Raw genomic sequence first — 130,550 nt, forward strand, 5'->3', positions numbered from 1 at the left:
TGGTAGTGGAAAGTGCCATCAGGTCACAGCGGACGTATGGCAACCCCATAGGGTTTTCAAGGCAAGAGACATTCAGAGGCGATTTATCATTACCTTCCTCTGTGTAGCAACCTTGAAATTCCTTGGTGGTTGCCCATGCATGTACTAACCAGTGCCAACCCTGCTCAGCTTCTGAGATTTGATGAGAGCGGACTAGCCAGGGCCATCCAGATTGACTATGCTAAATAGTTCCATACTTCTAATAGAGCTACTAACATTAATTCATGCTAACTGTCTTTTGGAAAAGTTTCATTTTAACTAGGAACATGAAAGCTAGGAGGGAGGGAGGGAGGTTAATAGGCCTCCCTGGAGAGGGAGTTCTGCCTTCTTGATGATGCCGATACTACTGCAGTCTCAGTAGCGTCATCCATCGCACCTGTAATGGAAGGATGTTTGGAGAAGATCTCAATGTGTGGGTGATATTGGAGAAGATGATGCTCTGGCCCCAAAGACCAGCACCAACTGGTATCCAGTGAGGTTCTTTCCTAATACAGTCATATCAGCTGATAGTGGCCTATAAGCTTTCAGTCACTATTGGTGTTTTGATAACCTGTGTCTATTTAAAACAGCAGTCTTCAGCCTTTCAAGACTCAGGTCTAGAGGTGTGCACGATCCCCAAAAAATTAACGATCAAGCTGATCGTGGATTGGCGCTGGCGATGATCCCGAATTAACGATCCACACCGATCATCTCCTGTTTCCGATCCGTGGATCGTGGATCATGGAGGCCAAAGTGGGGCACGCTGCTATTCCCAGCTATGTGGAAAGGTGGGTGGTGGCGGCGGCTGCTGGGCCTGGCAGGCATGGGGAGACGGCGACGAGTCGCCTCCCCTCAGGGGGTGGGGGGTCTGGCCACTCGCCAGCGGCACCTCCCATGTGCCCGCCCGCCAGGCCAAAAAAGGAGCACGCTGGTATTCCCAGCGCAGGCTGGAAGGTGTGTGCTGGCGGCGGCAGAACACCCCCTTCCCCCTCCCTCCCTTGGGTGTCTTCTCCCAGCTGGTGACTGCTTTGCTGCTCCATGGTTGGAAGGAAGCCCTGCTGATCAAGGAAAGCTGGGCTTCCATTCGGGTTTCCAGGGCAACAGAAGGAGGGCAAACAGAGCTCAGGCATTCCCCTGGCTCCATTGCCAGGGGAATAGATTGCTGGCGCCTGAGTGTCTGGATCCCCGATCCGGGCCCCTCCCAATTGCTGGATCGTTGGCCGTGGACGATCACAATCCGCCGGGTCACAATTGCGTGATCGCCATTATCGTGGGGTTTTTTCGATTGTAATGCGGATCATGCCCATCTCTACTCAGGACCCAACTACAGGCAACAGCTTGAGACCCATTAAGCTGCCAGCACGGGCCATCAGCCAAGCACCAGGAAGTGTACTGTACTGAGGAACAAGCCAAGAGTTAGAGCCATCGAGGAATGGTGCCTATTCCTGAGTGGCCGCAGCTTGTATGCAAACAGAGGTAGGAATGTGGTGTTCTTGCTCTTTGCACATGCGCATTAGGAGCAGGACCTTCCAAAAAGCAGCAGCAGAAAAAAAAAAGTTCTAAAGGGTTTTCATGACCCACCTGAGGGTCCCAACCAATGGGTTAAACACAGAGATTGCAGTCCTCTGATTAGTAAACGCCAATTAGCCACTTACATTTTTGCTAGAACAATTAGAGCAAAACTAAAAAGAGTCTTCTGGCACCTTTCAGTCCAATCCTAAGTAGAATTATACATTTCTAAGCCCATTGTCTTCAATGGACTCACAAAGGTGTGTGTCTGTTTAGGATTGCTTTTATTGCAACACGCACTTTCACGAATGAAAAACAATTTCATCAGATATGTGAAATATGTCTTCAGCTGAGAATACATATATATTCCCCTGGGTATAAAGAAAACATTGTCAACAGTGGGGCCAAAATTCAATGAAATGCAAGAGATAACAAGTCTGTGGCATTTCAATGCAAATCTCAAATGCACACAAGATAAGCCTTATATGACCATTCATCACAGCAGTAATACCCTGCTCAGCTTTACGGAAAGAGGAAATACACGAAGTAACACTATTTTGTTAAGGCCAAGACAAATCCTCAGACTAAACTGAACTAAACAAAGAAATGGCATTCATTCGCTGGGAGGAACGTGCAGCCAATAGGTGTAAAGCGATTGCATTTACAAGTTCCCTCTCGGCAGCCTGCAAAGATGAAAGAAAAGTGTGTGAAAAAGACCATTAATGATGGGGAACAAACCTGTTGGTTGTTTACCAGAAAAACTTGTTTATCAGGAAGACGATCTGGCTAACAAAAGGGGCATTTTTGCTGAGCCAAGTGGATTGAAATATATACTTCAGAACTGAAGAAGCATAATCTATCAATATAATAGAGCATAATCACAAAAGCTTTCTTTCCGTCACACACAAGCCCTGTGCAGATGTTCAATGTCATTTAATATTCATATGGAGGAAGGGAAATAATGGCTGTAAAGGCAGGCCTCACTTCCCCCATGTGCCTAGGTGGATGCATACAGAAGAACATTTGCACAGGGCCTAGCTGTGTAAATGCAAGGTGTGTGATCCATGCATTAGGGGTCAATGCTTTTAAGCCCTTGTGCAAACAATGTGGTATGGGCTGCAATCATATGTCACTGCAAACTAATTAAACAGATTTTTGTCTGAGCTGTGCACACAGTGTGTTCACCCTGCTCATACGCTCCCCTTGATCCTCCCACCTACCTAGAAGTGTGTTGGGTTTGCTTGAACACTTCCCACTTTGAAACTGCTGCACTTTGCTGTGATGATCAAATGCAGGCACCTTGGCCGATTGGAGTTTGTTTCCCCCCACAAACTGAGTTGGGGAATGGCAAAGCAGAGGGGGTGAACTGAAAGGAGTGACAGATGAAATTGACTAAAAATGTAACCTCTGTCATTAGTTGTGATCATTTTAATTTTTTACCTGATTTGTGCAATTTTCAAATGTTGCCAATATGATGGGAAGAAGATACAGAAAAATGGGAGAAATGTGCAATCATAGTATTGTCACAAAATTTGAAACAAAGGGAAGCCATAACCACTGACCATAAAGATAACTGTTATCATAGAAGAATCCTCTTTGAGTCCCAATGAGAAGGGTGGACTTCAAATAAACAAACAGAGATGAAAACTGTTGCTGACACAGCATACCATTCTATGTCCAGTTAGAGGCAGAGAGACTTGAAGACCAGCCAGTTTGGTTCACATCCTGTTCACTGGTTGTGAACTGAGAACTAATTTTTTGATGACCGGTTCAACTGTACATGAACCCATTCATGACTGTTCAGCAGGTTGCTTCAGTATATTGGCTGCTGATTGGTTTGAATCAGCAGCATCTTTGTGCATGTGCACTTTTGCAAAAAAAAAAAAAAAAGATGCACTGCTGTTCAGTAGGAATTTGCAGCTTTTCAGCATTAACCAAACAGGCTGGGTGATCTGCTCGTGTCTAATCAACAGCTTGGAACCCAATAAGTGTCTCTGTCAAATACATTCTTAGCAAAATTTGCAGCATCCCTAATTAAGGGGAAGACAACATTCCAATAAAGCTATTATTTATTATTATTATTATTATTATTATTATTATTATTATTATTATTATTATTATTATTATTATTATTATTAATGTAATGTAATTTATAGCCCACCCTCCCTACAAGCGGGCTCAGGGCAGATTGCAGCAGTAGATAAAAATATAATGATAAAAACAGTTAAATCATAAATCTCACAGACATAACATTTCAGTAAATCAAAACTTGACAGACATAAATTCCAGTGACGTAAGATGGGGCCCCCTTCATCCTTCCCTGTACAACATATATAAAAAAAGGGTGGAGGTGTGAGTTGGTATTCTGTAACTTCTCATGCATGGGGGCATGATGATCTCTCTGGAAAAATACTGGACCCAGGGGAGACAAGGGCCCTCAGTACTCACATTAAGACGGACCTTTATACATGCACAAAGTGCTTGCTCTCCTTGTCCCAGTGTGATGATGTCACTTCTGGAAGTGATGTTATCACGCCAGGCCGCACAGGTCCCAGCCCCCAAGTGTCTACATGGTGGGTCCGCCTAGAAGCTGGCCTGGCCAGCCCAGCACTTTTGGGGACATCCCTCGATGGGGAGTGGAGAGGCAGGGCACTGTGAGCCCAGCCTGCAAGCAGTGCCAGCCCTCAGGCTGAGTTCCACCTGTTCCGCAGCAGCAAGTGGGCTGGCTTACTGCACACCGAGTTTCTCCCTTCCCTTCTTCCTCTAGTCCTTCCTTACCTCCAGGTTTATGGTATATTGACTCCATTTCCCTTGGACAGCCCAAGAAAATACCAGACTGTATGGGTGAAAACCAGACACCTAGCAACCCTACAAGCAAAATGTAGAGAAATCAACCATTATTTTTACATTCAGTTATAACCGCTTCCAGATGCTGTTGTCCTCAATGCGCTGTTTTCTTGTTCTTTTCCTGTAACGATCCCACTTTTTTTCTAGAAGTTTATTTGCTGTGGGTTTTTTTTCTTTTTGCATGAAATACAAGCCCAGTCTCTGTAGCATGTGAGTGGTCTCTTTATGCTAGTTCATGTTTTCAAGATGGGGTGTTTTTTGATGTATGTGATTTGAAAGCATGACAGAAAAACACAGTTCTTGTCAGACCTCCAAACAGCCTGCTATGGCTGCCATTTCCTTTTTTTAAAAAAAACATGAGATGGGTGCTATGATGTCATTACACTGTGGAGAACTGGTGCAATTTCTGCTTTGAGCATTAGAAAGTATTCCTGCTGCTGGCTCAAACCTGAAAAGTAAATTAGGAAGGTCTACCTACACAAATGGAAATAAACAGAGGGGAGCAGCGTTCACAATGCTAACGAAAGAGGTCCTGTCTGTGTGGACGGCAAAATGAGAAAGAGATTTCAATAGTATATTCCCTACCAAGGTGTAGTTCCTCCATTGTAATCCCACTGACACCTAATGCTGGAACAGTGACAGCTTGTTTGCAGGGAACAGCCTTAGTAGGCAAACAGCCACCATCTCCACCATCTCCACACCAAACCAAATGCAATAAATGAACACTGTACTGAATTTTGCTTTCAGTGCAGGCATGAGTGTTTGTCTTCTCCTAGCCTACAGTTATTAAATATGCACAGTGTTCAGAAGACATTGAGAAATATGGGTTTGGATAGATTCTCAGATTCTGCATTTTACTGGAATCCACCTCCTCATTTCCCTATCCTATATTCTACCAATTTTCCTTCTTTGAAGAAACAAATAGCAAGAAAGTAGGTACAGATACTGTCACATGTTGATTTTTGCAAGTTTTAACAGATGCCTACTCTAGCTGTTTGGCAAGGTAGCTCAGTTTGGACAAGCCTCGGATATGAATTCTAGTCCTCAGTGCATCTTTATTAGCATATAGAGTTCTTCTAGATCAGGCCTATTTTTTGCTGCCAGGGAAAACCAGGGAAGTTGTCCAGCCCTTGGCAGGCCATCCCACAAACCTCCTGTTGGCATAAATTGTGTAAGCTTCTTCTACATGTTTTGCAGAACAACGATGCATTTCCTGTTTATGTCCAGCCACCACCCTTTCGATCACCTTGCTCAAGAATGGGACATTTAAGACTGGTTGATAGTTATTAACATCTCTGGCGTCCAGGGTAGAATCTTTAGAAATGGGTGCACCACGGACTATTTTAAGGCTGGGGTGGCCACCCCCTTCCCATTAATTCTTAGACAGGTATGTGTGGATTGGCACTGAACACATGCCTAGCTCCTGTTGCATGCATAGTGTAACATTTAGTATATGAATTAGAACTACTCATGGAATGGTCAGATTTTTAATGAGATTGTGGGAATCAGGCATTCATGCATATGAATGTGTGTTTGCTGCATATCACACGCTTCACATCATACATGCATTGGGATGCGGTCACACACAGTGTATACTGGATTGCCATAGCAGCAAGTGTGGAAACTGCCCCATGCCTGAGGTAGGAGTAATACAGTAACACCCCTTGGATTGAGACCTTGCGTAACAGGTGGATTCACTTCTGACCTGCTTTCAAAATGCATGGAATTGGTGGAGCAGCACACCCTAATGATCTGATCTTATGTTGCTTAGACTGGCCACTGACCTGGCCAGTAGAAAACCATCTGAACAGGTTGAATGTAGGCCAAGCAGTATCCAGCTCATGTGTCACCAACAGAGGGTGTGAAGTATCCGTGTGTGGTGCCGTGGTTAGAGGGCTGGATGAACAAGGAGACCTGGGTTCAGACTCCCACAGAGCCAAACCTTATTTGGTGCCCTTAGGCCAATTATTCTCTCTCAGACTAATCTGCAACAAAGAGTTTTTGAGAGGATAAAATGGAGGACAGGAGAGGCACTTTTGTTGCCCTGGACTCCTCAGAGAAAGGGCAGGGTAAAAAAATACATCAAACAAGTAAATAAATAATAGCACTATAAAAAATAAACACACATAGGCATATGCATACAGGGGGTGTAGTGGTTAGAGTGTCAGACCAGAATCTGAAAAACCCATGTTTGAATCCTGACTCTTCTGTGAAATCTCATTGAGTGGATATGAGTCAGTCTTGCTCTCTCTTTCTCAGCTTAACCTGCCTCATAGGTTTGTTGTTGGGAGCTAGGGTTCCCAACCTCTCGGTGGGGCTTGGAGAGCTCCTGGAATAACTACTGATCAAACTGCAGAGATTAATTCCCCTGGGGTGAGTGGCATCCTTGGAGAGTGGACTCCATTTCATCACATTCGTACTGTGTTTCCTCCACTCCCCAAACTCCACCCTCCCAAAACTCTGCCCCAAATCTCCAAGAATGTACATAGCTGGAGTTGGCAACCCTATAATGTGAGGAAGAACCAGAGAAGGAGAGAGTCCCCACTGAGGAGAAAAGCAGGGTGTGAATGATGTACGTGAACAAAAAGACTTTTTTTTTCATAAGGATCAATCTGCTAGTTTCTTGTACTTCCAATTAAGCACATAAACATTAAATTATAAGCAAGGGAAGGTGCTGTGTGTACACCCAATATTCTCCCTCATAAACAGGAATTTTTGTATAGTTTACTTCAGTCTGAGATATAAATTTTGTATTTGTAATGAAGATAGTTTTTGTGCTTGTCTAGGGAAAGAGAAAAGGAATGTGTAGAGGTGGGCATGAACCGGGAAACTACCGAAACGTGCGGTTCATGGTTTGTCGTGTTTCGTGAACCGCAAACCACGAACTTTAATGAGCTTTCATGAACTTGCCCCGTTTTGTGAACTGGTTTGTTTGCTTCGTGAAAAAGTCACTTCCAAGGCAGCAGGAGGTCACTTCCGGGGCTGCAGAAAGCCCGCCCCCCGTTGCCTAGGAAGCTGATTGATGAGTGCCAGACAGTCTACAGTGACAAACCAAAAAACAAAACAAACGAACCGGCCTAAAGTTCATGGCAGTTTGTCAGAAGTGGGCTCTGATGAACCACCAGTTTGAGAACCATGAACAGGCCCGGTTTGTGACAAATTTTGGTTCGTATTTCGATTCATGTCCACCTCTAGGAATGAGTTTGTATTCCTTATTAATCCCCCGTGCAGTTTGATTCTTAGCAGTGTATGAATGCAAATGATTCAAGATATTCTTTGCACTGTTCTTGACTTTTGCGAGGCACAAGGCTTGTTTTATCATGACCGATTATTCTAGGTTAATGTTTGAAATTGGCTCCTGAGAGGCAATGGGGGTAACCAGCCGCGAAGACCTTAGGAATGCCAGGGGAAACAAGGTACTCACTGTTGATGTTTAAACTGAGTTATTTGTTTTGAAACCTTCACAAGGAGCGAGGGGCTACCCTTCACTCGGGCATTTTCAACACATTTTTATTCCCTCTTGCGGATATAATTGCCCAGAGGAACAAAGAGAACCTTTCAGGCCTGCGAACTGAAGCCTGGCCTCCCTCTGACAGGCTTGTCAGGTGAGGCCCCGCTAAGCACTTCCTGGAAGGGAAGTTGAGGGAGGGTGTGGAACTGGAGTGGGTGGGGGCGTGGCAGGGTGTGGTGCCAGCACCGGGTGCCAAAGAGATAGAGTGACACAGTGTCTTCTTATCCAGTAAACAAGAGCGAGCTCATGTAGCAAACCTGTTTAGCAAGAACACCCTTTTCAGAGAAGCTAGAAAGAAAGACACAAATAGTTATTTTAGAGCAACACTGGGTGTTGTTTCTGCATTTATCCACCCGCCCCCCCCCTCAGTCATACCGCCTTTATTCCATTTACAAGGCATTGCTTTGAGGAGTGTCTCATAACCTTTCAGATTAATTCCCAGGGTAAGGGAAGCATATTCCAAAACAAAAAAAGCCTTTGGTTTTTTAAATGCCAAACTAGACACGACACTGAGAGATCAAAGAATGGATCCTGGCATTTTATAAAGGAAATAGTTGGGTGGGTGGGGCTCGTGGGGCCCTGATTCAGATCACGGTTGTGGTGTAGAAGGAAAAGGGACCTTTCTGTCTTTCTGTCATTTTGCTGATTGAAATCCATCTCTCCCAAACACCTTGTCCTAAAGTGGGGAAAAGTGAAAAAGTAGGACGCCTCTTCTTCCCTCCACTTTGCATAGCCAGTAACAACCTAGGAGTTGACTGGCAAAAGAACATGGAAATAGAATTAACACCCCCTCCCAAGTTATCCCAAATCAATGCTCTACATGGTTGCTGTTTCCCCAAATCCATGTTGAATGTCCGTTCGGGGATCTTCTGATTTCACAACTAAGTTTGTCTCAGAGATATGGAATAGGCTGTGGTTCTTCAGATCAAGTCCCGTGGCACCTTAACGACTAACAAGATTTATTTCTATAACTGCAGCAAAAATTATTTCTGAAGATTAATGCTTATTAAAGTTCTGTAGGTGCAGCTTCTTCCTCTGTGTTGCAGAGGTGCAGTACATGAGCACCTGTGGAATGCTGTCCTCCGTCAAAATTTTGAAGGGGACCCATGTTCTCTTTTGTCCTTTTGGAAGATTAGCAGTACAATCCTAAGAACACTTTCCTGGGAGTAAAATCAAAAAGAGTCCAGTAGCACCTTTAAGACTAACCAATTTTATTATAGCATAAGCTTTCGAGAATCAAGTTCTCTTCGTCAGATGCTTGATTCTCGAAAGCTTATGCTATAATAAAATTGGTTAGTCTTAAAGGTGCTACTGGACTCTTTTTGATTTTGCTACTACAGACTAACACGGCTAACTCCTCTGGATCTATTTCCTGGGAGTGAGTCCCATTAAGTAGACTTGAGTAGGATTCTTAGTAGACCTACACAGGATTGTTCTTTGAGTGAATTTTGGTGGCTTGTCCTTACCTCTGTAGAAGTTGTGTTTGACCAGTGCAACATTACCGCAGGCAGGTAGAAAGGGCTAATGCTAGGGATGCCAGGTCCCCTTGCCCTCCCAGCAGGAGCGGGGAACTTGGCACTGACCTCTTTGTGTGCGTGGGCTCCCAGGGCAGTGCAATGTTGTCACTCCTGAGAAGTGATGTCATCACTAGGGGTGTGTGATTCGGGTTTCCGATTAGGGCCCGATTCGTAATGATTCAGGATTTTTGAATCAGGCCCAGCATGCTGGGCCAGATTTAGCAACACCAAATCAAAGCTTCCCAATGTGATTCTGCGCAGTGGCACAGAAAGGGGCATTTAAACCCTGGGATCAGCTGCTTGGCTGAGGAGATCCCTGCCAAGCAGCTAATCCAGCCAGCGGGAGTTTAAATGCCCCTTTCCGTGATGCTGCAAAGCAGCACAGAAAAGGGCATTTAAACCCACGGATCAGCTGTTTGGCGGGGAGATCCCTACCAAGCAGCTGATCCGGGCCTTCCCTGCCATCCAGCTGGCCACTGCAGTGGCAGAGGAGGTGGCGTGGGTGCCAGAGGAATAGGCTCCAGGCTGTCCCGGCCACGCAAGGGCTGCAACTGAGGCAGAGGAGGCAGAGAAGGCCCTTCCTGCCTCTCAAATGGCCACCACAGCCATCACTTAGGGGCCAGAAGTGCTTTGCAGTGGGCCAATTTGGGCCTCAATTTGGCCCATTTGGGGCCCAAATCAGCCTGCTGCAAAGTGTGGGAGCACTCCCAAGATGGCATAATGATGTCACTCCCAGGAGTGATGTTGTTGCACCATGCTGGGAGCATGCCTGGAAGGCCTATTCCCCTGTCTTTCCTCGCTGCCAGCCAGGTGAGTGGTGGCTGGGGGGCTGAGTGTGGGAGCGGGAGATCCCTCGCCCCCACCAGGGAACCTGGGATCCCAAGCTAATGCCCTCATGCCTGATATATTTGTAACGTTCAGTATACTGTTCACAGTTCTTAAAGAATTCCACATGATTCTTTGTTACAGGTTGTAGTGATGATAGTAATATAGTTTGTTTTAATAGGGGATTAGAAAAATGAATTGAAGAAGGCTATTTGTGATGATCACTAGACGAACTAACATTTTCAGAGGTGATAACCCTCTCGCTACCAGTGCAGGGGGAGGCGGTAACAGCAGGGACAGGCTTTTGGCCTCCGTGCCCTCCTTCCAGGGCTATCGGGATAGTCACTGTGTGAAACAGGGTACTAGAGTAAGTTTACGAGTGATGTGATCCAGCTTGGCTGCGCTTATGTTCAACAGACAAAGGCATGCCTGAAGCCGTTAAAATTAGTGAACACCTAACTCCAGGTTGTCTGAGATTCACTGTAATTCTAATGGCCTGAGTCTTAGAGATGGGGTGGAATATAAAATCTAAAATAAAGAAACATTTACTCTGGAAAAAATGTTCTTTCATTTCAGAGAGAATATTTTCTTGCAAAATTTGTACCCAAGAGGATTTCAGACACCAGATCTGTGCAATGTACATTTATGTACTGTGCCATTTTTCACTCTAAGGATATTTTTTTTTCTGGGAGTTTTGATCACAGTGACTTTTAGTTTTAAGATCCCACTCTGTCGACTGCATTACAGTTGCATTTTGCTGTCACTACTTCTTTAAAGATATAATGGCCCAAAATCGTGCCACAAACCGGAGTAATGACGGGAAATCGTGAAAGGAAGACGCCATTGTTCCGGGAATTTTGCGCAATTTTGAGCAGCCAGTAAGACGTGTGAAAGCAGCCTGGGTGTTAAGTTGTCCTGAAGGGCAGTATATAAATTGAATGTTATTATTATTATTTTTTAAAGCAGAAAGGCCAGGTTGGGGGGGGGGGATAAATACAATCATTTCAGGAGGATTACTGGGCTAACGTAGTGAACTGCTTGGAACATTTAGAAGTGTTATTATGGAAACAGTATCTTCCTTCTTATTATGGAAACTCCATCTTTGATTAAAACATTTCCCCCATATAGAATCACTGTGGGATACTTTAGTAGAAATTAACTCAGTATTTCTTTGATCTTGTACAATACTTCTCTTGGTGATAGTTGCTGATGCTGAATACATAGTTGAATGCACTATGAGATTTTTTTGTTGAAAGATATGCCTTTCTTCCTCCCCCCCCCCCAAATGTGGGAGGGGATTAGGCTCAAGATCCAGGATAGAAGAGCTGAGATAAGGTTTTCCAGCATTGGCAGTGCTAAGAAATATCACAATAACTGTGCAATCCCAAATATAGTTACACCCAACTAAGTCCATTGACGTCAGTATAACTAGAAAAAAATGTGACTCTGTTTAGGATTGCACTGTAACTCTGAAGTTACACCCAAGTAAGTAATTGAGATCCTGTGTACCCTTGGAACTACATAGGCATGACAGGAGGGAGTTTGTGGAGGGAGAAAGAAACTTGGGATAACAGGTTAGGGACTGTAGACTATACTGCTGTGTATGGTTCATATTATCTGTTGCTGTAAGTGTGTGCCTTCTATGTAATTTTGCATGGGTTGATGTGTCTTGTTTAATGTCTCTTCTTTTATACTTATGCTTTGCTTCATCACTGTTTCTGATCTCCGATTGGTTCCAGATTTCCACAAGTCAAATAATAAATCCTATTGCATTCTCTTTCAGATGTCCCCTGATGTTGTATTGACTTTTTCTGTGTAAATCTTCTTTGAGTCCCAGCAAGAAATAAAGGAAGGAACAAAAAATGTGGACTAAGATGGCCACCCCTATGATCCTCCTGTGACATACCCCCTCCCACTTCTAGCTATTTATGCCACTTAATAGGGCTATCCTAAGCAAAGTTACACCCTTTTCAGCCCATTGACTTCAATGGCCTGAGAAAGATATACCTCTGCTTTGGATGGTATTGTCAAAGGCTGAATAGTTAGATGTAACACTATCATTGCACTATGGCTATCAAGTTGCCGATTATTGCTATCAAGCTGTAAATGACTGCTGTAGCGCAATGATAGTGCTGTGTCCTAAAATGTATGGATGCAGCCATTTACAGCACATCGTGAATCGAAAGTATAACACTATTCTCACCCTGCATAATCATAAACTTGATTTACTACACTGTAAAAGAATGACAATGCAATCCTTGGCAAAGTTACACCTTTCCAATGTGATGTATTGGTTAGCTAGTAGGATCTAGGAGACCAAGGTCTGAATCCCCACTCTGGCCAGGGAAGATTGCTGAGTCGTTCACATATTCTCAGCCAAACCTACCTCACAAGAGTGTTGTGACAATAAAACAGAGAAAGGGATAATGTTGTAAGACAGTTTGGGTCCTTGTTGGGGAGACAACCAGGGTATAAATGAAGTAAATAAATTTAATTTCATGGGTTTAGGATTGCATTGTTAATCTTGGAGATGAGATTGTACCAGTAACTGGTTTTATTGATAAGTCAATCAACTAAAGCTTTAGTTGCAAGAGCAAGAGCTGAGGCCCCTTTTTTTTGCTGTGATTCTGTTGTGTTGTCACAGTATAGAATTAAAAAGTTGACATCAAAGATGGTAAAATCAAAAAGAGTCCAGTAGCACCTTTAAGACTAATCAACTTTATTGTAGCATAAGCTTTTGAGAATCACAGTTCTCTGTGATTCTCTGTGGGAACTGTGATTCTCAAAAGCTTATGCTACAATAAAGTTGGTTAGTCTTAAAAGTGCTACTGGACTCTTTTTGATTTTGCTACTACAGACTAACACGGCTAACTCCTCTGCATCAAAGATGGTGTTTCCTTCTGAAAATGAGTGGTAGTTTAGGTTTATTGTATTACAAATGACCACTCACGTCCTTTATCATCAATTAATTGATCAGCTAGAAAGTAGAAGATTATTCGGCTTAACATAACTTAAGCATTCGTCAGTCCTATAATCCCTGCATTAAAATAACCCAGAAAGTACAGCTCATATAGGGACAAGAAATCTAGACTGCACAAGCTATTAGCTGCATGTGTTAGGACAAATCATATAGAAATTGTCAGGTGTACATACATATGGTGGTCAGACTTCAGTTTGTAAGCAGACTTCAGTGTGCATGGTGCAGCCTTCACTGAACCAATCTCTATTTGTGAAAGGCAATATATGCGATTCTGTCTGGTAAAAAGTTTTGTGGAATCTAGAAGTTTACATACTCTTGGGACTTAGGGCCAAGCTACAAATGATGAATGACACTTGAACGGCAAGTGAACAGACTCACATGTATTCCTCCCTGTTCACTTGCGCTCCACTTGCACTCCTCTTGATCACTATGTGATTGAGTGAAGTGCAAGTGAACAGGGAGGAATGCATGTGAGTCTATTCACTTGCCGGTCAAGTGTCATTCGCCAGTTGTAGCTTGGCCCTAAGCTGTTTTACATATAATTCCTGTGCTGATTAGAAGCTGCAAGCAATTTATATCTTACCCAGGGCTTTTTTCCAGCTGGAACACAGTGCAACGGAGTTCTGGCACCTCTTGAAAATGATCACATGGCTGGTGGCCCCGCCCCCTGATCTCCAGACAGAGGGGAGTTTAGACTGCCCTCCGCAGAGATCAGGGGGCGGGGCCACCGGCCATGTGACCATTTTCACTGAGGGCAATTTAAACTTTTAAAAGCTCCCCCCTTGTTCCAGCTGACCCAAAGTGACGTCATTGTGCGGTCCTGGGAGAGTGTGTGCACTTTGCGCGCACGCATGTGGTACCAGGGGTACCACCTCCCGCCAGGAGTTGCCCCCTGTGCTGGCAACCCACTGAGTTCCACCACCTCTTTTCCCAGAAAAAAACCCCTGATCTTACCTATGTTGTATCTTTCTGAAGGCAGACTGCTAGGATGAATCCCCTTTCACTTTGTGTCACCCCTTCCTCTTTCCCTAGGTGCACCTCAGCTGTGCAGGAGCTTCTAGTTTGGATCTTCAGCAATTTTGTACTGAGAGACCAGATCTATATCCTTGCAGTCAAAGGCAGAGGAGAAAGCTTCAAATCCTTCTGCTTCTCTGGGATCTGCTTCTCTGGGATCTTTCTTTCTTTCTTTCTTTCTTTCTTTCTTTCTTTCTTTCTTTCTTTCTTTCTTTCTTTCTTTCTTTCTTTCTTTCTTTCTTTCTCTTGCTGCTTGAAAGCTATTCCGTGCTAGAGAATCTTTTTGAAAACCTCTGCCCGTTGAATGCTTTCTATGACATTTCCTTGTTCTGAACATATAGCGATATGTGTGTACATTAGGGTTTGCCTACCATCCAGGCAAGTGACTCCTGGCAGCCCCTTTGCTAAGGACTCTCTGTGTGCTATTCAGTGCCCAGGAAGCAAAGAAAAGAAGTTACCACTCAAATTCACTGAACCACAGTGAAAAGGTCCAAGAACTATCAATTCATTTCATTACCAAATAACCTTCCCATTTCAACTCTACAGAAATCTTTCATGTTAGTATAAAAACTAGCAAAATAATTTCAAAACAGCATTTAACCTTTTGTCTTAGAGGAGAAATAAAATGTCCTCATTCAAAGAATATCACATGTCCAGGAAGCCATATTAAAGGCTGCTTGGCTGTTTAAGCACTCAAGTTAAATATAGCCAAACTTATGGCTAATTTATTCTTTAAGAACTGCAAGTTACAATCTTCTCCCACCCAGGAGCTGGAATAGAGAGGAGGGACTCAGTATTAACTATGTTTAACTTGGCTTTTGCTGTTGTAGATGTGGTTGGTTTAATGATTTCATCCCTTTGGAGTCATCCAACTGTATGATGTAGTTAGTTCAAAGGGCCTTTCTTAGCACCTCAATCTTTTGTAGCAGAAGGGTTTATGGTGTTGCATGTATAGAATTGCCAGGGACAGGTTGAAAATCCTGGAGATCTTGGGGGGTGGAGCCTGGAGAGGGTGGGGTTTGGGGAGGGGAGGGCCTCAGTGGGGTATAAGGCCATAGAGTTCACCCTTCAGAGCAGCCATTTTCTCCAGGGGAACTGGTTTCCGTTGCCTGGAGATCAGTGGTAATTCCGGGAGATCTCCAGCTACCACTGGAAGCTGGCGCAATTCTATGCATGAATGATCTACAGATGCATATATGTGCACATATATTTACAGGGATTGAAATATTAAAGGACTCCAAACCAATAATTAACTAAGCATCTGCCTCAATGGGCCAAATTAGCAGGAAATGTACAGTCCATATGGGTATATGTAGACATGAATTTCTTTTCAAAATTCACTTATTAATCCTGTGCAACTCACTAGCTGCATTTTGGTATATGCAACCCTCAAACTCCGTGCATAACGAATGTAGATGGGTATAATTGAGGGGTCACAATATGGAGCAGGGTGCATTTTTAAAATGTGCTAAATAAACAAAACATAAATTTAGTACATTTCCCAAGGAGCTCAGCATTACATTACATTACATTATTCTCCTCTATTTTATCATCCTGAGACTCCTGTGAGGTAGGTTAAGCTAAGAGAGAGTGACTGCCCCAAGATCACCTTGTGAGCTTCCATGGCCAATGTGGAATCAAACCCTGGGTTCCTAATTGGACATGCTAACCACTGCACTGAGCAGGAAAAATACTTCTTTGTCATCTACCTAAATTTCTTGAAGTGGAACCAAGTGTCTCCATTACTCGTAGTAGGAGGGGGAGCTGGAATAATAATGATAACAGTGCACTTATATACCACTCTTCTAGACAGATTAGTACCCCACCACTCCGTGAACAAGGTCAGTATTATTATTATCCCCACAATACAGTTGGAGAGCTGGGGCTGAGAGGAGTGGCTTACCCAAGGCCACCTGCTGAGTTCATGGCAGTAGTGGGATTTGAACCAGCAGAGTGCTGATTTGCATCCCAATCATGTAGTCACTATTTTACAGCAGCTCTCAATGAGACAGCAAGGAGACAAGATTCTGACAGGACTACTAAGAGCCACCATGGCCCCCAGACAAAGATCCTTTCTGCCTTCAAGTGACACCTTACACAGGTTGGACACTTGTCAGCTTCCCTCAAGTTTTGACGGGAAATGTAGGCGTCCTGGTTTTACAGCTTGGCTCTCCATTACAGTTGCAAGACCAGGGTGCCTACATTTCCCATCAAAACTTGAGGGAAGCTGACAAGTGTCCAACCTGTGTCAGGCATCACTTGTAGCTTGGCTCTCAGGGCCAAGCTACACATGACGAATGACACTTGAACGGCAAGTGGATTGAGTGGAGGGCAAGTGAACAGGGAGAAATACACTTGCTGTTCAAGTGTCATTCGTCCTGTGTAGCTTGGCCCTCAGACTCATATAAAAACAAAGAACTTATCTTGCCCAGTTTGTCAGGTTCCTGGAATTCACAGTCCTACCCCCTCAGTGGGCTTGTTACAAGTCTGTTTTTTCCAGGTGCTGATTCACTGCCATTTTCTTCCGTTTTTGTGGAATAGAAGCTTAATTTCTGTGGGATGGATGATGTTTGTGGTATTATACTGGTCAATCAGTCCTGTTCATTGCAGCTTCCTGACCTATTGCTTTCACAAAGTGCAGCCATTGCAGTCTTTTTGAAACAAAATATTCCATTGGCTCTAGAACACCATTAAGAACTAGTATCATTTGGCAGTGTGTGCTTTCTGAAGGGAGAATGTGAATTCCAGAGGCAGGGCATGGAGCTTCGAGAATGTGAATTCCAGAGGCAGGGCATGGAGCTTCTAACTGGATTTAGCTGAAAATTGGGGGCAACCTTTTGGTTGGGGGTGGGATTTTGCACAAAGTGCTCTCTGGGGATCAGATGCAGGGTCAGAAGATTAGCTGCTTAACAGCAATGTGGGAACAGGTGGATATCAATATGATACATAAAGCAATGGCACTACTAGGCTCGCTTTTTGAAAAAGAAAAAAGAGGAAGGGAAGGTTACCTCTGCTTATTGGCAAATAGAGAGGAGTGGAATCCACAGGATGTCTCAGTGATTTGGGGACCCTGGGCAAAAGTCTGGGACTGCTCCACTGAGCCCTCCCACCGCCCTCCCTGCCAGAGCCCTAGCAAAGGATGTCCCTAAACCTGTGTGAAGTGGGTGGGAGCTATCACCAGGAGGTAGCTGCCTGAGTTTCAGACTGCCAAGCCCTGGACGGGACAGGCCTGAGAATCTGTTGCTGTGAGCAGTGGGAGCCTTCACTGCCTCTTTTCTCCCTCTGTTGGGGGGACTGCCTTGGGCAGTCATGTTCCAACCAGCATGGAGCCTGGGGCAGGTGTGCCTGTTGCCCATTGGCTAAGATCTCCTAGAATTACAACTAATCTCCAGATGATAGAGCTCAGTTCCCCTGGAGAAAATGGTTGCTTTGGAGGATGAACTTGGTGGCATTATAGCCCACTGAGGTCCCTCCTTTCCCCAACCCTGCCTTCTATAGGCTCCACCCCTAAATCTCCAGGAATTTCCCAACCCAGAGCTGGCAATCCTAGCTAAGACAGCCTTGGTGAAATCATGGTCAGAATTAAACCACCCACTATGCGAACAGAAAAATCTGTGGGGTACATGAATTCAATAAAAACAATATCCACCAATGTGTGGATCCACTGATGGAAACTGTCTGAAATGTGGAAAGATTGGATAGGGTATGTGGATGGGGTAGCAGGTGGGTAGGGTAACCTGTGCACCAACTTCCAAGCTGCAGCAAAATCTGACCCAGGATAAGTCAGCTCAATGTGTTCATGTAATGTGGGAGAAAGGACTGGTGGAAATCATTCCCTGCCCTTCCAGTTCTAGGAAGAGACCACTGGGCGCCAGTAGTATGAACCTGAGCTCAAACTTGTATGCTGCAATTCAGGCCTTTTTGTCAGAGAAGAGTGGTACTATAGCTTCACACATTATGTGGATGTTGTATTTAATAAAAAATGTAATACCAAGATCGCTATAGCATTATGTAGTTATAATGATGTATTTCAACAGTGTGCTAGTCCTCAGCTTTCATTTTTTAAAGAGTAATTATCTAGCCCTTTTCCTGGCAGAATTATGGGGGAAACTTAATAGCTGCACATTGCTCCTTGTAACTCCACAATGAAAAGAGCTACAGACTTCTTTAAAAAATTGAAAGCTGGAAACAAGTACATTGTTGCAGTATATCATTACAACATTGTAACAATATATTGATTTAGATATTCTTTTTAGAGGGCGTAGAAGCCTGAAAAAGCCCTCTAGTGTGGGGGTGGGGTGGCAAAGAAATTGCAATGGAGATTTTGTGTAAAAAGTCTTCTGATGTCTTTGACTGGACTTGGGGCCATTTGAGGTAGCTGCCTCAGAGCAGATGCCATGCCAGAGAATTTACTGTATACCTGGGATTTATTTCAGCCCGCTGCCTTCCTTGGGGGATTGTGTGTTTGCAGTACAGCAGCCACCGGGCACCAGAAGAGAAGGGTACAAAGTAAGTTAATTTTCAGATTGTGGAAGGGGATCATCCGCCCAAACCTCCTTTGGCCAGCAAAAGGACAGGCCCGGCCAGCACTGGTCCCTAAAGGCTGAGTGTAGAGAACGGTGAAGGGGATACTGGCAGCTGTTCAGAGCTGCCCATTTGTTGCTGCCTTAGCAGGCAGGCATGTGAGGGGACCAAGGCGCCATCCGAGGCCTAGGTCAGCCTTGTCGTGAATGAATCTAAACAGAGGCTGCTGGCTAACAGCACTGGCCTCCTCCACACACAGACCTTCCCTGCCTGCCCACTAGTGTTTACTCTAAAGGCATATTTAGGGTTGCTGCTTTGGGTGGTGACTTTGTTCAAAAGCAACAACAGCCTTATTGCACTGAATGACTTAACCCTGAGATCTTACAGAGCAAAAGCGCCAGATAGCCTTATAATGGAGACGGATTTCTAATCTGAGAGCCACTGGCTATCACCTCTGTCTGAAAGTCACCTGGGAAGCATTAATTTTAGATGCTGGGGGGGCAAGATGGAGTGAGGAAAGAAAGGCCCTCTGCTCAGGGGCACTGTCTTGATTCTCACTGCAGATATCCCAGGGTTGCACCTGTGGTTTTATTGACCCAGAAAGATATACATGGACCAGCTACTTTGGGTCCCTTTTGTGTGGGAAAAGGTGGATTACAAATATGTATGGCCCATGGGTCCTAAAGTGCCTCTTCTTGTCCCATGTAGCTGGAAGAGAGCAGATTCGACGTGGTTTCAGAGCAGTATGGAGTCACAGAAAAGTGAAAATTTTAAGCCGCAAGCAACCCATTAGCATAGGCAATATTTTCTTTAAAAAAGACTCCGAGAATGTTCTGTCTAAACAGATCGTTGAAATCCCCAAAGCAGCCAAATCCTGCTTATTTTGGCTTCCTTAACAGTACAGTCCTAAACAGTTATATCTTTCTAAGCCTACTGACTTCAACGGATTTAGCAGTGTGCGGACAGCACTGTCCGGATGCTGCCAAGGCAAGATGATTATGGCTTTCATATTAAAAAAACAACAACCTTGGTTTGAGCCAGCAAGGCCACTTCACAAGCCTACTTCAGTGTGAACACAGTAGTGAGAAATGGGTGTGGAGCAGAGGTGAGGCTCACAGAAAATGGTCAGCCACGTGACCACGATATCCCGATGATGTTTGCTAGGGTCTTGCACTTGCTGCTTGCGTGGGAAACCAGCTGGGTAGCAGTTCAGTATGCTCATTAGAGAATGGATGAGCAAAAGTCTGGCAGGTTTTAAAAAAAACAAAACTAAAAGTAAATGAGGTGATCAGGTTGAAAACTGGCAGACAGCACAAGACGTCACAAATCTGAAATGTACATTCTGAAATGTACATGTACTGAAACGTACATCCTGGGATCCATTCATTAATTTTGAAGAAGAGAATGTAGGATTCATCTTTTACAGTGCTGTCCTAGGCAAAATTGCTCCAGTCTGATCAGTGGACTAAGACTGAGTTTGCTCTGTATGGGATTGTGCTACTATGGCACAATCCTAAGCATAGTTACACCATTCTATGACCATTTGCTTCAATGGATTTAGAAGGCTGTAAGTCTGTTAAGGTTTGCACTGCGCAATAGTTTGTTTTGTATAGAATTGCTTTTTTATATTGTATGCAATTGCTTCTGTTCTTTTTGGACTTTACATATTCACTATCTACTTTCTAAAATGTCTGTAATCATTATTAAAACACTGAAATTATTTATTTTTCTAAATTGAATTTGAGCTTGAATTTATTTATCAGTTTATTAAAACCATTCAATCCTGCCCTTCCTTAGTGTTCAGGGTGGCTTGAAAGAAAGACTGAATACAATCATGTTTGCACAGCCAAGTACAAACAATCCCATTAAAGATCAATTAAAGTACAGCTTTATATATATATATATATATATATATATATATATATATATATATATATATATATATATATATATATATATATATATATATATATATATATATATATATATATATATATATATATATATATATATATATATATATATATATATATATATATATATATATATATATATGTATGTATGTATGTATGTATTTCTTGGTCCTAGTAAAAGACTTTTCCATACAAACAGTCTTGCAAGCCTTCCTAAACCCTTAAAAGGGCCTTTAGATAGCTTTTCTAAATGGTTGGAGAGCCGTGTGGTGAAGTGGCCAGAGTGACATATTAGGATCTGGGCAACCAAGGTTAGATTCCTTGTTCTATCACAGGAGCATGCTGGGTGATCTTGGGCCACACACATGGTTTCAGCCTAACAGGGTTGTTTGAGGAAAAATGGAGAAGAATTATGTAAGTTTCTTTGGGTCCCCACTGGGGAGAAAGGCAGGGTATAAATAAAATGAATGCTCTTGAGTGGACTGCAGTCGAAAATGTCACCTGTAGCAAAGGAGAACTATTGAGCCAAGCAAAGTTGGATTGTAGGTTCATGCTAGAGTTGCTAGGTCTCCTTACACTCCCAGAAGGAGGTGGAGGGTGGTACTCACTTGAATTCTCTTTTTTGTGTGCATGCTCCCAGACCTATGCGATGATGTCACTTCCAGGAAATGACATCATCGTGCTTGTACATGTTTCGCACTGGGCCACTTTGGGCCCCAAACAGGCTGTTTGGGGCCCAAATTGGCCTGGTGCAAAGTGAGGGAGCTCTCCCAGGGCAGTGCAATGACATCACTCCTGGCAGTGACATCATCGCACCACCCCAGGAGTATGACCGGAAGACCTGATCCCTTGCCTTTATTGGCCAGGTGAATGGGGGGGGGGGTAGAATAGAGGGTGGGAGCAGTGGATCATCATGCTTACTTTGTAAGCCTTGGTTAGAATTTGGGTTGGCTGTGAAGGTGATGCACAAGAGGGGAGGACTCTTGTGTATTTGGATGGTCAACCACTCACTAGTCTGACTCATGACCTGTTTGCCAGTTGCAAACAAGAAGCCAGTTTTCAATGGATTGTTCTTGATCTGTGTGTCAAACTGTTTGTGGGTGTTCAGCAAGTTGCTTCATCTCTTTCTTCCTAACCATGCTGTACAGTGCCACTGGCTTCCCACATTTGCGCATTCTCACCTAGTCCGCTGAGAGTTCTACTCCTGCCCCCCCGCCCCCGCTTGCTGCACTGTTGGTCCATTTGGCAGGCCATTGTTTAAATGGACAATTAAGTCAGTCACAAATCATATTAACAAGTCAGACTAAATGCTGTATTTTTTTTAAAAAAACCCTGCAACTTAGTATTTCTCACAGCATTCCTTACAGATGCTAATGGCTCTTGATCTGTCTGGATCAGCAGCATTCACATATGAGTACTTTTGCAAAAAACCCTGATGCAAACCTGTTCAGCAGGCATTCAAATTATTTGGTGCTGAACAGTCCTGATGAAATGATCATATCTGATTTATACTGTTGAACGTGGAAAACTCAACTGTTAAACTCATTTGCTGTGAAATTAGTGGCGTCCCTACTGTTGTTCCTGCAGTAGGGAAGCAGAAGAAGGAATTTTGGCAGGTTCTTACTTATGTCACTCTTGATTCACTGTTAGGGTTGCCAACTGTTAGGGGCATGGAGATCTCCCAGAATCACAACCAATCTCCAGAACAGTTCCTCTGGAGAAAATGGCTGCTTTGGAGGGTGAACTCTATGGCATTATACCCTCTTGCAGTCTCTCCCCTCCCCAAACCCTGCCCTCTCCAGGCTCCATCCCCCAAGTCTCCAGGAATTTCCCAAACCAGAGTTGGCAGCCCTATACATTTTCATTTGCCAGACTGCAACTTCTGCAATTCCTCCCTCTATTCAGTTATTAAAGGTACAGGAACACAGTCTTCTTTAAAGATGGTGGTGATCTTAATTTTTCTTAACTAATTATCTCTTAGGTATTGAAGGGTTGCCAACTTGAGCTTGAGTATTTCTTGGAGATTTGAGGGCAGAGTTTCCCAGAGTTTGGGGAGGGGAAGGGCCACAGTGAGGTATAGTACTATACAGTCCACCCTCTAAGGAGGAAGATCCCTCCTTAGAGGATTTGTTAATTTCCTCTTTGCCTCCTAAAGGCTCTGTCAGTTTCACCTTCCCTTCTAGGAGGCAAAGAGGAAATGAACAAACCCTCAGAGGAGCAATCTTCCCTGGTTCTGTAGAGAGGGGAAATTGACAAAGCCTTCTGATCTCTTTTAAAACTCAGCTTCCCGGCTAACATTGCGACTCCCTTCACGTGCATGTTCTGGTGTAATTCACCTCGTGTAGCTTGGCTCTCAGTTGCTTGGGTGAAGAACAGGTCCTATGTGCTGAACAAAATACATTTGTTTGGTTCTTTATGTCAAGGGTTGACTCAGAGTTTCCACTTTCCTTCTTCTGGGTGGGGTCTCCAGGGATGCTTCTTGTTCCCTGCCCTCACTCAATGAAGCAGCAGGGACTGGGGTGGCATCCATGGGCATCTGGCCATGACCATCTAGACATTTCAAAAAATCTTTGGTTTTTACAATAGAAATCATGACATTCTTAAAGCACCATGATGTCACATCCCGTTCCAAAATGGGAAGTTATGTCACAGAAGTCTCCACCCCAGCCCACCCCAGAGCCCCATGCTCCCAGAGACTGATAGTCAAGAACTTGCAACCTTAGGTTGACTTCTCCTGAGCTAGACAGAATTCTTTGGCTTCATTTTTTTTTCTAGTGTGAGCATAGGAATGTATGGATATGCCCTTTAAAGTTTCCATATGTTATTATGAGCCTTTTTGGTTCACCCATTTTCAAAAACCAGTGTTCTTAATTTCTTTCATTCACAACATTTTATGTTGTTTTTATACCGTTTTTATAGATCCACGTCATACATCGTTTATATGCAACCAAAGCAAATAATGTTAATATTGGACAAATGTAATGAGGAGAATTCAGTGCCATGAAACAGATCCAGTGGCACAATTTTCTTCTCATACAAGACAGATGTGAAAGCAAAACAAAGCTTTTATACTGTTTTCACACTGTTTTTATGCCTCGTAAATATTATACATCATTTATGGGCAACTGATGCAAAAAAAATTAAGAAATTACAATGGGGAACATTTTATGCCAAAAAGCAGAAAATGGGACTTTTCCATTTCACGCAAGAGAGAAACATGAGATGAAAACATAGGGCCTGCAAAACTTTAGATTAGAACTTGCCATTCAACTCACAGCTGTGCAAAGTGCTGAACATACCCACCCAATCCAAATCCTGCCTCCGTCTACTGAATTAGAAGCAAAGGCAGAAACTAGGGTTGCTAACAGGCCGGGTGAAAATTTTTCCATCCCTTTGATAGAGGGTTAATGTGGAAATGGGAATTTAAGCTTATCATGGCAGGGGCAGAACAGGACCCTTTTCCTCCAGACAGAAGAAACAGGTTTGCCAACTTGCCAAAAAGCAACAGTCCCTATGATGTAGTGGAAGGGGGGGTCAGTCTAGGTCTGGGGAGACCAGGGCTGAAATCTTTGCACAGCCATTAAACTCATTTAGTGACCTTGCACTGGGGTTGGCAATCTCCAGGTGGGGGCTGGCAGTCTCCCAGAATCACAACTTATCTCCAGACAACAGAGGTCAGTTCCCCTGGAGAAAATGGCTCCTTTGGAGGGTGCACTGTACAATGCTGAAGTCCCTCCCCTCCTAAACCCCACCCTCTCCAGGCTCCACCCTCAAAATCTCCAGAATTTTATAACCCAGAGTTGGCAACCCTACCTTGCACTGGTCATTTCCCCCTGTCAGCCTAGCCTACCTTATAAGGATGTTGTAAGGATAAAAGCACAGCAAGGAAAGCTTTTATGCTCCCTTGAACTCATTGGAGAGAGGGTAGGAGAAACCTGTAAGGGTGATAAATAATGCTGTCACCTTAGCGGTATATGAGCAGCCTGGGCAATTCACATGAACTCATGAAGCTACCTTATTCTGAGCTGGTCTATCAAGTTCATTATACTCCACTCTGCCTGGAAGCAGTTCTAGGGGGTCTCAGGTATCTCCTGATCCTTTTAACTGGGAACGCCAAGGACTGAGCCTGCACACAAAGCAAATATTCTACCACTGAGTCGTGGGCCTGTCTCTTCTCAACTCCTGGAGCTTGATTAGGAGAAGTTTGCAGATGAAGCCTTCATGATATGGAGAGCAACATTATCAGCTTCTAATGCCCTCCAAAACAAGCTGAACTTAAAGGCACAAAGGAGCTGGTTGTAAGAAAAGATGATGCTTGCAAACCTGGATGAGAGTTTGTCACTTGCTGCCTGCATTCATGAACATAAATAATAGGTCTTCACAGGGCTTTTTTTTTCTGGGAAAAGAGGTGGTGGAACTCAGTGGGTTGCCCTCGGAGAAAATGGTCACATGGCTGGTGGCCCCACCCCCTGATCTCCAGACAGAGGGGAGTTGAGATTGCCAGCGCAGAAGGCAATCTGAACTCCCCTTTGTCTGGAGATCAGGGGGCGGGGCCACCAGCCATGTGACCATTTTCAAGAGGTTCCGGAACTCCGTTCCCCCTGAAGAAAAGCCCTGGGTCTTCAATGTGAAGACATGGATATATGAGTCCAGTGACACCTTAGAGACCAACAAGATTTTCAGGTTAAATGAGCTTTCGATCATCAGAGCTCCCTTCTTCAGATACTAAGATACTATCAGATACTTAAAATCTTTTTGGTAAAAGTTCCAGTCTGCAGAACTTTTCTATTTACTTCTACAGTTCTACAGCACAAGCTCTTCATAAACTGATTGATTCCAAGAGATTTGGACAGGCAAGAATTCATTGCCTTGCATGAGCCACCAGAGGGCAGCAGCTATTCACACAATAAAAATGGAGCCTCGTGGAAGAATCTCAGGAAAGAACGTTCATAGGAACGCTGTGTGGAGAAGGCAGCAGCTGTCCTGAATTGTTGTATGAAAGATAGCGATAGCTAGGTGTGTGATGAGTGTGTATATGCACAGAATTCCATAATGAGTTACTTTTTTTACATGAATTGGCTCTGGACCAATTGGTCCAAGTGTTTTTTTTTAAAGGGGAGGAGGAACAAACTTTGCCTTAAACATTGCCCAATCTTCTCCCTCTACTTGGCTGAATAGTTGGTGGGAGGGATGCAGAAACAGCACTGGAAAAAAGGCACCCTCCAGTTGGAGTTCTTGGTGGCTGCATTTTAAAATTAAATGACTGGGATTCTGGTTGCAGATCTCCCAACTAATGTCTAGTTAGGGCCTGAATCTAAGCAAGATGGATGTTTGCTGGAGTGGAGATCTGCATGCTCTAGATGGATAAGACTTCATTCATTCATTCATTCATTTATAGCCCTCCTTTGTTTGCGAGACTCAAGGAGGATTACATAGTATAAGTCAAATGAACTACGGTTGGAACATCCAATAAACAGTGCAAATAGGTTACAGCAAGTGTCAGTACGCAGTAGCATAGTCTGCAGTCCCTATTCGTTTCCTGAAGCATCTCTCTGAACCATTTCAGTACAGCCCAGCCCTCCTATTTGCGTAAAAAACCCTCCTGAATACTTCAGCTTTACATAGTTTGTGAAAAGCCCTGAGAGTAGGAGTCTTTTTACCCTTACCAGGCAGGCCATTCCATAAAAGTTTGTGCAGGCAGTTGTTGATTTTGCCCGGGTGGTGCCTTCAGAAGGCCTTGTTCAGATGAGTGAAGCTGATATGGTGGAGTATATGGAGAGAGGTGGCCCCATAGTTATGAGGTCCTCCTGAATAATTCAGTTTTGCATAGTTTTCAGAAAGCCAGGAAAATAGGAGCCTTTCTAACCTCATCAGACAGGCTGTTCTGCAACATGGGGCAACAAGACAGAATGCATGTCTACAGGCAGGTGTTGATTTTGCCCATTTGCAGGTCAGGTTCACAGCCCAGGGAGTGGTTCAGCAATGGTTTTGGAAACGCTGGTGTTTCGTTGTGGCCACAAATGGGTTTTGTTCTATTTTATTAGCTGTTGTGTGTTTCCCTTAAAAAAAAAACAGCCTCAAGTGCGTGTTGAGTAGGATGCATGTAAAATAAAACATGCATATAAAATAATAAAGTCTATCAAATGCAACAGCCTTCTTGAGTCCGTGGTACGATTTGATGCCAATGCAGAATTTTGGGGCGATGTTTCTACCCAGGTAATTTCTTCCGAGCCCCAACCAGTGCCACCCTGAAGCCTCTCTGCCATGGCTCTCACTCATTTCCCCTCATTGGTGGCACCTGTTCCTTGGACTGCTCTTCCAGGGGAGGGCAGGAAGAGTGTATATGCCACTTAAGGACATTTCTGCAGGCTTTTGGGGAGGGTAATTCATATAGCCTTTTTGTTTAAGGGGACTTTTGAGAGCAATTTTAAAATGTTTAGGAAGCTGTGTGTGTGTAATGGAGAAATTGACTGCCTTTTCCTCTCTTTTAACCTTTGGTATTTAATATATATGTGTTTGAGGTATAGTTCACACCTGCATTTCTAAGGTGCCTTGAGCTACCATTTGATTGTGGGAAAAGAGGAAGGTAAATATTTTAATAAATGAACAAATAAACAGTAAATCCAACAGTAAACTAGGAAACCCCTATGAAGAAGTCTGAATGAACTGGTAATCTGAGTGAGGAATTATACAGCACTGCACATACATGCGCAAGCCACAGCTTCACTTTTCTTAGGGGGGGGGAACCCTTTCTCTGCACACTGGATGTTTTCTTTTTTATGCGGACAGATGTGGGGAGGCAAGTTGCCAGCTCCTTGGGAAGTGAATGTAACATTTCATCCGGCACTGTATGTGCTCAAAACCCACCTTTCTTCTCCTAATTTTTTTCATTATGGGTTTTTTGGAAGGGGTGAAAGGGGGAGGGGGACAGAGAGGCCTGAATTCTCCCACCTTTGGGGCTTGAGCACATTCCTTTTTATCAGAGAAATTAAGCCAACCTAAATCCTTTTCTTTTCTTAAAGGTTCTGGAACTTGCCAAAGTGCTCTGTCTTCTGTTGCGTTCCCCTGAGGGAGGCTGAGAGCTACATTTCATGTTAGACACAAGTGCTTACACCCTGGTCGTGTGTGCCTGCACACAACAAACCCAATCCATCCAAAACTGAAACATTTTTGGAGTGTTGTTTGTTTCCCATTGGAAGACATATATTCCATTGAAATAAATGGGACATAGAAATATACAAATGTGACTGGATGGTAACTCAAAAATGTATCAGAATTTGTGCTTCTATTCATACATATTCTGCATCCACATGTGGTAGAAGCATGGCAAAGTGACTCCAGGTGATAAACTTGTGGATGAGGTGTCAGAGACACTTATAAGAGCTTCTGATGGTTTTCTGTCCAAATCAACATCAACTTCAACAGCAGCCTCATTCATATGTTTATGGACCTGTGTGGGAGCCATTGCTGAGGTAACATCTGTACAGCATTGAGGCAAATTATGTGTCTTTTGCCATGGATGCATCAAAGAAAGAAGGTCTTAACTACTTGGTTCTTTATATTACTGGAATGGTGTAGGACTGGGGGAGTAGATCCTATCCCATGTAGTACAAGTATGAAGCAGCAAGCCCTGGCCTTTTTTGGTTTGTTTTATATTATGCCCTTCTCACTAAGGCACAAGGTAAATTACAGAATAAAAAACAATTTGATCAGTCAACATAAGACATGCAATTAGGTTTGCCAGCTTGCCCAGCAACTGTTAAAAGATCTGGTGGAAGGTTTGTGCTGGGCGCAAGTACTTACCTTACTACTGCCTCTCACACATGCTCTAGTGTCCCACATGATGGTGTCACTTCCAGATAAGCTGGAAGTGATGTCATCATGCCAAAGCCAAGTAACATCATTGCACAGAGCACAGAAGTATACATGCGCAGCCATTTTCCTGTGCTGCCTGCCAATGGCAGGTGCTCTCCCACTAATTTCCAGCAATCAGTGGGCAGAGAGGCAAATTGCTAGCAGCCACCTGGCAAACCTACATCCAATGCAATAGGACTAAGATTACAAAACGAGAAGACAATAGAATCAAGGTGTACTCTAAATAATGCAGAGACTGGAGTTACAAAGATAATAAAAACAAGATGGTACCTTGAATAATCATAGACTACAATACTATTTTGTTATAAATGTGCCCTCCTTGGCTACTATATATGGCTACAGTTCTTGTCCCTTTGCAGAAATGTCCTCCTGAACATTTCTGTTTTGCACATTCTACAGCATGATAGAATTGTGGGAGCCTTCCTGACTTCCCAGGCAGGTCATTCCACAAGTTCGGATCCACCAAAGAAAATGAGCACGTTCATATTCTAGTTCTGGTCCTTGAAAAACAAGGTGTTTTTTTTAAATGCCTGGAACTGAATAATGAAAGCTTTGGCATTATTTTTTTAAATGTATGTATTCTGCATGGTGTTTTTGTCTTACTTGGGTGTAGCGTCTCTCTCTTTCTGTCTTCTAGCTGGGACTGAAGATCCATGAAGGGGGAAGGGGGCCATAGGGGGAGCTTAGTCCATTTTCTCCCCCCGCTTATCTCCCCAAGCAGCAAATATTCTTTGTTTGTATTGATTGGCTTTAGATGTTCTTGTACTGATGCCTGGGAACTATCATTCAAACAGTCAGTTATAAGCATGTGCCAGCACAATGCCCCTGAAAGTGATCCTGCCTGATGTGTTATTGTGCCTTAACACAATAACTTTCTCAGCCTGACTTGAAAAAAGTGGCCATAATCTTTGTGTTTAGATTTCTGCTAAACTGAACTCACGTAAGGGCAGTGAACCACAAAGGCATTCTGTGCCACTTTGGACAGGTGGAGACGAGATGTTGCAATGGGTAATATAATCAGTTTAGGGTTTATGGGTCTATTTCCAGTTCAGGCATGGGCTCCCTGGTTATATTACTCATCTCTAGCCTTCAGGGCCCATCTTCACATTACAAAGTCATTATATTTTTTGAGGGATACAACACAAGGATTTAGTATCAGATGTGTGATGAGAGCTTAGTATTGTCCAGGCTCACGCTGGCCCCTTTCTGCTTGTGACTATGGTATGCGGAGAGAAGCAGCTTCAGCCTTCCCCTCACACTGTTTTCATGTCCTCAAACTGCCTTGTGGAGCCTCTGTGGCAAAATTTACATTTAATGACATAAGTAATATGATTTCACAATGGGACCAATAGCGAAGGGTTGCCATTTGCTTGCTTATGGTGGACAAATCTCTGCCCCAATTCCTCACCCTCAAGAAATTGAGGTGTGCGAGGGGGGGAAATGGCCAGAAAATGGCTGCCATAGAAATTTCCTCATGTCTTTATACTCTGTCCCATGGAGATTAGAGGGAATTCCTAGAGTGTCATTCAGAGGCGACATCATGTCCTCCCAAACTCTACCCTCTCCTAGCATTTACTTCAACGTCTCCTGGCATTTGCTGAGACAACCCTATCAATGGAGCATATTTGGGAATGTGTAATTGGCAAAGAAGAGAAGGCTAAAGCCATTACTTCCCACATGTTGCAGTCACAAGCAGAAAAGGGCCAATATTTGCCTTGGAAGCACAAAACTCCCATTACACATCTGATACAAAGTTCTTGTATCTTCCTCAAACAAATGTGAGGACTTCGTAACGTGAAGACTGGCCTTGTTTCCACACCAATGAAAACAATATTTCTTATTCAGATAGATGAGATGATGTTGTTACCCACCTTTAACTTTAGAAATGAAATGAACTGTTATTCTAAATAAATAATTTTGTTCCCATGACCACCTGATTCATCCAGGTCACAGAGTACAGGACGACCTGTGGCAACTTTCAGTGCAGGACAAGCAACTACGTTTGCTTTGGATTACCAAGCCTCATTAGAGATTCAACACTTGTTCTCTGTGACAGACCACAGAACGTACCGTGCTGGTTTCCTATACAAAAGCAGAAAGACACTTGCAGGATATAACGGTGCTGATTTCAGCAACAACATCTTCATTCCTGTACCCTGAAGCCCTCTAGTGAATTTGGCATTTGAGTTGGAAATGGCTGCTGATGCACAACTAGTGAGCAATATCTGGCGGGAGTGAAGATATCAACTAGGCCATCTCAGCAATTGCACAAATAAACACTTTGCACTCTTCTTTCCCAGTAATGCCAGACCTTATGTGAAAAAACCAAGCACATAATCCAGAGAGTGGCAAAGACAAGCTGGTTTCTTTGTGAGCAGCCAAAGTATATTTACAACCCATTTGTAGGGGCTGGCAGGGGGAAAAAACCTCAGAAATGAAGAGGCTACTGACATTTCCAGCAGCATTTAAAGGAAATCAGTCCTGCCATGAGGCAGATGGGAGGACTGAGTGACCCACTAGAGGTTCTTTCCAACCCAAAAGAGTTGCCGATTTTCCTATTTCAGCATGTGATTTAAATTACTGCCGAGGTTTGCTTAATACATTAAGCTCTAAAGAGCATTGCACTCCCTGCTTCTTGGGCCATTCTGTCCAACAGTTCTGTAGTAAACAAAAGATTATTTGCTTATTTCAGACTGTAAAACCGGGAGGGAAAAAATCCCTCTTCCCCCCTCCATTTGAACAACAAAAATGTGGCTAAATATAGAAGGAAGACCTCTTTCACAGAATTAGATTTGCAAACCATTTATCTGAGAATTCCTCAAAAGGGAGGAGAATGGAATTGTTCATTTCATCCATTTGCTCTATAATCGACTTGGAGAAACAAGGCATATGCTGAAATGTTTCCCATCTTTTTTTATTCCGTTCCAGTGCTTTTCAAAAGAGACTGAAGGAGGGTGTGCTGGGGAGAGATTTATTCCGTGGAAAAGGGATCATATAATGGGAATTACTGTAATCCTGAGTCCTGGGACACAACTCTCCATGTTGTTGGTTGGGTGTTACAGCACAGAGCAAGGATTGTGAGAAGCTGTAGGAGCAAAGAAGAGCCTTGATCAGAATGTATATTATCCCTAATCTTGGCCTTAAATAATGAACTTTGGGGCTTGCACTTTATTGTACAGGAATGTTTAAATGAAATAAAATATATTTCCACTATCAAAAGAACCCTGTTCAAGACCACTTCCAGAGGGCAACAGCATTGGGCATTTGCTGAAGCTCCAAGACTGGCAAAAAGATTCACCAATCCATTTGGGTGATTAATCTCATTTTGCAAGAAGGGCTGAATCCACACGTCCCGGCATAGCGCTAAAATATCAAAACGATAGCATCTTCCTGGAGCGATTCTGGGTTTCTGTGCCCTGCCTCGTCCAGCTTAAGAGGGGAATTGAAGTTGTTTTGTGGGAGGTCCTCCTCCACATTCTGAATACAGTACTGCTCTTCTGTATGTTAAGAAGGGCCTTTCATGATGATACTTCTAGATGAGCAACCACATTCCTCTGTAGCAGCAAGGTAAGACAGGAGCCAAGTGGCACCTTAAAGACTAACAAAATTTATTCCAGCATCTGATGAAGTGAGCTCTGACTCATAGAAAGCATACAATTTTTAAGGTGCCACTGCCGTCTTATTAAGCAGTCTGAACGTTTGCAAGAACAATGAGAAACAGTGTGTTAGTAGCGCTGTGGGGAGGTATCCCCTATGTAGTTTCTTTTGGCTACAGAGCAACCAATTTGCACTGCTGAAGAATGACTACAAAGAAACATGGGATTCCACCCTCTTTTTGAATCTGTGGGCACTTTTTGGAGGAGGTGGTAAGTACTGCTGCAGGATGGCTGCCTTCAGAACAGGGGTCAGTCACAAAAGTTTGAGTGGATCCAAGCTTAGCATCCTCCTATGATGATGGCAGCTGTTTCTGAATGGGTGCTCCAGGTAAAAGCAAATGTGATGCCTCTGTCCTGAACTCTTCTGAAGCACATCCTGTGCATTTCAATGAGATGGAGGAAAGCCAGGACTGACTTTTTGCTTTGGAGAAGCCGGCGCTAGAAAAACACATTGGTGTACACCAAGTTGACTATTCCTGTGGGAGCACACAGCTAGTATTTGCCCGGTGCAGAAAGCTACCTGAAATACAGATTAGGAGATGGAGGTTTACTGCTTCTTCCATCTATGTAATATTTATCAGAAGAGATGGCGTAGAGTTCAGAACAGTTTATGTATGTACATGTGGCCTCTTCCAGTAGATTGTTTGGTCTTTATGCATGTAATGATTTCCATGCATATTAGGGTTAGCGTGTTGGATGGTTCCCTGTGGTAGGTCTGGGAGGCAGAGCCAAAATGAAACATTATAGGCTATGAGCAGAATCAGAAGAGAACCAGATAAGTCAGAATGTGATGAAGCAGAATCTGGTGTGTACTGGATTTTCAGACCCTCAGTAAGGAATGATTGCCCAACAGAACAGTCAGGCCAGTAAAATAATAGGTTGGCAATTCTATCCTACTCATGTAAAAATAGTTCCATCAGAATGAGCCTTCCTCCTTAGCACTCATATGGGCCATCTATTGAGTAGAATCCTTGTTAGTATGGGTGCTCCTATGGGCCATCTATTGAGTAGAATCCTTGTTAGTTGGGGTGCTCAGCACTCCTATGGGCCATCTATTGAGTAGAATCCTTGTTTGTATGGGTGCTCAGCACTCCTATGGGCCATCTATTGAGTAGAATCCTTGTTAGTATGGGTGCTCAGCACTCCTATGGGCCATCTATTGAGTAGAATCCTTGTTAGTTGGGGTGCTCAGATGCTTGGTTGAGTCAAGCTGTATGTTTCACAGAGCATGTAGAAAATCCCATCTAGGCTGCAGTCTTAAACATTCCATGTATCCTATAGAAACTATAGGATTTAGCTCTGAGTAAATACAGGACTAGATTGCTGACCCCACTACCTTATTGTGCAGCCCCATCTGTGTTTACAGCAGATGAGACATCCTTGGAACATTTTGCACAGCAGTGTCCAAGGATGAGGATTTCATTTAAAAAGATATACTGGAGTACTTCCTGTATTTTCATATGGATATTTTTATCGGCAAACTGGTTCATACTTTAATCTGCATAGTGGAGCATGATATGCAGATGGAGTTTATCTGTGAAAAGCATCCACTGGGATTTTTGTCCAGCCAGCATCTGAAACCTACGTAAGTGTTGCAATGGATGCTTTCCTATGGGTATGAATACAAAAATCAAGACGAGGAAAGAAAAGGGAATGCAACCCCGTGCAAAGTGCACACAAAGTCTTATTTTGCTGTTCTTGGCCTCTCCCTGTTGAGTTGCACCACTAATCCCCAGCGGTTAGGTCTTTAAATGTTCTCTGAACATCATTTTCATTTGGAGTCTATGTTCCCAATCGGCAAATATTGATTTAGCTGACCGCAATGTCAGAGCCAATCCCTTGAAGCGTTTATAGCTTTTAACTATAGATGCAAGCAAAGCATCTTTTTAGAGCCCTTTTGCACATATTATTGGGGTAGTAAAAGAGACTGTTTGCTAGGTCTCAGACCGTGCGGGTGACTAAGTTGCACTCCCCATAATGATGATGCCCAGCCCAAACCAGAATCAACGTAGGGAGTAAACCCTATCCTAGTGGTAACATTTAGAACTTCTTATTGTATAGTTACATAGACATGTACATAACTCTTCTGTGTCTTCCACATGGGTACTATGCCCCAAATTCAGTGCTTTGGGGAAGCGTGTTTTTTTTTTTAACTGCTTCCCCATAGCATTGTGGTTCATTCATGCACATCCAGGGGATTCCATAGCTTTTAAAAAATCTTTCTCAAATCTGCTTTGTTCTGAAGTTTTGGGAAAGATTGCAGTAAAGCTGGGATGGCTGCTGTGTGGGTGGGAAAATTTGGATCTTCCAGCTCATATGGCAGCCATTTTCCTTGAGTCTGTCTCTGTGGTTGCCAGGTGTCAGGTTTTCCCCCTGGACAGTCCATTTTTTATTGGACTGTCCAGGGGAAATGCAGGTCAAATACCAGACATCTAAAAGTCAGGTGTTTGTGGGGTGGGGGGAGAGAGCAGCTGGCCCCTGGCCTGCAGGAGCTGGTGGCAGCAGCAGCAGCAGCAGGCCTTCCTGTGCCGCCTCCCCCTACTCCTCCCCCTTGCTGGAAGCACTCCTGGGGGAGTGGCTGGGGGGCCCCACCCAGTCTCCTGCCCCTCCTCTGCCTCTTCCAGCCTGCTTGCCTAGCTGCCTGCGTGCCAGAGAAGCAGCCTGCTGGCATGCCCGGCTGCTGGCGCAAGCGATGACATCACTTGCGGAAGTGACATCATCATGCTGGAGTGAAGAAAAAAAGTTGGGCGAGTGCCTGAGCCCTCATCCGTTTTTTTGAGGAGGCCATCTAGCAACCTTAGTGGTAGTCATTTCCTCCCTGCCACAGAGGGCTCTTTAGTATTATTTTTTAAAACCAGCACTAGAATATCATTATATTGATATACTGCCGCAGCAAGAGTTGTTGCAGGTTTTCTGGATTCTCAGCTTCCATTTTTTTTAAAGGAAGTCTCTAGCCCCTTCTGTTGCAGAAATATAAGGGGAAAAGGCATATCTTTACAAGAGAAGGGACTAAAAACTAAAAGAAATGAAAGCTGTGAATTTAGAGAATCATTTCAACAGTATATTAATATAACAATATTTGAATGCTGATTTTTTAAAAAAGAACATTCAAAACCTTGTAGGCTTAGGGTAGGGATGGGAGGGGTGGCCACTTCCAGGGGATCGGGGCAGGAAAACTATAGACAAACCTGCCCTGTGGAAGTCCAGTTGCTGCTGCTCTTAATTTGCAGCTGCACTAGTAACAGGACCACAAAATCCCATCCCGTACCTTTGTTTCCTCATCCTTCTCCGGGTTTCTCTGTTGCACAAGTGATAGCCATAGTCATTTAAAGTGAGAAAGCAAAAAGCCACTGGCTGCCATGGACTGAAACAGACAACTTTGTTCTGCCAAGTGATTAATCTGAGTGGCCAAAAGTTGTTTGCTGATTTGCTACTGCCGGCGAGGTTCCCCCAATACAGCAATACAGCTGCTTTGCAGGTCTCTAAAAAGATTTTTTTAAAGCAATAGATGTACATGAATAAATGTGCATAAGGCACCTGAAACATTAGGAAAGGCAAATAGCACACCTGAAGCATGTGGAGAGGAGCAAGACGGGCAACTGACCCAGCACCTGAGGTGCTGTTATGTCCATCCGTCATGCAAGCTGCAAAGCCAACAACAAGCTGGGCTCATATGCTGGGTGAAAAAATCTGTGACTTCCAAAGACGAGAACAGTAAGGCTGGCTCTGTAGTAAGTGAAGATGAGTTTGAATTGCTTTAAATATTGCCCATCTCTTCCAGCTTGATCCTGCAGCTGAAAGAAAGGCATCCAACAGGTGTTATTTTGCTTCTCCTAAGAAGCCTAGTCTACATATTGTACTATTCTGTCCTAATGCCCAAGGGGACTTTTCTATCCTTCAAACAGCCAATATGTCCCTGAATCAACAACAAACTCATTTTGAATGACTGGGAGAATTGGTGAATAGAACAGCCCTCTTCTTGCTCATGTGCTAAAAACGGCACATACCATCTCTCTGCTGGGACAGGGATTCCTGCCAAACTGCAGGAGCTGCTGTCTTCTGATTTGTAGCGTTCAGAATAATAAAACCAGCCTCCTTGCAATGGCAAGATTCCCTAGATTTCCTGTGACTTGATTTATAGTCTTCCTTTTCCATGGGCCAACACTGGATTACACCAATAATCCACTAAATTATTCCTGATGTTTTTCATATAAAACAAACCAACAAAAAATTCCTCACAGGAAAGAGATTGCACAACACCTGCATCTGTGCAACCGTTCTTAAATTAATATGGAAACAATTACAATTAATGTTGCAATACCTATCCTTAATGGCCTTTGTCGCAACATAAACCCACCACAGCAATAATTTCCAAACTTTAATAATACAGTTTGCTGTAGTGGTTAAGAGCAGCAGGATGCTAATCTGGAGAGTCAGGTTTGATTCCCCATGCCTCTGCTTGAAGCCTACTGGGTGACCTTGGACCAGTCACAGCTTTTCCAGAGCTCTCTCAGACCCACCCACTTTTCTCATTCTCATTGTGATTGTCATGATAATAATAACACACTTTGTGAACTGCTCTGCGTGGGTATCAAGTTGTCCTGAATGGCAGTATATAAATCAAATATTATTATTACATTATTAAAGGCTTCTGTGAGCCCAAAGGGACCACTTATACAGAGATTGTGCACTGCATGGGTAAAGTGCTAGGGTTGTGAACTAGAGCTTCCAGCAGCCAAGCAGGGACTATTTTCTTATGTACCACTACAGTGGTGAGGATGCCCAACATCTCAAGTTGTATTCATCAAGGGCACCACCTAGGCTGCAATACAAGCCCTGCTACCTCCCTGAATGCTCAATCAACTGTAAGGACTAATCCTATTCCACTTGGTGCAAGAAAGATCCAGCTTCTGAGACTGCTTTTCCTTTTCAACAACTTTGGTTTTGCAGGCTGCTGGACTCTCTGCTTGCTTCTGTCCTCCACATCAGGAAACTTAATATTTTGCTATGCTTGAGTTATGCTTCTAGCCCTTTGATTGAAGCTTCTGGGACCTGACTGACTCTTCCATGCCTTATATTGACTGCCTTTGGCCTGGGGAGAGTTCGCCATCTGGGCTGGGCTCTTCCATCTGCCCTGCCCCACCCCAGGACTGCTGATGCCTTCAAAAGGGAGGGAGCTCCAACCAGGAGCTTTTGCTCCAGTGTCCCCCCCCACACACACACTGCTTGGCGCACTGGAGGGCAATGGGAGCTCAGGGTGGAGGATCCCCCATGCCCATCAGGAGGATGACATCTCTAGCATTGCCTGTGTTTTTATAGCATATCAGAGTTGTATTATTACAGGAATTATTTGTTAGCTGCCTTAAGTGCTCTAACAGACAGACAGACAGACAGACAGACAGACAGACAGACAGACAAGCTTGCTTTCTGCTCCATTTAAGTGAATGCTGCTGACTCCCTGAAATTGGACTGCTTGGGGCTGGACCTCCAGTGGACTCTGACAATGGCCAGTTCCATGTTCTGTTCCCATTCAGGTTCCATGCCTCCTTCCCGTCAGTTTTCATGAGAGTGGGCTGTTCTTTTGTGTGTCTGCATGGGGTGTTAATTGCCTTTTTAATGCTCCCGAGTAGGGTAACCATGGGCTGTCTCTGCTAGTTTAGAAGATCCACATTTCGATCAGATGTCTGCCATAAAACTCATTGGGCGACCCTGGACCAGTGCTCTCTTATTCTAATCTATCTCACAGGCCTGTTGTGAGGATAAGGTAGCGGAGGAGAAGAAGTACAGCCATGTACACACACACCCCACAATTTTCTTTTTAATTTCCATGGTTCAGATAAGAGTTGGTGTTTTGATACTGAACAGGGTTGCAGTTGGGGATGGGGCTGTCTGGAGCAGGACTGGGGGTTTCTTTGGAGTCGAAAGGGTGGCCCAGGTGTTAACCAGGTCAGCTTTTTCCCCTCTTGAGCAAATGAGTGGACTCTCGGACATAATGGAAATATCCATCTTGCCATAAGCAGCGTGGACACCCTTAGACATAAAATAAGTACGTACTGTAATCTGAAACGCGCTGGCCACAGAATTTCTCACGCCCACAAAACACACTAATGAACAAGAGAGTCTTCCAGCACCAGAGTCATAATTAGAGAGGTCAGAGAAAGGAGTACTTGTTGGCAATGCTCGCCTGGCACTTTGACGAGTTGATGCTCACGACACTGCGGTCTGTTTCCACTAGGCTCCTCTGTAGGCCTTTGGGAGTTCAACACAGGTTAAAAACCAGCATGGTTTTGGCAACAGGCTCCCTTCTAAATCAACCTTAATGCTAAAACAACATGCTTCAAAATAGAAAATTGGCCTTTTGATGCTGTGTTCGTCTGAAGGTTCTAAATAAATCTTCAAAGCCCGCAACATGTGTACAGTGGATAACTCTGTATTTGCGGAATACAGCTACACCCTAAGGCACTTTAAACTTTCCTACAGAGTTGCTAATTAAAAAAAGATTATATTGATGCAGGGATACCTTCCCCCTAGTGGGGGTTCTTCCACCTTGAGCTCCCATTACCTGCTGAGGCTCCAAGAAATGGGGGTGGGGTGGGGGGAGTGCTGGTGTCTTGTGTCACTTCTGCAGAAAACCTGAAAATGATGGCAACTAACTCCAGGAATCACTGGAAACTCTATGGATTTACTATAGAGTTTTTGGTGATTCCTAGAGCTATGCACTGGGTTTTCCCCAGAAGTGATGTCATCACATGTGTGATGCCATGCCCCATCATGTCCCCATCCTCACCCCTCCCACTGCTTGCCAGGGTTGTTCAGCCTGGCAACCCTTGTCTATATATGTGTAAGTTGACCTGAACCAGCAGTACGTGGAAGGACTTACCTCCAGTGACATTTTGGGTGAACATCAAATTTCACATGCTTCCATCATTATCTGCCACACTCCTGTAAATGCTAAATTCTCTATCACTGGCTTCCTATTCCTTGACCCTCTCTGAAGCCAGGAAACATAGAACTAATGTGGCACTGTTTTGTATAAGATGCCACTGCCTTAGTGATCTGGCCAATGTGGAAAGTTGCTGCCCTCTTAAGGCTTCCTTCTCAGTTGCCAGATGAGTTTGTGCCTGTAACCACCTCTGAATGCAAGAACATGACCACCTGGGGATGGTGGCAGCATAGCGAATCTGCTTGAGGCACAAAATGTGTAGCACTCTGTGACCAATATGCAGGGCCAGATCGACAGGGGGGCAAGGGGGGTAGTCTGCCCCCGGCGCTGCCAAAGAGGGGGTGCCGGGCGCAGCTGGCAGCCCTGGAAGCGCATGGGTGGCCTGCAGGGCAGGCGAAAGGCAGCACGGGTGGTTAGGAGGCCGCCTGCACCATTCGCTTGCCCTGCAGGACGGGGCATGCAGCAAGCTGGCCGCCCCGTCCTGCAGGGCAGGCAAATGGTGTGGGCGGCCTCCCAGCCACTTGCGCTGCCGCCGCCAGCTCCGCAGCACACCGGGACAGCCGGCTTGCCATGGGGCGGCACGTGCCGCCGTGCATGATGACATCATGGAAGTGACATCATCACACAGCACTGGGAGTGCGCATGCGCTGTGCACACAAGAGTGGGCAGTCTTCAGTTGCCCTGGGCACTGGCAACCATAGATCCGCCCCTGCCAATATGTACTTTCTAGATCTGGATGTGTTTAGGAGACTTGAAGATATTTAAGTGGAATTCAATTGAAATGAACTTGCTTTGGATTGCTAGGCCAACAGCCCATGAATTCAATTGACTTCCACTTATTTTAGAAGCTCAAGTAGTTTGTCAAAAGTTGAAGTGCCCTGAAAACCTCAACAACGGCCCTATGCAAGTGTTCAAACAAGCATACAACTAAAGGGACGGAGGGATTGTGGTTTCACTTATTGGCCTCAGCTCCAGCCTGGACACATTTATTGACTAATTTGAAGAAGTGTGTACATCTGAAAATATACAGGCTTGGATCCGGAACAACATTTCTGCAGATGCAAACATTGATTCCAGGAAGCATTTTGGGCTGCTGCAGGAGGAGGAAGAGGAGGAGAGAATAATCATGTTTTGTGTGGGGAAATCTTTGCACCAATGGAAACACTGGTTCAGATCCAAGCCATAGGCTCCCTACAGGTAATCAGTATCCTGAAGATGTTGGGAACACAGCACATGTATAGAGTCAATGTTCCTTCAGCTGTACATGCCTAGGCCCCTATGTAAGCAGGCGGACACTGAATATGTGAAAGTTTGGGGTAAAATAGATAACATACTCCCAGTGCCCCCTCCACAAATTCAGTTGTATACTCAATTAAATGTCTACCTAGGGCTAATTCCTAAAATTATCAAAGGATTTTAGCTCATCTTTCTTTCCTCCCAGGAAAAAAAAAACATCTTGCAAACATTAGCATTGTCATTATCTTTTGTAGATGAATTTTCATTGAGATAGACAGAATAATCTAAGAGCATCCCCAGATTTGGAGATGTGGCCTAAATATCATGGAATTTCTTTTTTGTGTGAAAAGGTCTTAACCTTAAATTGGTACCCATGACATGAGATAACCACACAATCTGCATGGTCAAAAGAGTTTGTAATCTTATTATATACTGACATGCTGGATAGTTTGGCAAGTGGAAAATGAAATGCTTCATCATGCGGATACATCTAATAAAAGGATCTATTTGACTGACCTGCATGTTAGCATATAACAGCAATTTCTGTATTCTTCATAATTTATCCTGAATTATTTTGTTATTTTGCTCAATAAATCCTGATATGGCTAATCTCGGGAGGGCCAAGGACACCAAAGCACTAACCCTACCCATGGCAAATCTTACTGAGAGCCAAGCTATAAGTGACACCTGACACCTGGACACTTGCCAGCCTTCCCTCAAGTTTTGATGGGGAATGTAGGCATTTTGGTCTTGCAGCTTGGCTCTCCATTTAATTGACGGTTACAGAGTGGCAGTCTATGGGAGGGAGAACATGTGGTCAGGAGGGGAGTGCAGACGTTGGGCTCTCCCCAGATGCCCCCCTTCCCCTCCACTGTGTGTGTGTGTGTGGGGGTTCTGCAAACTTCAATTAAATGGAGAGCTAAGCTGTAAGACCAGGACACCTACATTTCCCATCAAAACTTGAGGTAAGCTGACAAGTGTCCGACCTGTGTCAGGCGTCACTTGTAGCTTGGCTCTGAGTTACCTCTCTCACCTCTGAGATTTCAGCTAGCATGTCCATACTCGTTTAAGCAAATCTTCAAAAAATCGTTGAGGTTGAGAAAAAACAAATAATTCTCAGGAAGCTGAATTCTGTGCGCACCACCACATTCTGCATCTTTCCTAGAGCTCTCATAGAATCATGGGGCAGGCACACAGTTCTGTCTCTAACTTTGCATGAAGAGGTGAAAGTTGGTCCTGGTAAACTCCTGATGAATGGTGTCGAGTAAGGTGTCCGAAGAATCCTGCGCAATCTCCTGCAAGATGGGTTGCCCAGTGAAGAAGTTCTGCTCTGGTGTGTACGTGAAGCTGAAAGTACTGGAATAAATCAGGCCGTCGTTCCTTAGCAGCAAGAGAGGCACAGTGACAGGGTATCTCAACCACCTCCAGTCACAGCTAAAGGCAGAAACATCAGGCACGACACATACAAGGGACTTCGGACTCCTGGGAAAATATATGAGGGAGGAAGATTTTTTTAAAAAAAGTTTTAGTTAGATCAGACTCGTTCATTTTATAGAAATGAGTGACAGTAGTCTTAGTATCTGGATTTTTGCAGGCACTGGCTTTAGTTTATATACCGAATTTCTTTTTCTCTGCAGTATCTATACAGGAAGCAATTTTGCCCAGTGCTCCACACCAGGGCTGCTCTTCAGTGTAAGATCCATTTTGTATCACTTTAATTGTCAGGGCTACCCCCAACGAATTCAACAAACTATTGAGGATGCTGAGAATTCTATTGTAAAGATTCTCCATTACAGAACTACAGTTCCCAGGACACAGGGAATCACTGTTAAATCAGTTTTAGACTCTGGTATTGATTTGCCCACAGAGTACTGATTTCAGTGGCTTCAGTGTGCTTTAGTTTATGTCAAAGCATTGGCAGCCAGCACGACACAATACACAGATGAGGGTGAGATAGGACCTGTTTACTCTGATTTTTCTTACCTGTTCTAGGCAACACTGGTAACTCAAGATCCTTTTAACAGAGATACCAGTTCTCTTATTGACCCCAGAAAAAGACTACTCCGGGGCCACAGCTCTGTATCTAGCATACATAGACAGCAGCTCTGTATCTAGCATGCATAAAGAGCTCCCTCCCTTCTATAGGTCTTATATTTAAGCATTGTGGAATCCACTCTTCTCCAGCATGGCCCTTTGCTGGCTTTTTGCAGAGAGGAGCCTACCTGCCAGCAGCAGTGGGAGTACTGGGTTGTTTGAAGATAAGGCATGGTGAGCCCTCAGCTGGGCTTGGTAAGGCTCGCCTACTTGGGGGCTGTTAGTTACACAGTTAAGGTTATACTGAAGCCTTAGGACAGCTAGGATGCACCCTGCTCTCTGAGCATATGGGGTGCAGTGACGCAACCTAAGAAGTAAGTTAACAGAAAAAGTCTGATCATGTCTATCCCTCTCTATGTTCCTCCATGGCAGCTTCACTCATCTGAACAGGGTCTCCTGCAGATGCCAGGCTGCACATGGGTGAAATCAGCAGCAGCCCGTACACGGGCTTTCTCTGTGGTGGCCCCTATCCTGTGGAATGACCTGCCTGAGGAGGTCAGAAGAGCCCTCACTCTCCTGGCTTTCCGCAAACAATGCAAAACCAAATTATTCAAAAAGGCTTTTTACTCAGATGGGAGGGTTGTATTATAGGGATGGGGTCTCAGATGCTTCGCTAATGAGTTAGGGGCTGTAGACTTCACCACTATGTTGCCTTACATATTATCTGTTGCTTTAAATATGCATTCCTATGTACTACCTGCGTTTCATGTTGTCTAATGTCAGTCCTAGAACTGATTATGTTCTGTTTCAGTATTTCTTCTATGCGGTATTGGATTCTTGATAAAGCTATGTCTTTTAAAATTTGTATCTATTTACCCTATGGCATTGTTTATGGAAATGTACTTGATACTGGTTGTACTAATCTCATACTGTGTAATCCGCCTTGAGGCTCAGAGCCAAGCTACAAGTGACGAATTACACTTGCCTGGCAAGTGAACGGACTCACGTGTATTCCTCCCTGTTCACTTGCCATTCACTTGCGTAGTTCGTCACCTGTAGCCAGGCTCTTAGTGAGAAAGGTGGGCAACAAACAAACAAACAAACAAACAAACAAACAAACAAACAAACAAACAAACAAACAAACAAACAAACAAACAAACAAACAAACAAACAAACAAACAAACAAACAAACAAACAAACAAACAAACAAACAAACAAACAAACAAACAAACAAACAAACAAACAAACAAAGACTTTATCTTATAACATCAATATTATATAAATAAGTATTTATTTTTTTCTGCCCAGTGGGGGATCCAGAGTGGCTTACAACTTTGTTTCTTCCCTTAATCCTCACAACAATAACCCTGTGAGGCAGGTTAGGATTAGAGTGTGAGGGGCCCAAGTCAGCCGGCAAGCTTTCCATGGAAGAGTGGGGACATGAACCAGGGTCTTCCAGAGCCTGATCTGAACTCTAACCACTATACAGTACTATACTGTATTGGCTCTTTTGACAGAAATCAATGAATAGGTTAATCTCCAACCTTATTGGGAAGTTCAGATAAAAGGAATACTATCCTTAAAATAATGCTTTAAAATTCTATAGAAAAGTACAGCATGGCACAAGGAAGGATTGGATGAAAATACGATTTTCTGTCTATCTAAATGGCTAACACTATTTGGAAGAAAGTGTTTGGGGCAGCGGAGATTAGAGATAATTGCATAGTCATTTCAAAATGCAGCATGTGCCAGACAAATACCATGACATAAAAAGCTGTCAGGAAATCACCAACTCCACTGATTGCATCCAGAGAGCCCAGAAATCACTTTAAAACACTGACATTTGGGAGCAACAAAACACTTAAAGTAACACAACTTTGCTCTCTGAAGAATCTGAAAGACAGAAAAGAAGATGACAGCCCTTTTCAGCCCTTATGCTCACTAAGTGAGCATAACAAACACATATGTAGGTTTGAGTGAGAAATCTCTGCCCAGGGGCTGCCCTGCATACATGTGCACACACACACTCATAGGCTTTATAATACATCCCAGTGAATGCACTTTGGTCAGACATCCAGAGGAGTTAGCCGTATTAGTCTGTAGCAGCAAAATAGTAAAGAGTCCAGTAGCACCTTTAAGACTAACCAACTTTATAGTAGCATAAGCTTTTGATGCATCTGACAAAGAGAGCTGTGGTTCTTGAAAGCTTATGCTATTATAAAGTTGGTTAGTCTTAAAGGTGCTACTGGACTCTTCACTATTTTGGTCAGACAGAATGCCATGATCTCCTGCTTTTGCCCCCTGCTGGCCCACCCCGTACATGTGCTCATTTCCAACCTTAGAATGTCTGAAAAGGGCTAGTGTAGCAACTAAGCTAGTGTTGGACTGTGAAAGTCTGACTTTAAATCCTCACTCAGCCATGAAGTTCACGACTGATACCTGAAGGACCACCTGCTCTCATAGGAATCTCTCAGTCACAGTTGCTGACTCTATGCCTCAGGACTGGAGTGAGGGACAAAATGGGATCATCCCTGGTACGTCACCCTGAGTTCTTTGGCGGGATATAAAACAACAGGATGAAGTAAAACCACCTTCAGCAACTTTATTTCCAAATTAGAGGTGGGGCCACGAGTGTCTCTAGATGAGACACCTGGGTGTGTGTTCGTCAAGCGTAGGGAGACTCAAAGTTAGCAGAGAAGTGTAGTTTAAAAAGACAGAGATGGCAGAGATCACTCCTCAGAGGGATTGTTAATTTCATCTTTGCCTCCCTAAAGACTCTGTCAATTTCACCTCTCCAGTTGAAAACTGTGTGGGATCGCAACCAGAGGACAGTAAGGAATGGAAATGGGCTGAAGCTGCCTTCGAGAACCGGGCTTGGACCTGGAGAAGTTATAATGGGCTGAAATTTCCCATCTCACATTTCACAGCCCCTTCACACAGCTGTGAGAGCCAGTTTGGTGTAGTGGTTAAGAGCGCAAGACTCTAATCAGGAGAGCTGGGTTTGATTCCCCACTCCTCCACTTGAAGCCAGCAGGGTGACCTTGGGCTAGTCACAGCTCTCTGGAGCTCTCTCAGCCCCACCACCTCACAGGGTGTTTGTTGTGGGGATAATAATGACATACTTTGTAAACCTCTCTGAGTGGGCATTAAGTTGTCCTGAAGGACAGTATATAAATTAAACGTTGTTGTTGTTGTTGTTGTTATTTGCCGTGTTGCCAGCTCTGTCTTTTTAAACTACCCTTTCTGGTTAACACTGCATCTCCCGACACATGTTCTTCACGTGTTAGATGTTTCCCGTAGAGAGGCTCCATGTCTCAGTGGTAAAACAACTACTGCCCATGCAGAATGTTTCAAGTTCAGTGCCTGGCACCTCCAGTTAAAAGAATGGGGTAGTAGGTAATGAGAAAGACCTGGAGAGCTGCTACCAGTCAGAATGGACAATACTGACCACAATACAGCAATGGTTTGGTTCAGTATAAGGCGGCTTCATGTGTTCATGTGTAGAGGCCACATTTCTGACTAGGAAAGCTATGGGATTGTCCCAGTTCTTGCCACATCAGCATTTGCACAGAAAACACAAGTCCGTCTTTCTACTTGCCTCCTATGTGGCTCAAACACCTATCCTACCATTCAGGCAGGCAGGGATCTTGCCTCCCGTTTGGTGGTGCAGTTTACCATAAGCCCAAACTGTCTCCACTCCCTTTCTCACATGTGGTATAACCGCTGATATTGTGCATTCATTTTTCTGGCAATCTGGCTGACCCTTCCTGTTAGGGGTGTGCAAGCCAAAAATTTTCGGCTATAGCCGAAAGTAGAAAGCCGAAAGAAGATTCTCTATCGTTAAAGCCGAAAGCCGAAACAAGAATCTCTTTCGGCTTTCGGCTTTCGGGATTCTTTCGGCATTATTTCGGCATTCTTTCGGCTTTTTTCTAAGGGAAAATGCCTCCGTCTTCCAGGACGCCTGGAGGAGGCATTTTCCCACCGAATAAGCCCAAAATTGGTGGGGACCTTCCTCTAACCCTTCTCTAACAACCACCCAAGTTTCAGACAGATTGGACTTTGGGGGGCCATGTTATGGCCCCCCAAAGCAGGTCCCCCCATCCTCCCATAAGAAAGCGAAGGAGCAGCATATTGTTAGCATGCTGCTGCTAATCTTTCTTCATTATTTCCTATGGGGAAAAAATAAAGAGGCAGGCTTCCTTTGCCAGGGGTGGCATTTTGCATGCAAAATGCCCCCTCACCCTCAGGGGCCCTTCTCCCACCCCTCCTCCCACCCCCCACCCAGGCTCAGCCTGCTCCCACTTGGGGGGGCCATTTCATGGCCTCCCCAAGTAGGTGCTCTAATCTCTACCACTGACAGCTGGGGGAGGCTTGTGTTGCCAGGGGTGGCATTTTGCATGCAAAATGCCCCCCAACCCTCTGGGGCCCTTCTCCCACCCCTCCTCCCACCCCCCACCCAGGCTCAGACTGCTCCCACTTGGGGGGGCATTTCATGGCCTCCCCAAGTAGGTGCTCTGCTCTCATCTCTACCACTGACAGCTGGGGGAGGCTTGTGTTGCCAGGGGTGGCATTTTGCATGCAAAATGCCCCCCAGCCCTCTGGGGCCCTTCTCCCACCCTTCCTCCCACCCCCCACCAAGGCTCAGACTGCTCCCACTTGGGGGGGGGGCATTTCATGGCCTCCCCAAGTAGGTCCTCTCAGCCCCTAAAGTCCACCCCTTACAGCCCCACACAAACCCAATTCCCCCCCAGCTGCCACACACAGACCCAAATCCCCACATTAGCCCCTCACAGACCCAAATCCACCCCCACCTGCCCCACACCCATAACCCCAGGAACAGGCTGGCAAAGGCCAGCCCTCTCCCTTTGTTCCCTATGCTGGGAACTTCTAAACTCTCTTTCCCTGGGCAATTCTGCACAGCCCAGGGGTGCCACAATGGTGGGCACACTTCTGAGTGCCAGCTTGTCCCTGTGAAAGAGCACCTGTGAAAGAGCACCTGAACCACAGACACCCTCCCTCAAATTCCCCCACCACCTACAGAGATGGCTGGCCAGCCAGCCCCATTGTTCCCTATGATGGGAACCAACTGCACAACAAAGAATAAAACAAGAACAACACAAAATAAAGTTTTAAAAAAATTATTTTCTCACTTCCAAAGTACAAGTAGGCAAAGCATTATGACACATTACACCAGCAGTCCCCCACACAGAAAAATTAAAACAAAACTCACTTAACATCAGAGAATCACAAAACACGATTCCTGTCAAAAACACTTTATTTCTTGAACAGCTTTAGGTTACACAGCAGGGGGGAACACCAAAGGGCATGGCAGCACTATCTTACACAAAAATAACACAACTCACTTAACATCAGAGAATCACAAAAGCACAATTCCTGTCAAAAACACTTTATTTCTTGAACAGCTTTAGGCTACACAGCAGGGGGGGGGGACACCAAAGGGCATGGAAGCAGTATCTTACACAAAAATAACACAACTCACTTCACATTAAAGAATCACCCCAAAAATTGCTGTCAAAAGCACTTTATTTCTGTAACTGCTTTAGGTTACACAGTAGGAAGGCACCACAGAGCAGGAAAGCAGTGTACTACACAAAAATAACACAACTCACTTCACATCAGAGAATCACACAAACACAATTGCTGTCAAAAACGGTGAAGTGGGTTGTATCATTTTTTGTAGTACATTGCTATCATGCCCTGTTGTGCCCTCCTACTGTGTAACCTAAAGCTGTTCAAGAAATAAAGTGTTTTTGCCAGGAATTGTGTTTTTGTGATTCTCTGATGTTAAGTGAGTTGTGTTATTTTTGTGTAAGATAGTGCTGCCATGCCCTTTGGTGTTCCCCCCTGCTGTGTAACCTAAAGCTGTTCAAGAAATAAAGTGTTTTTGCCAGGAATTGTGTTTTTGTGATTCTCTGATGTTAAGTGAGTTGTGTTATTTTTGTGTAAGATAGTGCTGCCATGCCCTTTGGTGTTCCCCCCTGCTGTGTAACCTAAAGCTGTTCAAGAAATAAAGTGTTTTTGACAGGAATCATGCTTTGTGATTCTCTGATGTTAAGTGAGTTGTGTTATTTTTCTGTGTGGGGGACTGCTGGTGTAATGTGTCATAATGCTTTGCCTACTTGTACTTTGGAAGGGAGAAAAAAAATTTAAAACTTTATTTTGTGTTGTTCTTGTTTTATTCTTTGTTGTGCAGTTGATTCCCATCATAGGGAACAATGGGGCTGGCTGGCCAGCCATCTCTGTAGGTGGTGGGGGAATTTGAGGGAGAGTGTCTGTGGTTCAGGTGCTCTTTCACAGGGACCAGCTGGCACTCAGAAGTGTGCCCACCATTGTGGCACCCCTGGGCTGTGCAGAATTGCCCAGGGAAAGAGAGTTTAGAAGTTCCCAGCATAGGGAACAAAGGGAGAGGGCTGGCCTTTGCCAGCCTGTTCCTGGGGTTATGGGTGTGGGGCAGGTGGGGGTGGATTTGGGTCTGTGAGGGGCTAATGTGGGGATTTGGGTCTGTGTGTGGCAGCTGGGGGGGAATTGGGTTTGTGTGGGGCTGTAAGGGGTGGACTTTAGGGGCTGAGAGGACCTACTTGGGGAGGCCATGAAATGCCCCCCCCCAAGTAGGAGCAGTCTGAGCCTTGGTGGGGGGTGGGAGGAAGGGTGAGAGAAGGGCCCCAGAGGGCTGGGGGGCATTTTGCATGCAAAATGCCACCCCTGGCAAGACAAGCCTTCCCCAGCTGTCAGTGGTAGAGAAAAGAGCACCTACTTGGGGAGGCCATGAAATGGCCCCCCCAAGTGGGAGCAGTCTGAGCCTGGGTGGGGGGTGGGGGGAAGGGTGGGAGAAGGGCCCCTGAGGGCTTGGGGGCATTTTGCATGCAAAATGCCACCCCTGGCAACACAAGCCTCCCCCAGCTGTCAGTGGTAGAGATTAGAGCACCTACTTGGGGAGGCCATGAAATGGCCCCCCCAAGTGGGAGCAGGCTGAGCCTTGGTGGGGGGTGGGAGGAGGGGTGGGAGAAGGGCCCCTGAGGGTGAGGGGGCATTTTGCATGCAAAATGCCACCCCTGGCAAAGGAAGCCTGCTTCTTCATTTTTTCCCCATAGGAAATAATGAAGAAGATTAGCAGCAGCATGCTAACAATATGCTGCTCCTTCGCTTTCTTATGGGAGGATGGGGGGACCTGCTTTGGGGGGCCATAACATGGCCCCCCAAAGTCCAATCTGTCTGAAACTTGGGTGGTTGTTAGAGAAGGGTTAGAGGAAGGTCCCCACCAATTTTGGGCTTATTCGGTGGGAAAATGCCTCCCCCAGACGTCCGGGAAGACGGAGGCATTTTCCCATTGAAAAGCCGAAAGAAAGCCGAAAGAATCCCGAAACGTTTCGGCTTTTTTCTTTCGGCTACCCGAAACGTTTCGGCATTCCCCGAAACGTTTCGGCATTCCCCGAAAGAAGCCGAAACACTTTTATTTCGGCATTCTTTCGGCATTCTGAATGCCGAAACGCACATCCCTACTTCCTGTCATCAGGCCAGAAGAGATGGAGATGCAGTACGCTCAAAGAACATTGGTTGTGGAACTGCCCCTGGTAACATACCTTCTGTTCACAGCAGATTGTCCCTGTGTTTTACCTGTACATAGTTTCAGCTTCCACATCTCCAAACCAAACCTTCAGGTTTGCCTGGAAGTATTCACCCTGCACTTCCAGCATTGCCACGTCCCCTCCACCTGTCAGCTGTGAAAAGCAGACCCAATCACAAAGGAAGAGGATTACACACATCATCTTACAACACAGACCCATCTCCATCTTCCCCCTCCCAATCTTGTATCTTTTGACAATAAAGCAAGCATACAGACATCTCTTTTTGGAGGGCTTTCTGGCTTTCTAGTAGTTAAGTCTGAGTAGGCATGTAAAGGACCATACCCTAGAGACATACTTTGCAAACTGATGGTCTCAAGTTCAATCCCTGGTATTTCCAGGCTTTTAAAAAAAGCTCTTAAGCTCTCAAACGGGGCCTTGGAGAGCAGCTACCCCTGTCACGTTGGGTCAGATTGGTTCCACATAGTATGCTGGGTGGTGGAAAAGACAGGAAGGAGTTAGGCCTCAGAACAGGACATTCATCTGTGCTACATTTTTAAACTCATTTGGTGTTTGACAATACAATTCTGAGCAGAGTCACACCCTTCTAGGCCTTCTAACCCTTCAATTGACTTAAAAAGGAGTAACGCTGCTTAGTATTGAACTGTTAATGGCCTGACTTTCTACCTGAGGAATGCTGTGGGCTGTGGTTTTGTGAAGGGGCCAGTGAACCTTTAGCAAAGAATTAACACCACTCTAATTCCCTAAATCTGTGAGGGGAGGCATAAGAATTAAGGCAGTTCCAATGTACTGGGAGAGGCTGCACAGCACGGCTGTACTTCAGGTCTTGCCCACAGAAGATCCTAAGTTCTATTCCCAGCTCCTCCAGTGAAAAGAATCAGGTAATAGATGGTATGAAAGGCCTGTCTCCCTGGAGAGCCAGTACAGACCTTGATAGGCCAATGGTTTCACTCTAGGGTAGACTGATGTACAATGTCCTCAACAGTTTAAAGGCAGAGACAATCAAGTACGCCAAGTGGAATTTCAGCTCACTGTTTTTTAAACATTAAACTGGGTTGGCCAACAGTTTTGCTCCAATTTCTCACAAAGCCCCCAGAAAAAGGACAGATTTTTTTTTTACATACCTCTAGGGCAGTTATGAGAGGGGCTGGGCTCACGGGGTCCTGAATGCGGCTCAGGCCTTCAGTGAATGTGTATTCCACCGTTTCTGTTCCAATGATGGTCCAGCAGGAGCTGTCATTCAGCAGCTCCCGGTTTGGTTCTCTGGGGCATGGAGATGCCTGTATCACAACATGATCGGGTGTTAAAAAGAATGGGAGGTGAACTAAACCTTGATCTGGGGTACCTGAACAGTCTGGTTGCTAATTACTAGAAATATTCAGATAACAAAACGGTGCTGGAAACTGGGTGTTCAAAGTGTTCAAACCTATGCATCTGACAACTTATCCACAGATAAGCTACAATCTCTCAGTAGGCCGGGCTGGATAGCAAACCAGAAAAAGAGGGGTGGGAACTTAAAATGCACATATCCCACACGAGCACAAGGAGCCCAACCAGTGCCCCAAGCCAAGTAAATGAGGGAAAGGGCAAAAATGCTTGGATGGTGGCATTACCTAGATATCCACTGGGATTGGGGTGGGGGAAGTGGGGCAAGCTTTCTCTCTCTCTCTCTCTCTCTCTCTCTCACACGCACACACACACACACACACACACACACACGCACACACCCTACTGTGACAAAAGCATCTTGCCTGCAGGCAACACAAAAACTCTGTGCTGAAATGATGGTTCTTGCCTCCTAAATCAGAGGATGTGTGCACAGTGGAACAGGATCACAATGAAAGAACACAGCATTACAATTAGACATGATCTGCTTTTTGCAAACATGATGTTCAAAAATCAAATTTATTTGCAATACTTGTTTTCTCTCAAATTGAGCGACTCATCCTGCTATATAAAAGGCAAACCGTGTTGCTGATGACTCACTTCTTATCCCCATGCATGTGCAGAATGCAGAATGCAGGAATAAGAAGTGAGAGGGGCCTTCCCACTGCCTCGGGGCTTCTCAGCTGGGCAAGGAGAAGACAAGTGAACACCACTTTCTCCCTTCCCATCTGATCCAGTTTGGTGTAGTGGTTAAGAGTGCAGGACTCTAATCTGGAGAACCAGGTTTGATTCCCTACTCCTCCACTTGAAGCCAGCTGGGTGACCTTGGGCTAGTCACAGTTCTCTGGAGCTCTCTCAGCCCCACCCACCTCACAAGGTGTTTTGTTGTGAGGATAATAATGGCATACTTTGTAAACCGCTCTGAGTGGGCGTTAAGTTGTCCTGAAGGACGGTATATAAATCGAATGTTATCATCATCATCATCATCATCATCATCATCATCATCATCATCATCATCATCATCATCATCATCATCATCATCCACGGGTGAGGGGGGAGCAGCGGCTGAGCCTGCCCGTCACTTAGCTGGGCAGGGAGAAGGCTTTTTGTGGTTGTGCCCACCATCCTGTGTCAGAATTCCAAAGGTGCCCACAGGCTCAAAAAGTTTGGGGACCACTGGGTAAGAGTGTCGGATTAGAATCTGGGAGACCAACATTTGAATTCTCACTCTCCCATGGAAGAGTCTAACCCACTTCAAAGGGTTGTTATGTGAAAAAGTGGAGGTGGGGAGAACAATATTGTAAGCCCCTTTGGGTCCCTACTGGGGAGAAAGGTGGGGTATAAATGAAGTAAGTAAGTAAATAACAACAGCTATATGTCAAATACTGTAGTTTTACCAGGGCTTTTTTTCATCGGGAACGCAGTAGAACAGAGTTCCAGCACCTCTTGAAAATGGTCACATGGCCGGTGGCCCCGCCCCCTGATCTCCAGACAGAGAGGAGTTTAAATTGCCCACCACGGTGCGAAGGGCAATCTAAACCCCCCTCTGTCTGGAGATCAGGGGGTGGGGCCACCGGCCATGTGACCATTTTCGCCGAGGGTGATTTAAACTTTAAAAAACTCCCCCCCCCCTGTTCCAGCTGACCCAAAGTGACATCACTGTGTGGTCCTGAGTTCCACCACCTCTTTTCCCAGAAAAAAGCCCTGAGTTTTACCATTGAGTTTCCAGTGATTCCTAAAGAGACATGATGTCACTTCCATTTATTTCTGGAAGTGATGGCACACCATCATTGGTGGCTGCCCTCCCATGTTCCTGCTCACTGGTTGCCAGGCTGTAGACAATACTCATTGCATCCCATACCACAGGTGGCTGGGAGCAAGCCAACCCCTTGTGAATGAATGGGCAGTATTGGGTAAGGAGGGCAGGAGGAGGAGGGAATTTGGCAGCTCTTCCCTCCCTTTTTGCCACTGCTGGGAGGAATGGAGGAGGAGAGGAAGGAGTCTCCTCTCCCATTCAAAAGTTAAGAACAACAGCAACACTGTGCTTGTATACCACCCTTCTAGACAGATTAGTGCTCATTCAGAGTGGTGGACAAAATCAGTATTATATTATTATTTCCACAGTATAGCTGGGGAGCTATACTGAGTGGCTTATCCAAGACCACCTGCATAGCTCATGGCAGTAGTGGGAGTTAAACTAGAAAAGTGCTGATTCACAGCCGAACCACTTAACCACTATGCTGCAGCAGCCTGAGTCTTGTGACCCACCTGTGAGAGAGTCACAACCCACTCTTGGGTCATGACCTACAATTTGAATAATTGGCCTATAGTATTAATCAGCCAGTGGCATTCAGCATGCTGGCACATGCTCAAAATGGAGTGGGTTGAACTACAATTCCTAGGCTGGATTGCAACAAGTATTTATTATCCCATTTGGACCATGAGGTGTTCAAAATGGGCAAGGCTATAATACTAGAAGAGACATTCCATGCCCCCTCCAGCTGGACACCTCCCTTTCTTAAGGCCAAGCTAGACGTGACGAATAACACTTGAATGGCAAGTGAACAGACTCACGTGTATTCCTCCCTGTTCACTTGCCATTCAAGTGTGATTCGTCACTTCTAGCTTGGCCCTTAGACCGATCCCAGGCTAGGAGTGCATGGGCCCAGGTGCATCCTGAGTCACTGCTCATGGGCCAGGCACACACAGATTTTCACTTATCTTGAGTCATGGTGCACAGACCTGAGCAGGAGGAAGGAGTCACTACCACCTGACACCCCACAAGCCAGGCAGGAGAGGAGTTCAGTGGTGGTAGATCAGGCAGCCACTGACTTTCCCTCCCTCTCTCCCTCCCTTCTTCATAGGGGAAGAGCAGAGGGTGAGGGCATGGTGGGAAAGGCATGTCCAATGAGCAGGCCCTGGCCAGCATGAACCAGGTGGCACCGCTGGGGCTGGTGATGCCATTTAGGGTTTCCAGAAGGCGAGCCAGGCTGCCTGCTATGATCAGACCCCAACTAGATTCCAGCGATTCTTAGAGTTACCCTTCCCAGTACAGCCTGGAAGGGACATAATAATATTAATGATGTCAGACACTTACATGCTTGTCTTCATCCCAGTCCCCCCACCAGTTGCCAGTGTGCTGCTTGCCACCCCATCCCTCTAGCCAGGGCTGGTGCCAGAGTTTCTGGCGCCTGAGGCCAGGGGCAGCTTCAGGGCTATTGCTGCCCCCACGCGTGTCTGTGAAGAACACATGCACATGCACCTGGACTGTATGATGACATCACTGTGTGTCACGTCATCACGCAGCATGCCACTGCGAGCCGGCCCCATTGGCACAGCAGGCAGCTGGGACAGCGCGCAGGTGGCCTCCCAGCCCTCCTGCTCAATTGCACAGCACCATCCCAGCTGCCTGCCATGCCTGGCTCACAGCTGTGTGCAGGCGGCAGCGGCAGCAGCATGGGGCCACTCACAGGAAGGCTGTGAGACTGCCCGCTCAGACTGCCCTGCACTGCCACTGCCAGCATGCACTCCCGCCCGGGTGCAGCAGCTGCAAGCCAGGCAAAGCAGGTGGCCAGGATGGTGCGAGGGAAGCTTCCCAGCCCTCCCATTCAGCCGCTAGCACTGCTGTCACCAGCTCCATGGTGCGTGCCCCCTCCCCTGGCACCCCCTCTGGTGCCTCCGTGCTCGAGGCGGCTGTCAGACCTGCCTCCATGGACGTGCCAGCCCTGTCTCTAGCAGCCTTGGCAATTATCTAGGTACACCTAATGGGAGGGCCAAGCCTGTTTGTTACCAGACACAATATATCTGTATGTGCTAGTACAGAAGATGATGATCTGTGACATCTGATTTGCTCTGAACTTGTTACCTGGAATTGGATCACTTTCTCTGTGGAGAGGCACAGGTACATCCCATCACTGCCATAGAGCTGGAAAGCACATTTGTGCAGCTGGGAGATTGGCTCATCCACATCCATCATCACAGATTGCTTAGCAACTTTGCGAATGATCTGGGGAGATAAACACAGAGATGCAGTAGCATTTGTGTGCGTGTATTGCGCGGAAGACCTCGTTCCGCTTCAGAAAGGTCAAAGCTTTTTAAAAGTTCTACCCCTCATTTCTACATAGAGGAGTGGTTTTTCACCTTTAGATTCACTAATAATGTCACCAGGAGAACATGTTCACCTGAACATTAAGATTTCCAACAGCACCGCCGCACTAAAGTGACAGGTTGATACTTCCATTTTATCAAGCACTTCTAAAGCATACTGATGCGGCCATCAGGGCCCTCACTTGGTATGGATGTTGTCTGTAGACACACTGTTTAACTCGTGATGGATTGTATTTTTAACCTGTTTTTCAGCCAAAGTCTGGTTCCCACATTGGCTTCTAGGAATTTAAAATACAAATATAAATAAAATGTTATAACAGGTGCTGAGGGAAACTGTTCTTATATCTTTCATACAAGAGGGGAGAGCCACAGAGGAAAATTGTCTTGTGCAAGGCAGCGCTGAAAATGCAAACCTTGATGTACAATTTCTTGTTGTCTGAAAGAAAACCTTTGAATGTATAGAGATATACAGTGGCTATTTAAGCTTTTTTTCAGAAGAGTTTTTAAGTACCCTAGAGGGGTACTGCTGGAAAATAGACAGCCTCTAAACACACTGAAAAATAAAACTTGTTCAAAAGTTACAAAATGATATAGGTGCATGGGCAGCTTCCCAGCCCTCCCGTTCAGCCGCTAGCACTGCTGCCACCAGCTCCACGGTGCGTGCCCCCTCCCCTGGCGCCCCCTCCAGTGCATGGTGATGACACAAAGAGTCGTGTTATTTGTCAATGGCTATGTCACAGGTACAGGACAGGGAGGGAAAGCATAGGAGGAATATATTTATCAACTGAGCCATCTTCCTGAAGGTCCCCTTCTTTTTGCTCAACTGCCTATAAAGCTTGGTTGTGGCCAGGGGTGTGATCCCTAGGTTCACACCAAGCTCTTGGGCTCTTAGCTTGTGGCTCATAGCCCCTGCCTTCAGTTGAGCCAGGAAGTGAACCCAGGACCAGCCCTAGAACAACAAGTTTGTTGTTTTGTGTACTAGTGTTTGTATATAGAGTTCTTTTGTGTTGTAAGCTGCATGGGGTCACTTTGGGACCCAATACAAATAAAAATAAACTATACAAGAGCAACTCCAGGACACTCCTGCTGCCATTTCCTGCATTCCTGTCAGGAATGCATACATCCCTGCCATTGATGTATATGTGTTTTACTGGGTGTACGGAATTACTGTTGAGTTATTAATGTGCATTGTGCTGGACGGAGGAGGGTTGGTTATCAATGGTCTTGGAGGCCAGATGTGTAATGAAACATGTAGCTATTCTCACAGACAAAAATGACTTAACACTGTGCTGTGTCTATAGTGCTCTTATCAATTCTCCCGAAGCTCAGGGATGTTCACGCCCGAATGCAACGGACCCCAGGGCGGGGAAATCTCCCTATATCTAGTTAGCCTCTGTTTGAATGATCACTTCTGCCAATGACCATCTTAGAGTAAAGACCTTGTACTGATGGATCCTTAATAAAGCTACCTTATCCAAGACACCTGCGTGCTTGCTTGTAAGGGGCTTTGGGGTTGAACTGCCAAGGACTGACGACTCCCAAGTGCAACATGTATCATATCCAGAAGAAACACTACACTTTCAGTCAAAAAAAAATGCAAGGTATGGGCAGGACAGTTGGGTTCTGCTCCCAAAAAGGATAAGGAAAGGTTGATTTTTTGGGGGGGTATAGTAGTGACAGCTCTAACCACATGAAAAGACAGTTTCACATGGCATGTAGTGTCCTCCTGTCCTTTCTGCTATCCCAGACTGAAGAAGTTCAGAAATTCTCCGCTTGCTGTGTAGCTTACAGTTGACTAACAACTCATGTTTTTGTGGTGATTAGTGCTGGTTCAACAGATAAGGCTGCCTGAGGCCTCTACCTCTACCTCTGCCTGCTGCTTCTGGCCTTCTGCCCACCTCCCTGCCCCTGCCCAGTATGGTTTCTCTTCCTTCTGTCCTCACTCTCCTAGGCTACAGGCTTTCCCAAACTCTCACATGATTCCTTCCTCCGATTGGAGTTTGGCCATGGCAACCCAAAATGGTAAATGACCTCTTCAGAGAAGAAGGAATCTGATGAGAACTTGGGAAGCACTCTACGGCATGCGTAGTATGCTGCACTGTGTGTGATGAGTTCTGAGGAAGGATGAGCTGCTCCAGTTCTTGGGTGGGAGTGGAGGCAGAGATAGAGGAGGAGGTGGAAGGCTGGGAAGGTGGACAAGATGGGATGTTGCCATCCTCTCAAATATGCACCTAGGGCCTCCCCACCTCCTTGTGCCTCATTGTAGAATCCACATCTGAGCTGTTGTCTGCCCAGTTTTTCTCTTGCTACTCCATTGAGAGAGCATGAGGGATGCAGTGTGGGGGGCAGGAGATAAGCTTATCTCCTGAGAGGAAGCAATTATTACAAAATCAGGCTAGAATCCATAGGATGCTAAATAATTTTTTTTAGTGGCTTTCCCATGCCTGTAGAGCAATCTCCGAGAAGTGGTCGGGGGAGGAGGCTCCTAACTTCCTGGGTTTCTGGAGTTATGTGAGAGAGTTTTGGAGACAGCCTGAGCCTGAACAAGGGGGGAGGGATACCCTGCTGGTGGGGGCATACGGTGTATTTAGTTTGGTTTTTAATGCTTTCATATCTGTTTTAATATTTGTTTTATCAAATTGTTTTTATATTGTCAAGCACCTGCTCTGAGTCTTGAGATGCTCAGGAGAAAGGTGAGCATATCCATATTTCTTTTACATAAACAAGTTAGACAGCTCTACAATCCACATTTCCATTTACAGCTAAGTCTTACCAAAGGGGGCAGCGCAATACCGGTGGCTGTGCAAATGAGACGGACTACGGATCCATAGCGAATGTAGCCTTCTCGGAGGGGGAATTCACTCTGGGACTGGGGACAACATTCATTTGCTGAGGACAGAATCGACAAAGAGTCAAAGGCCGAGAGCAATGAGCAGGAAGCAGTTTGACTTTAACGTTACCCTTGATGGAAAATAAAACAATATTGGCCATGGAACAGAGTGATGGAATGGGAATCAAACACTGATTTTAGGCCAAATGCATGTTATGTTTGACATGAGACCTGACTCTCAGTCACACATTCACATGGGGACTAAGCTTTAAAAAACCTCCCAGTTGCTGTGTGTGGCTCAAAACACTGCAAAGGGGCAGGAGGGGATTCAGATGGCCGCAGGGATGTTTGCCTCTTCCTTGGGCTTCACATGGTCATCACAGAGCACATGGAGCCCAAAGATAGGGCAATCAGCCTTTCCCCTGCAGTTGTTTACACTGGCAAAATGGTTCAGAAGGGAAGCCAGAAGCCTCTTCTTTCCCCCTGCAGAGTTTGGAGCTGTGCGGAGCACCCGAGAAGTTTTTAAAGGAAAGTTCCTGTGTGAACATGTGGCTGAGAGTCAGGCTGGGCACCCATGACCCAACTTGTGTTATGCGTAACTGGTATTTTGTCCCTGTGCCATGGCTGACACTGGACTAAGCCAGGCTTAGTTCACTATCTGTAAAACTGCCTTACTGGATCAGACCTAAGCACCAGTTAATTCAACATTCTCTTTCCATGAGTGGTTAACCAGAGGGCTTGAAGCAAGTTTATAAATTTTGAATGAAAAAATAAAAATGGTGTGCCAAAGCAAGAAAAATTCTGCATTCTGCAAGAAAAAAACTGGATTTGATGTCAAAAGTATGCCATCTGGATACATTTGAATAAGGTATTTTGTAATGTGCAAGTGCCACAAGATTGTTGGACTTTTATTTTGCATTTCAGACTTGTTTCTGCTCTAGTGGGTGGACATGATGAGGCACATTCAATCCCTGTTGCCACCCACTGTATTTAAAGTAATTTATTTGCAAGAAAAATAGCAATTACAAGAGTGACACATGTCCACATGAACAACTCAAGGACACTAAATAAGGAAAATTAAATGCCAAATGTATGCCATTTACAAGAAGTGACAGATTAAAGTGTATTAATGAGAGTTTGTCCTACTGCTTTATATTATACTCACCCCCTGTAGAAAACTTCATGCATTTGGTTTTCCAATGCACTGGATCACACCACTAGTTTCCCGTGCTCAATTTCTGTTTGAAACTTACAATAGCGACCTCATAAAAGATAGTAACTTAATTAATTTGACAATCTCTGAACCCCACCATTAAATAGTCTTGGTTTTTGGAGACTGCCACCCACTTGTGGGCACAGTTCCCTGGGTTCAGCGGTACCAGTGCCTGGGCAGGCCGCCTCATTCATGTCCTGCATGAATTATTAGAAATGACCATGCACATAACAAGCCTCACCCAGATGAAGTGTAAATGCTGCCCACTGCCTGGCACTTGCAGTGAAGGCACCACCCTCCACGGAAAGATAGCGGGTGCTGACTGTTTGGGAGCGCAGGCGGTTGAAGAGGGAGACCTTGGATCCAGATGAAATACACACTGCGGGGGGGGGGGGGGCAGAAAAGAAGAAGACAGCAGTGATGCAACCTCAAGAAGAACCTTTGGGGTGTTCTCATATGTAGGCTTGCATTGATTCATAATGCAAAGTAAAATAAAACGGGCATTGGCAGGAATATGAATTTGAGTTCTTCTGCTCCCCTTTAATAACATTTTTGGTGAAGGCTACTGAAATATTACAAATGATGTTGCTTCTGTGTGGTGGGTTCTTATTCTGCTCTGGCAACATAAGAACTGAAATGACTATGTGAAAGGGATAGATGACTTAGGCTGCATCCACACCAGTGTGATTCCTCATGGTGGACTCGTTGCCACTACAAATACAATGGCAGGTGTGAGTGGAACTGGACAGAGATTGATGGTAGATGTGGATAGGGAAGTCCAGAAATCCACACCTTCGCACCCACTTGTGGGCTAATCTACTTTGAGTCCAAAGTTTTTGGATACATCAGATCAAACCAGGTTCAGAAACACTGGAACAAATTTGTGGGGTGGGAGGGGAATCCATGGAAGGGAACTAAGAAGAAGATAGTATCATGTGGATGCTCCAAAAAACCCCACTGCAGTTTGAGAGCCATGGCAGAGCAAACCCTGCATATGGAAGCAGTCAGTTACCTTCCATAACTATGACGGGCACGGGAAGCAAGTAGGGTCCCAGGATATGGTTGGAAGGCACAAACCTTTTGCTTAGAGCTAAGCCTCCTGGGAACCTAATGGACCTGATATAAAACAGCTTGGATTGTGGGAGGCATTTCTGATTGGGGAAACGGTGAAGGGAATTAAGAGTTTAAACCCTCCTTCCTCAGTGTTGCAGCCATAATCTGTACTGGGCCATCCTGGCTGCTGTTCTGCAGGGAAATTACGTGTTTGAAGATCCGATTGTAGAGCTCTGCCATCATGTGAAGTTTGGCTCTTACATGCAGGGGGGTTGGGACAGAGGCCCCTCTTCCACAGGCCCTGTTTTCTGTCTTCTATTTGACCCCAAAGCAATTCCTTTACCGCTCTTGCCTAACCATTCTTAACCCAGAGCTCAATGACCACCTGTAGTATACCCCTGGGATTCCTAACTCATGATAGGTGTTAAAATCTTGGATATCCCACTCTCAACAGATATTAATTAGTTTGGCTAGCTCTCTGCAACTTCCTATTGTATCCGCTTCTCTCTTTCATCCTGTGCTAGGTTTCACATGTTTGCCCCTCTAAAGACAATTGGGAGCATCTCACACCTTCTTTGGGTGACCTGATTACGCTTTTCTGTTTTGTATATAAAACTGGCCTGACAGATCTACACCTCAGGCATCTGATGAAGTGAACTCTGACCTCTATTTGACCCCAAAGCAATTCCTTTACCGCTCTTGCGGTAAAGCTTATATAGGAATATATTTTGTTAGAGTCCTAAAGTGCCCCTGGACCCCTTTTTTTCTACCCCTCTTCCCATCTTTCTGAATGGCTTAGAAGGCTGCCTCAACAAAGGTCCAAGAAACTCCCTTCACTTTGACTCACTGACCCAAGGAACACTTACACTCTGTGTTTTTCAAGGACTGCTTCTTCTGCGAGGGCTTAGAGATCACTTTGATCAACTTGCTGTGGAAAGTGCCAATTTCCTGGCCATTGCTAAAGAACAACTTCAGGACCAGCCGGAAGTGTTTCCTCTTGTCAGAATCCGAAATGTACAGAGCTTTCGCACAGCTGAATTCCTGCATTCAAGGGAGTATTGCTGTGAGGTAGAAATTATGCTGAGGTATTACTGTCTGAAGCAGGCCTTCTCAGAGCCAAGTTACGAATTACACGAGGAGGAGCACATGAAGGGAGTCACCGAGAAGCTGAGTTTTAAAAGAGATCAGAAGGCTTTGTCAATTTCCCCTCACTACAGAGCCAGGGAAGATCCCTCCTTAGAGGATTTATTAATTTCCTCTTTGCCTCTGGAAGGCTCTGTTCACCTCCCCTGCTAAGAGGCAAAGAGGAAATAAACAAACCTTCTGAGCAGCAATTTCCCATGCTCTGTAGAGAGGGGAAATTGACAAAGCCTTCCGATCTCTTTTAAAACTCAAGTTTCCCGGCTAACATTGCAATTCCTTTCATATTCTCCTCCTCGTGTAATCCGTCTCTTGTAGCTTAACTCTCAGAATTCCAGAGTGGCACAAGCCACTTCCAGCTTGTGAAGTACCATCCGTAATAAAAATGAAATGATGAAACACGATGTGCATAAAAACAAGACGTGAAACTTATCAAATACCAAATGATTAACAAGTGTTTAAATTGGAGGCCCCTTTTGAGAGGCTACATATTTTTTTTTAGATTTTAATTAACTATGTTAATTAGATTACAAAACATTTGGCTTTGACACAGTGGTCTGGTTATATACCCTCCTGCTCTGAAACAAGGCAACAACAGTTGTTTAACAAGATACAAGGGGGAAAAAACAATTCCTTTTACCAAGAAATATGATTGCAAGGCATCGTTTCATTGGCAATGCCACTGGGCAAGAAAACAAACTGATCTTCACAGGGAATCAGTGTGAACTATCACTGATCGCCTCACCTTGCCACCAATGAGAATGAAATATGGGTCAAAGCAGCTCCCACTGGAACACATAATGGTCCTCATTCAAAGTTCTCTGAGGTTCATGTAAAGGGGAATGTGATTAGAGCTGTTATTACAGGTGGAATGAGGGACTCAATGACTGTGAAGGCTTTATTTACTTTAGGGTCAGGGGAATCCAAATGGAAATTAATGTTCACATGCAATTTTTGCTGCACAGCATAAGAAAGTTCCTAGGTTTACAGTTCCCAGTCATCTTGGCGCTCCCTGTCTTCTGATAGGCTTTGCTTTCACAATGAGTCAAGCGTAGCAAACACAAAGGTCTTCTCTGTAGCCTTTCTGGCCCTCCTCTGGTCCCCACATTCTTCTGAGGTCTGAGATAATGCTGTAGACATTTTTGTTCTAGAAGAAGGTGCCAAGTTATTGCTCCTACTCTTGATCTTTCGGTTTTCTTTCGCCACTTATCTGCCAGCAAGAGAAGGCACTTATGCTTAGAAACAAGCAGCGTCAATGTTCATCAGCAGAAGCCGATGGCTTTGCAAGGTACGTCATCCCTGGCAGGTCGCCCGCTGCAGGGAGTGCCAAATGTGGATGGACAAAAGCTATGACAGATAGGTTGCTTTGAAGACCCTGAAGGCCTGACTTTTTCTGGCTGCCATATGGCAATGCAAGATGATGGTGCAGAACTGGAAACATTGATTTGTGAGGAGGATGCTGAGGTCAACAGGAGGGGGACGCTTGAATGTCTTTGGGGAATCGGGAAAGATTTTAGTGGCTTCTCCAAGTGAAAACCCACAACTGCTTCCAGGTTCAATGCAGGAAAACAGGCAACTTCCTTCTGAGTGGACAAGGTAGATAGACGACGGGTTGGATCCAATGATCGGTCGGCAGAAGGCACTGACAGTTTTAGATCTTTCTCATGTTCCTTTCTCCCAGCACTCATTTCTGACCCTGGGAAAGTTTATTCCTGGGATTGTGGGAGTTGTGTGAAGTGATGCCCATGCTGGCTGGGAGACTGCCCTGGGGAGAGCCGAGAGGGTGTAATTGACCTCGTTTATCACAGAGCTTCTCTGACAGAAGAGGAAGAAGAGAGTGATTTCACTCCCTTTCCCCCTCCCCACTGCACAAGGGTCCTGTCACCCGAGGAATAAACTTTCCCAGGGTTTGAAATGGCTGGGGGGGGGAACGCATGAAAGACCTGCAGCTCTTGTGCAGCCCAATGACTTAGGGCCAAGCTAGAAGTGATGCCTTACACAGGTTGGACACGTGTCAGCTTCCCTCAAGTTTTGATGGGAAATGTAGGCGTCCTGGTTTTACAGCTTGGCTCTCCATTACAGCTGCAAGACCAGGGTGCCTACATTTCCCATCAAAACTTGAGGGAAGCTGACACGTGTCCAACCTGTGTCAGGCGTCACTTGTAGTTTGGCTCTCAGTGCCATTTCACAGGCCTTTACTAACTTTTGTTGCTGTGATGCCAAAATGTAAGTTGTGTGCTCCTTTCTATGTGGATGGTCTAACGAACCAAGCTTTGGGCCACTGCTTTGGGTAGGGAACTGCCATCTCCTCTGGCTGTTGGGAGGCTCCTGTAAGGAAGTTTTGCACACTAGTGTCTATTTCATCTGGCATCATCTGCATGACATTTGCCAGCATGTAGTAGAATGCTAGACTAGACTTCATTCAAGGGCAGAGTGCCTAACTAGGGACAGGCTTCCTCGGAGTTTCCATAACTTAAATGTAAAGGACATCCAAGCAATCAAAGACTGACATCAAAGGCTTTGTAGAGCAATATGGCCTTGGGCCATGAAGGACTTTCCTTCCAACAAACCACCAGAAGTTTACAATCTCAGATGGGTGTTGCCTTTTCCTGTTTAAGGCACTTATTGATTTCCTTAGGGACTTACATCCCTCACACCAAGCCCTGGTTTTTAGCTGCCCCGTGGCTAAGGCCATGAACATATTATATTGGTTGTTTATTTAATACCAAAGGAAGGATGATTGTAACTCTGCTTGCCCCCATTGACATCATGCTATTTATGGAAGCTGATCCTATATCTTTTTCAACTGACAGGGATACTGTGATAGACAGTTTCTAAAGATGCCCCAATCAGAAATTGACGGGATGGTAAAGGTTAGTGCTGATGAACCAAATGTTCACCTGGTTCAAATTCTGCATCGTCCTTGTGGGGGCTCATCTGAAAAGATATTTTTGTTGGGCTATTCACCCATTTCTCCTAAATTCAAAAAATCCCAGCAAAAGAGGTTTTGATGTATTTCTCTTCTTTTGGAGCCACACTATTTAGAGATAGCTATTCACAACAGCGTAGTGCGCATGTCTATCAGTAAGCATGTAATAATCACACAGTAGACAGTGTAATGCTATGCACACTTACTTGGAAGGAAGCCCCACTGAATACAGTGGGACTTACTTCTAAGTAAACTTGTCAAAATTGCACTTTAAGACAGGTAGAAAAGGATAGTATTCCTGGCCACGTTGCATGGATGGAAAGGAAATGAGAATCTGCATATATATTATGCAGCTCTGTAAGGGGCTGTGTTGACTGGCTTATATGAGCCTCTGAATGCAGTGTGCATGAATTATCTGATCCCTGTCAATCTGTACCACTTTGTATATATATATTGGCTGTTTATGTCAGACACGCTACCAACTAACTCATATGGAAAGTGTGTTTTGGGATCCACCCTTTCTCTTCGAGCACAGCATAGGTTTGCCTGCACAATGTCACCAGCTGGATTGGGGGGACTGTGGCTGGGCACCAACAACCTCCATTGTGCCCTGTTTCTTTGCCTGCATGATTTTGAGGCTATGACTTGCTGAAGTGCTCACCACAAACTGCAGCTCAAACAACGTTCTGCACTTTCCTTCACTGGTTGATCTCAAGACTGTATTTAGTTTATTTGGCCTATAGAAAAATAGTTTCCACCAAGCAATGGATTGACATTGTGAGATTTTTGAGTGAAGTCACAGGATCATCAAAACTTTTTAAAAAGGAGGGGAAAAGGAAGGCACAATCCAGCCAAAGATCAGCACTATGTATTCCCACTAATGTAAGCTTAAGTATGTGAACTGAATTCAGTATGGCTTAAACTTTTCCAGAAAGAAAAAAAGGGAGGGGTGGCTGAAGAGACTACAAGGGTCATGGTGCAACAGATAAAATATAATTAAAATAAATATTTATTATGTGGTGTACACAATAGTCTGATTAAAAACATAGAGCCTGAATGTCACCACTGAGAAAGGCAGCTGAGGCCGAAACACGTATGATCTTGTGTTGGTTATTTGACATGTTCATCAACTGTGTTTGGAAAAGGTTATACCTTAAATAAAGCTTGCTTTGATTCTGAATACAGCCTGACATTCAGGCTCTATGGTTTTAATAATACTATAGTGTACACCACATAATAAATATTTATTTTGATTATATTTTATCTGTTGCAGATTGATCCTTAAACATTTCCACTGCATTCCTCAGGTTTTAAAAGCATTTAACTTTGACTGGATCATACCACAAGCAAATAAAAATTTCAAGAAACAGCAAAAAAAAAAGCATTTTTTTAAAAAAAAACAGATTTTTTTTAAAAAGTCCTTTTCAGTAGGCATCAACAAATTGCTGAGCACTGGGGTCTGCCATAAAAGTGAAATATGAGATAGGTGCATTGATAATACCCATGGTACATAGACACCCATGCTAAACAGAGTCACATTATGCAGTTTACCTTGGAGTCTGTCTGTTCCTCAAAGTTTAATTTCTGGGTTTCCATATGGCTGTTTCCCACACTGTCCAGTCCCATGTACCCACATACTTTGGAATTGGATGCTGTCAGATCTTTAGCTGGAAAAGAAAAAGAGAGGATTTAAAGATCTTACAGCAATTTCCTTATAACTCCAGACTATTAGCAAGGGAAGGAAAGAGAAAGCATAATGAATTCTTGCTTTCTATTTTCACATTTCCACCATGATGGGTGAATCTAAAGGGAGTTGTGCAAGTCCTTTGTCTGTATATGGCTTATGGTGGATGTTGGTATTCTCTACTTCTGTGAATTTCACAGTAAACACATTCAAAAGGTGAATATATCATAGTTGACACCTGCAATCATCCATGAACCAAACATCCCATGTATTTGCCTGTTCACCTCGAACAGCTGTACTTTATCGCTGCACAGTAGCTGTGGTTGGTGGAGTTTCATTTTCTGGCCTTGCAGGAAGTTTTTGCATCTGTGCAATAGGTGCAATGATTCTATCCAAGATCATGGATGGTTAGGATAAGTAATTAAATGACGTGTGTGTGGGACTACACCTTCTATAAGGCTGTGAAATAATGCATATTCACAAAATGACACATAACATGGACTTAAACACCAAGTGGTAAGTTATTTTTTAAAATACAATGTTTATTTTAACCATTGTTTGACTAGTTGATTTGCATAGGACTACAGGTCTTTGGTGGAGGGGGAAGTAGGACTCACACTGGGCCGTGTGAGAAAGCACATGAAACACTGACAATTGCCCTGTACAGTACTGTACTATAGTGTGCTGCTTGAAAACCTGAAAAGTAAGCTGATGAACAGGCTCAAACTGTTTACAAACAGCCAAACTAACTGATGAAAGAACTACTCCCTGTTTGTGACCAGAAAACAAACTATGAAACAAACTGCTGTGCATTTGAGTATTCCTAATTGGAAATGCACTTACAGTGCAATCCTATCCAAAGTTACTCCAGTCTAAGCCCACTGAAATCAACTGGCTTTGACTGGAGTAACTCTGCATAGGATTGCACGGTTACTCTTCATGTTATGGCAGAAGGGCAAGAAGAAAACATGCAAGTCACCTGTCTGCCTTCAGCTGCTATTTCTTGAGGGGTGTAATACACGGTGTAATATGCGTAATCGCAATATTTGTTTGTTTATAGCATTTGGATAAATAAAAACATTCTCCCGCTACCACCCATACAGCCAAACTATTTATCATGCAGGAATTCTGTGACTGAATTTTAAGTCATCATAAAAAGCAGCTATATTGTGGCTGTGCTACTGGGGCAGGAGGATTTATTCTCCCCCAACCCCAAGTTTCTCTCATTGAAAATTCCTCCGAGGTTGGTTTAGGTCCTCATTGAAGAAAAAAAAAAGACAGGCATTGTATCGGGCTTGTCTTCTTCCTCTGTTGGGGCTTAAAGTAATTGGAAGGGGGAGTTCAATCAGGAAACAGGGAGGAGTTAAAAGTCCCTTCATGCAGTGCCATGACCCAATTCTGTATCAAGTTTCCCATGGCTGTAGCACCAAACTACATGCCAAGAGTTCCAGAAATGGAACTTCAGCATGCTCACCTCCCTCTGCCTGCCTTCATGTGCCAGCAAATCATGAGACTCTAACACCCTCCCTGTGGTCTGGACACATTTCTTACTGCTGGCAGCCCAAGCCCCAGACCAGCGGGCTCCAGGCCTTTGTGGTGTTTCTTCAGGCTACCAGCTGGGTGATGGGCTTCTCTGTATTTCCTGCAGTGATTGATCTATCCAATTTACTAGTAAACAGAGGCCAAAGTAAACTCAGCATGTAAGTGGAGTAGTGGACACATCTCCCCTCCATGCCTATGCTAGTATAAGATTTTGGTGCCTTTGGCTAAGACTGAATATAGAAGAGCAGGGACACCTTGAGAATATGCAGAAGAAGTCTAAGCAGAATGTGTGCATGACTAGATAAAGAACAGTGCATTGGATGGTGTGAAAAGTATAGTAATGCCTGAAGTAGGGCAGAATAGCATACAGCAAAGCAATGGTCACCACATGTACAATCCCAGATGGAAGTGTGGCCTGATAACTTTTCTAGTGTACAAGTGCTGGTTGCTTAATGTAAAGCTGGTAAATGTAAATATAAAACCCTGATTCAAGCAAGATCTGTTTAGAGCCTCGTAGACAAAAACACCCTCTGTCAAATCTATGGGTTAGATGTTGTGGAGGCTCAACACACTGGCCTGAGCTCCCTGGAGAATGAGAATGATACCACTGCAACTAAGGTCACACCCATAAGTAGTTGGGAGGGAACCACTACAGAAGGTGTGATATGTGTGTTAATGCTGCAACCACATAGTAGGATTGCCAGGCTACCACCCAGCACCCTTGGGAGCTTTGGAGGTGGGGCTGGGGATGGAAATGGTGTCATGGAAGACCTGAATGTGATGTTAGCACATCAGGTAACACTATGGACTTTGCCCCAAACTCTATTGTAATACCATAGAATTTACAGGAAATTCCAGAGCATCACCTGATATGCTGATGTTACTTCTGGGCTTTCACCTGGAAGTGAAGTTGATGCATTGCACAACATCAGTTTAACTCCCCACATTTCTCCTGCCAGCCCAAAGTAGGCAAATGGTATGTTTGCCACATGGGCATTGCCAGTCACATGATTTCCCCCACTCTGTAGCCATCCTGACTGGAGGGAGGGCAATGACAAGTTAGAATCAGACCTGATGTTCACATACATGTCAGAGCCAGGTGGGATAACAAGAATAGAGGAAAGGAGAGGGGCCGCTCCTACTTAGCGTGGTTTGTATGTCTGAAGGAACCTTAATCATAAAACTGTTTTCTTTCCCCCCTTTTTAAAAATCTTATAATCAACTTTTCCTGCTCTATTTATTTCAGCTCCCAAATGAATGCTACAGTTCTGAGGTGATGGCTGCCATCTTGGTTCTTGCAACTTTTTCTGAAAATTCCACATGTCCTAACATCGCTCAACACTCACAGAAAGAGGACGTCTTTCTGGAGTGATTTCTGATGTCATCGTGCCACGATCCTATTTTCATGGCACAATGATGTCAGAAATTGCGCCAGGAAGAAGTCCTTGTTCCGTGAGTGTTGCCCGACGTTAGGATGTGTGGAAATGACCAATATGTTCCTCACAACCTTTCACGGCCTAAGCACAGTGAAGAACATGTGTTTGATTAATTTCTCTTATAGTTTATTAGTCTGTTGTTATTATGTCTAAAAGCAGGCTAAATAGACGTCTCTGAATACAGAAAAAACATGTAATGTACTTTGGGGGTGCATCCTACCCCTATCCTATCACTCCACTGAGCAAAATTTGAAGCTTTCTGTCAATCTACGGTTGCCAACTGCCTGAAGAAAAATGTCCTGGCCTTTTAATAGAGGCTTAATATGATGTTACTTACCAAGTGACATTATTGACCTCTATGCCATAAAAAACTCCAGCAGCCCATTTCCACACATTAAACCTCAAAGTCAGTTCATTCTTCTCAAGACCTTTTCGCCATCCTACTCCCATTTAAAGAGCCTTCCTCCAACTTGAACACCTCTTCCTTCAACAGAAGAGCCACTGAAGTTGGAGGAAGCCTCCTTAGTCTCGAAGAAGGCTTCTCGGAGGAAGGCTGGATCCATGCCATCAGTTCTATTATTATGGCTTCCAACTGGCCATACCTTTCATTTCTTCCTGCTTTAGTTTCCAGCCTGGCCCAATGAGATAAACACAAGGTGGTGGACAGAAAAACCTGATAAAAAACAAAGTATTTTCTTTGTCAGCCAAGCAAAGGAAGCTTCTCTGTTATTCCTCTGGAGCATTCTAATGCAAAATATATCTATATTGTTTCATAAAGGATACAAAGGTTGGAGGGAAAAAAGTCATGCATCGGAAAAAGTAAAGTGAAACCAGAGAATCTGTTCCATTGCAGGAATCGACTTTATGCAGCTGCTCATACAAGATTTTGTATATCTACATACAGAAGAGTGCCAGCAGTTCCCCCATCCCCCTTATAGCACCCCTCTAGATCACAGCCTCTGATTTCAAGTATAAATATTATTCAATTATTGTTATAACTCAATGAAGGGCAGCCTAGGGCTGTTCAGATTCCTGCTTAGCCATTATCTATCTATTTACTTAAAACATTTCTCTCATTTTTCCAGGCTGATGCAAAAATACAGTTGAGCTGAAACAGTAGATAGTAATCACAAGCAACATGACAAAGGAACTCACATGAACACATGAAGATGCCTTATACGGAATCAGACCATTGGTCCATCCAAGTCTGTAGGGTCTCAGGCAGAGGTGGTTCACATCACCTATGACAGATGCCAAGGACTGAAACCAAGACCTTCTGCATGCAGAGCAGATGCTCTGCCACTGAGCTACAGCCCCTCCCCTTAATAAATGCATCCGAGAAATCAGTCAAATGCAAGATGAAATCAAAAAGTTGTACATCTCTTGTGGAAGGGTGAAGAAGATTATCCATTCACTTTCTTGGGCTGAGCACTTCAGAGCACAGAGTGAGGGAGGGAGGGAGGGAGGGAGGGAAGGCCTTGATTTCCCAAATAAAACTGGTGTAGAACCCATTAGCTTCATGGGATAGACTGGGACAATTTTGTCAAGGTAACTCACTTCACAAAGCAGTGAAGATTATACAGATCATTCTACAAAACACACACATTCCTTGGAGGAATGAAGCACTCCCAATACATATTTGCCACATACTTGAAGATCTACAGAATGGCCATTTCAGCATGTCCTTAAAGGCATGGCCCAACCATGAAATTCTGGCGGCTTTTCCTCAGGCTTCCTCATGTCTACGTTTGCAAAATATATGCATAAACCCACAACAACCATTATATGCATACTGTTTTGTTAAAGCCTTTTCCACGTGTTTACTGGGAATGCAGTTTCTGTAGTGTTCTCTGCTGTAGGTTGACAGAGCAGCTTTTTCCTGTTCTTTGGCATATGAATGCTTAACGTGCTCTGAAGAATCCTCCTATCTCTGCCCAGTCCCTCCCCCAAAGCTCTTTCTTTTTCAGTTCAGCCGTGGAAGCCTCCTTGCAAAATGAGCTGAACGCAATCGCATTCAGGGAGGGGAGCAATTTCAGGCTACAATGACAAAAGTATCCAACCTCCCCTCCAAAACTGCTTTTTGTTAGGGACTGTTTGGAGGCTGTCCTGAGACCTCATAGCGCAAGGTAAACTCTTGTGGAGAGTGTGTGCAGGATGAGTTGTCAGAGCGACTCAGCAAAACACACACCTAAAGCAGAAAAAGGGTGGGAACGACAGGCTGCGTGGAAATGGCCAATGTTTTGTAGTCCTTGACTGGAGACAAATGCCAAAGGTTTTTTTAAAAAAACAGATAACTGAAGATTTGTAGAGTAATATTAAGCAAAGTTGTACCCTTCTAAGGCCACTGAATTGTAAATGTCAGAACCAGTGGAGCTTATTGTGCACTCATTTTCTTTTGTCCATGACTGGCTCTGTTGACACATTTTGCAATTTTCTGCATTGTTTCAAAAACTTGCAAAGCTGAGAAGTCTCCTTTTGAATAGAAACGTACAATTCATAAGACAAGTGTACAACAAAAATAGAAAATCACAACAAATCTTTATGTTTCACACAGAATATATTTTTCAACTAGGACTGAAGTTTTTTCATATGTACGCAGATGTGTAAGTTATCCTCTAGTTTCTGCTATATAATGTTATACTATGTAAACAATATTTAAGTTATATATTACTTATTATATTCTCTCTCTGTAATCTGTAATTTACAGTTTGCAACCTGTTGTAATTCATTGTATTGTGTACAAACTTAATAAAAGAAAGAAAAACTTCAAGTCTCACAAACAATGTATACTTTTTTGGTCTTTTTGTGGCCTCTGGTTAAACAGGGTTGGCAGGTTTTTAAAGCAATACAAAACTCTGCAAAACCCAATTACCTGAAGTAACAGTGGGATGAATTTTTAAAATTTTTGCCAAGTTGCAGCTAACTTATGGTGACCTCACAGGATTTCAAGGCAGGAGGCATTCAGAGGGGGTCTCTCATTGCCTGCCTCTGTGTAGCAACCCTGGACTTCCTTGGTGGTCTCCCATCCAATTCTAACCATGGCGAATACTGCTTAGGTTTCGAGACCTAAGATGATCGGGCTAGCCTGTCCTACCCAGGTCACCATTGCAATCCCTCTTTCATACCATCTCTGCTTCTCTGAAAAATCTCTCTGCTTCTGTTTGATTGTGCAAAGCACAGGTTATGTCCTACTTTCAACCACTTTTAATGGGAGATCTCAGCACTACTCCCCCCTCTGCCCTTTAAAGAGCTTCTTTTTCTTTTCACAGCTGAGCCACACTGCAGACCATAGATCCAGAGGAGTTAGCCGTGTTAGTCTGTAGTAGCAAAATCAAAAAGAGTCCAGTAGCACCTTTAAGACTAACCAATTTTATTATAGCATAAGCTTTCGAGAATCAAGTTCTCTTCGTCAGATGCCTGATCAGGCATCTGACGAAGAGAACTTGATTCTCGAAAGCTTATGCTATAATAAAATTGGTTAGTCTTAAAGGTGCTACTGGACTGCAGACCATAACTCAGTTGGGAAGAGGAGATGCTGGAACATGGGGCGCATGATTGTTATTGTCTTAGATCTTCCAAGTCAGCACAACAAAGTGAAAGGTGTGTGTCATCTTCAAAGAGCCTTGCAGGAAGGGATGATGTGGACACTATTTCTATCCGCTCCTACAGCACATGCTACATTTTCTGCCCCCTGTGGAAGTAGCCTGAGTCCCAGTTTTGCATCCTAGTTTACAGGGTAAGTGGAAAGCATAAGTTGTAGGTTCAGATGTCATTGCAAAAGAAGGTTTGCGGTGAGTCCAGAAATCTTTTGTTATCTGGCCAAAACAAAACATTATCTCATCACACAGATAGAGAAGCAGGAAGCAAGCTTGGTGATCTGTAGGCACATTCACATGGCAGCAAACCACAGCTTGTCACAGACACTGAACCAAGCCACAGATTTGCTTGAGACTGATACATTCATTTGTGGCTGAACTTTATACTCAGTTTAAGGCCAGCACTCCCTCCCAGCACTATCTTTCAAATGGCTTCTCATCCCGTAATGTATCTGTTGTGGAACTGTATTCTAATTTCTTCTGCCTCCAAGCACATCCCTCAACCCATCCATTAGGCAATGAAGTGGTAGAGATTGCTAAAAAATCATAGTTGACTTATGAAACCCCCTACAGCAACCTCTGGTGGGGTTTTCAAGGCAAGAGGTGGTTTGCCATTGCCTGCATTTGCATAGCAACCCTGGTCTTCTTTGGAGGTCTCCCATCCAATTACTAACCAAGGTCGACCTTGATTAGCTTCTAAGATTTGGTAGGATCAGGCTTGCCTAGGCTACCTAGGTCAGGGCAGAGGGTGATGTAAAGGGGCAGATAACACGCATTTCAGTATCAACAGTGATGTGTGTGCCACAGGGTCTCTCTGGGGAAGCTCCTTCAGCATTTCTTCTCATAACCACCATCACCCATGGTCTTGCCATCTCTTTGATGCCCCCACTCCTGGCTCCAGAAGTCTGCATGAAACAGCCACATCTAACAGAGGCTCTGTGAGCTGATCAGACCAACCCTGACCCATGGAGGATGGTGGCGATTATATAGGGAAATAAGCTTGCATTTCTTCCTTGCTGGAGCAGAGGGAGAACTTGTCAAGGTGACTTTTCCAGCTAGGAATGTGGAAGTTCCAACAGGTTGAGCACAGAGTTTACATTCACAGCCAGAATCGTAGACCAACACAAATAAACGGTGGTCCAGAGGTTTGGAAACATGTTTTCCTGTGTTTTATTTGGGTTTCCACCATCTTTAAACTCACGTGAATGGTTGAGATTCATGCCGTACTGACACCATATAAAATGTTAGTAATCAAAGCATCAAAATGAGCGGTTTTATAGCCCAACACAATAATAGTATTTTCCAGCACTTTCATTATGATATAGGGTCCTGGATTCAGTATACACAGGGGGGGAAAGTACTACAGTGGGGCTCATTTAAACTGTAACTGGAATATTTAGGGCTAGTTCTTTTTGTCCTGCCAAACCCACAACTTTTCCATTTTTTGGAACACTTTGTGTCACAGTAGCATTAGCTCAGGAATCTTCCTATCATGTTGAGTTGTGAAAATATATGCAGGGGAGGGGGGAGAGAGAGAGAGAGAGCTGACTGGTACTAAAATTGAGCGGTGCTAACCATGTGCTGCCTTGACCAGAGGCCCTTTCTACAAATTAATAATAATAATGATGATGATGATGATGATGATGATGATGATGATGATGATATTTGCAACTTATATGGAAAAACTGCAGCTTTCTGACATAACACCTACAGAATTGCAAAAGACGGTGTTACTTGGAAAAGCGTACATCTTGCACTGATACCTGGCTGATACTTAGGTCTCTGGCGGAAACTTGTATCAGCTCAGCAAGGCCAATCAATGATAACGTGATCTTTATTTATTATTGATTGTGTTGCATGTAATTTTAATAATAATCATCATAATAAACTGCCTCACCCAGAGTGGTGAACAAGTTAATGTTATTATTTTCCCCACAATACAGCAGGGAGCTGCGGCTAAGAGGAGTGGCTTACCCAAGGCCACCTACTGGTCTCATGGTAGTAGAGGGATTCAAACCAGTAGAGTGTTGATTTGCAGGCTTGCTGCCGAACCACTTAACCACTGTGCTACAGCAGCTCATTTCAGCCTACCAGGACATTCTGTTTCTGACTAGGGGTGTGCAATTCGGGTATATGATACCCAAAAAAACCCCGAAACAACCTGTTTCGGGTTGTTTCGGGTTCTCCCGAAATGTTTCAGAAAACCCGAAACGTTTCAGGTAATCCGAAACAGCGATTTCCGAAACGTTTTGGGTTGTTTCGGGTTGTTTCGGGTTTTTCAATGGGAAAATGCCTCCGTCTTCCCGGACGCCTGGGGGAGGCATTTTCCCACCTAATCAAGCCAAAATTGGTGGGGACCTTCCTCTAACTCCTCTCTAACAGCCCCCCAAGTTTCAGACCGATTGGACTTTGGGGGGGCATGTTATGGCCCCCCAAACCAGGTTCCCCTATCCTTGCCTAAAAAAGGGAAACGTGAATGTATTTTTAGCTTGCTGCTGCTAATCTTCTTCATTATTTCCTATGGGGAAAAAATGAAGAGGCAGGCTTGTCTTGCCAAGGGTGGCATTTTGCATGCAAAATGCCCCCCAACCCTCAGGGACCCTTCTCCCACCTCTACTCCCACCCCCCACCAAGGATCAGCCAGCTCCCACTTGGGGGGCATTTCATGGGCTCCCCAAGTAGGTGCTCTCAGCCCCCAAAGTCCACCCCCTACAGCCCCACACAAACCCAATCCCCCCCAGCTGCCACACACAGACCCAAATCCCCACATTAGCCCCTCACAGACCCAAATCCACCCCCAGCAGCCCCACACCCATAACCCCAGGAACAGGCTGGCAAAGGCCAGCCCTCTCCCTTTGTTCCCTATGCTAGGAACTTCTAAACGCTCTTTCCCAGGGCAATTCCGCACAGCCCAGGGGTGCCACAATGGTGGGCAAACTTCTGAGTGCCAGCTTGTCCCTGTGAAAGAGCACCTGTGAAAGAGCACCTGAACCACAGACACCCTCCCTCAAATCCCCCCACCACCTACAGAGATGGCTGGCCAGCCAGCCCCATTGTTCCCTATGATGGGAACCAATTGCACAACAAAGAATAAAACATGAACAACACAAAATAAAGTTTTTAAAAAATTATTTTCTCCCTTTCAAAGTACAAGTAGGCAAAGCATTATGACACATTACACCAGCAGTCCCCCACACAGAAAAATTAACACAACTCACTTAACATCAGAGAATCACAAAAGCACAATTCCTGTCAAAAACACTTTATTTCTTGAACAGCTTTAGGTTACACAGCAGGGGGGGCACACCAAAGGGCATTCCAGCATTCCACCTCACAAAAATAACACAACTCAATTAACATCAGAGAATCACAAAAGCACAATTCCTGTCAAAAACACTTTATTTCTTGAACAGCTTTAGGTTACACAGCAGGGGGGCACACCAAAGGGCATGGCAGCAGTATCTTACACAAAAATAACACAACTCACTTCACATTAAAGAATCACCCCAAAAAATTGCTGTCAAAAGCACTTTATTTCTTTAACTGCTTTAGGTTACACAGTAGGAAGGCACAACAGGGCATGAAATCAGTGTACTACACAAAAATAACACAACTCACTTCACATCAGAGAATCACCCAAACACAATTGCTGTCAAAAACGGTGAAGTGGGTTGTATTATTTTGTGTAGTACACTGCTATCATGCCTTGTTGTGTCCTCCTACTGTATAACCTAAAGCAGTTAAAGAAATAAAGTGTTTTTGACAGGAATTGTGCTTTTGTGATTCTCTGATGTTAAGTGAGAGTTGTGTTATTTTTCTGGGTGGGGGACTGCTGGTGTAATGTGTCATAATGCTTTGCCTACTTGTACTTTGAAAGGGAGAAAATATTTTTTAAAAAACTTTATTTTGTGTTGTTCGTGTTTTATTCTTTGTTGTGCAGTTGGTTCCCATCACAGGGAACAATGGGGCTGGCTGGCCAGCCATCTCTGTAGGTGGTGGGGGGATTTGAGGGAGGGTGTCTGTGGTTCAGGTGTTCTTTCACAGGGACAAGCTGGCACTCAGAATTTTGCCCACCATTGTGGCACCCCTGGGCTGTGCGGAATTGCCCTGGGAAAGAGCGTTTAGAAGTTCCTAGCATAGGGAACAAAGGGAGAGGGCTGGCCTTTGCCAGCCTGTTCCTGGGGTTATGGGTGTGGGGCTGCTGGGGGTGGATTTGGGTCTGTGAGGGGCTAATGTGGGGATTTGGGTCTGTGTGTGGCAGCTGGGGGGGAATTGGGTTTGTGTGGGGCTGTAGGGGGTGGACTTTGGGGGCTGAGAGCACCTACTTGGGGAGGCCATGAAATGCCCCCCCAAGTGGGAGCTGGCTGATCCTTGGTGGGGGGTGGGAGTGGAGGTGGGAGAAGGGTCCCTGAGGGTTGGGGGGCATTTTGCATGCAAAATGCCACCCCTGGCAAGACAATCCTCCCCCAGGTGAAATTGGTGGGGAAAAGAGCTCCTACTTGGGGAGGCCATGAAATGCCCCCCCCAAGTGGGAGCAGGCTGAGCCTTGGTGGGGGGTGGGAGGAAAGGTGGGAGAAGGGCCCCTGAGGGTTGGGGGGCATTTTGCATGCAAAATTCCACCCCTGGCAAGACAAGCCTGCCTCTTCATTTTTTCCCCATAGGAAATAATGAAGAAGATTAGCAGCAGCAAGCTAAAAATACGTTCACGTTTCCTTTTTTTAGGCGAGGATAGGGGGACCTGGTTTGGGGGGCCATAACATGCCCCCCCAAAGTCCAATCGGTCTGAAACTTGGGGGGCTGTTAGAGAGGAGTTAGAGGAAGGTCCCCACCAATTTTGGCTTGATTAGGTGGGAAAATGCCTCCCCCAGGCGTCCGGGAAGATGGAGGCATTTTCCCATTGAAAAACCCGAAACAACCCGAAACAATCCGAAACAATACCAAACTGCTAAACCCGAAACGGCTTGCCGTTTCAGATTTAGCTGTTGCCGAAACAGATTCTCGTTTCGGGTATACCCGAAACGAGAATCCCGAAACAGAGTGCCTTTGCACACCCCTATTTCTGACACAATTCTTGTCTTAATTCTTCAACAAAAGAGCATCAAAAGGAGACTCCAGCTTAAAAATGCTGATTTGTGATCCATTATTAGGTTTTACACCAACTCTCAGTTTGAGATGGACCAGGATTTAGGATATTTGTGTCACTATAACTGTGACTATGAGACGGATCAAGGGAAAACCTCATTTCATCCAGCTCATGGGAAGGACTGTGGGGTGACTGTGGGTGGAGTGTCCATTTGAATTCTCCATCTGTAGCCAATATAGGGATAGTGATTAATCTAAGCTCCACTTTCAAAATGACAAAGCCAGAGAGTCATTGTGGTGTAGTAGTTAGATTAGGATTTGGGAAATTCAGGTTCAGATCTCCACTCTGTCACGGAAGCTTGTTGGGGAACCTTGGGCCAGTCACACACTCTCAGCCTAACCTACCTTATGGGGTTGCTGTAAGGATAAAACAGAGGAGGGGGGAATGATGTAACTAGCTTTGGGCCCCCGTTGCGGAGAAAGACAGAGTATAGATAAATAAGTAAATAAATAAGCTCTGCATCACCCCCTTTTTAGCACTTTAAAAAGTTTTTTCCACTTCGGAAAGGGAAAGGAGGGTTTTGGGCTGTGGGGGATCCCATTATGATTGTCAGCCCCTGTGAGGATCCAGCTATAACACCCATTACTGGTATTAAATAACCAAGCATAGCTAGTGAATGGTCTCTGTATTCTTCCAGATTAGGTCTGAACTTTACATAATTATAATCATTCTGTATATGCTGCGTTTCGTGATCCCTTAAGCCCACAAATGCAAAGGGAAGATTACCTCCTAGTGACAGAATAAGTGGGCTCTAGTTCATGAAAGCTTATGCTGGAATAAAATTGTGTGAGCCTTTAAAATTGTGTGAGCCACTCGACTCCTGTTTATTTTTGCTGCAACAGACTATCCCAGTGACCCCCTCTGGAATTTTTCACAGCAAAAAAGCCAACTTAGCTGGGGTCAAAAGCAGCATTCAAGGTATTGTTCTCACCTGGCAGGTGCTCCAAAATGCAGACAAGGAGAGGATACCCCAGAGGCAGGTCTCTGGAGAAGATCTAATTTTTCCGGCTGGGAGAAGCACTTGCCTTACAAGAAATGGCATCTCTCATGTCCAATGTAGTATGGAGGGACATTTGGGTAGGGGGGCTGTGTAGGATGATTGCAGGGCCAAATGACTCTCTGGAATTAGAATATGATATTTCTCTGTGTTTCGCATTGCAATGAAAAAATACCAGGAGGTTTTGGCTGGTTGGGTATGGAGGAAGCTCAGGCCACGGTAAATATAGAAATTTTTGTAATTATTCAGAATACTTAGCATTCTTATTTGTGCAATTAAAACTGCTGAAGGCTGTGGCAGAACTGGAATCCTCTCTGCTTCCCATAGTTACAACATATCATACAAAACAGTGATAGGAAAATTAGTTTGTGGGTCAAAGCAAGGAAGAGCAGCAGAGCTGAGAATGCCTGGATGACTAACAAGAGCCTTACTTATGGGAAAGACAAACGTATGCATCTATACATGCAATCTCATTTCTATACTGCAGAGGTCTCTGCGGATCTCTGGTTTAAAGAGAAAATGTAAGGTGACTTCCTACCTTTTTTCATTGCCGTATGATTTCTGTGCAACCTTTGCATGGAGTATCAGCACAGTCCGGTCACATGGGAGCTGAAGGTATCTTCGCACTCCATCTCGGATAGGGTCTATTTGCTCTGGATTGGATCTAAATGAGAGGCAAATATAAGAGAAAACACATGTGCATGTGTACCACTCTGAGAACCAAAACACTTGCGTAGCAGCAGTTTTTGGTGTATGTAATTGCTGGAGGTAGAAAACTTGCATTAATGAGGATGGCTCTGCCCCTGTTCTGCTGTGTCTGAGGATCACTCTAAATGTTACTTTGTTCACGAGTTCTCCACGGAGCCAACCCAGGCTTGTACAGACACACAGCAGCTTTGGGGAATGGCTTGCATTAAAAAAGAACCCAAATGGGCTCGGAAAGCTGTCACCAGGAATGTGTGCTATATGCCATCAAGTTGCCTCCAACCTATGGCAACCCTATGAATGAAAGACCTCCCAAATGTACTATCATTAACAGACTTGGCCAGATCCTGCAAACTGGGGGACGTGGCTTCTTTGATTGAGTCAAGCCATCTCATTTTAGGTCTTCCTTTTTTCCTACTGCCTTCCACTTTTCCTAGCATTATTGACTTTTCCAGAGAATCTTCTCTTAGTACAATAGCCTTAGTTTTGTCATTTTAGCTTCTAGAGAGGATTCAGGCTTGATTTGATCTAGCACCCGCTTATTTGTATTTTTGGCTGTCCATGGTATCCGCAAAACTCTCCTCCAGCACCACATTTCAAATGAATCGAATTTATCCCTTCTTCCACCAGAAGAGGTGCTGCCTTTCACCCAAGATTTTTTCCCCTGAGCAGAAAGAATGAGGGGGAGAGTCTCTTGTTTCATCTGCTCCACATGGAGGTATTCTCTGCATATAAGAGCCAAGCTACAAGTGATGAATTACCCTTGCCTGGCAAGTGAACAGACTCACGTGTATTCCTCCCTGTTCACTTGCCGTTCACTTGCTCTCCAAGTGAGAGAGCAAGTGAGTCTGTTCATGTGAGTCTGTTCACTTGCCAGGAAGTGTAATTCGTCACTTGCAGCTTGGCTCTAAGGCAGCAGAAATGGGGAAAGCGTTGCCCCCACTCACTATTTTTGCTCAGGGAAAAAAGCTTGGGAGAAGAGCAAGAGCTTTCCTCCCGCCAGAGGCAGTTTTCCAAGCCCATTTGGGCTCTTCTTTTTTACGCAAGCCTTTTCCCAAAGCTGCTGTGTGTCTGAGCTCGGGTTGGCTTTGTGGAGAACTCGTGAAGGAAATAATGTTTAGAGTGACCCATAGCTTTAAATGTGTCATCTGTTTGGTGTGCTTTAGCAATGGCTTAAGACTTGCAACTAGACCAGTTTCACTGGTGATGCACCAAGCCTATTGTAGAGCATAAGGCCACGCATTCTGGCTTGATATCCTCCCTGTTGTATTTGCAGTCTCAAATAGGCATCAAAAACAGGTTGGTAGACCTCCAAGTGGACTGTTACTGCCTTGGTGGTGACAGGGAACAATTCTACCCAGGTCTCCTCAGAAGTAAGTCCCATACTATTCAGAGGGCCTTATGCCCAGGAAAGGGTCCTTAGCACTGCAGCTACAAGTTCTATAGGCCTCACTTCAACAGTGAATTCTTCCACCCGTGTGATAAAGACTTGCATTGTGATCTCAGCAAGAGTCCTGTGAATCCACAATCAAACAGGGAGCATTCACTTCCATTGCTGTGTAATGACCTAGGTGTACAAACTCACCATGCATAAAATCAGCTCATATGAAAATGCATTTAAGGGAAAATAATATTTCCAGCTGCATTTTTCAACATCAAGCAACTATTTGAACTTCGGTGTGTGTGTGTGTGTGTGTGTGTGTGTGTGTAGCAACACTGATCCAGCGATGGATCCGATGAACATTTTCGTACTGTCTTGGCTAGTCCCTATCCTTGCCACAACCCCAGTCCTACATGGCTTCTATCCATACAGGCTTCATGATTCCCAGCATAAATTTTTGGGTGGTCAAATGAGATTCTTCCACCATATTTCAACAACAGAAAAACTGGCTGGATCCATCTCACTGTATTTTATGTTAAAGCTTCCTTTATTTATATTTCCTTATAGCATCACTAGCTTCATACCTGTGCTTCGCTACAGTACTTAACTACTTTAAATCCAGTTATAATACTTATGGGTATGTAACATTTTTTTGGTTTGTGGGTTTTTTTTTTAGTTGGTTTTGTAGTATAATGGCATAGTACCCGAGCTTCACAAAGGTGTTTGAATAAAGTGAAGTAAAGTGATTTTTACCTGAGAACACAAAGAGCCAAGCTACAAGAGATGAATAACACAAGGAGGAGGACGTGAAGGGAGTTGCAATGTTAGCCTGGAAGCCGGGTAGCTGAGTTTTAAAAGAGATCAGAAGGCTTTGCCAATTTCCCCTCTCTGCAGAGCCAGGAAGATCCTGCTCAGAGGGTTTGTTAATTTCCTCTTTGCCTCCTGAAGACTTTTTCAGTTTCACCTCCCTTCCTAAGAGGCAAAGAGGAAATAAACAAACCTTCTGAGCAGAGATCTCACTGGCACTGTAGAGAGGGGAAATTGACAAAGCCTTCTGATCTCTTTTAAAACTCAGCTTCCTGGCTAACATTGCAACTTCCTTCATGTGCTCCTCTTCCTGTAATCCATCTCTTGTTGCTTGGCTTACAGTTCCACAGCTGACCAATCAGAGTGGGGGGGGGGTGTAAGCAGGCAGGAGCCTGTCAGCCACACAGGAAAGCCAGGCCCCACAGGTAGATTGGCAATCCTAGTGAACTTTTAGTGGAAGACTGGGAGGTGCATTTTATCTCAGGACACATTCAATGGCTCCCAATAGCAACTGCATACTGTTTAGAATGTGAGAGATGAGGACCAGTCAGGCCATATACACAAATGAACTCTGTGTCCCAAGTGTCTGGGGGGGGGGGGGAAGGTGGAATGTTGTAAGCCCCAATCAGCCCACATATGCAAATGACCTTGAAAGGCTGGCCCAATCAGGGCAGGGGCACAAGCAGGCAGCAGCCTGCCAGCCATACAGGGAATCTGTATCCCTTTGGGAAAACACATTTTACCCATTTTTACCCTCTTAGGGGGCGAATTTCTTAAAATCTCTTCTTAGTGGGTGTTTACATCATGAAAGGAATCTCCCCAAATTTCATGTTTCTAGGTCCTAGGGTTCTCATCCCCCCACCCAGGGTGGGGGGTCCCCTGATCCCATCTTTTCCTCTCCCTGTGCCCACTTACTTGGCTGGTGGGGGGCACGCTCCCTGGGTCACCCCTTCCCCAGGCGATGCAGCACACTGCGAGAGTGGGCCGCGGCAGCGGTGGCAAGAGCAGGCCGCTGTCGCCACCACCGCAGCCCATTCTTGCCGCCGCAGCCCCTTTGCACCAAACGAGAGCGGGCCACAACGGTGGCAGCAAGAGCAGACCATGGTTGTGGCGAGAGCAGCCTGTGCCGGCAAGGACAAGGGCTTCCTTTGCCCCGGGAGCACCCTTTGACCCCCGCCTGATGATGTCACTCCCATCCGGGCAAGCATGTGTGCAGCGGGCATGAAGAAGGAAGCCAGGATAAGTGCCAGCTCCCAGTCCCTCGCTGGGAGAGTCCAGGGACCTGAGCATCTCCCATCCAGGGACTCCAGGTCCCTGGCAACCATACTAGCTCCAGCCGTTTGGGCTGGGCATTGATGAGTCTGTCAGGACACTTGTCTTTATATATATAAAGTGTTAAGTATGATTACATACAAATAACAATGAATACTCAAGAACAGATCTAAAATCCATCCTTTTATCATTCTTTTTATTTTGCCTTTTCCTCAAGTGACATATGTTCTCCTCTTTTATTTTCAGAACAACCCTGTGAGATAGGTTACCTGCTCAAGGCCATCCAGTGATCTTTGTGACTAGGCTTCCCAGTTGGCCACAGTCCCAATCTTCAGTTCTTAACAAACTGAGGAACAGGAGAAAAAATGACCTCACTGGTGATGCTCTAGGAATTTCCCTGAGCAATGATCATAGAGATTAAGATAAATTCCTAGAGTGTAACCCAGAGTGACTTCACATCCTCTCCAAACTCCACTCTCCCCAGGCACTACCCCCTCAAATCTCCTAGCATTTGCCTAGGTACGTGTTAGGGTCCCCATTTGTGATTACGACTGAGAACTTTCAAAGTGGTTTCTCTAGCTGTACCTTTAGTATCAGTTTGATGAGAAGTAGTTATCAGATGAAGTTATTTAGCTCCGTTTCAAAAACGCCAACTACCCATTTTTGCACATTAAACCTCTATTAAAGAGACAGCTGACAATACTATTCATGACAAGAGTGGAGATTTCAAGCCACGCCTCCTATATCCTAATTTAACTCTAACCACCATACAACATTCGCTTTCTAGAGGCTGGATAGGCAGTAAATGCTTAAAAAAACAACCACCTAAGATGCATATTGTTCTGAAGGCTAGTTTCAGTATTGGCTATAATAGCCTCAAAGTGATGTGGGCAGAGTCACTTCAGGAGACCAATGGAGCACAAAAGACCTGTGCTTTTAACAGCAGTTCAAAATGCAGAAGTCAGTCTGAGACCCAATGTGGTATAGTGGTTGGAGTATCAGACTAGGATACGGAAGACTCAGGTTTGAATCCCAGTTCTACCATGGAAGCTTGTTGGGTGACCTTGGGCCAGTCACACGCTCTCAGCCTAACCTACTTCCCAGGGCTGTTATGCAGATACAATGGAAGAGAGAACGTCAGCCACTTTGCATCCCCACTGGGGAGAAAGGCAGAGAATAAATGAACAAATAGATGAACAAATTTACAAACTGAAACTTTTTACAACATGATAATACGGCCCATATATTAAGCTACACTTAAAGGCACAGGAACAGAGACTGGTAAAAAGTTAACAACTCTAGTCTACTGCAACTAAGGACATAGAATTTCTCTTCATTTGGGTTGGTTTCTTTAAAGTTAGTTTTTCCCTGACAAACATTACACCTTTAACAATTTCCTAGTGAGCCAAAATTCAGCCGCACACAGCTTTCCTCAACATGGAGACGCTGTGAGGGGCATTTGTTCAATTTCTGCCTATCACACAGCTGTTGCAGGCACATAGCCTCTGCCAGACAAAACAAGGTGGTGATAACCCTTGTTTCAGGTGGCAGGAAACTGATATTGTATGGCAGTGACCGTGCAATGTTGTACAATGCTGTACTGTGTCAGACAGCAACCCGAACCAAACATAGCAGCTCTCAGTTAAAAATTGAGAAGATTAGTTCAGACATACATTCGATAGAAATATATATTATTTACAAGAGTAAGAGCAAAAAGCTAGTCCTTAGCAAGTGCATGGAACCAGGATTTTATCCGTTCCATGGCTGTTCTGAAGTTTCTTTATACTAGGTAGGCACACACATTACAAAGTAGGCCTTTTCAGAAATCTGAGGAGGTACAGGCAAGGCCTTTAGTAACAATCCCATTATCTGAACATGAGTGTAGACTGCGCACACTTTGCAACATGTGCACAGTCCCATTCAGTCAGACCATTGGTCCATCTGCTGTCTCCCTGTGACTAGCGACAGTTCCCCAAAACTCCGGCTGAAGATCTCTGGGAGAAAACTTTCCAACACTCTAACTGAATTCAGAGGACTGAATCAAACCTTTTGCATATGAAGCATCTACTCTGCCACTGGCTATGACTTCTCTGCATTCTAGCACTTGCCTCAAGCCTTGCTACCAGGTAGTCTGAGGAATGTGGAATTATGGAGGGAAATATTACCTCAAGGATGAAGTACAGGATTTTGACCACAGCAGTACTTTTAGGAAGGAAGGCTGTGCCAGAAATGATCACCTGCCAAAGAACTTACTCTTTGGGGCTGGCCGCTTGCTCAGGCTGACAGAAATGGGCATAACACAGGGTGGACCTAGGGTTGCCAACTCCAGGTTGGGGAATTCCTGGAGATTTCAGGGGTAGAGCCTGGCAAAGACCGGGTCAGGGGAGGGGACGGAGCTCAGCAGAGTATAGTGTCATAAAAGTTTACCCTCCAAAGCAGCCATTTTCTCCAGAGGAACTGATTTCTGTGGCCTGGAGATGAATAGTAATTCCAAGAGATCTCCAGCCACCACCTAAAGGTTGGCAAACCTAGGTTGCCCAGAAAAAAACCTGAGGGAAAAACAGTCTGGCTTGCTCTTGCACTTTGTTTTTTTTTTAAATATATATTTTATTTTATTTTATTTTATCAAAGTAAAAAAAATGGATACAAAAAGAAAGAAGTGGGGAGGGAAAAGTTAATAAGGTCAAGAAGATTTTGCGACTTATCGCTACAAGAATTCTTAGAATACAGAGTGCACAAAAACTTAATCTTTTTCAATATTTATCCATGTAGCAATAAAGATTGCAACTGTTAAGTCCCATTACTATATATCATTCCTCTATACTACACATACTTAAGCGCCTCCCACCTCCTTCTCCACACTTAATAAAAATTAATAATCAAAAAGGAAAAACTCCTCATTCCATTATTACTACAATATTTCATCTTATCTCTTTATGCAACTGATGAATATAGCAATCCTCTCTACTTATCCCTAGCTTTATCAATGTTTTCATACCTACAAACTATTTTAGCAATTATATATTCGATTATATATTCATACATTTCCCCCCTTGTCAGACTATAACCTCTTATAAACTATATACAATAAGTCAGTATGTGATCTTATTCCAGTTTGTAAAACTGCAACATCTTATTTATTCTATTCTTTATAAGCAAAATAATTTGCGGTGGCCTGTACATTGGTTGATGCTAGCCATAATAGCTTGTGCCGAGAACACAGGCAGTGTTGTACAGTTCTCCCTGTGCCCCCCATCCCCCGGTTTGGCCCCCCAGGGACCTGGAAACCCTACACGTAACCCCTACATGTTTCTCTTCAAATTCTCTTATTGGTCTTCTGTTTATATAACTCGTCAATTTTGCCATCACTGCATATTCTGCCACCTTGCTCTTGCACTTTGAATAGTCACTTGTAGTGCTGTCCTGAGCAGAGATCGTTTCCATATGGAGGTTGGGCTCCAGTTTGGCATCCTAAATGAAGTTTTTTTTAAAAAAAAACATTCACTTTTCAGGTTTTCCCATGCTTTGATGCAATGTTTTTCAAACGTGGTTTGATATAATCTTTTTGAATGCCATGTGGATGGGAAAGTGAGCATTTTTGAAGTTCCTACCCACAAGAATTCTATCTGCTGATTTTTGGTACAAACCTACCAGAGTTATACCCTTCAAAGTCCACTGAAGGCTTAGAAGGCTGTAACTCTGCTTAGGATTGTACCAAAAATTAGCTAACGGAGCTTTTGAAGCAAGGAGATAAACATCAGCACCTGTTAATATTGGCACACCAAGCTGCTGTTAAAGGCAGTGGCTAATTGAAATGCTGCAACCCCTCCCATTTTTTTAGTCCTTTAAAGGTACAAACCATTTTTCTCAGACTGAACACAGCATTTGTGGGCACAGAGACAAGTTATGAAGAATCTCGCACAAAAAGGCTTATTGTGCTTTGTTACAATTTCAATCATAACTAATGGAGGTGCCTTGGAGACAAAAGGTTAAGTGTGTTTAAGCCACACTGAAAAACAAGTCCATTAAATTCTCCTTTGGCCCCCTTTTATCTCTGAAATTCCAACCAGACGAAAATATTTTGTTTTGAATATATTTCTCTGGCCTAGTTCTTACATGCATATGAAGTGATAAATCGTTTCCAGGTGTACCCTCTGTACCTTTTCAGGTGTACCATCTGGCTCCTTCATACTGATTCTGGCAGTCAGTTAAGAGTTCAGGGGGTTTGTTACATTCTCCCTTCCTATTAGTTAAAAAGCAACCAGGGTCAGTTGCTAAGAGAGCTTTCTTTCAGTTTCCTTTCACAAGGAAACTGACTCTTTTTACAGATGCTGCTGATCTGGCCACACCATTCCATAGTAGCCTTCGAGGACAGACTACTGTATTATGCTATACACTGAGCTGCTTTGAAAACAATCCATAAATGACAGCGGGTGCAAAATGTGGTGGCCTGTACATTGGTTGATGCTAGCCATAATAGCTTGTGCCGAGAACACAGGCAGTGTTGTACAGTTCTCCCTGTGCCCCACATCCCCCGGTTTGCCCCCCCAGGGACCTGGAAACCCTACACGTAACCCCCTCCACCAACCTAAGAGCACTTTCTCACTGCTACCTTACCCCATTTTTTCTCCTTAGATGCTCTTCTTTCTTTGAAGTGGAGGGAGGGATGGAGATTTCAGACAGCTTTTTAAAGGAGGGAGAGGAGGAACAGCTCTTAAAAGGAATGTACTGCAAAAATCCCAGCTAAGAGCCAAGCTACAAGTGACGAATGACACTTGCCTGGCAAGTGAACAGACTCACATGTATTCCTCCCTGTTCACTTGCCATTCTCTTGCTCTCCACTTGATCAAGTGGAGCGCAAGTGAATGGCAAGTGAACAGGGAGGAATACACGAGTCTGTTCACTTGCCAGGCAAGTGGAATTCATCTCTTGTAGCTTGGCTCTAAGCCAGCAGAAGCAAAGCAATCCCTTCACACAGCTGATTTCTCGCTAGGATGAGGTCTGCAAAGACAGCTCAGGTTTGCAGAAGCAATAGCACGTAAGTCAGCCAACACATATCATACAATAGATGGAAGTCCTATTTCCATCCCAAACTGTTCTATTATACAACTTTGAATCCCTTTGTAAATTGCCCTCCTGAACATTTCTGTTTTGCATATTCTGTAAAAAGAAAAGCAGCAGAAGTGTGGGGTCCTTCCTGACTTCCTCAGGCAGGCCATTCTACAAGGTGCCACCACAGAGAATACGTGCCACTGGGCAATTGCCAATTTTACCCATATTCAGGGTGGCACATTTGCTCAGATGGGTGAAACTGTCATGGCAGAGCATAACAAGAGAGGCAGTCCTGCATATATGCGGGTCCAAGATCATTAAGGGCTTTGTAGGTGCTAACCAGAATCTTAAATTGAACCTGTTAACTCATTGGTTACCAGGAGTGACAGCAGAGTGGGTGTAACATGCATGTTCCTCCCAGCGCCCGATAGTGACCGGGCTCCAGTGCTCTGTACCAAATGGAATTTCCAAGTTAACTTTAAGGGTGGATCCACGTAAAGTGCATTACAATAGTCTAGCCTCAATAGTCTAGTCTAGTCTTTCCCAAAATGCACCTTTTTTTTAAAAAAGGAAACCTTATGACATTATAACGTCATAATTGTGGGAAGTAGATTTAATGAAGAAGAATATTTCATGTGCCTTTATTATTGCTATGCATTATTATTCTCAGGAGATAATGTAGTATTTGTAATGCAACTTGCAAGAGAATGAGACTTGAAACAAAATGACCAAAGCAGAACTTATGTATGTTAGTCACTGTGAAGATTGAGACCAGCCACTGTGAACCTTGCTATAAGGTGGTTACACCTGCACCTGCACCCACTAGTAGCTAGACACTGCTTATAGGTTGATACAGACACTTCTTAGTAAAGCTGTTCATGCCGAATGTAGCAATAGAAGAAGAATGGGAAAGAAAATGTGTTACGGAAAGAAGGAAGCTAGCTGTGAGTTAACCAGATTAGCAGTACCTTTCAAGGCTGAGAAGCCCCAGAGAAAGGGGAACGGGTGCTAAATGCAACTCCAAGCACATTCCTCAGGAAGGGAGAGTGCTCCCCTCCCACAGAACCCAGAGAAACAATCTCTGCCTGTAGCATACAAGGTTGCCAAAAGCAACATTGGGGAGCCCTTGGTAAAATGTTACATGGGCTAGAGAGATGGATATAATGAAAGAGATGTGTGGGAAAGGAAGAGAGATGTTCCTTCTAAAGATAAAACAAGCACTGATAAGATAAGCAAAGGCAATCGGGAAATATTGTAATTATGCTGTTGACTAAAGTTATTTCTTCCAATAAGAATACCCTTGGACTATTGTATCATTAGAGGTGGTCGCCTACTTGAGCCAACGAGGACCACAGTAATATTTGAGCCAATAGAACAACAAACATTGTAATTAATCAAAAGGTGTACAATGCTTTGCACAGCTATTGTAGCTTTGATGAGTGTTGGACACCCGGGAACCACTCTCTGCGTGACCTCTGCTCCTCCACGTTTAATAAACGTTGTAGACTTGCTTCATTCGCAGGACTCTACGTCTTTCTCTTCTTATGATTGGCTGAGGGACATTCAAACCACAGATTGGGTAGAACATAATGAAGTTTTTATTGCATTGGTTTGACTCCCTGGTGCTGGCCTCTGCTTCTCAGCTTGGGGTAAGCCCAGGTGAGTCTCTATGGCTTGGACCAGGGTATGTGTCATAAATCCTAAACAAAAATGTCTACTCGGAGCAGTGCTTATTTATTTATTTATTTATTTTATTTATTGCATTTCTAGACCACCCTCCCTGTCAGACAGGCTCAGGGCAGTGTGACAACATACAATTAATAACATAAAGTTTAAAAACAATAAAAACATTATAAATAAACATTAAAACACTATTCCATATACAATATGTCATGTATAGGGATTTTTTTAAAACCAAGCATAATTATGCTATACCGTCATAATGTTATAACATCATTATACTTGGTTGTTTTTTTTAAAAACACCCCGATATATGACTGCCATGCTCCAAGTAGACATTTTTGTTTAGGATTTTTGACACACACACCCCACCCCACACACAATCCAAACTGGAAAGCTGTACCAGGGCTGATCCAGGGCTGAAAGACAGAGAGGCTGGCATTGGGGGGCAAACCTTCATAAAGTTTTCTTCCAAAAAGGAAAGGTGCTTCACAACAATTCATATGGTTACATAGATAACTTTTAGGTTTTCAAAGATTAACTATTTATGCTTTGGGGGTTAAAGTTTTGTGTTTGGGGTTACTCTGCGCCAACAGTGCATGCATTCCATGTTGGGTTTCCTTTTGCTTTTGTTTCTCTTTTGTTTTGTTTTTTCCCACTGCTAATGGCTTAGTACTGGGCACCTTTGGACATCATAATTAGAGATGGGCATGATCCAAAAAAATTAACGATCCAGCTGATCATAGATTGGCGCCAGCGCTGATCCCGAATTAACGATCCGCACCGAGCATCTCCCGTTCCCGAGCCATGGATCGTGGAGGCCAAAGCGGGGCGTGCTGCTATTCCCAGCTATGTGGGAAGGTGGGTGCTGGCGGTGGCCGTCAGAGCTGCCTATCAGGGTTTGCAGGGATGAGATTGGAGTGCCCATGGCTACAGAACACCCCCTTCCCCCTCCCTTCCCTGGGTGTCTTCTCCCAACTTGTGACTGCTTTGCTGCTCCGTGGTTGGAAGGAAGCCTTGCTGATCAAGGAAAGCTGGGCTTCCATTGGGGTTTCCAGGGTGACAGAAGGAGGGCAAACAGAGCTCAGGCATTCCCCTGGCTCCGTTGCCAGGGGAATAGATTGCTGGCGCCTGAGTGTCTGGATCCCCAAACCAAGCCCGATCGCCCTGATCCAGGCCTCTCTCCGATCGCTGGATCATTGGCCGTGAACGATCACGATCCGCCGGGTCACGATCGCGCGATCGCCATTATCTTGGGTTTTTTCGTTCGTAATGCGGATCGTGCCCATCTCTAATCATAATGTCATTACGTCATAGTGGTAATGTGACTGGGCATATCTGAAAATAAAAAAGGGGGGGAATAATATGACAGCACCAGTGATGTCAGTGATGCCAATGATGACATCTACACCTCACTGCATAACCCTTTTTATTTCATGGCGGTGTGGACAAAAAAAGAGAGCAAATACACCATGAATAAAAGCAAGGCGCAGAAAGGTAGGTGGAAAGGCCAAAATAAATCTGATCCTTGAGGGGCAAACACTCAAAAAGAGAGGAGTAAATTGCCCATGCAGAAAAGGCCTAACATTACCTTTGTCTTATCAGGATTCAGTTTCAGCAAGGATGGCTGGTACATTTCTGGAAGCTGCGCAAGGCTAAAACTTTAGAGAGCTTTTTGTACAGGGATTAGTTTTTAAAAGAGTTGCATCTTTTGTCATTTATATTTTATGTGGGATTTTATTTTAGTTATTTTCATTTTTGTCAACTTCCTTGAATATATACAGAGAAAATGAGATCTATAAATTATTTAAATAAATGAAACTAAATAAAAATACACAAAACTCCCTGTATGTGAAACAACTAGTGCGTCAGAAAGGCAGCCAGGCTAGAATCTTTCTTCCTGACATCTAGTTTTCTATAAACTGAGATTAACTAAAATATAGATATGGAACTGGGACACTACACATTACAAATTGTGACCATATAGTGATCCTGAGATGTGTCAAACTTTCTATTATGGGGAGTTTTGTCTTGAAAGATTTCCTGATACCCAACAAGAACAGGCAGCTGAGGATTATAAACAAAGATGTCCTTGTCCAGTAGATCCAGAGGAGTTAGCCGTGTTAGTCTGTAGTAGCAAAATCAAAAAGAGTCCAGTAGCACCTTTAAGACTAACCAACTTTATTGTAGCATAAGCTTTCGAGAATCACAGTTCTCTTCGTCAGATACATGGAGGGCAAGAAGAAGCAGAATAGTTTCTTCCAGTAGAACAGTAAAATCAACTAAGTTCGTTAGTTCAGCCAGGGATTTTTTTGTCATGGTACTCTTCGGTATTGAGTACTGGCATTGGAGCGGGGTGGCGGTGGGGAGGAGGGCTCTCCTAGGTCCTGTGAAGTGGCGGAAATCAGAGCAACCTTATATATGACTACTAGCATCTTTTCTTTTCTTTTTTTAACAGCCAACAGGGACAGACACATGATGAGTGGAAGGAAGTTTCAGTCCATACTGTTTAGGTGAAATTGGCCATGAGCGTTGCAGAAAATTACTGCAGATGGTAAGACTTATTGCAAAGCTCCCCTTTCTATGGGCTACTTATTATTCCACAGGGTTTTTATTGTGCTATCGAGAGTTGCTGTTTGTGTTGTTTTTATGTTTGCAGGTGAACTAAGCACAAAGACATTATCTCAGAGTTACTGTTCATAAAAACAAATCCTACCTACCTTCAATCTGTTTGCACAGTATGGGGATTAATCAGCACCTGAATCAAATTGGCCAACAGAGACCCTGGATAATTTGGGTCTTTTTGATTTGGTTATAGCTGAGAAGCAGCAGGAGGGTTTTTTGTCTGATCTGACAGCAGCATTTTTTTTAATTTGAAGGGTTTCATCTTTTAAAATTGATTTTATGTTTTACAGAATGAAGACTATTTTTCCGTTGCTTAAATTTTGTTTTTCTGGCTTGCTTTAACATTGATAATTTTAGGGTTCGTTTTATGATTTTAGTGTTATCACTTTCATTTTGTGAACTGCCTTAAGCAGGTCTCTGGAGAGGTGGCTTATGCATTTTCTAAATAAATAAATAAATATTGCCTGTCTGTAGCTATTGCAGGAGATATATATGTATCTATTCATCTGTCACATAATCTTACCCTTCTCCAAAGGTCTCAGGGTGGCATGTGTGGTATTGCCCTCCATCCTACTGGGGGTCCCAGGCCCCAGGGAGGCCTAGCTGGCCTCGATCAGGGCCAGGGTTTTTTCAGTCCTGGCCCCAACCTGGTAGAACTCTCTGTTGGAGGACACCCAGGCCTGCCAAGATCTTACATCTTTTTGCCGGGCCTGTAAGACAGAGATGTTCCACCAGGCATATGGTTGAGGCCAGTCTTTGTTTTTGGAGCCTCCCTACTGGTCTCCCACCAGGGGGGCAACATAATCATCTGCCTCCCTATAAGTGCAGTCACCAGATTATTTTAAACTGTGCCCCCACCCCTTCTGTTCTGCTTTGTTTTATACCATGATTGGGGAAATTGGAGGGGGCCCGCCATCCAAAATGCTGTTTTGTATGTATTTGTGGTGTTGTCTGGTTTTTAAATGTATTTATGTGTTTTAATGCTCATTGAGCATTTTACTGTAACCTGCCCTGAGCCTGTTCACAGGGAGGACAGGCTAGAAATCGAATCAATAATAATGAAAAATAATCTTGTATCTTCTCAGTCATCTTGTGAGGTAGAGGGGCTCCTACTTCAAAGGTACTGCTTCAAAAACTTGCAGGCCCTGTTTGACCAGAACCACTACGGAGCAAACAATATTGAGTGTGTGCTTCTTGAAAAGCTATTGTTTGGAGCCTTTGAATCCATTCGGACAATACTGAATACTGGCAGAAAAGACATGCTGAGCAGGAGGAATGATCCACTGTTAGCAGAATGGGTACAAAGGAGCCAAGCCCCATATCTCTATATCCCCTTCAAATCCCTTTACAATTATGTCTGTGTCCAGCCTTTGTTTGCCTTGAATGGGTATTAAACCATCTAATCCAGTGATCCCCAAAGGGCCACAATGCCTGCCGTCTTTCTCTTCTTTCCAAAGCTTCTCTTCCTCAAAGCAGTCCTGGCTTTCCTATACTTCACTGGAGCAGGAGTTGTTTTAGAAGAGTCCAGGAATCTCCTACCTTTGTATCTTCTGGCTGCACCCATTTCAAAACAGTTGCTTCCTTTATAGATGGATGCTTGGATTGGAAACGCCTAAAAATTTGTCTCCAGACTTCATGCAGCCATTTTGTGGCTGCCTGTGCCCCTGTCCATGGCAGCCATTTTGTGGTGACACTCTCTCCCCATCTTCCCTAAACTGCCCACAGGCTCAACCTGCTGGATCTAACCATTAGACAACAACGATCCTGTCCTTTGCCGGCAACAATCTGATTGTTTGTTTTGCCAGAACTGTTTGGATGTTGCATCTTTAAAGGCATTTCATATTTTGACTCTTGAGGGGACCACCCAAAGTCCATCATCTGGTTTGAATTTACATTTGGCAATGTCAATGGGCAATTGCTTAGGGGAACTCAACAGACCAGTTCTCTGATTTCTGGCACATGGTATATATTTAGGATTACAAGGAATTATTCATGGCTTTTGACATTTATTATTCTACTAAATCCATACAAAGCTTTGAATATTGTGTCATTATTACTTTGTCATGTCTGCAGCTTTCATGTCTCTGCACTATTTCTAAAGCCTTCTATTTCAGTGGCGAGGCCTCAGCATGAATCCAAACAGCTTGGAAAAGCAGTGCAAGGAAACAAAGCAAGTGAAGGCATGGATACTGGAGCGAAATCCAGTCCCAATTCATCCCCTTTAAGTTCCACTGGTTGTAATGGAAGAATTGGGCATCCTACTTAGCATTTATACAGTTTTTTAAAAATGTTCAAAACATTTTATATACATTGGCTCAGTAATCTTCACAACACAGGTTAGCACTAGGGTTGCCAGCCTCCAGGTAGTGGCTGGAGATCCCCCGGAATTACAAATGGTCTCCAGGCCACAGAGATCAGTTCACCTGGAGAAAATGGCTACTTTGGGGGATGGACTCTATGGAATTATGCCATGCCAAGGTCCTTTCCGTCCCCAAACCCGTTTCTCCAGGTTTCACCCCCTAGATCTCCGGGAATTTCCCAACTTGGAGCTGGCAACCCTAGTTAGCACTATTATCTCCAATTTGAGGAACAAGAGCCAAAGATGAGAGAGAGCCATCTGCTACTAGGGCTCTCGGTGAGGACTAGGGGTACAAATTTCTGAGCACCCAGGTAGCCCTGGGTGTTTTCAGGAACCAGGCAAAGTGCTGGGGGATATTAGCAGCAAACATATGCTAATCAAGTATTTTATGTGTGTTTTTCTGAACGGGGAGGGAATCTGTTGGGAGAGGGATTTCTAGAGAGGAATCTTTGTCTGGAAACCTAATGGAAGCTCTCAGCAGCCCTACCTGCCACATGCAGTACAATGGTTACTTTGGGCCAAGATAAGTGACAAATGACACTTGAACGGCAAGTGTATTTCTCCCTGTTCACTTGCCCTCCACTCAATCCACTTGCCATTCAAGTGTCATTCATCACTTGTAGCTTGGCCTTCAGAAATAATTCCAGCTGAATTCAGAGGGAGTTGCTCCCTTGTAAATGTGTGCCGATTGTAGGCCTAGAACAGTCACACTGAAATCCAGGACTTCCTGGTTCACAGTTTTTGTGTATTCATCTTTCATGTTGATATCAATGGGTCTTTAAAATGCTAGATTTAACCTAAACTGTGTTCGTGTTTCTATGACTTCAGAGAAATCAAATCAGTATTACTTTCTCACTTGTGAGGAAGAACACATATTTGCCAATTTCTCCTTCTGCTCAAAATGGTAAGAACTGAAGTTTACCAAAGCCAGAACAGCTATTTTAAAGGCTAATTTGTCATATAATATTGGGAATTTTTCTTAAAGCCTTAGAGCCGTTGACCTGAGTTCTGATGTCTGAAAGCACCAGCCTCACAGGGGTTTTTTCTGATGCACTTGGGTAAGCATTTGCACCTGCACCCCCTTCACTGTTAAAGAATGCTTCCAAACATGAACCAAGAGAGGAATAAGGAAGAAAAGCAAAGCCTCTCCCTGGCCCTTTACAAATGTGAATAAAAGGCCAAGACGGTGCAAATGATATTTTAATTATGTAAAGCTGGAATTTGATGGACACATTTCATGATTGATGTTTCTGCTTGAATACAGCCTTCCCTGCCACCTCCTCTTCTGGACTTGCATAAACATGAAGATCTCAAGACAAATTAAATGGAGGCCTGATTCTGACCTGGCAAGGAAATTCCATGCAATTAAACACAACACTACACAAAGCAATGACATGCTATTAAAGTCCAGCCCATGCACCAGCAAATCAAGAGCTCTTCGAACCTTATGAGTATCATTGGTGCCCAAATTATCTTTTTTTACATTTGTAGGAATCACATGAATTTCAGCACATCCTGGGCTGGATTTCTTTCACACTTACACACTATTGCTTCTCTTTAACCCAATTTAACTGGTGGAAGCTTAGGCCAAAGGTGAGCCAAATATCTTTTGTTGCAGAAAATACATTAAATGGGCAGAAGATATATTAGGAACCTTGGGAATAAAAGAAAGGCCAAACTACACACAATGTTGGAGTTCCATGATTGGAACATCAAGCATGTTGACCCCCCACCAATAGGTGGGAGGAGGGTTCCTGATATGGATTTGGGCTGCAACACTGGAAAAGGAAGGAATTTGTCTGCATCCTTCAAGCCCCGTGGCGCAGAGTGGTAAGCTGCAGTACTGCAGCCCAAGTTCTGCTCATAACCTGAGTTCGATCCCGGCGGAAGCTGGATTCAGGTAGCCGGCTCAAGGTTGACTCAGCCTTCCATCCTTCCGAGATTGGTAAAATGAGTACCCAGTTTCCTGGGGGTAAAGTGTAGATGACTGGGGAAGGCAATGGCAAACCACCCCATAAAAAGTCTGCCAAGAAAACGTGATGTCCCCCATGGGTCAGTAATGACTCGGTGCTTACACCTTTACCTTCTTAAAGTGCAGTGCTCAGAACTGGACACAGTCCTCCAGATGAGGTGAGTAGTAGCTCAGAGTAGAGTAGAAGGCTTCCTTCTCCTAATCTGGACACTATGCTTCTATTAATATAGCCAAAGATCACATTAGCCTTTTTGCAGTCGCATCACACTGCAGACTCATGTTGTGATTGACTACATGTACTACAGCCAGATATTCCCAGTCCTCTATCTGTATATTTAATTGTTTTCACATAACTACAAATTTTTCCAATTGTCTCTGTTGCATTTCATTTTCAGCCCAGCTTTGCAACCTATTCTGATAAATAGACAATTTGTTGCTATCTAATTGTAAAAAAATGTTGCTGTGTGTCCTTTATTAGGAAGTGGCACACTTAACATCTCACCAAAAAGCAATAAATATACATAGGAGCACCCTGTGCAATTGGCTTAGCAGCACCCTGGCATAAATCAGTGCGTGGTTTGCACCTGAATTACTGGCAGCCGTTCACTGCTATCATTTTCCTTTCTGTAAAGCATAACTAAGAAGCCTTTTAGTCCCATGGAAATCTTTCCCTGTCATTCCCTTCATAACTGGTTGTTTTAGTACCCCGCCTACCCGCACCTTAATATAAATATTTAACTTTCTTTTAAAAAGATCTATATCTGGTTTTGTGCTCTAGAGCCACAGGTTGGAGACCCTTTCCTGAAGAATTACTACTAGGTTAGGTAGTTCAAGGGGGGGGGTGTCCTTTTTGTTTGGTGAAGTAGAAGTTTGGAACGGTTTATCAAAAAGAAGTGGCTGGGAATCCAGCCTGCTGCCAACCTAAGACAGAATATAGTGCAAAACGTTTTGCAAAATGTAGGAATCTCTGAGATTTTTGATAGATGATTTTTTAAAAGTCCCACTCTGCTCATGCACCCTTTAAAACTCAAAAACAGGGATTTGGGGGGGCGGGCAAATGAGTCAACTGAAACATTTCCTACAGTTTTAGCGATGAACTCTTTTATGACCTTTTAACCAGTCCTTTCAATCATGCCGGGCCTTCCGTCCATCACATTTGTATCTTGTGCTTCCAAGAAAGAGCTCACTAAGAATGTGGTTCTCTCCCCCTCCATTTTATTCTCACAATAACCCTGCCAGGCAAGTTAGGCTGACAAAAGGTGGCCTAAGATGAGTCAGTGCACTTCCTTGCTGAGAGAGGATGTGAACCCACGAGAGTGCTCACCCCAAACAGGGCACCAAAGGGGCAGCTGATGTAAAGTTAACCCTATGTGTGCTTACTTATCCTTCAAGGCTCCAAAGTGTGAAGGACTGTGACCCTAATTCACAGTAATGATTGTGAGGACGGAACCAGGGCAGGTAAAATTCAAGAGCAGCTAGATTTTGAGCGTACGAGCTTTCAAGAGTCAGAGCTCCCTTCAAATCTAGTTGGCTTTGACTGTCCTATTGCACCCAAATCTTGCTTCTCTACTGCAGACCGACACTACTACCCACCTGAAACAATCCGGAAAGGTCGTTACTCTGGGGTAATTCTCACAGAATACATAAATTCCCCGCCCCCTTTCTAAGGCATACAGATTATTACGTAGACTGGCAGTCTGGTTTCATTTAACCCCCAATTCAGGGCTGCCAACTCTGAGTTGCGAAATTCCTGGAGATTTGGGGAGGCTGGGGTTTGGGGAGGGAAGGGCCTTTCGTGGGGTGTAAGGCCATCGAGTCCACCCTCCAAACCAGCCATTTTCTCTAGGGGAATTTATTTCTGTAATCTGGAGATCAGTTGTAACTCCTGGAGATCTCCCGGCCCCACCTGGAAGCTGGCAACCACCGTTTCCTTTTATAACCGAGGACTTGGCGTGCCCTCGTCTCCCGACCTGGCGAGCGCCTCTCCCAACACGCCCAGACTCAGCCCCAGGCAAGGCCTCCGAGCCTCACGAGAGGGGACTTGAGCGCCCGATTCGACGGGACGGAGGGAGCCCTCGCCCGGCCCCACCCATCCTGCGCACGCCAGCCCGTGAAGGTGGGTGGACATCGGGGGAGCGCAGGCGACCGGCTCTCCATGGGGCAGCCCCACTCTCTCCAGCCCAGCAGGGGAGGGGTCGGCCCATTATGCCCCCCCCCCGTCGCCGCCGCCTCTCCCCACATGATCCCGCTTAAATGCGGCGGCCGCTGTTCCGGGCCTCTCAGTCCGCAGCCGCTGCTCCAGCACAGTCCCCACTGGCTGCAGCAGCGTCCCCGTGCCGCCCCCTCCCAGGCTCCCGGCGTTACCTGAACCAGCACCACGGGGGAGTCGCCTGCCCGCCTTCGGCTTCGCGCTGCAGCTGCCCCTCCGCGCCTTCCAGCCGGCCGAGGTGAGTGAGGGGCTCCGGGGACAGCCGGGCACCTGCAGGGGGAGAGCGCAGCGTTGAGCGCAGGGCAGAAGGGCCTTCGCGCCTTTGGGGAGCCTCTCTTGCAGCCCCGTCTGGCTGCTGCAGGACACCGGTGAGGCGAGCTTCGTTCCGGCTTCTGTGCCGGGGAGAGTTTCTGGGGGTGGCCGTGTTGGTCTGCAGTAGAAAAGCAAGATTCGGGTCCGGGAGCACCTTAAAGACCAACATTTCCACGGTCTGAACTTTCGAGAGTCAAAGCTCCCTTAGTCAGATACCCTGGAAATCTAGTTGGTCTTTAAGGTGCTGCTAGACCCGAATCTTGCTCTTCTGCCAGGGGGGAGAGAGATGGAAATCCGCAATCCTAAAGTTCTTTTTACCCCAAAGGCTCCTGCTTCCTCCTCGCCAGCGAGCTGCCCCACCGTTGCCCTTTCAAAGCCAGTCAAAGGATCCCCTTGCTTATTCTCTATAGCATGTCAAGACAATTGAGGAAGACACTCAAGGCGGCAGCCTTGTAGCTGCACCAGGCTTTCTTGGAGTTATCAGTTGGTGTGCATGTGTGTGTTTGTGATATGTGATGTGATGGTGGACAGATATCTGGAAAGAGTCTCAAAGATCAGCTTCATATCCCAGACATTGGTACGATAAGTACATCCTTCTTCCCCTTCAAGGATTCAGAGAACAAAACCCGACAGGCTTCCACCAGGGTAGCCCCACTGCCTCAAATCTCTGCAGCAATTCCATTCACTTTTTCAGTTCAGTCAGCGGCTCTGACCAGCAGTTCTGCATCTTCATTTTTACAGCTGGTAGTTAGATGGCTGTGTACAGTTGTGTTCATGTTAACTGCTTCCACTGACAGTCAACTGTCTTTATTGCACTTAACTGGCCCAGTTGCCTATCTGGGCTATACATGCTCAGTTCTTTGAGCCTTCTCTGAGATATGATGCATTGGCTTTCCTCTACCCTCCTATCATTCTTCTCTGCAAGAAGATCAGAAACACAGAGCTGGAGTTAGTTTCTGGGCTCCTTATCTTGGGAGTTTTAACTGCATCCTGAGTCTTGTATGGGGCACTCTGGGGGCCTGGAGAGAGGTGGATAAATGCTTGCTCTTTATGCTGTCCTGTCGTTCCCTATTCCTGCCCGCTTGCTCAGAAGTCCTATCGTAGAAGCAGGCTCGCTGCCCAGCTTACTTAGAATATGTTCACGTATGTTGGATAATTCACTTTCTATGCACTTTCACGATCATTTGCAACAATGGCTAAAGTGCCCTGAAAATGCATTATCCCACATGTGTGAAAGCAGCCTTAGCGTGTGCAGTAAAGGTATCCAAGAATGAAAGAGTTCTCTGAGCTGGAATCAGAGGGGTGAGCTTGTGAAATCTGAAATGTCACATGAAGTCAGAGGGAGCGTATAAAAACTGGGCCTCAAGAAATTAGAGTTCTTGGACACTAAGCCCTGATGTGGTGTGAGAAACAGGAGAGGACATGGGGAGCAGAGGTGAAGTCCCGTGCCCTAAAACATGTTGGGGGACTGGAGGTAGTGGTAAAGCCTTTAAAGCAGATGTTTAAGTGCTGCTTCACCACGATGGTTAGATGCAGCCATGGGTCAGTGGCGGAGCATTTACTTTGCATGCACACTGATCCACGTTCAGTCCACAGCATCTTTTGTTAAAAAGGATCAGGGAGAACATGATGTGAAAGGTTCTGCCTGAGAGCTGCTGCCAATCAGAGGAGACAGTACTGAACTCAATAGACTATGAGCCAAGCTACAAGTGACGAATGACACTTGAATGGCAAGTGAACAGACTCACATGTATTCCTCCCTGTTCGCTTGCTACATGATCACTACGTGATCGAGTGGAGTGCAAGTAGACTACAAGTGAACAGGGAAGAATACATGTGAGTCTGTTCACTTGCCATTCGAGTGTAATTCGTCACTTTGAGCTTGGCCCTATGTGAGCTGACTCAGTGTAAGGTATCTTCATGGACCTTACACTGAGATTTTCTTACACAAATTTAATTTCTGTGCAGAAAATGCATGCATAACACTTACGTGGGATAAAGGTACATGTTTGTGGCAGATCCATTGGCATTCAATATATATGAAGGTGTTTACACAATGTATAAACATGAAGGTGAGAACCAGACAAGAGACTTGTCAGTTTGTACCCACGTTGCTCCACTGAACAAAGTTTGAAGCCTCCATCCAGCCAAACAAGACTTTGTCCACCTTAAGTGTCTTTTGTGCTACAGGAAGACACACTTAAGGTGGAGGGAGGCTTCATCTTTGCTGAGTGGAGTGGTAGGATACAAGCCGTCATAGGCAAAGCATTGGTCCAGAGGTGGTCTAAAGCAGAATTTTACTATTTCTCTGTCATTCAGTGCATCTAATTAGCTTCCATATCCCACACTTCTTCTAGGCTATCGAGTTGAATATTCCAAACAACCCTGCCAGATAGATTCAGCCGAGAAACAATGACTGGCTGAAGGCTCATCCATTGAGCGCTGTGGCAGAGTGGAGATTTAAACCCAGGTCTCACTTGACCAAAGCTAAGGGCTGTATCCAGACTAACTTTGCCAATAACAGAATGCAATTCCATCAGCAGAACTTTCCTGCCCCCCCTGCAGCCCATTGGTCTCCCCAAAACACTGCTTCTGTGGGATCCTCAGGAAGAATGTGAGAGACAAATTGAGGGTCTGCAGCAAAAAGGGGGAATTGGCAGAAATTACACCTCCCCTTCCATTAGCAGAAAATTTAGTCTGGATTCAGCTCCAACACTGCACTGGCTCAAAGGCATGAAAGAGAGTTGTTACTAGAGAAGGAAGAAAGCATGTGTGGATCAAGTCATGACAAAAGGCATGATTGACATGATGCTTTTATCACAGACTTCTAGAATGGGTATTAAGGATGGTCCAGAAAGTGGAGAGAAGACAAAGAGGAAGTTTTCATTGTGGTAAACTGAGATCTGTTTCATCTTGTTCATCCCACTGTTGCTTTGAGCCAGCTCTTCACCCCAAGTTTTGCAAACATGGTCCTGTATTGTGACCTGGAAAGACTTTATATATTTCCCTTCTCCCTTTGAGCGGGGAAAACAGAGAAACATCTCTGCTGTGGGCTTCTAGAAATATCCTACTTACTGCTGCTTTGTGAGAACTGCATCCGTTCCTTATTGTTCTGCTATCACTTGATTTGCCTAGCAATGTTGTGTCCAGTAACCCGCTCTTAATATTTAAGATAATCTGGACTTGTACAGTCACTGCTTATCTAAAAAGCTGAATGTTTATTCAGCTGTTCCTACATAGTTTTTTCTTTAAAAATTAAGACTGATGCATGCTTCAGTGCATTGTTCCCAACAGAACAAGATCTGTTTGTCAGACCCATGCCTGTTTAGTTTTAACATCTCTGCATTTACTGAAAATATTCCAGCAAGCCAGGTAACCGCTAGCGCACGTGGTAGGCATGTTTGCACAAGCAGCTGCTTGCTTTTGGTCCCCTGCCGAGGTATGTGCGCTGGCTACATCAATTAAGCAGCTGTGTAGACGAGGTTTTTTTTTCCTGTATCTGACTCTTATGTCACTTGCAGCTTCTTGTGCTTATATGCGGGAGCACTACGACCGAAGCAGAATTAAGCAGGTGTAGGTAGGACACAATGTTACTTACACTCTTAATTTCCTCTGTGGCAGATGCAGTGGAAACTTGAATTATGAATTTAGCCAAGCCTGGCAAAGCACATCCTTACGGTTTAGAGCGATTGGCAGAGCAAGTCTACTTAAAACCCTACTCAGGTTTATTCAATGGGCCTTACTCCAAAGAGGTGTTAGGACTGCACTGTTGGGCTGTTGCTTGATTAAAGAACACTTAACGTTAATTAAATGTATCAAGTAATCAGCAAATTAAAGTTACAAGTCAATAAACAGTAGCTTTGATGGGGAAAAAGCCTACCCACTGCTTTTAAATAAAGACATTCTCAGAAAACTCATTCTGTTCTATGGAGAGGGAAAGAAGAAAGCCTCTTCTGAGATGATACTTGCACGTTTTGTAAGTGGTAATATTAAAATACCTTAACCTGGATAGCCTAGGCAAACCCAATCTCATCGGATCTTGGAAGCTAAGCTGGATCGGCATTGGTTAGTAATTGGATAAGAGACTTCCAGTGAAGACCAGGGTTGCAAAGACAGCCAATGGCAAACCACCACTGTTAGTCTCTTACCATGAAAATCCCACTAGGGGTCGCCATAAATCAGCTATGACTTGACAGCACTCTCCACAGTATTAAAATCTTGCTTTAAAAAAATCCCGTAACTCCAGACTGGTTAATCAGGGCCAATTTTTTTAATTTAAACAGAACAATTTGAATCAATCAATGTAACCAATTAATCAGTGTTGGAGTCTGAAGAGTAGTCTTATGTGATTAGGCAGGTTGAACAATTTTCTTTTGCCAGCCTGCCAAATTATTTTAATGCCAGATTGCCAAAAATAGCTGTTCATATACTACAGGAGAATAGGTTTGCTTAACATAAGTACCAGGATGGAAAGCCTAACCTATAAAGAAGTCTCTATAATTGGCCAGACTGTTAGTGTGTGAAAACCATCACATGTATAACGGCAGGGCAGAAAGAACTCTTGTGCGGCAGAAACATGTTCTGTAGAGCCTCGGTTACCAAAGGAGTCTAGTGGTTTAATACTGAGAAGGTGGCAGACAGGAAGTGCCGGGCTCCATGCTGGTGTAGTCAATGGGGCCTTTGTTCCAGAAACCCAGTGATTAAAAATGGCACAATAAATTATCCTACAAAACCCCATCCACAACTCATACTAGAGCTGCCAGCCCTCTAAGAATGAAATCTTGTAAAAGCTGTAGCAATATAGCCTCGAGGCGGGCATTTAGAACCTGCGAGTAAAAATGGTGTTTTTTTTTCTTGAAGCGAATTCTTGTAGTTCGCTTGCAGACTCAGGTTTAGTATTTATCTCAGAGGGTGGTTCAGTAGACTAAGTGGATTTACTTGGGATATGGAATTGGCTCCACATGAAATATGAATTCCTGTCTGGAATGCAGGCAAGAGCGTGTGGTATTTTTAAGTAAAATGACACTATCTACCTAAGCTAATGGACTTTTATTTCAGCCATCTGGAACTTGCATGAGCTGTCCCTCCGCTGTGCCCGCATCGCCCCCAGTACACTTCCCCCCTTTTCAAAAACATTTCATCAGATGCTATTCGATGGGAGCTTTCTTTTTCACCAGCCCTTTTTTAAAAAATTCCTTTCGCATTTATCCTTTGGTTGCTCAGAACACAATATGTCTCTTGAGGTTTCCTGCAAGACTTCTCAAAGAAAGCTTAAACAATTTTCAGCATCTCCAATAGGGCCCTTTTGTTTAACTTCTTTGCTATGTATCTAACCTCATTTTGAAAAAAGCTGCTTGGCTCTTAAATGCATGGCTAAAACATCTGAAGAAATGAGAACTCTGCTGGCATGTTAGAATTACAGTCGGCCACTATGGGGAAAATAAATAAAAGAGATTCTCAGTTCACATACTTCTTATCGTGGGCGGCTTCAGTTTGGGGGGATTTTCAGTGCGATCCTAAGAAAAGATGCATCCTTCTAAGCACATTGACTTCAGTGAACTTAGAAGGGGGTAACTCCGCTCTTAGGCCAGTTGAAGCCTATTTATTTAGAAAATTTCTATGCTGCCTTTCTAGAAAACCTGCTCAAGGAGGCTTACAAAGTAAAATATAATTTTAAAAACCATACAGTTGTTAACATTTTTGCCCATGCTGGTTTCCTCCCATTCACATAGGCGATGAGGACTTTTTGGAGAGCTGCATGGATAGTGCAGTGTGTAAAACTGTCTTCCTGCTGTTAATAGGTATGGAAACAAAGAGTATATTTTATGCTGCTGGTATTTCAAAGATAGTGTCGTGTGGACAAGGCACTGTTTCCAGTTTCCTGTTGGCATTTCTCTCTATGCTTGTGCAGCTTGAAAGAATATTTAGAATTTTGTTAGTGTTAGTTTTGAGGGGGCTGCCCAGAACACAGATATGGAAAAATTTCAGATTTCTAGATGCCAGCATTAAGTGTTCAAGATTGCAGGTGACCTGAGATTTTTTCTTTGCCTGCTTTATTGCAATAAGTTTACTTTCTCAAATCATAGATGGCATGGTCTTTTATAAACTATTGCCACCATTAGCAATGAACTTTTTTGTTTAATTTGTCAAGATGGATTCCTTGAAGCAATCCAACAGTATTTACACAATGGATTCTCTTCATAGTGGATTTGCAGAATTTGGCTTTCCAGTAGTGTTACCAGCTCCAGGTTGGGAAATTCCTGGAGATTTTGGGAGTGGAGCCTGGAGAGGGCAGGGTTTGGGGAGGCAAGGGACATCAACAGGGTAAAATGCCATACAGTCCATATTCCAAAGTAGCCATTTTCTCCAGGGGAACAGATCTGTACAGCCTGGAGATCAGTTGTATTTCCGGGAGATTTCCAGCCACCACCTCGAGGCTGGCAACCCTACTTTCCAAGGATCAATAGTCCTGTTTTAACATGAAGCCATAAAGCATGTCTTTTGGGTTTCAATCAGAGGACTCCAGTTAACTAATTTGTGCATGGTGGTCGGAGGCAACATTCCTCAAATCACTTCTTCCAAAGAGTCTGCTTGAAATCCCATGAAAAAGGAATGGCTGTGCCCCAAGCTAATGTTCTTGCACTGTGGAATGTTAGTTACATTGATCCATTTTTGTACGTGTTGGTTAAATTATACAATTTCCAAAGATACCATCGATTAATTCCCCAGTAATAATGCGGAAGGCTGTAATTTAATGTGACAGAAATTACCTTGTAGAGGAGTGGTCTCCAAATTTCCTAGCTTGAGGGAGCCTGCTTCACATTGACTTGACTAGCATAAAAGCTCTTTGTGTTGCAGAGATTCTGGGATATGTTTAAGGAGCATGCTCAGTTGACAGGATACTCTTATCAGACCTGTTGGTCCTCATTGCCATCAAATGTGAACTGAGAGTGTAGCCAAGAACACATGGCCCCAGAGATGCTCCCTAAAACACACTTAATGCTCTCTTGCAGCTATATGCCATTTTATTATTATTAATGCTTAATGTTTATACGCTGCTTTTATAGTTCCATCCTAAGCAAAGTTACAAAGTCCATTCAAATTAATGAGCTTAGAAGGGTACAAGTCTGCTCAAGATGGGCACAGTTAATGCCCAAGGCACTTCACACATATTATCTTGGTGTGATACATATGAGCCAGTATGGTATGCCAGTTTTATTATCCTCATTTTGCAGAAAGAGGTGAAGATTTAAGCCTGAGGGTCGAGCTACAAGTGACGAATGACACTTGCCTGGCAAGTGAACAGACTCACGTGTATTCCTCCCTGTTCACTTGCCATTCACTTGTACTCCACTTGATCAAGTGGAGAGCAAGAGAATGGCAAGTGAACAGGGAGGAATACATGTGAGTCTGTTCACTTGCCAGGCAAGTGTCATTCGTCACTTGTAGCTTGGCCCTCAGACTTTCTAGGATCACTGTTCATTCTCTGTGCATTTTATCCTGCCTTTCCCTCAAAGCGCTCAGAGTAGCATGCACAGATCTCTCGCCCACTCATTCTGTCCTCACAACCATAGCTCTATGAGGTAAGTTAGGCTGAGAGAGAATGATTAGACCAAGGTGAACTTCTGTGGCAGAGTGGGATTCAAACCTGTGTCTGCCTGCTCTTAGTCCAGCACTCTATACCACACTGGCTTTTTGGGGCGAGGCAAGAAAAGCACTACTGTTGGTTAATCTGTCTTTCAAGAAAATGTGCTGTCTTTTACTGATATTGTCATTGAGGAACCAGTGATAATCTTCTGAGGAAGCTTAGGGTTCCCAAAAGACAGTTTGAAGCCTAACTTCGAACAATTCTGTTCTCTCCCCTTCCTGATTCCTCCAAACAGTAACAGCTTTGAATATGTGGGCTCAAACCCCTTCATGTCTATCACCTCAGTTTCAACCAGGGATCTCATAAAGCTTTCATTCAGTGGCTGCCTCTGCAACTGCCTCTTCACACTTATATGTTGCCTGCTTATGTAGTGGAAGAATTAGCCTTCTATGGGCTTTTGCAACACAGACAGAGCTTTAAGTATCCTATCATGTAACTTTTTTTAGTGGCTGGAAGTGAGTTTTTTTTCTCTCACCTTCACACATCTTGGCAAAATTGAGTAGGTATTTAAAAATAGACCTGTTAAAATGCAAACTGGAATAGAAACGGATGCAGGAGATGTTACGTACATTGGCAGATTCCATCTCCTTAGCCTCTCCTTTCAGCAAGGAAAGTGGCATAGTGATGGAACATCACATTATCTCTGCAAACAGGTGTCTCCAAACCTCCATGTGCCAAGATGATGTGAATATGGAGGCATGAGGCCCATTCAGGGAAGAATGATCTACCAGTTCTCCTCTGCAAATGTCCCCCCTCCCACAGTAATTTTTCATCCAGTTGGATTTACTTTTAATTTTGGAACCTAGCAGGGAGAAAAATAGTTCAGGACTTACTAGGATCAGCAGACAGGGGAAAGGGTTAAAACCCTTTCCTGCCACCCAGCAAATTCGAAACGGAGAACTCCATATCCTGTTCACAAGATACAGTGAGCACACATGCAATTTAAGTACAGCATACACTCAATAGTTCCTTTATATATATATATATATATGTTGAGTATTAATTCTCACATTACATTCAACACATGTAAAGCTGAATGCATGATTGAAACACTGCATTTATCCAGGTACTGGTCCCTGACTTGATTTGTAAAATGCATGTGCATCCACTCTTTCTTACAAGCAGGTGTATGTACATACATGTAGGTTGTACGTGCATTCACTGTAACATGCAAACAAGGCTCATTTTTTCTTCTGAATGTGTAGTTTCCAAATCTTAAAGGTGACTATATTGTGGAACATCCTTGCGGTTTTCGTGTTTGCGGTTGGCCATCATATTTTCTTATGTTCTACATCTACCACCAAAAGCTGAAAAGGCATTTTAATTAAAACTCAGTTCCTTCCTGCTCTTTAGCTTAAGTATGATCTGATTTCTCCTGTATTGAGTGCTGTGCTACATGTGGCGTTTTGAAGACTGCCAGGTCCACTTACGGTCCTAGTTGGAAGGAGGGCCTGGCACTCAGTTTTTCTGAGTCCTTTCGTGTGCGCGCTCTTGCTCTTGGAAGTGATGTCATCGCGCCTATGGGGAGCACACCTGCTGCGTGCTGGCCTTGGAGGTCTTTTGCCTCCTGGATCCATTCCCCAGGGCCTTTCCCTCTGCTACAAGCTGGGTGAGTGATGGCAGAAGGCAGAGGCTGGGAGTGGGACATCCCCCCACCACTGGGGGACTGACAGCCCTTGGTGTTGTTTATAAGGAGCCAGTTTGGTGTAGTGGTTAAAAGTGCAGGACTCTAATCTGGAGAACAGGATTTGATTCCCTAGTCCTCTTGAAGCCAGTTGGGTGACCTTGGGTCAGTCACATCTCTCCGGAGCTCTCTCAGCCCCACCCACCTCACAGGGTGTTTTGTTGTGGGGATAATAATAACATGCTTTGTAAACTGCTCAGAGTGGGTGTTAAATTGTCCTGAAGGGTGGTATATAAATCAAATGTTGTCATCATCATCATCACATTACGAAGTTTTTGTATCCTCCATGTGGCTGTTGCAGAGAATTTCAGTCAGATTAATGTTGGGATTGCTGTGCTCAGAGTTTAATTTCCAAGTGTGCAGGGGCCTGTTATAGTTACATTATTATTATATTATACTTATACTTACATTATTATTGGCTATAACTGTAACTTGTATGTGAATGTAAGACAACCCACGTCTTTTTTTTATTGGATACCTTGGAAAAACCCTAGTCTTGCATTTGAATAAATACTGTAGGTTAAATAAAAAGCTTTTAATGTTATTCAAGGTGCTGTATGTTTCAAAATCAATCATGATTAGATCCAGTTGGTGCAGTTGCTTCATTTAGTTCTAGTAACTGATACAAAAGTAACTTAATCTTAAGGCAATCCCTCCCCCTGCTCAAATTCCATGGGAGAAAACCCAGTTATCATCTCTCCACCAAAATTTATCCCCTTCCCAGAAACATTGCAAAAAATCACCATTTGCTTAAAAGCTAAAGGGTACTGGGTACAGTAAATTCACTCAAGCTGGCCTGAGACTGCGACTCAGATACTCCTCTCAGTCTGCAAAGGAACTTGGACAAGACGCCTGCATTCCTACCCGCTTAGTGCATGGGGTTGCTGTGCCACGCTTTTGATCCCAATAGCCAACAGAGACACGGACACAGCTGGAAAATCAGAACATCCATGGGACAGCCAACGAAGCCAGTGCCAATGACACTCCAGAATAGAAAATTAATTAGCCAACAAAATGGGCTAATTTGGATGAGTTAGCAGTAACTACCAAAATATATTGCACAAGGATCGCTCACTATCAAAAATAGCAACACTTTTTTTTTTTTTTTGCAAGTACAGTGATGGCTTTCTGACTGATGCCTAGTGGTCCGGTCTTCTGAGCTATAACACACAGAGGCATTGATTCATACAATATGGCATAAGAAGCCAAGCAGCATTGCTTCATCATGCACAAACATGGCTGTGCCTATAGCATCCTCTTTTTGGCCTATAGGTGCTGAAGAGATAATATGAGAGTAAGGATTTTTTAATTTATATTTATTTACATAATTATTTCGCAATGGGGAGGCTTATAACATCATCCTCCCTTTTCCATTATATCCTCACAACAACAAAGAGCCCTGTGGCACAGAGTGGTAAGCGGCAGTACTGCAGCCCAAGCTCTGCTCACAACCTGAGTTCGATCCTGGCGGAAGCCGGGTTCAGATAGCCGGCTCAAGGTTGACTCAGCCTTCCATCCTTCTGAGGTTGGTAAAATGAGTACCTAGTTTCCTGGGGGGAAAGTGTAGATGACTGGGGAAGGCAATGGCAAACCACCCCATAGCAAAAGTCTGCCAAGAAAATGGTTGTTGTGGGTTTTCCGGGCTGTATTGCCGTGGTCTTGGCATTGTAGTTCCTGACGTTTCGCCAGCAGCTGTGGCTGGCATCTTCAGAGGTGTAGCACCAAAGGACAGAGATCACTGTGACACTGTGACCCACAACAACCATCGTTCTCCGGCTGTGAAAGCCTTCGACAATACATGCCAAGAAAATGTCGTGATGTGACATCCCCCCATGGGTCAGTAATTACTTGGTGCTTGCACCTACCTTTTACCTCAGAACAAGGATCATGTGCCATGTGTGGGAGATTAGAGTGTGGGATAATGGCTGGCCCAAGGTCTTCCAGGGAGTTAAATGGCTGAGAGGAACTCTGAGCCTGACTCCCCCTAGATCAGGTTTAGTATTCTGCCCACTATGCTACACTGGCTTTTGTAGAGCATTCCTAGGAAGCAAATGGGAACTAGCCAGCTCAGCTGTGCTTCTCCAACTGCAGTGGAGAAATTGTTAAAGATTTTCTATTCCTTGGCTTGATAATCAACCAAAAGGGAAATTGCAACCAGGAAATCAGAAGGCGATTGAGAGCCAAGCGACAAGTGATGAATTACACTTGCCTGGCAAGTGAACAGACTCACGTCCCCTGTTCACTTGCCATTCACTTGCGCTCTACTTGATCAAGTGGCGCGCAAGTGAATGGCAAGTGAACAGGGGACGTGAGTCTGTTCACTTGCCAGGCAAGTGCAATTCATCACTTGTAGCTTGGCTTTGAGACTTGAAAGGGCAGCCATGAAGGAACTAGAAAAGATCCTTAAGGATAAAGATGAGTCAATGGTGACCAGGATCAATATAATCCACACTGGTATTCCCCATTACTATTTATGGATGTGAAAGATGGACAGTGAAGAAAGCTGAGAGGAAGAAAATTGATTCATTTGAAATGTGGAAAGCTTAAGCTATTGTACTTTGGCCGCATCATAAGAAGATAAGACTCAGAGCAGAACCACAAGTGACAAAAGGCACAGATTGGACACTAGTCAGCTTCCCTCAAGTTTTGATGGGAAATGTAGGCAGCTTGGTGGAATGTTGGACAAGTGACAGTTGAAAAGTCCATTGGACAGCAGTCAGAGAGCGAAGCTGCGAGACCAGGACGCCTACATTTCCCATCAAAACTTGAGGGAAGCAGACAAGTGTCCAATCTGTGCCTTTTGTCACTTGTGGTTCTGCTCTCACTAGAAAATTCAATAATGCTAGGAAAAGTAGAAGGCAGTAGGAAAAGAGGAAGACCCCACATGAGGTGGCTTGACTCAGTAAAGGAAGCCACGTCGTCCAGTTTGCATGATCTGAGCAAGGCTGTTAATATATTGTCGAAGGCTTTCATGGCCGGAGAACGATGGTTGTTGTGGATTTTCCGGGCTGTATAGCCGTGGTCTTGGCATTGTAGTTCCTGACGTTTCGCCAGCAGCTGTGACTGGCATCTTCAGAGGTATAGCTATACCTCCTGGAAAATCCACAACAACCAAGGCTGTTAATGATTAGATGTTTTTGGAGGTCTTACGGTAGGGTTACCGTAAGTTGGAAGCGACTTGACAGCATGTAACATGCACACACTGTTCCACTGTAAATCGGTCCCTCCCTCTGCTGCAAGCACAGGGAATGATGCGACTTCAAAAATCCTACTTGAATCTTTAAGTATTACATGTATCTGTCAAGCACATAGCACACTAGTTATAATTCATGCTGAGGTTGCAATGACCTGGACAGACAGATTGTGTGTCATAGAAGATGAAACCTGCACAGATGTTTAACAACATCTGAGAAAGCATACTGCATCTTGACCTTTTAGGGTTCAGAATACATTGAAAGTTAATACTTATGCAAAACGTACTTGTGTTTGTGTGTGTGTGTGTGGACATTTTCTACCCTCAGGAAACACATATATGCACCCATTTAGGCAGCATAAATATCCTTTTGGGCAATCTTTTGAACAGAATGCAAAAGGGAAAAATCTTTTGTGTAGCTGCACCCACAGTACCCATTTGGTCTTTCCTCTCTGGTACCTCGTGTTGCAGTGGTCTTCCGGAACCTTATCAGCACAAAATAGTGGATGTGTTTAAAATCTGCACGCTCCCACTCTGAGATTGCTTCCTTTTAGCTCAGTGATTCCATTGGACAGACAAATCTTATTGGCTACAATGACAATATTAGTGGTGATTTGAATAGAAGCAGCCGCCAATTGGGGCTGTGAACAACAGCAAATAGATACAAAAAGCACTCTCTTCTAGGCCTGTGTGTGTGTGTACTTTTTTCCCAAAGTGGAAGTTTGTCCTTTCTCTCAAAATTTGGCATGGTGATTGTTAAAACACCTTAGTGATATAGAGCATTGTTTTTAATCCTTTGCTTATGGGAGTAGATCTGCAGTATGTTAAAGCAGGACGTGTTCCAAATGAGAAGAAAACGGCTCCTGCTCTGCAGTACATAAAAGGTAAAATGATCTTTCTGTGTAATAAAGAGCTTTTTGTTCAGTCCCCCACCCCTCAAAGATCCTGACTGCAAGGGGGAGATCAACCCAGGATTTCCACGTGGGAAATAATTTGTCACTGTGTAAGAAGCAAAGACAGGTTAATGTTTCAGTCGTTTGCACTGGTTTGCCTGGCTGGGAATAGGGTATTAAGAGAGGGGGATATGGAAAAATAATCACCAGACCAGTGGGAAGCATTTTGTGCTGAGCGTTGGCTAAGCTATTAGTTGCTGCTCACTGCAGCGCTCTCCGAAGACAAGAAGCAAAGCAGTTGTCCGTGGGGTGCTGCCACACTGGCTTGTTCTCTTTTTGTTTACACAGTATATCAAGCTGTGAACTCAGCATACCTCCTGGGCACAAAAAAAAAATTTTTTTGGACAATATCCTAGCTTTCTTCCACTTGCAGAGTAGAAAAGAACTTCATGCTGTATGCTACCATCTCACACAAGGCAGGAGAAATGGGAAAGGCAGAGAGATCACTGTGGGTGAGCCAACATAACGTGGCGCACTTGAAACTGCTCAAAATGCTGTCCCGCTGGTATGTTACACCCTTGGTTGAGCCAGCGTGTGTATTACTCTACACATTAGACCTTTTCAGAAGACCTGTGCATATACACTGAATGTGTACATGTGTGTGCTTGGGTGACAGCAGGACTAGAGCAGCAACCTACACCCCCAACCTGTATATGTTCATAAGACTGCATGCACAGTTCCTATACAGATACGGGATTTACTGCACATGGATGTCGCGAGGGCCACATGCATGGATGGCTTTAAGAGGGGAGTAGATGCATAGGTCCATCCGTGGCTACTAGCCATGGCGACTGAACGGCATCTTTTTGTCCAAAGGAAGCAAAGCTCTGAATAGCAAGGGTAAGAGGGAAAGGCCCTGGCCATTGCGTCATGTTTGTTGTCCCTCCAGGACTGGAAACTTCAGCTTGTCCCATTTGCGGCAGCTTGGTGTACAGGGCTAATATCTGCTGAAAAGTCGACACTGGCTGTGGCATGTTGTAGGGCACAATTGGAAGTGCTGGTTCTCACCTTTTTAATGCCTGCAATGGCTTGGAGGTAGGGTACTTGAAGGTAGCAAGTGGAGACAGGCCTTTTTTAGTGGTGGTGACACTTTGTGTGTGAAATGCCATTCGCCCTGAAACTCTCCAGGCATCTACTCTACTACTTTTCTAGATGCTTGGCTAAAACATTTATTTCTACCCAAGCTTTTAATCAAAGGGTTGATTTTTTGAACTAATTTCTGCAATCTGCTTCTAGCCTAAGTAGTATTATATGAGGCTTGTTTTAAGGTGTTCTGTGTTGCAATACTATCTTAATTGTTGCAACTTTTATGGTGTTTAATGTTGTTATTGTGCTTTACTGTTCTATGGAGAGGTAGGTAAAGGTAGTCCCCTGTGCAAGCACCGAGTCATTACTGACCCATGAGGGGATGTCGCATCATGACGTTTTCTTGGCAGACTTTTTGTTATGGGGTGGTTTGCCATTGCCTTCCCCAGTCATCTACACTTTACCCCCAGGAAACTGGGTGTTCATTTTACCGACCTCGGAAGGATGGAAGGCTGAGTCAGCCTTGAGCTGGTTACCTGAACCTGGCTTCTGCCAGGATCGAACTCAGGTCATGAGCAGAGCTTGGGCTGCAATACTGCTGCTTACCACTCTGTGCCACGGGGCTCACTAATGAGAGGTAGTGCAGAAATAATTTAAATAAATAAACTGTGTGAAATGGGATGCTGGCCTAGATGAACCACTGCTCTGATCCAGCTGGACTTTTCTGACATTCTTATAGAAGTGGTATGTACATAGGGTTTGTACGCGTGGTCATGGAGCCTGAAAAAAGCAGTGAATGTGCAAGAGGAAGGTGGTGGGGCTGACATTGCAATCCCTCTTCCGTCATACACATAAATGTACACACTCCTCTGTACACACTCCTCCATAGTACAAATTTATGTTGTCTGAAAAGGTCTAGAAGAGGTTTTCTGGTCCTCTCACCTCAAGCCCAGTTGGCAGCTTAAACCCAGTAAAATTATTCTCTGTTCAGTCTGGTTCTGGTAGCTCAAAATAGCTATGCTGTACCTCCATTCTCACAGTGCCACTTTAGTTGAGTGACTTGGCCCTTGGAGTCAAAGGGCCAGTCCCAATGACTAAATTCATATGTCTTATATGGCTACGGGAGCCTTTTTCAGAAGTTACGATTTTGGCAGGTCAGTAGCACTTAAGGGGAGATCATGCAACACACAATCTTTTCAATACAAGTGATTGCCATTTTGTCTGTATAGGGCAATGCGTGTTTTTTCCAGCTTCAGTACACATAAATGGAACACTGCATTTTCAAGGATATGCGTTTGCATGTAGTGAAGCCATAAAATATGTGCATTGCCTTATTCAGTAGTTTTCTTCGTAAATAGGAGGTCCCTGATGTGTCTAAGGATGATGGCTTGGTGTGGGGATTAATTTCTTCCACACCACTATTGCAACCTGAAATAGCCTCATAGAACTGCTGTTCTCCCATTGGGGAAACATTGAGAGTGCCTGTATATCTTCCCTAGTAGTCCAAACAGCAACTCTACAAGGCTGTTTGAAATCAAGACAACCACATGGGTGAGAAAAGAGGGTGGACTCTTCCTATGTGACCATCTCAAGTTCAACTGGGATACTGCACAGCTCCTATTTCAAGAAGATTTTCTTGGGAACCGTAACAATGGAGTTCTCAGCATCACATCTGGTTAGGCTTTTGAGCCACTGTCCAAGACTGGGTCAAGTCAGTTGTACTTTCAAGCAAAAGTTACATGGGATTATTCCTCCATCTTCTTTAAGAGAACTGGCCCAGTACTTAATGTGTCTACTTTTTGCTTAAAGCTTTTCTTGTTGGCTCAGAATAAAAGGGTTCAGTTGCTGAACTAACTGCCATTTATGGCCAGAAAGGCTCTCTGACTCTGTAGCCTAAGTTTGCTTTTCTGTAAATTAAATTGATTGCTTCTTGGTTTACCCTTAGTAGATCTAGTAAACATTCCTTTAGATGACATTTAATTGTTTGAAAATGGTCAAAATTCTGTTGTTTTCCTTCATCTCATGTCTAAACTTACTCTCGTTCTTGTCTAAACTTACTCTCGTCTTTTGGTGCTACACCTCTGAAGATGCCAGGCACAGCTGCTGGCGAAACGTCAGGAACTACAATGCCAAGACCACGGCAATACAGCCCGGAAAACCCACAACAACCATTACTCTCGTTCTCTTAGTTTTTCCTCTGGGCCAAAACTGTGATGGAAGAAATCCAGTCTCCCAACACCTTTTTCTTTACCTCAAGTTCAGAAGCTGGGGTTTCCTTCTGCGCTGTTTCTCTGATTTTATTTGACCTCCACCTTCTGGGCGGGGAGGGGAGGATACAGATAACTATATAGGGATGCCTCATAGTTCACCTCCGAATCCTTTTGTTAACAGCTTCTGGAAGCTGGTCGGCCACAAAATGGAACACTGTAATCCATATAGAAATTCTATAATGTCTACAGTGACTGTTGTCATGCCTGTTTGTGTGTGTGCATGCACGAATGCGTGTGCACAATTGTGTGTGTGTGTGGGGGGGAATCACCCTGTTGCATCATTCTAATGGACCCTGGCTGCAAACTATACTTTTCTGGATGAGCTAAACAAGGAGTCCAAGTCTGACATGCAATGCAGAGTAGCACATAAAGTTTTATACTGCTGACTGAAAGCTTAGATGAGGGAGACCTTGGTTCTGATGTATTTACTTCATTTATACGCTACCTTTCTGTGCAGGGGGGACCTAAAGCAGCTTACATAATTTCCCTCTCCTCCATTTTATCTTTGCAACAACTCTGTGAGGTAGGTTAGGCTGAGAGTGTGTCACAGGCCAAAGGTCATTCAACAAGCTTCTATGACAGGAATTTGAACCTGGGTCTCCCAGATCCTAACAGTCTAACCTGTACACTACATGTCTTTCCGACAGTGATCTTATGCCTTCCATTCTCTCTCATCTATCCCACAAGGTCATGGTTAGCACTGAAAATGTCATCAAATGCATTTTGTGCAGCTCTGCAGCCATGATCACAGTGAAGCCCTGGTCTGTTATCCCTGTAATTCCGTACTATAAAATTTGTTCAGAAGCTTTACTATGTGCCATTCTTTATTTCTGTCTTGCAGACAGTGAATTCAGGTTGCTGGACTTGCACATGTGAGTCAGACAGGGAATATTTAAAGCATTCCTATTAACCCGGTAGCCAGGAAGAGGACTGCTAGGCAGGCCACACTGAAACCTAAAGCTGCTGCTTTCTCTGAAACTCAGCGGTCTTGGCTGGGAGTCCAGACAGACAGGGTGAAAAGGGAACAGTGGAAGGCATTCCTGGGTAGAACAGCAAGTGCAAGAGCCATAGCTTCTATCTGGTGTCACGCTGACTTACCGGGTTCCATGGTGTGATCAGGGAGCCCTCCTAGCGCGTTCCAGGGATTGAAATGCAGCACTTGTGGCCTCCATTTGCTCTTTGTCTTTCCGTTTGGTTCTTTTTATGCGTGCCTAAGAATCTGCTGGCAGAGATAAGGTTTTTTGGCTGTGTGATTTCTGTATTTTTCCCCTTATGCCTTTGTAAAAGTCAAAGGTGTTGTAGGTTGTTTTTCCGGAGCTGCTTATCTCCTGAATGGCTTCATCTGAATATAAATATCCTTGTCCCTCAGTGTAGATCCTGAAGGCCTTTGCCTCAAATAACCGGTCTAACTTCCATTGACTTTGTAGCAGGTTTTTTTTTTCAAATTTCCAAGGTCTCCTACTTATATCCTAAGTTTTCTATCCTGCTCAATATTTGCACATCTTTCCCCACATCTGTTCTTTGCTGCTTGTTCCCACACATCTCCCTCTGCTGTCACCCAAGCCAGGGCACAAAGGGAGGACAACGTTATTAGATCAGCAGTTCCCAAACTGCATGCCATGAGAAATAAAGACATTAAACAACTAAAGGCTCCTGGGAAATCCAAACTGCTACCTACAGAAGAGGCTGCCTTCTGTGTCTCTGCATGATTCTTCGCTTTAGCCTTGTTTTTTCCCTGTTGGACTCTACTGAGAAGGTGGAAAACTCTGTAAATCCCTTGTGTCAAGTGTGATTGTATCTGCAGAAGAATTACCCTTGCCTGAGGAGGCTGTATTGTAGTATCTCTGCAAGAGTTACTGCTCTGAGTTCACTCAGGAAGAATGCCCAGGCCAGCATCTTATGCAGAAATATAGGGACTTGGCTCCTCTACGAGAGAATAATTGTAACTCTCACAACTCTTAAAGTAAACCTTTCATAGATAAAGTCAAGTGTGTCTTGTTTTGATTCAGAAAAAAATGATTTGTTGTAAGTAATTTGGGAAACAGTTCCTGAAAGACATACCACCATGCAGGTACATTCTAATCCTTAAGTGCTGAGTCAACTTTTAGGGCCATGGGTTTCCCATGGGTTGTGTCTGGGTTCCTGATCTGAATTTCAGTCAGTCACATTTCTGTTGTGAGTTTCCTACGCAAGGGGCTTGTTTGAGTTAGGACAATAATGTGTAGGGAGAAAGGATTTCTGCCTCTCACCACACCATTTCCCCAACCCAGATCAGACACAGAAGCTGCTGTTTGGTCCATTGAGGGGCTGCTTAGGTAGCCTACCTGTACATGTCCCTGGGTCATTTCAGGTGAGAAAAACAATGCCAGAGAAAGGCAGAACCCCCCCTGTCTCCATGAGCTATGGCCCTATCCCCAGTTGGGCCTCCACGTGCTTGAGAACTGAGAATTTCCTACTGGATAATTTTAAATATGTTTGCATCAGCTGCATATAAATGGCATGTAATGTGTAAATGGTGTAAAATGACATTAAAATGCCTCAACAGAATGGGAAAGCCAGCAATGAAAATAGATGAAACAGAATGGCCAGGACAACAGCATTAAAAAAAGAAACTAAAAAAGGCTTATCTGTACCCCTCTGCTTTGAGTCCCATTGCATGATGTTTACATTGGATATCACCAGGGCTTTTTTTCTGGGAAAAGAGGTGGTGGAACTCAGTGGGTTGCCCTTGGAGAAAATGGTCACATGGCTGGTAGCCCTGCCCCCTGATCTCCAGACAGAGGGGAGCTTAGATTGCCTCGCAGAGGGCAATCTAAACTCCCCTCTGTCTGGAGATCAGGGGGCGGGACCACCAGCCATGTGACCATTTTCAAGAGGTTCTGGAACTCCGTTCCACCGCATTCCAGCTGAAAAAAAGCCCTGGATATCACAATGAATATGTGCATAAATGTAGTAATGATAATAACAACTGTGTTTATATATCACTCTTCAAGACAGATTAGTGCCTTACTCAGAGCAGTGAACAAAGTCAGTCTTGTTATTATCCCTATAATACAGCTGGGGAGCTGAGAGGAGTGGCTTACTCAAAACTACTTCATGCCAGTCGTAAGATTCGAACCAGCAGAGAGCTGATTCACAACCCAACCAGTTAAACACTGTGAAGCACATATGTGAAGGGAAGATGTATATAAATGTGTGTTGGACTAGCAAGGAAGAAAGATGTTCTGGTGGTTAGTGATGCTTGTTGGGAAGGCAGAGATCTTGATGGATTTTGTCTGACCCTTGCAGACTCCTGTTAAGAGCCTAGAAGTTATACTGGATCTAACGTTATTACTAGAAAAACAAGTTAAGGCAGCAGCAAAAAATGCTTTCTACAACCTCACTCTAGCCTGGAAGATGGCTTCTTATCTCAACATGGCTGACCTGGCCACCTGGATCCATGCTATGGTAACATCAAGGCTTGACTATTGTAATGCTCTATACATAGGTCTCCCATTTAAGTTAACTAGGAGGCTCCAATTAGTGCAAAATGCTGCGGCTTGACTATTAGCAGGAGCATGAACATCACTTCCATCCTACAGTCACTCCATTGGCTACCTATCCGTTACCGTGCTCAGTTCAAGTTATTGGTTATTACATACGACTTTGGTCCAGCGTACCTATGGGACCACCTCGCTCCCTATATTCCTCCATGGCAGCTTCGCTCATCTGATCAGGGTCTCCTGCAGGTGCCAGGCTGCACATGGGCGAAATCAACAGCATGCCATACATGGGCTTTCTCTGTGGTGGCCCCTACCCTGTGGAAAGACCTGCCTGAGGAGGTCAGGAGAGCCCCCACTCTCCTGGCTTTCTGCAAATAATGCAAAACCGAATTATTCAAAAAGGCTTTTTACTCAAATGGGAGGGCTGTATTGTAGGGATGGGGTCTCAGATGCTTCGCTAATGAGTTAGGGAATGTAGACTTCATCACTACATTGTAATTTGTTCTTGTCTCTACTTTCTACTTTCTTCTCTTTTTCTCGCTTGAACTTTGAAATAATCTGGAACCAGACAAAACCAGGCTGTGTGCCAGCCTGCCATCGAGGTGTGGTTTGGACATGAGTAGGTTTTAAGAAATGCCACAGCTGCGCTGCCCAAAACTATTTTGTGGTTCTCTCAGTCTTTTTCTTTAAAAAAAAATGTAAGAAGTGGTAAAGCAAAACTTTAGCAGGAGAAAGCTTTCTGTCAGAATGGCTTTCTGTGTCAATTCAGGTTTCTTTCAGCTATGTCATAGAAGGAATAAGGTGAGCTGAATTATGTGTTAACTTAAGGTTAGGCAAACCCACATGCCTGGCCCTGTGGTTATCCCTGGAGCTTTGGAAACCAGGCTTGGTGCTCTGCCATATGGCATAGACCACTGGAGTCTGGTCCCAGCTCCTATCCAAGTGCTAACATAGCACCAGCCCTGAGGGCACTTTCTCAAGAGATGCTAAGAATGCCTTCATTTATCGTTAATGTAAAATTTGGAACGTGAATATGATTTAATGTGGCTTACAGCTGGGGAACAGCCATTTTTAATTGCAGCTATGACTCTTAGAAATGTGCTGCTCAATCCTTCATTTGTCTCTGTAATATATATTTATCCCACCCTTCCTCAGGGCAACATACATAGTTCTCTGTTCCTGCATTTTAGTTTTACAACAAGTCTTTGAGAGAGAGTGACAGGTCCAAGACCACCCATTGAGTTCCAGGACAGAGGAAGTCAGCGTGGTATAGTGGTTAGAGTTTGGGACACATGGATTCAAATTCCTACATGGTAATGATGCTCACCTTAGGCTGATCACACCTTTTCAGTTTAACCCACCTCACAGGGTTGTTCCGAGGATAAAATTGGGAAATAGGAAAGATATATGACACCCTCAGGTCCTTGGAGAAAAGAGAGGACAAAAATGTACTAAGACCGTAAGGATTTGGACTTGGGTTTTCACAGTTGTAATCTGATTTATTTACTATACTTACAGTGCAGTCCTAAACAGCATTAGACTCTTCAAAGCCCCTTCTGTTCAATGGACTTAGAAGGGCACAAATCTCTTTAAGATTGCACAGTAACTCTACCCCATAGGTCACTATTGTGAGCCTTTGTTTTCCTGTTTATATAAATGTACATTTTACCTTCCTGTAGTTTGAGGTGGCATACAATCAGTCAAATCAATGCAATATAAAACAAGTTAGTTACCTCCAAAAAACCCCAAATGGAACAATTCAGAATGGAAGTCGTATTGCTGATACCCAGCAACAAGAGTTGAATGCCAATACTTATTCAAAGGCCCTGTGAAACAGAACAAGTCTTTTGAACCTGTGGGGTACTAACCATGAAGAAACCTTGCATACCTCTTCAGGAGGCCCTTCTCAAAGGATGGGACCGGCCACTCAGGAGGCACGTATGATCCTTGTTCAAATCCGCTGGATGGAAGCGGCTGGACCTTTTGGGTTCCTGTGGGTACCATGAGTTGGTCCTTTTGGACGCTAAGTCCGGTTGTGAGGGGCTTTAAAACTACCAAGAAAAATACTTTGAATTGATGGTAATCAGGGCTTTTTTTCTGGGAAAAGAGGTGGTGGAACTCAGTGGTGAAACTTAAGACTGCACAATGACGTCACTTTGGGTCAGCTGGAACAAGGGGGGAGTTTTTTAAAGTTTAAATTGCCCTTGGCGAAAATGGTCACATGGCTGGTGGCCCCGCCCCCTGATCTCCAGACAGAGGGGAGTTTAGTTTGCCCTCCGTGACGCTCGGTGGCGCGGAGGGCAATCTAAACTCCCCTCTGTCTGGAGATCAGGGGGTGGAGCCACCAGCCATGTGACCATTTTTAAGAGGTGCCAGAACTCCGTTCCACCACGTTCCTGCTGAAAAAAAGCCCTGATGGTAATATTGGCAGCATGTGTAGAAAATGGTTGTGTGAAAATAAATATCAAATTGCAGAGTAAAAAAACTCCTAAGTTATCAGCGGTAAACTATATCCTGATGTCTTCATTTCTGTGTAATGGTCCAGCATATTCTGAGAAGTTCTATATCATGGTCCTGTGCAGCATTACACCTCACTGAGTTCAGAAGGACTTTCTCCTTAGTAAGGATGCTTAGGATTGCACCCTTAATGCTGAAGCAATGAAATTAGGTAACAAGTGCAGACACTAATGCCTCAGGTATTAGCTCTGTTACTTATTAAACTGCTGTAAAATCATTGGGAAGGATTAGGAACATGGGTAGGATCTGGCTGTTGGTATTTCTTTTCCTACCTAAGAATCAAGGAGCCTGGTAAATTTTAGTGTGCATAACCAATAGGTAGATAATGTATGTAGGCAGCTTTGTTTATTGGTTCTTCATTTTTAAATTTGTAGTAAGAGTTCAGAAACTTCTAAAAAGCAGATGAAGGTTCTTGGGGTTTTTTTTACAGTTTTGTTCTTAGAAGTCTCTGATGGAAAGAATAATTCAGACACTTCTAGGCCTTGTTTTCTTTCCTGCGTGTATTTGCCTATTTAAACCCCATTGGCTGGAGTGGTGTGCTTCTCTGAAGAAACCAGGATCACCCAACACCTTCGGGGAGTATTCAGTTCACATTAAATGAAGAATGGTCACTTTTCCTAACAGACCAGGATATGAATTAAGGCTTTTAAATTTGTTTTATTTTGGCTTTGAGACAAATTTGTGTCAAAAACTTTGACAGACATGAATAAGGAACTATTTCTGGGACACACACAGAGAAAGCTGACATTCAGAATATTGTATGTGCACAAAGAGAGCATTTAGATTAACAGTTAAACCTAAGTCTGTTAGCAGGAAGTAGTAGCAACACAGAATGAGGTATAAAGTGAGAAGAAATGTATTGAGCATGTGGTCTCACTTGAAGATCTTTCTGGTTTCTGGGCAATCTGTAGAATGGGTCAACACTTCTGTTCTTGGCTAGTAGTCTGGTCAACTATGGTATCATCTCCAGTGATCAGCTGCATTTATATGCTGTAGGAAAACATTTTTTTTAAATAAAAAAAAATCTTTCAGGCCACCACCATACGATCACCATAAACATCACAGATGTGTTTGTAATTTCTTTTTGTGGCCTAGGAACATTAATAATCTTATTTACAAAGTTGCATTAGAAAAATATAAGTCTGGAAGAGGACTGAAAAATGAAAATGTGTGTGTATTGTAGTCTAGGAGATAGGGTTATCAGGTGGCTTGCCCCCCAAACCCAGATGGGGGCCTGCTACTTACTTTTTTTTATACTCTGCTTACATCATGTTGAGAGTAATGTTATGTAGCGCACAAGAGGCTGGGAGAGCTGGCTGGCTGGCAGTTTCCCAGGCATGTAGGAGCCTTGTGGGGCAAGCAGGCTGGCCTCTCCCTGGCCACGCAGGATGCCGGGAGGTCGAGCAAGTAGGCTCGTCTCTCACTTGGCACACAGCAGGGTGGGCTGGCTAGTCCAGTGTGCAGGTGTCCTTTTTTCCACTCTGTTTTCACTGGGCAGTCTAACAAAAAGCGGACTGTCCGGTGGAAAACCGGACACCTGGCAACTCTACTTGGAAACTAAAACTAAGTGAATTTTTATAATTTTATTTCAGCACCAGTGATTCATTTTTGTAAACTGGGGCCTAAATGAAACCACTAGACTGGAAGGTTACCTTGGTTAAAGTCGTGTAAGAACTGGTTATAATTGCTTGCTGATGAGAAAATCTTACTGTGTATGTGCCCAACGGCACTCTTTTCTTGCAATGTCATGTTTACATTGCAGACAGGTTTTAGGTCCACAGGCTCCAGAGCTAAATCCTGGTGAGTCTTGGCTCAGGTTGAAATTATAGCTCAAGTGGGTATCTTTCCTACTGGCACGCTCTCTGAGAGTCTCTTATAGCCTGACCCTAATCTTTGGTGTGGCACTATTTCTGTTTAGTTTATGTACCCTGAAGTAACATTCCTATTGTTCCTTGATCATTACAGCAGGCAATGGGTTGAAAGGAGTTTAGGGAAATTAGAAAGATACTCCATCAAAAGTTAGAAGGGAAGACTGTTTTTACAGTTTGTTGATCTCAGACTAAGCATTTCCTTATTATTGTAATTAATAGTGAATGGGATGGATCCAACCAGGTTTTCCCCGATGAAAAAAAAGAGGAGAGGGTATTTTTTGACCACTAAAAAGATTATTTTAGGGATCATGGGACCTGCTTGGACAAAAGCTATGTGGGAGGGGTGCTGCAATAAGGAGGGGAATTTGGCAAGATGGAGGGCGAGGGGAGATGATGGCTGGATACAACCCAACGAATTTATGTAGCATGCTGTTTTCCCCTTTTCACAATTCCCTGCAGAAGAACTGGTCTCTGTAGTCTGGAGATCAGTTGCAATTCCGGGAGAACTCCAGGCCCCGACTAGAGGTTGGCAACCCTAATAGGGTCTCAGGCAGTGAACTCCTGCTCCTTTTAACTGTAGGTGCCAGGAATTGATTCTGGAACCTTCTGCATAGTGTTTCACATTTAGCCCCTTCCTATGCATTCATCAATTGATTCAGACATGTTTAGAATGACCTATTTCACATGGGCAAGCAGGAGAGGTTCTGAAAAGTATTGTAATTTACACAGGAGAAGTTGATATAATAACGCTCCTTGCCAGTGTCTTTCCCTTTCCAGCATTAATAAATCTCCCTCAGATTCCGCACAGACAGAATCAGTCTACTTCCTTGCATTACAACGGCCTCTGGTGGACAGATAAGAAATTACACCTCCCTAGAATTCCAGTTTAAAGAACAAAAATGTCGGAGTGGAATTACACATTACACGTAGCTTTGCTTAAGGGCCTTTTTTTCCTTTTTACAAAAAGCATCAATTGAAGTAAAGACTTTCAAATGTGAAGGGAGAGAAGAGCATAGGGGAGTGAGGAGAATTGCCAGTAGGAAAAAATGGAGGAAAATGTCTTGTCCCTTTAATAGAAGCTTGAGGTATGGAAATAGGCAGCTGAAGCTTTTCATGTCATGGAGGTAAATCACATCACCTGATGAATAACAGCCCCTTTTTTTTCCAGGCAGGGGTTTCATAACCTTTTCCCTTAAGGGTATTGTTCTGTGGTAAATGGCTCTCCAACCAAGCTTCTTTTATTCCCACTTGGGAAGAGAAATGGGTACCACATCTTTTACTCATTGATGATCAAAACCAGCTTACAGTGAAATCCTAAACAGATTTACACCCTTCTAAATCCATTGAAGTCAATGGGCTTAGAAAGGTGTAAATCTGCCAAGGATGGCACAGTTAGTGGGAGTGATTTTTCAACAGACACATGGCTTGAGAGTAGACTTGCCAGTCTCCCAATTGAGTAAAAATTGGCCCCCAATTTAGAGTTTGGGGATAATTATTATTCAATTGGTCCTGGCAAAATCCATTACTTCAGTATCATGCCAGGAATGATGACATTCCTTGTGTGATACAGGGCACTCTGCAGCTAAGTGCCCCCATGTGTGACTCCCCTCCATGCTCCCCAATCCCTGGGTTGCCCCCCCCCCCTCCGAGACCCGGCAACCCTGCTTGGGAGGAAAGGTTAAGAAATCCTTCCCCAAGTCAGTCTCCCTCTTCCAACTATGACCTCATTCTATAAAAAAGAAAAAAAAAACATCTCTAAAAGAATCACGGAGTGGTCTGAAATGTGAAGTGCCTCCTTCATTCTCAGGATTTGGTAAAAGTTGCTGTTCTCCCTTAGCTGGTGTTTCCATTGCAGTCGTGACTGCAACATGGAATATGGTATTATGCACAGGGCTTTTTTTCAGCTGGAACGCGGTGGAACGGAGTTCCGGCACCAGCCATGTGACTGTTTTCACCGGGGGTGACTTAAATCTTAAAAAACTCCCCCCTTGTTCCAGCTGACCCAAAGTGGGTCCTGGGACCGTGTGCGCACTTTGCATGCATGTGGTACCAGGGGCACTACCTCCTGCCCAGAGTTGCCCCCTGTGCTGACAACCCACTGAGTTCCACCACCTCTTTTCTCAGAAAAAAAGCCCTGATTATGCATATCATACATTAATGTATATGACCATGCAGCCACTGTATACTGAATCAGACCATTGGTCCAGCAAAATCAGTATCGTCTACTCAGACTATCAGTGGCTTTCCAGGATTCTATGCAGAGGTCTTTCACAGCCCCTACTACCAAATCCTTTAAATAACAACAACAACATTTGATTTATATACCACTCTTCAGGACAACTTAACACCCATTCAGAACAGTTTACAAAGTATGTTGTTACTATCCCCACAACAAAACTCCCTGTGAGGTGGGTGGGGCTGAGAGAGCTAGAAGCTGTGACTGACCCAAGGTCACCCAGCTGGCTTTAAGTGGAGGAGTGGGGAATCAAACCTGGCTCTCCAGGTTAGAGTCCTGCTGCTCTTAACCACTACACCAAAATGGAGATGCTGATGACTGGACTTGGAACCTTCTATGTGCCAAGCAGATTCTCTGCCACTGAGCCACTGCTTCTCTCTGTGTCTCACCTCTTGAGCAAATTTACTCACAAGAAACAACCACATGGCTCCTAAAGGAATTTGTTCTCCATACTGTGCCTATAAACAAGCAGTATAGTAAGTATGATTTTGATATAGCAGCATCCATTCTTTTTCAGGTGAATCATTAGTTTACTTAAGGGGAGAAAGGAAATATGTGTGGTTAAGTACAGTCTTGCTCTGACCTGGATAGCCCAGGCAAGCCTGACCTTGTCAAATCTTGGAAGTTAAGAAGAGTCAGCCTCGGTTAATAATTGGATGGGAGACCTCCAAAGAAGACCAGAGTTGCAAAGGCAGGCAATGATAAACCACCTCTGTTAGTTTCTTGCCTTGAAAACCCTAGAAGGGATCACCATAAGTCAGCTATGACTTGACAGCATTTCCCACCACCACCACCAAGTACAGTTTTACTATGCCATCCTAAGTTAATGGACTTAGAAGGGTATAACTTTGCTTAGGATTGCCCAGTTAGCTAGTTTGCACTTGTTTGATTCTCCTTTTGGCTTCCAAACTTAGGGTTCAAGTGAGGATACAGGATGTAAAAACATTAATAGACTATATATAGCAAAAACATACAATTATTAACAAGCAACAACCAAATGATTTGCCAGTAGATTTTTCAGAAACATTCAAGGTCCTGGCTGATCAGATCTGAAAGAAAACAACAATGTAAAATTTTATATTTGATCACTTTGACTAGTCTCACTGTCTGGTTGGAAATCTGGCGAGAGTTTCTTTCTCCCTTCATAGATCGACAAGCTTTTCAGTCCCTTTGTCCCAGCTCCCGTTGCACACTTTTCTGCTTTCTTTTCCTATGTCTCTTTGTGAAGATGAAGATAAGACATACTTTCTGAAGGGAGGCAGAAACAGTCTGAATGCAAGCTCATCAAACCCAAGGGCAGAAGAGTGTGGGTTCAGAAAACTTCCATTAGTCCTTGTATGCCTCTCTGTCTAATCTTCTAATGATCGTTACAGGGCATGGGACCTTTGAAATCAACATCCGGAATCCAACCATGTTACCAAGATATTAAAAAATATGTCTTGAACCCGATCAAAGGAAAAAGAGGGAGGCAGGCAGAGGGAGAATGTTATTTTTGGCTGATTGGTGGGACTGGCTTGTTTCACAGTCAGTGTGGTTGATTTCTCAAAAGAACTGGAGCCTTGTCACTTCTTTTTTATCTCCTTCATATTACATCCCCAGTATTATGTTTATTATTCCTTTTCACAGCCTGAAATCAAATAGTATTCATGCGTTGCCGAACTGGGCACAGTGCCACTTCATAAACTACCCTCACTTTTATACATCCTCACTATTCCCTTCCCCATCCCTTCCTTCCTACTTAGTAGTAGGAAAAATTCTGTCGCTGATTGTTTTATTCTTTGGGTTGCATGTTGGGTCTTATTCTAATAAAGACCCCTCACATGAAGCATTGTATTATTGTCCCATGCCAGCTGGCCAGTGTGTTTGGCAACACTGAGGTTGCCCTTCCACTCTGGAATTAGATGTGAGCCATACAAAAATGCCTGACCAATGAAATCCTCAGCATTCATTATGGTAACTAATAAGCAAATTATAAATTAATTTAATGAATAAATGAATAATTGTACAGTGGAGAATTATTGAATGAAGGGTGTGAATATGTGGGGACAAGGCATTGTGATAAGACGTAAAATTTCTGTAAACGTTGATTTGGTGTGGGGGGCACTTTGGGGAAAGGAATTGAAATATGTGCCATGCCTGACCTATCAGCCGCAAACATTTTCCTGTTTTAAGAGAGTATAAACACATATAATTGTACTATTTGACATAGATATGAAATTTTAATTTCATATCTATGCCAAATTTGTGTCTTCTAGACACAAAATTGTGAATGTAACCAATACCAGCAAGGGAGAACTGCAAACTGCTGTACCCTACACTTCCTTAGCACATTTATCTTAGTTTTTGCCATCTGAAAACACAAATTGTAATAAATAAAGTGGATGATTTGGACAGAAATGATATCATACTGTCACAGTAAGACTTAGCAAAATATTGGGCTGTCAAGTTAAATGTTATGTTGAAAACAATGAAGAGTGGAAAACATGAATTGTCATCAGACATATTCTAGCATAATAGTTGTGTACAAAATTAGTTGTGTTCAAACAAGAAATATACCCTTGAAGTGTGATTGGATACAGGCCAGAATCTTATTGAAATACTCCTGAAACTATGAGTCTCTGTACACGAGACATCGTATACGAGAACGCTCAAGTGTAGGGAGATGCAATGCTAGCCGGGAAGAGTAGTTTAAAAAGACAGAGCCGAAGGCTGTGTCAATTTCACTTCTTTACAGAGCAGGCAAAGATTGCTCTTCAGAGGGTTTGTTAATTTCATCTTTGCCTTCCCCAAGGCTCTGTCTACACTTAAGCATTCTTGTGTAAGATGTCTCATGTAGAGAGATTCTGTGTGATTATTATTATCACCACATTGCGGATGGGGAGGCTGACAGAGTGTGACTTGCCTAAGACTACCTAGTGACTTCCTGGCAGAAGAGAGGTTTGAGCAGAGGACCTCCCAGGTCACTGCTCAATTGCATAGCCATTCCACTACACCAACTGCAACATCAACTTCCTTCCATAAAATAAATAACATTGTGAATACATGGTTGTTAGTTGGACTTTCCATGAAGAGCTTCTAGCCACAAGCAGCTTGGTGAAGCAAGGATGCCTTACTGCAATAAATTATTCCTGATTTGTATGCGGAAATCAGGTTTGTCCAACTCTCAGCTCAAGCTCCACTCCAAATCTGAATGCCAGACCACACTTTTTCTGTTCTATATTATTGAGAAATTTAATACAATGAAGCTGCAGTAATACTGCTAAACTACAAAATGAGGGGGAAGTGCTCTTGTATTAAAAGTAGTTTGTGTAGTAAATTTGGTTTCCAAGTACTGGAATTTATAAAGTTGCTGAAAAGTTGGAGATATATCATTGTGTTTCTGAAAGGATTCAAATACTATACATGAACCGCCCGTGGTACAAACCATAGAGATGAGCAAATTCCTAGAACCTGTCCAAAAAAAATCCCTCTTGATTGGGGCAGGGGATTTTCCATCCTGAGCTCCCATTTGCCCACCATTCACTGGCATTGTAAGCAAGATGATGCCCTTTTGGGGAAAACGTGGATGAAATGGTGGTAGCTCTGAAAATCATAGAAACTCTATGGTAGAGTTGTATGGTTGAACCATAGAGTTTCAGGTCATTCTTACAGCTACCACTGTCACTTCCAAGTTTTCCCTGGAAGTGATGTCATTACAGTCATGTCAGCCCCCTCCCACCATGTCCCTGGCCCCCGGCCCTCCTGTTAGTTGCCAGGCTCAGCCTGGCATCCCTACTAGAGCACCATGATGTTAACTTGTGGGTACAAACTGGAAGTAACATTACTCCCTGCCCCAAAGAGGATCCCATTCATTGCCCACACTAGGCTTACAATCCTGTTCCCAAAGATGTGATAAATAGTGATGCTCAAGCACTTACCAATTCAGCTCATGTTCTGCTTGCTTGTTGTAAGCAAGGAGCCAATATTTCATCAAGCACTTTGGCAGTTCATGAGCATCTTGAGCTCACAAACTTGAGCTAGTTCAGTGGATTACTTTCTGCATATTCAAACAGTACAGTGCAGTGTAACCAAACAGCATCACAAGGACGCTGATTCGTTCATAGCCTGATGGGAGCTGTAGTTTCCTTCCCATATAGATCTGGCATCACTGTGTGCCATTTCATTGTGAGTTTCTTAAATAAAAAGTGAACAAACCAGTCACAATCAGCGATTTATAAACAATGTGTTTTTAAAA

At 44.2% G+C, this 130,550-nt stretch overlaps 1 protein-coding gene across 1 annotated transcript; it reads right to left on the minus strand.

The window, feature by feature from the left end:
- Positions 1–41,406: 41,406 nt before the first annotated feature.
- Positions 41,407–117,372, minus strand: RBPJL (recombination signal binding protein for immunoglobulin kappa J region like). Its single transcript, XM_054980934.1, has 12 exons — positions 117,309–117,372; positions 99,280–99,394; positions 79,601–79,726; positions 69,929–69,999; positions 66,216–66,331; positions 61,462–61,636; positions 59,784–59,921; positions 58,273–58,388; positions 55,258–55,398; positions 51,131–51,286; positions 50,038–50,141; positions 41,407–41,850 (listed from the first exon to the last, which is right to left on the minus strand). Exons 1-12 carry the CDS (start codon positions 117,316–117,318, stop codon positions 41,574–41,576), a joined length of 1,545 nt encoding a protein of 514 aa, XP_054836909.1. The 5' UTR covers positions 117,319–117,372; the 3' UTR covers positions 41,407–41,573.
- Between the last annotated feature and the right edge of the window lie 13,178 nt (positions 117,373–130,550).

Source organism: Eublepharis macularius, chromosome 5 (genome assembly GCF_028583425.1).
Source record: "Eublepharis macularius isolate TG4126 chromosome 5, MPM_Emac_v1.0, whole genome shotgun sequence".
Taxonomy (NCBI): domain Eukaryota; kingdom Metazoa; phylum Chordata; class Lepidosauria; order Squamata; family Eublepharidae; genus Eublepharis; species Eublepharis macularius.

Bases quoted from the DNA above. Each gene is read 5' to 3' on its own strand.
- RBPJL (XM_054980934.1), bottom strand. The intron at 61,637-66,215 runs GTAAACTGCATA...CCTTGAATGCAG, and splicing joins AGGAACAGACAGACTCCAAG to GAATTCAGCTGTGCGAAAGC. The intron at 58,389-59,783 runs GTGAGGCTTGTT...TTCTGTCCTCAG, and splicing joins AGCATTTACACTTCATCTGG to CAAATGAATGTTGTCCCCAG.